This window comes from Aptenodytes patagonicus, chromosome 6 (assembly GCF_965638725.1).
Source record: "Aptenodytes patagonicus chromosome 6, bAptPat1.pri.cur, whole genome shotgun sequence".
In the NCBI taxonomy this organism is placed as follows: Eukaryota; Metazoa; Chordata; class Aves; order Sphenisciformes; family Spheniscidae; genus Aptenodytes; species Aptenodytes patagonicus.
Window position 1 is genome coordinate 76084173 of NC_134954.1, and position 105136 is coordinate 76189308.

The 105136-nt window shown below is 43.4% G+C and overlaps 1 protein-coding gene across 4 annotated transcripts; it reads right to left on the minus strand.

Annotated features, from left to right (window-relative positions):
- Nucleotides 1-28668: 28668 nt before the first annotated feature.
- On the minus strand, nucleotides 28669-98438 carry ACVR1 (activin A receptor type 1). Of its 4 annotated transcripts, XM_076343240.1 has the most exons (11): nucleotides 98377-98438; nucleotides 92220-92339; nucleotides 64261-64334; nucleotides 54200-54466; nucleotides 53490-53707; nucleotides 46916-47015; nucleotides 44479-44625; nucleotides 41612-41887; nucleotides 37858-38055; nucleotides 31222-31352; nucleotides 28669-29707 (listed from the first exon to the last, which is right to left on the minus strand). In XM_076343240.1, exons 3-11 carry the CDS (start codon nucleotides 64325-64327, stop codon nucleotides 29573-29575), a joined length of 1539 nt encoding a protein of 512 aa, XP_076199355.1. In that variant the 5' UTR covers nucleotides 64328-64334; nucleotides 92220-92339; nucleotides 98377-98438; the 3' UTR covers nucleotides 28669-29572. The 4 variants fall into 4 exon arrangements, with proteins under 4 accessions (XP_076199355.1, XP_076199352.1, XP_076199356.1 ...); XM_076343237.1 differs by lacking the exon at nucleotides 92220-92339 and having other exon boundaries at nucleotides 98377-98435; XM_076343241.1 differs by lacking the exons at nucleotides 92220-92339; nucleotides 98377-98438 and adding an exon at nucleotides 92063-92192.
- Nucleotides 98439-105136: the final 6698 nt, after the last annotated feature.

Genomic DNA, 105136 nt, shown 5'->3' on the forward strand with positions numbered 1-105136 from the left:
GAAACCAGAGAAGTGGAATAAGGTGATGGTGAAGGAGTTAAAGGGAAAAGGATCAAAGAGGCAGGAGGAAAATGTGCTCCCAAAGTTTCAAAACAAGGCACTCTTTAATCCAGTAACGAACATGACTCTTTTATTTACTCAAGCACAACAACATTTCCCTTAAAAAGTTGCATTCTCTGGTTGAGAAATTAGGAGAAAGTGAACAACTGAAATATGCCATGGCCTCAGAAAGCTATGTGAGGCATCCAAACTTGGTTACCAATGGTTACAGTTCTCTGAGCATGTAATTCTCCGGCAGTCATTAACAAATCTGTTCTGAATCTCCGCAAAGCACTGCACACCCCCCCCAGAGGCTGCACTCCCATAAGGATCACGAGCACGTTGTCCTGCCATGACCAGCTGCACAGCCCAAGGCAGGGCCAGGGGCAGAGTAGGAGGGGACACGCCGTGGGTTCCCTTCAGTAGGGACAGCAGTTACAAAGACAGGTTGCACGACAGAGGTGTGCAGTCCCTCTTGTCTTCCAAAGAGAAGCATGGCACTTGGCAAGACCCAAGTGAACAACAGGTGAAACTAACAGCCAACCGAGGTGACTGGGAAGTTGATTCACAAATTGTCAGATACACAAGGAAAGCAACTTCGAGATATAGAGGCACAAGGAACAGGTATTCCCTGGTTTTAGTATTTTTAAGACGTAAGTAGTTCTCAAGGATTTTTTTTCTGCTGTTATTGCAATAGGAGTTGAGACTATATACCAATGTCTTGGATGAGACCCACTATGAATCGAGGACAGAATGACTTGCTCTTCAGAGCAGAAAATAACTGACATGACTTACATAAGAAGCAATGTTTTTTTCTTTTTAGTTTTCAATGCAAATATAAGAAAACAGGCAAACACACTGTGCAATTAACTTACGTAGCAGGAAGAACTGAACCAGCATCTGATTCACAATAAATCAACACAAAGATGCACAACAGAAGGTTTTTTTTTTTTTATACTTCTATCAGTTTTTCCTCGTGTCAGCTTCAAATACATGAATCACTAGATAACTAAGGAACAAGAACGATACTTTGTGTGAACAGATGGAAGAATGTGAGTTTAGACACCAGCTTAATGAAAGCAGCTAACAATTAAAACAAGTAGATAGACATAGTGCAACCTCAGAAGTTAAATGGAAAGAATTGAGCATATAACGGGCGTAAGCTGTCTGACAGTGTGGGACTAAAAGAACATACTAAAAACCATGGAAAAAAAAGCCCAGACTTGCTATCTCTTATGAACCACACAATGTTCTACATTTCAACACAGACTTTTTACTATACAGATTAACAAGGCATTAATCTCCCATTAAGTCATAATCCAGCTCTACCCACAATAGTTAGCAGTTTCTTCTTGTGACTACAGGGCAGTAGAGCATTTCAAAATTAAATTGGAAAGCAAATATCTAAGTGGCCTTACAGCAATTAATTGTCTTTAATCATGATGGGAAGGAAGGCTGAATATCCAGAATATTTCCATCCTTGATCTGTACAGTCATTCTGTATTGTGCGCTTCTAGATATACTTTTATTTTATTCCCAAATTAAGAGATCTGGGGCTCACATGAGCGTGGGCTCTCCACATTGCCTGGGCCCCCTCCCTCGGGCACAGACCCCACCGCGAGGACACAGCTGCCCTCCAGGCCACCTCCGCATGGGAGGAGGTGTTACAGCACCGCAGGACGCATACCTGGACCTGACCTACCAGCCGACCTGTCCGCCTCACTCTCGGGAGGGTGCCAGGTGGCGAAAGCTTCACTGTTGTAAAAAGGGGCTCAAAGGACACCCTAAAAACAACAGACTGGCTGTTTCCCATTGTCCAGTCCATTGCTCATGATGGAGCTAGAACAAAGACCGGATCAGGCACTGGTAAAGGTGCCGCAGGATCGGTGCGGGTCTGGCACAGCCCCTCGGCAGGCATTCTCTGACCGAGTCCACACGACCGCTGGTAACGGACCACGAGCAAAGAAACTTTGCTGCCACGAGGCAGAGCTGTTTCAGTCTTAACCAGAGGTCAACCCGTTTGTCTGGTAGCAGCTGAGATAAAAGGCAGGGGGAAACCATCGGCTTTCACAGTGAGAGGCTGTTATCCGCGGAGTCGCACAGAAATGTGTGTTGTGTGCTCTAGTGATCTGGAAAGGGCAATTGATAATAAAGCAGTAAAGTTTGCTGAGGACAGAAAAAGTAGAACTGACTTAAGAGCATTGCAACGGAATCTTGCCACGCTGAGGGATCAAAAGCCAGAGGAGAGTAAAATCATACAGGAGAAAAAACAACTTCAGCCGTGTATCTGCAGTAACCAGCCCAATGTTAGCTATCACCACTCGGAACAGAGATGGCTGTGCGTTTCTGGGGAGCTCTGGAGAACATCAGCTCAGCTCATGGAGGGCGGCACAATGAGGAGAAACCAGGAGGAGATCCAACACCCCATTCTGCCATTTGGGATTGGTTCCTGTCACCCGCTTCCAAAGAGCACAGGAGAAGCAGAAAGAGTTATAGGACAGATGGCAAGGGGGACTGGACATAGATTAAGAAACTGGGCTATTTCATGTCAAAGGCAATTTAGGGGAGATATGAAAGTTTTATAAAGAAATCATAGATCATATTGAGAAGACAAATGGGATCAGCTACTCACCACTTCCCATTAACTCAAAAGCTCTCGGGCAGCACAGACGTTATCGACAGCAAATTCACAATAAGCAAGAGGAAGCACTCCTCTTTCTCTTGCTGCCTTGCCACCTTCCCCAACAGCGTCAGGTGTCAATGTTGTTGCCACCACTTAGGATAAAGCATTAGTGTATTCAAAAAGTGGTTGAAAAAATCCACCTTTATGTACTAGAGATTTATAGAAACCACTATGCATAACGACACAAATACATCTTCTGACTGAGAGCCCTTAACCCACAAGCTGCCGAGAGCTGCTCAGAAAGGAGTTCAGAAAGCGCCTTCTGAACTCGCATCGTGTCCCACCCTCCTTCCTCGAGCATCTGCTGGAGGAGCAGCGGTGGTCGGAGCTGCCGAGACCACCCTCCTGCCTCCCGCACACAGCCATGAGCGCGGTCAAGCCAGGAGGGGAGAAGAATTAACTTGCAAATATCAACTGAAACTCTGCAAGTCTTTACACGCAGCAGGAAATACGTATTCCCTCCCAGAGCACTGCGCCCATTCGCGTGGGCAAAGAGGGATCTGTCTCCTACAGCCAGCCACATTCATGGAAGGGATAGCGTGTCGCTGTCTAATTTATTCTCTTGTAACACATTTCTTCAGAAGAGGAAACCAGAATCTTGAGCAGGTCTTAAAAATATTTGATTTTTGGACTACTATGAAAAACACGGAGAAGTTCCCTCTCTGGAAAAAAAATAGTAGGAGTAATAGTAGATTAAAAGCTCACTATATAGACACACTGCAAAAAGGACTGATACCAAACTAGGCAAAAACTAGAAAGCTGTAGAGAAGAGAGGAAAAGTAATTATTCCAGAACTGAAGAAAATGTCTTAGAACAAGAGACATTAAATAGTTCCAATGCTTTCATTTCTTAAAAATACATATGGGAAATGATTTTATGAACATGTACAAGAAGTATCTTAATTTTGGAGACAGGATACTGGGTACTCAAAATCCCTGTTCTAGAAAAGCTCAGCAACCGTAACAAGAAAACAGTAGACAAACTGACGTCAGGCATTTGAATTAATATTAACTGAGCAGGGAAAGGGTAACAAAACCCAGTGAAATTATTTTTGTTGGAATAAGCTGTCAAAGGACATTTGCTAATTTCTCATTAGCTTCAAATAGGCGAGGTATCCTTTGAAAAGTTATGCTTTATGAAAGGTAAGCTGTGTGGCAAAACACTATGCGTGCAAGGATTTTGTGAAATACAGCATATACATAAAGCTGAGGAAGAATCTGCCGGTCTCAGTCTATAAGGCACTGACGGAGGATCCAGCATAGGGATGAGGGTTCAAATTCCATGGAGAGGCAGTTGTGATAACACGGTGCTGACAGCATTTACTGACTCCAAGTCTGAAATGGCTTGCATAAAAAAGAATCCCTAGCATTGAAAGCTGAATATAGTCAATACCTGAAAACAGTTTGACAAGGTATTTTACATCCAGGATATCACACTGACTGTCTTTTCTATTGCCACACAGTTCCCCTCTAGTTAAACATAGCCTTTTTCACAAAAAGTAAGTACTACTGAAGAATAAAATTTGACTTTGAGGATGAAAATTTGAATGGTTTAGAATTACTGCATTAAGAAGAGCAAGTATTTCAAAACAACACTTGGCAACCAAAAATGTCCCTTTTTACTTAACTGTCACTGGTTTTGTCCCGTTGTATGTCAGACTGAAAACACGTACTGCTGGAGAAGTGAGGGGGACGCGAGTTCTGCAAACGCTGCTCTGGTTACCTAGAGTCAGCTTCCTGGTAAATGTGGAATCAAGAAAACATTGACTTTTTAATGTACTTCATTTATTTTTGCCACCACCAAACTTAAGATGAACCAAGAACAGAAAGATAAAATGCCAACTGCATACTGGCAGTTAGAGTAGGTGATCACTGTAGGTCCCTTCCAACTGAACTATTCTCTTCTGGAAAAGAAACTTAACTTGCAAAGACCATTTATTCTGGAAAAAAGCATTCCTGAGGCTACCCCAGCAGTGAAATATAGCTGCCTCCGAATGAAGGCTGGCACAGGCAGAAGCACAGCCAGGGTTACATCCATCGCTTCAGCACTAAGGCAATGGAAGAATTCTCGCATCTTGGGGGACACCGGGATTACAGCGTCACTGAAAGCGCTCAGGAGAGGACAGGACGTGTGCTAAAGCAACAAAACCTGCCAACCTCCATCAGAGCAACTTGCACATGCCCGGATTCATCTACACATGTCCAAAGTTGCTGGGGGGTGGGGGTATCCCCCGCTCAACAGGTATTCACAGCATCTAAATTTAGGCATCCAGCTTGGGCTTCAATTAGGGCTTTGTTCTCTGCATAATAGCTAGACACAATCCAGGATAATTCAGAGACTAACAGTACTTGAGGTAGACAGGAAATTGCATTTCTGAACTGGGATGGAGTTATTAGCTAAGTATCTCTTCCCTATCGTCTGCTCACTGCTCAACACTTTCATGTCACAGTTCCACTAATTACCAGGTTATCAGAACCTTCACAGCCAGGCAGAAGCTGAATTTCTAGCCTACAAAAATAAGTATGGAAAAAAGCCCTGAGCCTCTCCCTCCCAGCACCCGATAGGGAGAAAAATGTGGTAACATACTACAGCTCTGAGAGGCTTCAGCATGATGTCCGGGACCCCTTTTTCTAGGGATTTTTGCTGAAAGCTCAGATATCTCAATCCTGTAACCCAGAACTCAAGACAGACTTCAGCAGACGCTCAAACACAAATCTAGCTGAATCGACAGGCACATCCAATAGCTCACTCCCGTCCTGAGAGGGGGACGGCTGCGCTGCATCACAGCGTGCATGGAGGACAACTGTACCGCGCTCATTACAGCAGTGCTCTTCAAAAGTGACAAAATATCCTGGCCAGATTAAAGCCCAGAATAATAATTTGCAAGTAACTGGTAAGGATCTAGAGCCTACTCCAAAAAAGCAGAATTAAATTATACCCACTCACCCCACATATAGTCTTTTACCTGTGCGAATTATTGGCAGACACCCTGGTAGCTCACAGAGTCAGGCCATTAAGTGCTTATAGCTCTCATCCACATTGCTTCATTAAAGCGTTTTTATTATTAAAGCATTTTACTAAAAGCTAGGAAAACAGAGCTTCAGTGACCCACAGAAATGAGAAGATAGCATCATACTGATAATTTGTAACATAGCAGTGAATTAAATTGTTTAGTGAAGTACAACTGCTTTGCTATGGCGGTACTTCTTTCCAAGGACATACTATTTTTGGTGCTTGACAACACGTAGGCTTTTCAGTATTACCAGTTAATAAGGACTAAGCAAACCAAATTATTAACCTGGAACAAAGATGTGTTTTGCAGAATGCAGCTCTCTGGACCTGTCAGCGACACACACTTACATGGATGTGCAGTGGCTGGTTCACAGCTTTGTGTGCAGGCAAGAGCCACCACCATGCACCTTATGTACCTCAGACTTTTATTCGACGTTTACACTCTACAGGAAACACTGGAATAAACGGAGTGTGCTAAAAATTCAGACTTAAGATTCACAGGGCATTTTCAGCAACTGTTTATAACTCAATACAAGGATATTTTACAGTATGGAAGACAAGACAACAAAGTTGTTTGAATACAGTACTACTCATGTAGCAAGAGTCCAACTTTATGCTATTTTCACGCATTTATCCTTATGTAGCAGTTTTCAATAGCAATCTATTTTGCTTCTCATTTTGAAACACTAAGTTTATATTATACCTGGCTGTAAGCAGTAGTTGCTTGTGCATGTGCTCTCCACTCTGCTTTCAGCTACACAGACTAATGGCACTCCCACAGTTATGGTAAAGAACCATTTCACACCTACCTGGTTTACTGTACATACGGGCATCTTTGCCACGCATCAGGGACAGCTTATGGTTTTTGTGGCTTGCCTTTGGGAGGATTAAAATGCATTTAAGTGGGAAACAAACTCTCACAAACTTAAGAGAGCCTTTAGACAAATTCTAAGAAATACAAAACAAGACAATTCAGTGCTGAGCACTATGAGAGGCCCACGTGCCACCACCATGTATAGTAACACGTTCCCTTACTGCAATCCACACCCTCAACTCCTGTTTATTTAGAAACCCTACAGCACATTGAGTACTCCCTATTTTCCCCAAAATAATGCTGTGAAGAGTATAGAAGAGTATGCAAAGCATTTGATACAACAAGATGGAGGCGATGTAGAACAAAGGTGGTAGGAGCCTGGGGTGGAAGCAATTTTGAGAAGCCCACACGAGGTAAGCAGATAGGAAGCAGTAGGACCGTTCACCACGTCAGCAGCAAAATACTCTTCCTCTTAATCCTATAAATATTCCTGAATACTGGGGCACAATGGAAGTTCCTCATGAGACCTCCGTTACCCAGCACAGCATCTTCAAACTTGCATGAGAGAGAATAGGGGGGGAAAAGTTACCAGAGCATGCTTAGTCGCGTACCTTGATCAGACAGGTTTGCGGTGGAGCATGAGCAGATGTAGAGTTGATCAAGCAGATGCACAGCTAAACACTTGACACTAAACAGCAACCGCTGCGCAAGACCTGAAGACCCTTTCTAGGTATGTGTAACTCCCCTTGGTGCCCCCTCTAAAGAGCTGTAAGGGTGAAGAGGATGCCTGCCTATCCTGGACCATACGCACACATACCATACCTGATCCAGACTCTGAAAAGATAGCTAACAGGGTAAGAAAAACAGAGGACAATACTATTGCAACTTAAGAGAACAAAGCAATGCAAGACTGTTTTCTATAAATGATAATCAAAGCCAATGAGATTTGTTAGCGTATTGGTCTCCAGAGGGAAGTGGCAATGGCCACAGCATTAGTGATGCTTCAATTCAATTCAAGCATACCAGGAAAAAACAAGAGTAGCACAGGGTTGCCTATTTCTGTGGTTCACTTCCAAACTTAAATAATAAAAAACTAGACAAACAAAGAGAAGAGCTCGGATAGATCAGGTTTTACACCCCTTGAAGGTAACAAAGATTTACTAGATGAATAATGCTATACAGAACTATTTCAAACATCAACAGCTGAGTTCTGTTACTCCTCATTTCCCAAAAGAAGGGATTATACGAGCACTTCGATGTGGGAGTGGGCACAGTCCTTCCTTTCAGCTTGGGGCTGTGACCACCTCTCTCTGCAAGAGTGTAATGAGCATCACACCAAGAAACTCCCGTGGTGAAAACATTGAGAAAAAAGTAAATTGGAGTAAACCTAATAGAAAAATTTTAAAATGTTCTACTCTACACTGCCTTACCTTACCTTAAAGACAACTGCTGGTTTACAGAGCATTATCTGAGAGCAGAGGCTTAGTTTTTAAAGGAAACGTCAAGGAGAATGAATGTTTCATACCACCTGCTGTGTAAGAGAAGAACCTGTATCAGAAGAACCTAGACACCGTGTGTTTGGCAACCCTGCCCAAAGCCCTCCCGCAGGTTGTGAACTTTGCCCCATTCGCAGTGTGATGGGACGGGATGGGGCGCGCTGCCCGGGGTGGCCCAGCATGACTCCCAGCACAGGCACAGGGGTCTCATGCAACGACAAACAGCGCTCTGTCTGAAAAGCTGCCTCTGAGCACCAAGGAAACGCCGAGCAGAGCTTAGGGTAAACGCTAGAACACCCTTGGGGCGCGATCTGCCAGATACCACTTCTTAAAGCCCAATGGATCAAGAACTTCTGAGAGCGTGGTACCCAAACGGCGTGGGCTGGAACCAGCTTCGGGCTGGTTACTCCCCGTAAATCCCAGCGAACCTATTTCCCGTGTATACACGTTGATCATAATTAAATGCATTAAGCTCCTTAACGTCCCGAGAAACCACGCTGACCCCCCCGCCGGGCGGGGACACAGCTGCCGGGCGCACGGCGGGGCAGGGGGTCCCGGGGCGCGGGGGGGTCCCGGTGCTCGGCGCGGCGGGCGAGGCGCCCGCGCCCCCGCCCCGCGGCGATCGCGCATCCCGGATGCCGCCGGCGGCACGCAGGGCGCTCCCGGTGCCGGCTCTCCGCCGCCAGCCCTACCTGCGCACAGCGAGACAGCGGCGCCCAGCAGCGGCAGGGCCACCCGCAGCGCGGAGCTGGGCGCCCGCCACATGGCCGCGCACCGGCGGCGGGGCCGGGGACGGATCCTGCTGCTGCCGGGCGCCGGCCCCGCCGGGTCCCCGCCGCCGCGCTCCCCCGCCGCCGCCGGCAGCTGCCCGCGCCGCGCCGCCGCCGGCAGCTATAGCGGTGCGGGGAGGGGCCCCGCCCGGCTCCGCCCGCCCGCCCTCACCTTCCCCGCCCGGGCAGGGCCCGCGGGGCTGCGCTGCCGGCGGCCCGGGGCGGGGGACGGCGCCGGGGCCGCCCCGCCCGGGAGCCCCCAGCGCCCCGGCCCGCGGCTCCTGCGCGGCCCCTCCGCCCCTGCCCTCCTCCCCTCCCCACCCGCCCGGGGGCTGCCGACCAAGGCTCTGCCTGCCCCCGGGGTGCGGGGGGGAGGGGGGGGCGCACCTCAGCCCAGGGTGCGGAGGGAGGGGCGGGTGGTTTTGACCCGGCGGCGGGGGGAGGAAGGGCAGCGCCGGGTTTTGCCCTCCCGAGTACTCAGGGAGGGGTGAGAGGGCGGTGAAGGGCACCCGGGAGCCCCGCGCACCGCTCCAGAGCTGTCGGCCTCGGCCCCGCGCACCGCCGAGGACTTCGCCGCCTTCCACCCGCTTCTGCCGGCGGGGCCCGGCTCCCGGAGCCGGGCTCGAGCAACGACGGCGTCAGCGAACGCAGGTGAAATTGGGGCGGTTCAGAGCTAGACACCATCTCGTAGCTCAGCTTACAAGGCTTCAGGGTTCACCATTACATCCTTCTGGCAGTTTTAACTGCAGATATACGTAAAACTCGCCCAAAATACGATTTATCCTCCTCAGTTTGGTCCCCCCCCCTAAATACCTATTAGTGGTTTTTGGCATCTTTCCCTGGGTTGCTCCATGAGGCTATGCCAAATTTTCCACATACAGCAAAATTCTGAACTGTTTCCAGTGTTTCTTCAGTATCTTGTTATGATCTATTCCATACCAAGACCCTCAAAAACCCCACCGTCTCCTTACAGCCTGGATAGTACAAGCATTCCAAAAGCTCTCTTACACACTACAAACCACCATGACTTTTTTAAAGCCATCATGCCACTATAACCCAGAAGCCTCAGTAGTACTTACAGCTATCATCATAAAAATCAACTAAATTTGAGTCAAGATATAATCAAGTCTATTCCAAAAGTGTTAGAGGAGCAGACTATGTAGTCTAAATTGGCTTTAGGAAGGTGTTGCACATGCTCCATTTCTCTGTATTTGTTTTAAAGTAAAAATACTAGCAAGAGCCCCATTTCCCACACATTGTTAGATGCATCTCTAGATTTTTATTACTGCCACGTAATACTTTACTATTATTATGACATCTCTATTAAGCCTTTTAGACTTCCCTAGATAGTAATTTCCTAGCAGTAATTTCCAGTTTTTTGAATACTGAAGTTAGTGACGTTTGTCAAATCAGCCTTTTGCAGCTTACCTTGTTCTAGCTGGTATTTCCAAATGAGCTGGCAGAGGTTCCATAATTGTATTAAAATGCCTGGGGGAAAAAAAAAATACCATCACTGTCTGTTGATTTTATTCATGTAATTTTCCTTAAGTATTTATTCAGGGTTACAACACTGGCCACATTCACAAGGTCTTTACTAGCTCCTAATCCCAGATGTTTCTTCACTGTAGGATCACAGCTGAGCCTCCCCTCTGACTCGCTCCCTAGGCTGCTTCCACATACCATTTGAGCTAGTGTTGTTCCGAATGCCTTTTCTGAGGCAATTATAGTTAAGGAGTTTCAGCAAGGTCCTGGGATTTGGGAATTCAATGCATTCCAATGCTTTGCTGCTAACATTAGAAAATTAATTTAGGACTTGGTTCAATTAAGAGTCTGATGCTGTGGAATGGAGACCCAAATAACCTGAATGAAAGCTTGCCGACAGTAAATGCTAAGTGCATGGATGTGCTGATGCTCCCGCTCCATCCCTCTGAGCTTAGGCACCACAGTGAGGCATTCCTGCTGACTGGGGATCCAGAGCCTTGGATCCTCCTTCAGAACCTGCTTTTGAAAAATTAAGCAGATCTAACTAAATTCTTTTAAAATATCCCAGAGGAGGAGTGCTCAGCTGTGTAGAAATAAAATCAGTGATGGGAGCCGCCACCCGGGAAGTGAGAAAGCTGGGCTTGATTCCCTCTGCAACTGAAAATGCTATTCCAGCTCCCAGGGCAGAGCCCAGGCCAGCTGACCACTGGTGCGGCTGAGGGCTCGCTGCACTCCCGTATGAAAGGTGCGTGCAAGGGAGGTGCCTTCCAGGGAGTAAGAAAGGAAGAGAACAACACAACACAGATGCAGTAAAAGGAGTACGACTGCCTGCCGTACCGGCGACATGTGCACTCAGACACAGACCAAAGGGAAGTTACCTGGGGTACAGGGACAAAAGCCCCAGCATCCCCTTGCCCCCCCAGGCTTCAGAGACTTGTGGTCTTCTCTTCCCTTTCTCTCCTCTGAGAGCACCATTCTTTGCTCAGTGTGCTGACCCAAAGGACAAGGGCTGCCAGCTTAAAAAGGTCCAACTCACAATCCAGTAAACCAAATTCAGCATGTTTTTTGTTTGTTTCAGTGTTGTGGGTTTGTTCCATGAATTTTATTATGTGTTTATCTGAACTAATGTGCTCAAATTAACATTACTTGATCTGTGTTTCTGCATTACTCTTTCACAAGCAAAAATCATTTGACTAAATGCTTTTAAGAAAGAAAGTTAATTAACCTATACCAAGATACAAATACAGCCAAGATGAAATCCAAGTAGTCTAGGATTAAGTAGCCATTAAATAAGACAAAAAAAGCTGCTTTTCTATACTTTTTTTTTTAATTGTCACCCAAATATGTCCAGGGAAGGTATTCAGGACTTCCATGTCATCCCATCATCAGTTAAATGCAATGGGAATCACAATACCTTATTACAATTAAGTCCAACATGTTGACTATTTCATAGCAAACACTATAGGTGTATGTAATAACATACTGAAATATAACACAGCAGCATATTGTATACCTTACTGCTTTATAAATAATGGAGAGTGATTAGAAAATACATGCCAAGATCTAATAAAAAAAAATGCAAGTTTGGGTGTCAAAGCAATAAAATAAGAGGAAAAATTGGCAAGTCCTTCCCTTCTGAAAGCACAGAGTTGGTAACTGCTCTCTGACTACAGCTTGCCACATAACCTGTTAAGCCATATATTACTTTCACGTAGATCCTAGCTTACTTGTGGGAATGCCATGAGAGAATGTCAAAGTCCTCACCAACATCTAGCTACTGCTCATCTTTCTGACAAAATTAGATAAACATAACACCGTTCTTGGCAAATCCATGTTTTCTTTCTTTCCTTTTGAAGACTTACAAATAATTTACTCTATTTGCTCAGTGCTACTAGAATCATAGAATCGTTTAGGTTGGAAAAGACCTTTAAGATCATCGAGTCCAACCGTTAACCCAGCACTGCCAAGTCCACCACTAAACCATGTCCCTAAGCACCACATCTACACGTCTTTTCAATACCTCCAGGGATGGTGACTCAACTGCTTCCCTGGGCAGCCTCTTCCAATGCTTCACAACCCTTTCGGTGAAGAAATTTTTCCTCACATCCAATCTAAACCTCCCCTGGCACAACTTGAGGCCATTTCTTCTCATCCTATCGCTTGTTACTTGGGAGAAGAGACTGACCCCCACCTCGCTACAACCTCCTTTCAGGTAGTTGTAGAGAGCGATGAGGTCTCCCCTCAGCCTCCTCTTCTCCAGGTTAAACAACCCCAGTTCCCTCAGCCGCTCCTCAGAAGACTTGTTCTCCAGACCCCTCACCAGCCTCGTTGCCCTTCTCTGGACACACTCCAGCACCTCAATGTCCTTCTTGTAGTGAGGGGCCCAAAACTGAACACACTATTCGAGGTGCGGCCTCACCAGGGCCGAGTACAGGGGCACGATCACTTCCCTACTCCTGCTGGCCACACTATTTCTGATACAGGCCAGGATGCCATTGGCCTTCTTGGCCACCTGGGCACACTGCTGGCTCATGTTCAGCTGGCTGTCAACCAACACCCCCAGGTCCTTTTCCGACAGGCAGCTTTCCAGCCGCTCTTCCCCAAGCCTATAGCGCTGCATGGGGTTGTTGTGGCCGAAGTGCAGGACCCGGCACTTGGCCTTGTTGAATCTCATCCAGTTGGCCTGGGCCCATCGATCCAGCCTGTCCAGGTCCCTCTGCAGAGCCTTCCTACCCTCGAGCAGATCAACACTCCCGCCCAACTTGGTGTCGTCTGCAAACTTACTGAGGGTGCACTCGATCCCCTCGTCCAGATCATCGATACAGATATTAAACAGAACTGGCCCCAAAACTGAGCCCTGGGGAACACCACTTGTGACCAGCCGCCAACTGGATTTAACTCCATTCACCACCACCCTTTGGGTCCGGCCACCTGGCCAGTTTTTTTTACCCAGCAAAGAGTACGCCCAGCCAAGCCATCAGCAGCCAGTTTCTTCAGGAGAATGCTGTGGGAAATGGTGTCAAAGGCTTTACTAAAGTCCAGATAAACAACATCCACGGCCTTTCCCTCATCCACTAGGTGGGTCACCTTGTCATAGAAGGAGATCAGGTTGGTCAAGCAGGACCTGCCTCTCATGAACCCGTGCTGGCTGGGCCTGATCACTTGGTTGTCTTGTACGTGCCAAGTGATGGCACTCAAGATGATCTGCTCAAGTGTAGAAAGTGTAAATATATCTCATTCAGACTCATCTCTGGTTCATAGCATGTAATTATTACTTCTGCTTTTTTGTTTGAAGGAAGACATAGAATTATGAATTATGTAATTAAAGTAGTTAAGGTTATTCTTCAGTTTAAAAAAAAAAAATCTATAGAACACATTTGCTCACATTTTACGGAAGTAATGAAGAAAACAGTATAACCTGTGCTTATCAAGAACAAGAATCAAAGTTCATAGAAAGAAGTTTGCAGCACACATACTTGCAAAAAATAGTTCTTAATAAAATGTCCATTCTGTTTTTAAATAAACATTTCTGATTAAAAAAATGGTTAGCTATTTATTTTAATAGCATCCCCAAATGTACTTTTTATCTCACTACATAAAAGGGAAAGGCTTTTGTTCTAAAATTTTCCATTTTCATTACAAGTGTTAAAAGGGTCCAGCAGGAAGAATGTTCCACACTTTCTCCTTTCCAGTATAATAATGGAGCAGAGCCTAGTGATTTACTGTATATCCTTTCTCTATATGTATCCTTCCTCTATATCTCATAGCCTTTGGAGAACCTATTGTGTAAACTTACTTTCAAGCAGGCGATAGAGCCAAACTCATCTCTTCCCCAATGATGAGAACATTACAGTTGGTACCTGAATGCTGGAGAGGACTGATAAAATCTATAAAAACATATAGACTCAGCGTGACCAGGTGTAATGGTGACAATAATTTCAGCAACATATTTCAGTGTGACCCCGATACTGCTGGTGTACAAGTTCACTCTGTTTGGAAACCTGTCCGATCGCCCCCTGACGTTCTTGCGTACAGTGAGTGGTTTTATCAGACTTTCTATTCTGGAGCAGCATAGCTCAGTTCATCCACGTGCTGGATGCCCTGGAAGTAGGCGGCACCACCTGCACCCTTTATACAATTCCCAGAAACAACGTTAGAGTAGGTGACAGAACCGCATCAGCGCTAAAAGCCAAAGTCTCAACCAGAGACAGAGGAACAGAGAGAGCAAACGGGCTTTGTCGGTGCAGGTGTGGGTAAGTCAGGAGGTCCTCGACACTGCTGGCTCCAGCTGGAATGGATTTGTTAAGCAACACTGGTGCACAAAGCCTAAGGACCACCTAGATTTGCCCGGGGAAGAGCTGCGGCTCTGCCAGCTGGGGGTGTCCTGTGACCCGCAGCCAGCAGGACCCTGTGCCTCCTGCATCCCCCAGATCTCCCTCAGGGACAGGGACTTGCCAGCAGCCCCCGCTGGCTCCTACAGCCTTTCCTGGCACGGCTAAAACACGTGTACTTGTTCTTTCCCATCCTAGGAGCATGGCCCTGGAAGGGAGAAAGGGAACACTAATTATCAGCTCCTAATTACTACTACCCTCTTCTTTTGTTTCTGTCCCATTGTTAACAGTCTGGGTTGCTCACTTTGATAATTTCTCTGAAGCACAGCACACAATGAAAGAGCCATGCTCCATGTTCTCATCAGCAATGTCAAAATCAGACGCCATTTGTCCTAATTAGTTTGTCCTTAGTGTACCACGGTTTTTATTAAGTAAAATTTGTAAATGTTAGTGGTTTTTAGTTTGATTTTCAGAAAGGCAAAGTGCCTGACCTTGCATTGAAGTCAATGGGAGCTCAGGTTATAAATAACTAAAACCACTTGTCTTGTATGTACCATCTACAACAAATTACATGGATTTGTATTGGGCATACTTCTGTCAGAGATTTGGTATTGTTAAGCCTCGCACTTCCATCACACAAATATAGAGCACCTACTAAATCATCTGAATAGGACAATGCAGAACCATAGTTTCCATTTAAAAGTTCATGAAGATGTCAGTCTAATTTTCTGTTCCTACCCCCCCTTCCCCATTATAACAGTTTTTTAGCTGCATCTACGTTATTCTTTGAATGATACGGATAGTGAGGGTTTTTTCAAGCATTATTTTGTTCTACATCCTGGCTTTTAGGTTGGGATTTTTTTAGTATCTCCTTTCCCTCTCACATCCACTATCATAATTGCATTTTTTTTCTTGAGAATCCAGAATATATAAACATTGAAATGATGAAAGTCTCCCACAATGTCTGCCATTTTAATTATGTATTGTAGCAAACTTAATCCCTTCCTTCCTATTCCTCCCTTCTCCACCATCGCTAATAACATATGTGCATGAGTTTATCTTTACTTGTTGATACCAAGAGGCATCTTGTAGTTAAACAGATCCAGTCCAAGAAATGCTACCTACAATTAATGTTATTAGATAGAAAAGTCTAATCAAATCTACTCCTTCCAAAAAATGAGGGATGCTCTAGAATACATTTTCAAGCAGAGGTATATATAATGAGCACCCTAGAAACTCTCAGAAAATAATTTTTTTTTTAATATATATATTATTATAAGTTATTTGCAACCAGGCAGTGTTTTTGGTTGTGGCACTCTTAGTCACAGAGATAAGGGTATGAAGTGGCTTATTACCACAGAGTTTTGGTATGTTATTCAGCTGCCAAGTTCTACATGACTTCTCCTTTATAAATCTGATGGCGACCTCTATTAATAACTTTATTTCTTGTTTGGATCAAATCTAACCAAAAACGTCAGGCTGAGATGATGCACATCAATGAAACAGTATGGTTGCATAGTTTATTACTGATGAGGAACTACATGACTAACTCAAAATCACACTATTATAAACCCAAGAAGTCAGTTTAAAAGCCAGAACCTTCATTCTCATAGAGTACCTTGTTCATGTGTGGAAGAAGGATTTCTCAGGTTTGCTCAGGGATTTGGGGGCACAGGCTGGTGTGAGCGATGCTCTATCTTTGTCTAGTGCCAGTTTTTAAATCCAGTCCACTTTTATCCTTGTTTGCAATATTCCCTTTGTATCTAGCCTGCAGGGAATCTCTAAATGTGTACCCTCGTACTCTTGCCGTACAGAGACAGTAGCCTACATGGAGATCACATGGGATTGTTTGCACCCAGCAGAGGAAATCACACTAGTTCGTGGTTTGTCGTCACAGGAGCAGTAGCTGCTGCTGCAATGAGACAACTAAAGGGCAGCAGAGCTGAAGGAAAAACTGTAAATGCATGCAAGTACAGTTGTTCTGACTTCGGAAACCTTATCCCTAACCAGGATAATCCTATCCTCCCAGTTATTTCATGGAAGAGTGAACACAGGACACAATTCTTGAGCAGCACAAGCTTGCCCAAAATTGAAGAAGGTGAATTGAACCCTTACCGCCTCCAAGCTTCCCATTTTCTATGACAGTTCTCATCTCAACTTTTTTTTCCTTTCCCCCAGCAATCTCCTATCCCCAGTTCAATGTAACATTTTTAGGGTGAGGAGATTCACAGAAAATTCTCTCTCACCTGAACATACTCCATTTCAGAACATTTTTTTCTTCACGTCTTGACAAGACCTGGATGGGCAGATTTGCATCAGGAGCAGCAGACACAAGTGGACGATAACTAAAACTGAAATAATTTTGAAAAGGAAGTGCTTGCATAAGAAATCCTACTTACAGGAAAATTGGAACCTTTTGGCCTGCAAAGAATATTTTTTTAAAAAAGCAAACACATGAATAGCCCAGACACGCCCTACCAACGCAGCTCAAAGGACAGAAATGCATCCCACAATGCCATCCGTTACGTGCTGCTCTGCAGCAGGTTCTGTGGAAGAGCGTGGGGGGTGTAACTGTTTGAGGAGAAGCCCCTTCCCTGGCCCCCTCCTCTGCCCCTCACCCCCAGCAGTATTTCTCCTTGCTCAGAACCTGCTGAATGTTAAGTGAGCACAGTATTTTGTTTCCAAGTGCCTCAGAGCTCAGAGAGCTCACGTAGTTGGGGTTATTGCTAACTACAATCAAGGATGCAAAAAGTTTAAAATTTTGCCAAGGAAAACTGTTCACTAGAAATTATATTTCCTCTTCTATCACAATACCAACTTTGTTCCAAGGTAACATCTATAACATCAGTGCTGTGGAACCCTGCACAAGAGGCGGTAAGTTACCTTTAATACACTGCTGACAGAAATCACATGAAAAAACTTATTAAAACATTACATAGTTGTTTTTTGTTTGGGTTTTTTTTGGCAAACCAACCAGTCTTTTTTTGGTTGAAGTTATGATAGATGACTGATGATGCATTAAGGCAAGAAAGTTTCAGTGAAATATATATACTTAAAATCTTGTTCCACTAAAGCGGAATTGAAGAGAATTTATCCATCTGAATGTTGCATCCACCAGTTTGAACAAGTAGGAACATATGTTGCATCTATCCAAACCCCACCAAAAGATTACATTACATTATACATGCTATTTTACACAATTTAGATACATATATAGTTTGAAAACTCTTGGTTTATTCATACCATGAATATTGGGAGTGAAGAAGTGTCATGACAAAATTGACACACTTGTTAATTAGTCCAGCCCATCCTAAGGGATTTCAAACCATCCAGTGAACAGTGACCACCACATTGTCAAAGGATGGATGCATCCAGTCAATGTTTAGCAGAGATGGCTTCATTTTAGAAGAGATTTGCTGAGCTCAGGAAAAGATGCCTGACATCCAATAACTGGAAAATAACTGGTACTTTTGGCCCAAAATATCTTGTCTGGGACAGGACGCCTAATCCTCTGGCAGATACGACATCGAGGAGAACAGAGGGGTGGGAAAGTCCTCTCTAAAGCTGGTGACAGGCACGAGCCTGCCCCGCTATTCTGGACAGCATTTGTTCTATGGTTTTGAACAAATGTTCAAACACCAACTAATTACCAGTTTGGAGACACAAGCCCTATGTATAAATATATGACTCAGTGTCTCCTCATCGTTCGGGATTACATATGGGATTTCAGTTCTTGAAAGCTCTACAAAATCCTAGTAGGGTAATGGACTGATAAACTGAATAATTCAAATGATTGAAGACTTGTTTATGAAAAGCAATGATGTAGAAACTTGCATGCCAAAGCTGGAGGAGTTTATTTGGGACCTCAATACACATCTATTATAAAACAGAAATTTTAAGGCTTGTTGACACAAATCAATCCATATCACTTAGAATATGGATATTGGCAGTATATTTAATTATCTGACAAGTTTTTCTGTTCCCCCTCCCCTCATTTATATTTGTATTTATGAAAGAACAGTAGTATGTCAGAATACTAATCATATTGCTCTATCATACCTATCAGGTCAAATGCTTTATCCAGCTTTTTCATATGTCACATGGCAATGCTGTCAATCTTATCTACTTTAAACAAGGCCCCATTTGCATGATTTAATATTGATAATACTGTGTGTCTTCAAAACACACTTGAGACCTTTTGTTTCCACCTAGGCCATTAAAAACTAATTGTCTGGGCACTTCATATGCTATTATATTTTGTATTATACGACACTACCTTCAATAGGTTTCATGTAAATAAATGTCATTATGACTAAAACTATTATTGATACAGAATTACAAGCTGCTTACATTTTAAAATTGTTGTGAAACTGAGTTTAAAACCAAAAAACCCACCCCAAACCACAGAACCCATTCGTTCTCTGTCTCTGTTTGGCTCTAGCCCTCAACCTCAGCCACTGTTTAGGAAGTGCCTAAGGTCACTACAATACGCAATGAAGCCCATTGCTAAAGCAACAACACATATGCTTAAATGCCTTTTCACAAAGCTCATGCTCTGAACATTGGCCTTTTTTTGTTTTTCAAAGATTACCAACGTTGCTTAACTCTACAGCCATGAATTTGGTGAACTGTTTGAGATGCAATAAGAGTAGAAAATACAATAACCTGAATTTAAATTGAACTGCTGTAATTTAAAAGCAGAATTCTCTATGTTTCTGTTTATTAATACAGAATAAGAATGAAAAGCAGCAAGTGCCCTCCCTCCTCCTGCCGCCTCCCAACGTCACCGGTCAGGGTTCGCTAGTGCAGGTGCTAGAAGCAGCTCCTGCTGAAAACATCTGAACTGAGGCAGAAGCCTGTATTAATGGGCCACAGGTTGAAACTGCCCAGCACTTCAGGAACCACTAAAAAAGCACACTAAGGGCAAAGAGGGGAGGAGAGCCAGTTACTCACATCTTACTGTGTCTCTAGAGCATTCAGTGATTTGCAGGTTTGGGTCCCCAGATCACCGATCTTTCACGCTTTGCCTCTAATCTTTCATCAGGCCTTTGACACACCAAATGCCAGTGAAAAACAAAAGAGCAACAAAACAAGGGAATGGGGAAAAAACCCACCACACTTTGAGGCTATTGTGAGGCAAACGTGCTCCCAAGTTAGATGTTTGCATGGCATGGTTCATAGTAGGACAGAAATAGCGTATCCTGGGGATTTAAGAGTCTTTGGAAATGGGTAACACCATAAAAACGTTTGCCAACTGGAAGTACTTCTAGGGTTGGCTAGAAAACAAGAATTTTGTTTTGTAATTTGTTTTGCTCCACATCAGGACAAAACTAACCTATTGAAACTTTGTGCAAGCAAAACAAAATGAAGTACGTAGACATCCCAGAATGGCCAGCAGGTCAGTAGTTACCACTTACCTTGGTCCTCTACGTCCCAGTTCAGTGTCCTAACTATGGAGCTGTCTTGCAGTCTGTCTGTCTCCCATTCTGTTCATCCAGAAACACTATGAAACCTTCCAAAAATTGCCATCAGAATGATACATTTCTGCAAAAACATTATATTGTTGACCATGGCAATTAGAAAAAGAGTCAAAAAACTCCCAAACTGTTCCAAGAACCATTTTACAATTCTTTAGTCACCCCCCCCCCCCCCCCCGCCAAATGCTTCTTTCTACAGCTCTGAAATCTATTAAATAGTAGCCCATAAATCTATTGAAAAGTTCATATTAATCTGAGTGGGTGCCTTTTTGATGAGGAAGGTAATAATGGAACTTCTCAGAACATTTTAGCATCATTCAGACATAAGAAGTGTCCAAAGAGTGAGCATTAGTGTAATTAAAAAGCTAATTCTCTAATGGGACTGCCCCTCCGCTCCTTACCTCTGTTCTCGGGATGACTGGCAGTGTCCTCTCTTGCCATCCCAGTGCTGACGGTGCCACCTTCTCCTCACCCGTTCTTGCTTTCCTCCTCCTCGCAATGCTGCCAGTGCCAAGACAGCAGTCGCTGCAGGGCAGACAGTGGCAGAGCCCGAGCAGGACGAAGCTGCTGACTCAGGTGCTTGGTCCTGGCTCCTCTTTGTTGCCTTCTGCAGCGTTAAGTGTGAAGCATAAACTAAGCCCAGGCCAGCTTCTTTGCTTGTGCTCTGCTTCGTCCCTGACCTAATGCAGTAAGGACTTGACCTTCCGTCCATTAATCACCAGTGAAAAGCACAAGCAGAGAGACAGCTGCTCAGAAGAGGACAGTTACTAGAGATGTTCCTGAAATGGTGTCCTCACCCGTCATTTCTATACTGGTGTGGACAAGAACGCACCGTTTTGGTCTTCCCATCCCTTTGTAACAATAACCCTGGGCTTTGGATCAGGCCCATCAGGGCTTATTCATTGTATTTCCTATGGGGAGTTCCTGGTGGCCCATTTCGGAACTATCTCCTGGGGGAGCGAGATGAGAAGAGATTGGCCAGGAACAGCAAAAGGAAAACTGAACCATCCGCTCCCAACTGCTGAAAAAGGCCAAAGGAACAAAGGGTAGGAGGTAAAGGAAAGGGCCAGTGCCCTTTCCCTAAAAGCTTCCATTGTAATTTGAGATCCTTATAAAACAGAGCAGAAGACACTAAGAATATTTTTCAGGCAATTTTTTAAAAAGGTGCTTGCAGAGAAAACACAATTTAAGATTATCTCATTTCAGTGAGCAATTAGAAACAGTAAAATACCCTTTTTTCTTTTTACTGTTATCAATGTTCTTTCTGCTAATGAAGGTGGGTAGTTATGTATTTTAAATTCACACAGAATCTCATTACAAGAGATTTGACATAGTAAATTTGTCACAGTTTTCAGCTTATTTTCAATGTAAGTTGAAATACAATCATTTGAACTCTAGCCACGGTATCGATCGATTTCTATACAGTTTAGGCATGACATTGTCTAAAGCATATGTTCAGTGCTTGAACTCCTGTCAGAGAACACTATTGCTTGTGTTCCATGTTTCTTAAACAGCTCAAGTGTATGACAAATATTAAGCTATTTTTAACTCCATGCATTAAAGATTGCAAGATCCACATACAGTAAATAATCAAACAAGGATAAATGGGTAGACAAAAGGCATTATTTTTCCCTCCTTATTTTGCAACTTCTTTGTACACTGAATTATGGTAAGCTTTTCTGTGCTAGCAGTTCTGCTATTCTTACAAACTGCCTTTTAGACCTTTCAATTTCCTCCTTTTTAGCACTTATGTTAAAGATATGTTCTCTTTATTGGAGGTAGACAATGTAATCTGATAGCTATTTTTTGCAAATTTTTAGAATAGAATTCCTGACTAGCATTCAACAGTTCACTATCCCCTCACCACCTTTGGTAGGTATCATATTTTAAGGCTCCAGGTTTTCCAGGAGAACGTTCCAAGAATGAAGAGAGATCTATGCCGTGAATCTGAAATATTTATATTTGGCGGTTTTTTGGGTGGTGAAAAATGGAGAAGACTGCTGCAGAGACCTACGGGGGAAGAGATGGGTGTGATACAAAGTCCTTAAGTCTAGTTAGCAACAGCCATTGAGCTTCAGTCAAGTGTGTCATGATCTTTTAAGATCAAAAGAACAAGTTGACTGGAGGTTTTAATGTCTTCTGACAAAAATGTCCCTGGCCCAGTTAAGTCTGATTTCCTTCTGGCACAGCTCTCCACAGCTGGCGCACAGCTTTTCTCTGAGCCTGAAAGGAAAAAGAGCAATTCACAGAGATGAGAGGAAGGTGGGCATGGCCAGAGGCGCTGCCCTTGAGAAGAAGTTGTCCCTCCACAAGGACAACTCCCAGGACAAGTGAGGGAGGAACAGACACAGAGAGGGAGTTTGGGAACGAGGAGATGGAAACAGTGGCAGATGGGGCTCCAGCACACCCACGGCCAGCCCAGAGGAGGGATGGACTGGGCCAGGAAGGGGCTGCAGAGGAGAGCGGGACAGGACAGACACTTGCGCAGCTCTGTGAAGACCGCGGGGTGCCCACCCCAGCAGTTAATCCACAGAAGTGTCACAGCCCTCGGCTGCCACACGTGTGTCCCAGTGAAACCGCTGGAGCGGGCACACTTCAGCAATGGCACTTCCAGCAGCAGCGAAGCGTCCCGGTGCCCACCTCATAGACCAGCCCCATGCCCTACGGCCTCTCCAGGGCCCAGCAGGAGCTCAGTGCTCCAGGACATCATCCCAGCTTACTTCAATAAGTAGCGCAACACCTGGCAAGACCACACAGGCTGGCCGCTGTGGGTATGAACAAGCAGAGGGCTCAGCAAGACTTTCCAGTGCTGCAGAGACACCCATATAATCATTTCCATCAAGAAAACCCATGTGACTTTCACCCCATTTCCAACAATGGCAATGAAGCCTGGGGTTGTGTACACAAACACCTGGACCAAAGGCACACTGGCACACCAAGCCCGACCAGCAGCACAGCCATCAGAGGTCCCACACCCTGGTGAGTTGTCACAGCACATTTAAAAGCTTTTGCTGGAGATAAGCAATTAGAAAAACATGGAAACCAGGTAAAATCCTCCAGTAACTCCCAGGGTTAAATCTTGATTTTTCACTTCTAGACTGACAAGAGATGAAAATTGCAGCCTTACTCCCCTAAGGCACTCCGATATCTTTATGGTTGCTTCTTTTCACTGATTTAAAGTGCAGCATTAACTTAGGAACTGACCTGACAGCAGTACAGTACTGTAACCAGCGCACTCTTTGCCTCTTCCTCTCTTTCCTAAGGTACTGCCTCACCACAGTTAATCAGGTCAGAGTGTGCTGGCTCCTTCTATATGCTGTGAAAGCCACCAAAAAAAAAAAAAAAAAGCTTTCCAAGATGCCTAAAGGAAGAAGAAAAATACAGGTGTTGAAGCTGAACACAGCATCAGCTTTTCATTTTTTGAAAGGAACAGATTTTAGCATAGTAACAAACACATGGAGTTGCTAAAACTGACGCTAGTATCTGAATGTTGTTGATTTTAGGAGTTCAGAGCTTCTGTGACAGTGAAACCCTCAGTCATTGCACTGGAAAAGGTGGTCAGCGTTTTGGTGGGGACTGCAGTTGGAAAGACAAATTAGTAATTATTGATGTTAGGTAATTTTCAAAATCCACCTCACATCATCTGTGAATCAGCTGCTTCATCACTCATGCAGTTCACAAAGATGAAAAACCCCAGTACAAAACCCTCAGCAGTACAAAACCCTCAGCACGCTTTGAAGCACATGCTGAAGCCCCACCAACAGGCGACTGCCTGGCAGAGGGGAGGACAGAGCCACTCCTTCCGTCAGCGGCTGCTGCAGGATCTTTCCCCGCTCTCCGTCCGGGGGCACCGCTCATCCCGCACCGAGCACTCAGCTGCATCCCCTCCAGCAGAGCAGCAGCCTCCATCTGCCTCCCCATCTGGTGTAACCCTGCCTTGCGCCAGGGCAGGGGGAAAGCACAGCCTGTGGGGGCTGCACAGCACTGTCCACCAGTCATGGATATAAAGTAGGAATGTTTTGGTCAAGAACAAGCAAAGATATTTATTAGATCTGTAAGTATAAAGAGTCCTGAGCAGCTACACCAGACTGGAGGACAGGACGTGTACACCAGCTCTCGTGCTGCTCTGCCAGGGCTACACCCCCAGCTTTAGACACGTTGCTGGGACAAATTCCACTACACACAGAGCAACACATGGCAACGACTGTGGTGGAAAGAGGGACACCTTTTTTTTTTTAATATAAAAAAACCCAACCAAACAAAAAACAACAAACCACCAAACACTAAGTCTCTCAAGTCTGACACCCGGCAGGCACTTTGGTGTATTGTGTTACAGGCCACCATCCCCAAGAGGATCATATTGCTGGACCTCTAAGCAGTCTGGCTGGTAGAGAACAGGTTGACCCAGCAAGCACGTGTCCCAGACCCCTTGGAGGATCCTTTTGCAGACCTCACATGGCTCTCCACCATGCAGGATCTGGACGTAGTGAAACGAGTCCATAACCAGTGAGAAACTGCACTTTCCACAGAAACAGTCCCAGCTTCTCCTCCCTGAGCACCAGAGGTCCCTCTTGCAGCCTCTTTTCCACCGTAACAGGCTGAGACTGACATAAACCATGTACAGCTGCACTTCGCTTTTCCTGGCATGCTTTGGCTTGTGTCTTGGCACAATTTCTTGGTTCAGGCACTAGACATGTGGTGGGTTTTTTTCCTTCCAACTGGGGATAAAGCAAATGTGCTATTCCCAGGTGAGAGCATCTGTCACAGTACATCATTAACTCTACATCTGATAAAATGCTTACTTTTCCCACACAAATCTTAGCTTTAAAATATAAAAATGTATTCTGTGTTTGAAAAAGATTTAACTTCTCTCTGTATAAATGGAACAGCATCTGTAATGTCTTTGTTTCCCTTCTCCGATGCCAACCACTATGCCAAGGCTGTTCTTTTTGCACAGCAGACATTTCGCCCTGCAGGGAAGACAATTCCTCCTTGTCCCTATCAAAATAGTTTAATCCAGGTAAATAAAAAAATTCCTGAAGGCTAGATATGGACTTTTCATGGAAAATTCCAGCACAGAAGGCCCGCAAGGAAAGTTACAGACAAGTGGGAGGAAGCCTTCAGTAACTTCACTACAGCAACACTAACGTGAATCGCTGGCCACAGGCTGCTTTAGGCAGCTGTCCCCAGGACACCTGTCAAAGTGCAACATATTCCTAACCAATAATAAAAAAAAACCTTCTGCATAGGAAAAAAGACAAAGCCAAACAAAAAGCAACAACCTCCCCCCCCCCCCCAAATCTAAAGTACCTCTGTTTTTTGCCTAGCCTTCCTCCTATAACTGGCAGGTGGTCATACCTATCAACAGCGTAGCTGAATCAGTGCTACTCATACACTGATGCATCTTTTTTTTTTTTTTTTTACATGCAGGGCCTCCTCTTACTAGGGCTCTGATATATGGCCAGGCACTGATCGAATGACAACACCCCAGATCCATATTGGCTGAGCACAGTGCAAATCCGCCAGACACATGAATAATTCAACTTCAACTATGGAACTGCTTGTGCCATCTCCATAGTAATAAATGCAGCGACGCCCTTAATGCGGGCAGATTATATATAAGCATTCCAAATCTCTTTAGAAGATTAGATTTTATGGGGGTACTAGAGGAACACTGATTAATAAACATGCTAGAAAAATAGCGTAGGAGGCAGGGGTGTTATCTTCACATACATCACTTGGAAACTCCCCCACGCTGCCCAAGCCTGGACACCTTGAGGGGAAAAGCAGCAACAAATTTTCTTCTATGACTGTCCAGACACTTGAAAATGAGGTTAAATAACAGACCACAGATAATCCTTCACTGGCTATCACTGAGTTTTTCCTTCTCTGCTCCCAGGTGCACCACCATCTAGTTCCCAAGAGGACTGTTCAGAACACTGCTATTTCTCTATTTTTTGAAAGCACGGACCCTGGCTATCCTCAGTAGCAACTATATACATTAGAAAAGCACAGTGACGAATGACTTATCCCTAAACCAAGGGATAAGAAATTGCTAAGAAATTACTTCTTACAATTATTTTCCACTCAATTTTCTTGATTCAAGTTTGCCAAATAGTCACCTAATTAAAAAAAAAAAAAATAGTTAACATTTCAAATAGTTCAGTCAAAGCCTGGATCAAAAATACTTCATTAGCAGGGCATGAATGTGAATTTTGTTTAAAATAATCCCTGGATGTTTTGATAGGCAAAAGGAAGCTACTAGCAGCAGCACCAATTAAAATGACCTCGCCTAGCAAATTGATGAGTGCCTAGGAGTCCTAGCATTGGACAGACTTTTCTACCCTGCCAGTAGCTTGCTTGGATAATCTTCTTTACCTAACACAGGATAAACAGGATATTACTGGGGTGTTTTTATGGTTTGTGTTTTTATCCTTTAGTTGGTTATCCCTGCTTTATAGACAGGGAGAGCCAAGACTCCAGTTTTAATTAATGCTAAAGCTCCTCAGTCAAGTCTGTATCCAAACTCGGAAGAGGCCAGTGGTTCCCAGAGCCCAGCCCTGGAAGAACCCCCTACAGAGAAGAGGGAGAACCGCGCGCTTCCTTGCTGCAGGTCCCACATCCTGCGGGATCCCAACTAGTCCTAGCACAGCTAACAGACCGATACCCAATGCTGCAGGTAGAAAATTCCGATCTTCAGAGACAGCACAGTAAACCGCTAGAGTTTACGGAGCTGTTACCAATCTGGAGTCATGTTGTTCTACGTACACAGTACTTTTCAGAAGATGCTACAGCACAAAGAAGAGATGGATCAAGTATTCAACATGACCATCTTCCCTAATATCTAGTAAGATGCTGTGACTCAATATGTTAGTGTTTGAGAAGGGCACCACAAATTCAGCCTACATGGCCAGAACTGTTATTAATCATCAGCATGACAGATTGTCTCTCTCTTCCAACACGTGTACTGGAAAATGCTGGAGACGTGAAAACTCAAAGTAAAAAACCTAACCAGCCACTTTAAACTCTCATTGCACACTGAACTTTCACCTCTAGCTCTGTCCCTGTCCATCTGTTGAGCTACCTCCCCTCTCGCTCTCCACTGTCCAGACATCCCCAGCTGTCCTCATCTCTGAGCACTGCAGCAGCCTGGGACCTCCGCAAGCAGGTTGCCTCACTTCCCATTTGTTTTAAATACTGATGCCTATTCCATCATCAGTGTACGTGTCTGTGTGCACCAGGCACCTAGAACTAAAGAACTTCAGGCAATACTCTATATCAGAAAATTATTGCTAACACAGCTACTCATTTTGCATTCGTATAGCATCTTCAGTCCAACAGAGTGATTCACTCGAGTCATTGCTGAAATACTGTCGCTCCTGGGCTGCAGTTATTTAACAGTTAGCCCAGCATGCATCACATACACAAGCCAGTTTAAAGCAAACTGGAATGCATTCAGGCAACTGAGCATTTGACTTCCTATTAAAAGCTAACAATAAAAACTAATCAGATCCCGCTTTTCCCATGTTTTCTGCAGCGCTGGATCTGCTCAGATTCTCATCAAGTATAACTAAGAGACGTAGCAACTGGTACCAATTCAGTCTGCTCTGCAGAGCTATTGTACCATGCAGTCTCTTAGCCCCATGCAGTACCCACCCTGCTAACTTGGCTGTTATTTCTACACTAGAAATGTAGAAGAAGAAAGGCACGCCACTTGGCCAGAGTAGGACAAGGAAGACTGGGGCTGAGAAGGAAAAGTTACAGAGAAACAGGAGAGCAGAATCTGGCAGACTTAAAGCACAGAAGGGAATCTCAGAGAAATTTTTTAACCTGGAGAGGAAACATGTCCAAATGGCTAATTACTATCCAGGTCCTTAGATTACCTGGAGGATTTCAGGCCCATGAATAAAGGAGTTCTTTTCCAAGGATGAAAGGGCACTGTCACTTCCTAGTTACTCTTCCACTTGGTGTAACAAACGAGAGTATCAAGAGGTACAGGCAGAGAAAAAAAGTTCTCTGGGTATAAAGCTGAATTCTTCCCCATAAGGCTAGGGGATAACATACCTCCTTCTGCAAGACATGCTCTAGGAGGTTTGCATGGACATGGCTGATGTCACATCCAAAGAGAGTACACCAGTTCCCTGCTGTACTATTTTGGGATCCAGTTCAGTACAGGAAAAACACACCCAAACAAACAACTGTTAACAGCCTCAGTACCTTGGTGTTCCACCACGTATTGACCTGGACCAGCTCTGTTCACCTGCGAGCATATGACTGGAGATACACACTGCTGCATTAGTATACCTTTGTTACTAATAGGCAGTAAGAGAACTAAAACACTCTTTTGTTTGACTTGAAAACATTCTATTTAATTTATACAAATAACTACTAAATAGAAAAAGTATATTAAAACAAAATAGTTATTTTTCTGGCAGAGTTTAAATGCGTATTATATAGCTTAGAAGAAATAAAATGCATTTTCCCCACAGCATTCATGACCTAAAATTCTAGTTAATTCCTCCATTGCTCTCCTTTTCTAGATCAGTAAGATACTAGACACAATGTTATGTGGGTAATGGCTATATATATGTTCCGTATTTGAACTGAAAATATGTTACAGACCACACACCTACAAATGTGAAGCACTTAAAATGTGACTATCGAGTTGTAATATGATAATACAGAAAACAATTTATGTTTCAGGTTATATTGTGCTACAAAAACATCTGTGTAAGAAATCATGAAAGAGGCCACATAAAAATAAGCTTTAACTTTATGCACTTATTTTACAGTTTAAAAAACTGGCAAGTGCACTAGTAATAAATAATTTGCAAGTTTTGTATAAACGAGAAATTCCTAATGTTCAGCATTATTGTAAACATCAGTACACATGTAAAATGCAGCTAAAATCTGACAGTTACAATTTCAGTTTACCAAATTCATTTCCTATTATTCAGGCATAGATCAATGTAGTATACAGCCAATCATATTTTTGGCAAGTCATGTCGTTAAAATTAACAGTGACAGTGCAAGTAAGGAATGCAAAGAATTCCTAGTGCAATAAAGAAGAGAAGCACAGGCAATATTGCTGATTAAAATTTACCACTTCCACGTGTTCACCCTGGGAGTGATTAGGAGAATTAAAAAAAAAAAAAAAAAAAAGAAAAAAGCTGTTCAAAGCCATTATTTAATGCCCTGATCTTGTCTTAGGATTTCTCTGTCTTCCTTCAGGCCACTACCTTTGCAACAGTACATCCAGCATGAGTCCTTATAGCTTGACCATTTGTGAAATGCCCATTGTAGTCACTGAGCAAAGTCCATATGGTTCCGATGTCTCCCAAACAGATGGCTTAGTAAGAACTTCTGCCTCTATAAGTAGCCACATGGGGACCAATCGTATAAACTGTCTGGCCAGACTAATTCTGAACCAGACAAACGCCTTCCTGTCAGGAGAGCACCGCAAGAAGGTCAACAGTCAGCTTTCAGTTTGTCTAAGGAATTATCAATTTTGGTCAAAGTCTTTTTGATTCGCAGGGCTGTTAGTCTTGCTGATGGATTTTGATACCAGCATTCTTTCATCAACTTGGCAAGAGATGTTAATGTCTGGGAAAGAATAAAAAACAAAACACACATGTAAGCACACAAATCACAGGCCAAGAAAACACTAGATTGGGTTAAGCGCTAATACAATATGGTTTTATTGCCTTATTAATACTCAATTTTCAGAATCTACAGAGTTTACTGCTAACTATCAAATATACAGATTTCACGTGTTGGAAAAAAAACCACCAAGTTTGATAAATTGGTTAAACCAAGAGAATAACTAGACAATGGGCTGACTGGAGTGACAAGCTAGTGTAATTTTAAACAATGGAGTTTTGGTTTTTTCCTAATTAAGAAAACACTCTACAGAATCTCTTTTCAAGGAAACTGACTCCTGCAAGATCAATGAAGGAAGCCAGAGAAGGTACAGATTTTCTGCCTGTGATTTCATCACATCCAGTGCAGCTTTAAATGGCTGGGATTCGCAGCTGGCTGGGGCAGCAGGACAGGTCATGGCTCTACAATCAAAAGCTTATAGATGGGACCTCTCGTCCTTGCTGGCCCCAGCCAGCCGTACAGATTCAAACTGACCTCCACAGCTTCAGTAATAAGGAAAAAAACAGCTGGTCAACCTGGAGAGTGCAGGCTGATTCTGATGAAGAAAAATAAACTTCAGCACTAGCCTTTCAAAAAAAACAGTCCCTTATCCTGTAGGCAGGAGAGAGACCAAAATTCTGTTCTAAATCTGCATACTTATAAGCCACAGAAAGGCCTACACAGGCTACCTTGCCCTTAAAGAAATTTCCCCTTGGAGGGAGAATAACAACACAGGAAAAGCAGCTTTAAAATAGTTATTGTTAAATCATGCTACTAAGGGCATGAGAAGGGCAACGAGGCTGGTGAGGGGTCTGGAGAACAAGTCTGATGAGGAGCGGCTGAGGGAACTGGGGTTGTTTAGCCTGGAGAAAAGGAGGCTGAGGGGAGACCTCATCGCTCTCTACAACTCCCTGAAAGGAGGTTGTAGCGAGGTGGGGGTCGGTCTCTTCTCCCAAGTAACTAGCGATAGGACAAGAGGAAACGGCCTCAAGTTGTGCCAGGGGAGGTTTAGATTGGATGTGAGGAAAAATTTCTGTACTGAAAGAGTGTTTAAACATTGGAAGAGGCTGCCCAGGGAAGTGGTTGAGTCCCTGTCCCTGGAGGTATTTAAAAGACGAGTAGATGAGGCACTTAGGGACATGGTTTAGTGGGTGGTGGTGTTGGGTCGACGGTTGGACTCGATGATCTTAGAGGTCTTTTCTAACCTCAATGATTCTATGATTCTATGATTCTAAAAGGCTAATCTGTGAATAGCTCAGACTTAACAGTCATAAGTTTGCTCATTGCGTTTTTTCCTGCTCCAAGATAAAGGTCCACACTAGCATGCTTCTGAAATCTGTACAGGTAATGCTCCTGAGAAGTAGCATTGAGATCATTTCAATTTCAAGTGAGAACTGAAAATAGCTTTCATGACTATATCAAAAGAAGAAAGGTCAGCTCATATCTTCTGCAAACCACCCACAGGCACACCCACTTACAGGGTCTGAGAACCATCTGTTGGGAATGTTCGGCCTTTGCTGATCTACACAGACCACTTTTCTCATGTCTTCAAAACTGGGATCGTTTGGAACCAAGTCATAAAATGGTGGTTTATAGTCTTCCACAATACCTAGTGAGACACAAAAAGAGAGGCATTATTTAATGACTGTGTCAGTGAAACAGGATTTCTGCACAGAAGGAGAGAACAGATGACCTAGCTGTCTAAGCAGCACAAAATCTTTTAAAAGTTAACACCACAGTGTCAAGCAGCCATTAAACAACAGAATAGCACTTATATCATAGGAACAGCTTTTTCTACCCAAAATGTTAATTAATTGGCTCATATTACAATTCCACAAAGTAAGAACTATGTCCATTTTGCAGATGCTTGAGCTGAAATGGCGAGAAATAAATTCACTTGCCAAAAGGACGTCTTTTATAATGCACGGAGGTTTACTGACTACCACGGAACCGGGATTTCTGCTAGCAAATGTAAAAAATGTAAGGTCTGCATTGTGGTTTTTAATAGGCTTACCACACACTTTGCACGGTTTTATGATTCCTGAAAGAGTCCAATAAGCATGCCAGCATCTACAGACCCTCGTGCTGGTCCTTCAAATAATTTTATTTCTTGTTATTAAAACAGTAAAATACGTAGGGTAATTGGCACCACATGCCACCACAAAGCCAAATACCTGAGAGCCTGTGGCACCCAGTGTCTGAATGCATCTTCTAGGATTCTGCATTGAAAAATGAGTTTATGTATGTGCTCTCACAACTTGTCACCCAGCTTACACAAAACTGGCAGGCTAAAAAGCCTTTTGCCTACTCTCTAAGGCATGCATGCAGCACTGCTGTTTCATCAGTGGATTAAGCTCACAAATGATCTATAGGGAGCTCAACTTTCTTCGGACGCCAATTTAAAAACTGGTGTTCAAAGACAGGCATTTGGGTCAGCAGCTTGGAAAAACACCAAGCGAATGAGGCCCCTCTCTGTACAGTAGAAACATGGGCAGAACAATCTTAAAACTGCTTTTTAGCAGACTGGCAGCTGTGCCACAGTCAGACGTACATGAAATCCAGGAGAATTTCTGTTGCTTTGGATATACTGAAGTTGAAAAGAGGTTCTCAAACTTTGCTACAGTGGTTGGGATTTAGTTTTCTTGTTCTATTGGAGATGAAGATTAAAATCCCATAGATCCTCTGTTAAAAAAAAAAAAAACAAACTATAAATCCCTATCTGTGATGACTAGTCAAAAAGGGAAATGGTCTTCAGGAAATTACAGCTCCCTTAGAAAACACTCGTACAGTTCAAAGACCTAGCTACCCAAGCGTGTTACCATAATAAAGTAACTAGCAGACTACAGGGTTTGCCCTATAGTATTCTGACATAGGTGCAGAAGGACAGACTATATTACATGCTGTGTAAAGAAGCATCACCTACCCTCCTCCTTCAAGCAATTCATAATTGCATATACCAAGTATCACCTACAGGGCCGAACTCTTGTTTTTACACTCCTCCTGCTTCCTCCCAGAACACAGAATAAAGTTTATTGTGAGAACTCAAGAATACAAAAAACCTCTTGTGTATCCACATTGTCTATACTTCCATTTCAGATAAAGTAGTGGCTTTATACGAGTCAAATGCAGAACGTCAGAGCTACATCATATAGATCTGAAAATGTTTCCAGGGTCACTAGGATATTACAGATGAACTTTATCACTAAAAGAGAGAGTCTGGCTCTAATTTACTATTTTCATGTGGTCCTTCCAAAGTATAGGGTCTATAGCTGGCTATTTCAGATAAGACATAGTAATAAATATGAAATGAAGCGGGTCTAGCCTTTACTCCAATAAAGTGATTCTAGAGTACTCTGATCTACCACAGCCAAACATCACAGATCCCATGGGACCACTGCCGGCTCCGCAGCAGCCCATCAGTGGTGCCAGCAGCCACTGCAACCTCTAGCCCACACTGCTCTGCTCGCAAAGCGGTCACTGAACTGTGACACACTTCCCTCGCCCACTGTCCCGGGAAAGCGAGCCAGCCGCTCACTACGAGGGAGACCCGAGAGTCGTTCAGCACTACCTATAGCTTGCCGCTTTCTGAACAGTTTTAGGATGACTTCTGTAATTTACAATATATCGTATTTTTTTTTCCCCCTAGGGTTGCTGGCTTTTTGCTACTCAAATCAACTAGAACACACACAAAGTAGCATTTTCTTCACCTTTATTCCTCGTTACTTTAACATCAACTTGTCCTATGCATGCACGAATCTAACTGTTGGAGCAAAGCAAAATCTACACAAACACCTAAGCAACAGACACAGCCTTGCAGAGATAATGATCACACACCAGGGGTGGCTTTGAGCAGTAACCATCTTTCAGCTTCTGGTGTTACTATTAAAATTGAACAAGATCACAACACTGGGAACGACAGTGAAGATTCACAAGGAACAGAACTGTAAGTGCCAGGTACCGGGTAAGGAAAGATGCAAGGCACTGTACACTAGGAAGGGAGCACATTCAAAAGCAGTGAACAACCACTCTACAAGGAACAAGCACTGGTCTATTTAAAGAGAGTAAAATACTGATTTGGGGGCTTAAATCACATTTTTCAAGTACGAAAGAAATGCTGAGTGGCTCCTGCTACAGCACAAAGACAATACACAAGTACTCTTGGTTGTGGCGAAGGAGTTTCCTACATTTTCCTCCTTATACTAAGCCACAAGAGAAAAGTACTGAGAATTACTGTGGCACCTCAAGGACCATTAGATAAGTTAAAAAAAAAAAGTTTAAAAAAATTAAAAGTGTAAAAATAAACATTAAAAAATTTTAAAATAAAATTAAAAAAAAAAAAATCAGACTTATTAGTCAGATTACAACAACTTCAGAGTCTCCACAAACTGAAGTACTAAACCAGGCTGACTCACTGGAATAGACTCTGCATTTCCACCCAGTAAATGAGAGATGACAAGTGTCCATCAGCATGGGACAGCAGCAAAAATTTCTAGCACACCTAACTGACACAAGTGCCTCTAGCCCACCTAAGATACACCATCACCCAGTTCACGTAAGCATGCTACCTTGACCTCAGCATGCTCACTCCCAGTACCAGAGTCTTACTACAAACCAAACAGGGTTATCTCAGTGACCACCTGATGAAGTAATGATTTCCACACAGCTGAACACTTGGATTTGAGAGAAAACGTTTACTCCATTTCAAACAAGTGCAAGGAAATGTAGTTACTTACGGCAACAGCCAGAAATACTGAGCAACTGGAAATAAGTACTGTGGAATTAGCATCACCATCATCTTAAACCTAAGACTTCATTGACATGACCAATGTCATGACGTACCTGTATTACTGTGAAAAGTGCTTCCACAGTGGCACTGAGCTCAGCCTGAATTAAATTACTGAAGCATTTACCTATCGTCTTTGGTAGGTCTGTAGTCCATGCTGAGTTTCATACCATCCTGGTGAAGCTGCCAGCACAATCTAAGCTCACTAGTTTCAAAGTAGCTCAGCTAAGTTGTCTGTGAACTGCAGTTACTGCAGCAATACGTATGTATCAAAACTTCAGCATGGGAATATTTAAATAATAGGTACCATTTTGTGGAATTTTCATTGCAAGAGGTAACTAGGTAAGACTGTGTGTATTTTTATATGTATTATGTACAGTATACACACACATAAGTAAAAACATATATTCATATACAAGGAGAACAAGACATCTAATATTCCACAAAGGATTACCAGCCTCCAGAACAGCACTGTGGCAGGACAGATTCCAGATGAACTACTCAAAATTCAAGACTGGCAATAAAAACAAACTTATCAAAAGCTTACACGTGAAGTTTTGTCATCACATAGGCCAACTGCTATGTTCGAACAGACAATACTCTACGCGGTGCCTACATGTAAGCACACACCCCTGTAAGTACTGCTGGTCCCGCCACCCACAGCTACTAGCACGGTCCCTCCACAGGCAGCACGGAGGAAGACCGACTGCCTCCTCTCATGCGCTGGCTTCCCTGCCCATCACAGTGAGCATCACCTATTGCACAGTGAATTAATCAACCCCTGCCCAGCAAGCCCATCATATTATGGCAACTGGTAAACTCCAGTGCTCACAGATTGCTGAGACAGACAAAGTGCATAATATAAAACTGCACTGAAAACAATAAAGTTACAGCTTAAATTCTCAAGACGCTCACACTGACGTGAACTGCAACCCAGAGGTCTCCAAATATTGGGAAATGCAATGAGCAAGTCTTCATAACTGCCTACGACATACATTTGCCAATAAACAGTATATCATAAGAAAAAATAACACCATGCATTCACAAGACCTTCTCCTTTCTCTGATTAACCACATACACCTTCACCTGAGATCATCATTACACTTTGTGATTCAGCTGACATATGTTCTTTTATCAGAACAATACCTATTCCTTTTGCTGCATATGTCTTCAAGTAACTCCTCTGACAGTGAAGGGAGAAGGAAGGCAAGGTCATGAGCTCAGCTCTGGCCACCTCACAGAAAGCCTGTGGAAGTTCCCTTCTGCTCCTGCAGTCAGTCCTGTGACTGCCACTGGCTTCCAGCAAGACAGGAGCTGCTCACTATGGACCCTGCAAGTTAAATTGCACCAACATAGCTGTCCACCCGCACAGATTACCCTGCTCTCTTGATCACAGAGAAATGACCATTTTGGTTCTCTTCAGAGCTATCAAAGCAAGCTCTCAGGCTTACAAGGAGACTTAAATTAGCCATCTGAGCCTACCTGATGCATTTTGCTACCTCCAGGTCAGCTTTCTTTAAGCACCCTGTAAGTATCATAGAGAAGGCGAGGGGCTTTGGACAGTGCTCCAGGCCCCAGGGAATCTCACAGCAAGCTTGGAAGGTCTGCAAATCTTCTCCAAAGTGCCACCTTCCAGCAGCCTTCTCAAAACAAGCCTCACCACAGTGTTTCTGGAGATAACTAGCTGCCTGTGGCTGCTGTGCTGGGAGTTACCTGAACAAGGGAGCAATACCTTTTTTTTTTTCTTACAGTTAAATTATTTTGGCCACCAACAGATAACAGATGAAGTAAAAGGTTCATATTTAGAAGAAGTCCTGTACTTTAATAGAATAACAATATTTGTTTGCTTCTAGAGCTGCTGCACGTTCGCCTGTCCTCTCTCCCACTCCCTGTAATCCAGTGTAACACCATTTGGACCAGATTTCCACTGGGGTCAGGGAACGGAGGGGACATAATGCATGAGAAACAATATGAGGCAAGTACATTAACTTCCACTAGAATTTGAGCCAGGCTTTGTTACTCTGTACTACCTACCACAAGCCTTCACTGTCATACCTTATTACAGCCTACCTCTGTCCACTCACTGCTCCTCTCTCCACAAAACCACTCGTACTCCCTCCTTTGGCCTTCAACAGCTGCTTTTTGAGAACATCTCTAAAACTATCTTAATCCTTTCCTCCAAAGTCTTCCTTCAAACTCTGACTTGCAATAGTTCCCACAAAAAATAACCAAAAAAAAAAACCCCCCAAAAAACCCCAAGCTCTCAATTCTTCAGTTTGAGCCACTCTGACTACTGCCTATCGTTCTGACCATCTCTCCTTCCAACAAGTTCATACTTGGATCCTAAGCTGGCAGGCACCCTGGCTGGCACCAGCCCTTCCTGCCCTGTGGGGTTCCAGCCTACCATCAAGGCTCAGAGGTACTGCAGCAAACAAACGACTAGTCGTCTTTTCCTGAAGAAGATAAACCCGTTGTCTGATGTCAGTTACAGAATCCCAGATTCGGATTTGGTGGGAATAGATCGGACAGACACAGAGCAAATAAATACATATGATGATTCAGAATTTCCTCAGATTTAAAACATGTCGCTGTTAACAATCCATCACTGCCAGTATCTGCAGACATGCCCGAAGGACATCTTCTGCGTTCACCTGTCAGCTTGGGTCCACAGAGCACAACTTGAGGTCCAGAGGTCAGAGAGGACTTCTGAATTGACAAGCACAAGAAATCACACCAACAGATACCCAGCTTAAAGATTCTTAAATTCAGACTCCCATGCCAAGGAAACATGAAGCAACACTGTGCACTACAAAACACGATTACAGTGGCACCTTTCCCAAGCAGAACTGTACTTTGACCAAGTCCTGCTTTGTGAGTGCATTTAACTTGGTAAAGCAAAAGCATCCCTGAATTCTGATCACTTCTTCACTTCCTACATATTTTCCTTCTGTTCCTTAGGTTTTGTCACAAGAAGCAGCCACCTAGAAGTATTCACTATGGATTAATGACACATGGAAAAAGTTTAGAGACTTTATGATCTAAAATTTTAACTCAACTGACTATTTGGTATTAATTATTTCTCATCACAATTTAGGATGAAGCAGGGGACCCTCTTTCTTCTCTACCTTAACAGAAATGACAACAATACTCAGCCATTGTACCCAACATACCAACAACTTCAACACAGGCAGCAAAGTGTCAGGAATCAAAATACTTTGGAGGTCCAGTATTTTACTGTGCATCCTATGCATTTTGGTGGCAGATGCTTTGCTGTGAATTACCATTTGCTTAATCCCTTCTAAAAACAAGTAAAGGAGTCCCAAATACTTACCGTTGCTAACCATGCGTCTAGCTACTTCCCAAAGGACCAGCCCAAAAGCCCAGATATCGACCCTTTTATAAGAGTCAAAGCAGTCTGCCTGTATAGTTTCATCCAAGACTTCTGGAGCCATGTAGCGTTTGGTACCCACACGGGGATTGTTCCCCACATCCAACTGATTCGTGCTTTGGGAGTGCATTACTGCAAGGCCTGAAGGACAGAAAGAAAAAAAACACTGTTAAGCCCCCTTTAAAACTATAGCAGCATACGTTTAAAATTACATGTGAGCAGTGACACCCATCAGACAGTTTCTTAAAAAGAAGGAGCTAAGAGCCCAGCTGTCCAAAGACCAACTGGGTCAGCTCCAAACCAGCTATCAAAAACAGCCACTGTGTCCGTAGACTTAGACCAATTATCTCCTCAGGGATTACCATTAAGCATGTTATTGCAGTGTTGCAAAATGCTGTCATTCAGTGTTTTGCAGCCACTGGATGTCACCAGCGCTCTAGGCACGTATACACAGAAGGCCAAGCATCTGTTACTTAGAAGAAAACAATTTTACACAGCATTCAAATTTATTTATAGAACTTTTGGGTAGGTGGATATATCCAAACTGTGGGGAAGAGAGAAGAAAAACACTGCATGATGGATACACACAAGTTAAAAAATAAAGCTGGAAAATAAAAAACACCATATTTGCAGTAGCTTGAAAAATAAACATCCTCAAGCTGATCTAAAATGAGTCAGTCAAAACCACTCTACCTGGTTTCTACTAATTACTAAACATTTAAGCAAAGAACATTATGTGAGGGACTAAATTACTGTAAATTTGGAAACACACAGAGTACTCATTTTGCCATGGTAAACAGAGAGCACTGCAAATTGAACAGCAACAGGTGCATGACATAACTAAGCAATAGAAAAGACCACACAAACTCTCCCTAATTTCCTCAACAACTCTTGTAAGAATAACATATACTATTTACATTTAACATGAGTTTACTTTAGATGAAACTTAAAAAGCTCAGTCCCACAAAAAATTAACCTATCACCAGATCATTAATTTTTTTTTTTCCTTTCCAAAAAACAGCCTGTACTTCACCATAACAAAAATTTGGAAAACACTTTCCTACAGTTTAAATGCACTTCAAGTAATTTCCCGCTGCTAAGACAATGCTTATGGCACCTCTAGAAAGATACCATCTACTAACCCCATGACAGCTGAGAAGATAATCTGGAAAGCCTGCTCTCCAGATAAAAATATTTTTTGTCATATATACATATATATACATATATACACACACAGAGGACATATTTACACACACACTTACATATTTATGTATTCATTTATATTTATATTAATTTATATTATACAGTATGTATGGATTATAATATTTTAAAAAAACTTGCACACTGGAAACAAAGGTTAGAAAACAAATTTCCTGGCAAACTCTGAAGCTGTCAAGACTTTGGAGAACACTTTGATAGAAATCGTAATACTCCATCCAAATTGGGCAAAACAGATTCAATAGATTAACAGGTCAAAGGTTTAAGACTGAGGGATGCAAGTCAGCATCCCGCACACTACAAACTAAGAACATGTTGCAATAAGGTCAGGGGACAACAATGTTGTAATCAGGTTCTCATCATGGTAGCATCTGTGCTGTTTATGAGTTAGGAAGCAGATACTGCACTGCTTCAGTTTCTTTTCACCTCAGGAGATCTCAGTGCACACTAACTTAAGGGCGCGTAAGTGCTTGTCGGAGAAGCTCTTACTGTAAGACACTAATTCTTAAAAAAAAAAAAGCTTGACAGGAATACAAATTGATGAAACACAATGGTTTTCTAGACACCAACAAATCCTCTTTAGTATACTGGAGTATCTGCCAGAAACAAAAATTGACCAAATAAGTTTTGTTAGCATTCTTTGCACCTTCCTTACAAATACTAGTGTTTGTTTCAAATGGACATTCGCTACTCTATATGGACGGGCAAGGGGAAGGAGAGAGTAAGAGGAGGGTTGGGCTTTTTCTTCTTTTTGTATAAGCATTATCCTGCTGTTTATAAAGTTGCTCAACTGAGACCTATTACCATGCACGTGAATTGCTTTAGAAGGGCAGAACTTTTCCACAGTGCTGACACACTGAAGCGAGATCGACATCCATCCTTGGACTTTATCACACAGTTTCTGCTTAGCTAGAACATATTTGAAACAGCCAGTTTTGTAACTGCAACTCTGGATACTTGGGTTGCTGTTTGAGATACTAGTTTGCAGCATGCTTGCTGAAGGACAAGCAGCCAATTCACAAAGCTTTTGCACTTGTGCCAGCCAAAAGGACTAGCACTGAATGGCAAACACTAAGCTACACTGCAGTTCAGGCGTGCAGCACCCAGGCTGCTGGCAAAACATACAAGATACGCATCAAAGGCATTTTATTCCTTTTTGTTTTTAGAGCTGACACCTATTCTTAATGGGTACATTGCAAGTCCAGAACCTGGTGTAACCGACAGAACCCAAGTCCAGCTTAGCTCTGGGCAGCTGTAGTGAATCTTTCCATCTGCTCATACTTACCAGCCTCTAAGTGCCATTTTTCTTGTATGGTGCATGTGTTGAAACAGAGGAGGAGACCAGAGGAGGAAAAAAAAGACAAAGCTATACAGAATAAAAGGGCATGAATATATAGCAGAAGCAACAAACTCTTTGGTAACTCTCTTTTACAGATAAGAAACAAACAAAGAGCACGTCAGATATATGCCTGAAGATTTCACGTTTAAAAAACCAGCTATTTTACCACCATAAAAACTAACTGGGAAATGTTCATTGCTGTACTCTCTCAGAAAATCTCTCAAATATCTGAAGCCTCTAGCTAAACAGTGTAGTAGATTTTACTTTATTAGTGTGATGTTAATCAATGCCAGTATGTGCTGCCCCCTTCTCAGTGTGAACTACAAATTTATTTAAAAGCCGATCTCTGAAGTTTTGTATTTTCAACTTACTGCTCCATTTTTTACTTACTATTCCCTCTGCAAATTTAGATAGGCCCAGGTGTGTGGCTTTCATGTTTTCCCTGTGTGTATCTCATGTCCCTCAGGCAAAAGTGATAGGAACTATGCAGTGGGATTACTATTGAAAAAAATCCCATCTACCAATACACTTTTTGCCTAGCCAATGACTCCCCAATACTATTGTTCTACCACTATTTTCTCCCTTGTCTTCAGAGAAAAGAAAAAAAAAATATTGTCAGACGTACCCCCAAGGTGTGAACAAGCCATACTGCTGCAACTGTTTCTCAGCACCCTACCAGCTTAAAGTCTAAAACCACCTGGTCACGGAGAACCCAATTTTGGGCTCACTGAATTAGTTGGCAAAAGACTCAAGCTGGATGGACCTACGGAGCTTGGGACAGTGAGCACATAGTACTTAGACTGTAAGTGGAAGGACATTTATTAGTTCAGAAATGAGCTGAAGCCTAATAACTGCTGCCTTCTGGGATCCATGAATGGAATTTAACAACGAAAACCCAAGAGAAAGTCTAAAATGTTAGATCTGCTCCTGAACTCAGAGGCTGCACTGGGCCGCCTCAGCAGCAGAGTGGCATTTTTAAGTTGTAAGTGCCATCTAGTGGCTGCTGTAAACCTTCAGGGTAATATCAGATCATGGTAAGGTTATTTTAAGGTTACTTTAAGACTTTTACAGTTGCAGTTATCCAGTATATTTTATTTCTGCAGGAATGCACTGAGTATATTAGCATCAAAATGAACTCACCTAAATCCGCTATGCAGCACTGTCCATTTTTCTTAACGAGGATATTTTTGCTCTTCAAGTCCCGATGAGAAATGGCAGGCTTCCCCTGGGTTCCAAATATCTCTATGTGCAAATGTGCAAGACCACTAGCTATAGACAGTACTATGCGTAGGCAGCTGACAGTGTCCAAGGTAGTGAGCTGTAGATAGTCATACAGAGACCCCATTTCATGGTAGTGGGTAATTAACCACAACTGGGTACTAGAGTTTCTGGAAGTCATATCAGATGCAATAAAACCTAGAAAGAGAGGAAGAAAAAAGGAGAAACAACAAAATAAAATGACAGAGCTCCTTCAAGACTCCCCCAAGAAAAGAATCAATACTACTAGGCCCCTCTTACAATTTAAAACTCTGTTTAATTAAAACTTTTCCACTATTGTACTGCACTGAAAACAGACCGCAGATATTACCATGATGAAAAAAGAGCTGACATATTCTGGAACTTTAACTCAAGTCTGTTCACAAGAATGTATTTATGTATTTTGTCAGTCACACCAAAACACAACCACTTATTAGGACCACATACTTAAAAAAAATTAGTGGGGGGTTTTTTTCGGGGGTGGGGTGGGGTGGGGTGGGGGGTGTCCCTTCTTTTTCAAGGACTTAGTGGTGAGGAATTTTCCAGTTAAACAAAAAGACCACCAGGTTGTAGCACATCTGCTGCTGTCCGCTCAACAGGATTACACTGGAGAGAAGCAATACCTCAAATAGGCAAGTCATAAGTAATCATTTCCATTTTTAAGGACAACAAGCAGGCAGCGCAGGCTGCTGAGAAAACAGTTAAACATGTTTCACATACGTATCACATCCCGACAAACAGACACAGTATGTTGTGCCAGCTTCACATTTACATCCAAGGTAAGTCTATTTGGAGCACTTCAACAATCAGCCTTGACATGTGAAAAGCTTGCTGTCCCCTTCTGAAACGTCACACCCTTCTGACCAAATATAGACTGAAAAAAGCACACCTCACCACAGCAACAACTTGCTCTCCAATGATCTCCGATTGCTTAAAAGGCTGCAGACGGATTGCTGCAGCCTGGTAATTTATCAGAGCTATAGGACTGCTCTGAACTGCTATAGGCTCCAAATGCCTGATCTCCTTAACTGTACACCAGCTCACAACAGAGCCACGGGATATAAAAAGTGGCAGATGGCTAAGGAGAGTGTGGCAGCACCAGAAGATTGGCATACCAGAAAACAAAGCATAGTAATTCTTCTACTTTAAATGCTAGACAGTTCAACTGGTGTGCAACTTACTTCCATGGTGAAGTAAGGCAGAGCACCTTTATGCATCATAGCTGTATTTCACAATGATTTTCCACAAAGGAACAGAGAAAAATTTCTCTTCGAAATTCATGAACCTCAAGAATGGCTTTCAAAAATGTGGTGTCTTAAAACTGAACCCAAAATTCAGGAGTAGCTCCCTTCCTGTTACCTCTGAATTTATTGTGTATCAGCACACTGTTGACCTCAACAGCTTTAGCTGGGAAGCAACAGAAGTTTTATTCCTAAGTTAGAGGAACAAATCATGTTTATTAGAAGCCCACATATGACATTTGTCAGAAAGAACACCCACTACTTTCTCTCCTGGAGTCAGATTTCTGCACAATGTGACACTTTTGTAATCTGTGATATTGTTTAATATTGCATCTAAAAAAAAATTCTATAAAATAGCCAACAAATTTGACAGTTATCAAGAAAGACTAAACACAGACAGAGGAACATGGGAAATGTGTAATGTAATTTCAGCCAAGTTACTTGCTCTCTCGGGAAGGAAAGTTCGATAATTCACATTTCAGGAGGCCCCCAAATTCTTTTTGTAGTAACAAACAAACTGCTTCAGGAAACATTAGACAAACGTCAAGCAGGGTGAGCTATAGCAAGGAATATTCTCTGACAGGAAACAAGAATAAGGAGCCCAAGTAAAACTAATTGAAGACAGACAGATTGTGGGTGATGTAATGTCAGCACACAGAAAACATGCTGCTGCTTTTATTTATAAAGGTGGCACACCAGTGAAGGAAGGTCATGTCTGTTAGGAATCAAAAGGACTGCTTAAACTTCAGCCATGGCTCACAACACAAAAAAGCCATTTTCTAAGCTCTCAGAACTGAGCACACAAGGTACAAGGGATGCAGAAGATTCAAAATCATTGTACTTTCATATTTACAGGGAAATGAGACACATCATAAAGGGGCAACTGTAGTTGAAGTTTAAACACCAAAGGAGCTTAGTTTGACCCTAAGCAGAATAGTTAGACAGAAGAAAATAATAGATTCATACTGCAGTTTATTCAGGCACAAGGAAAAGTATTCAAATATTTAAATCTCATTATAAACTCCTCCCCACTTTTTTTCCCTTTATTTCTCCCAGATAAACTGAAGTTATAAAAAAAACCTAGATCCACTAGAACTTCTTCACCTAACACATTGCACAATACTCTTTTGCCATTTGGCTGCCCTGCAACATGAGCTGCAAGGCTGAATTCTTAGCATGCGGGTCTGTGGCACCTCCATTCTTCCCTACACACTGTGCTGCCAACAATTGATTAATCTGCTTGACTGTTTCTTGCTAGAATATTTCTGCAGGAGGACAATGATTCATGGTTGCTACAACACTTTCTCCAGTTGAGACTCAGACTTCAGCACCCTCCTGCAAGTCTCCCCCTTAAAACTTCCCTTCAACTATTTATCACAAACACAAGAGCCTAATCTCAGTGATTGCAAGATACCCAGCAAATCTGCAGTGCTTTGCAAGTGAACTGATCAGTTAACTCACCTTTACGCCAGCTACACTAGGAAACATGAACATGGTTGTTCTACTTACCTAAAATATTTTCATGCCGCAGCAATACAGTGTTGTACAATTCAGTTTCCCTGAACCAGGATTTTTCATCCCTAGAAGAGAAGATCTTCACAGCAACATTTTCTCCTTGCCACTGACCCCTCCAAACTTCTCCATAACGGCCCTTTCCTGGTGGGGGAAAACACACAGTAAAAGTTGTTAACTAACAATCTTCACAGGGCAGAAGGACAGGATTAGCTAATAGGATGGAAACTCAACAGTTATGGCCCAAATATCACACTGATGTAGTCTGATCACACCTGCATACACTTTTTACCACTTTTACAGTCACGCTGTGCTCCACTGTCCCTTAATTTTTCCTGTTTGTTTCAACTGCAATCTCTGAGAGTATGGATCTCTCCTCCTTGCATTTTGGTACAGTATACAGAGTGCTTGTACTGGGCAGGTGTAATTATTCAACTACCAGCAATGAAAGCACTTTTGCAGCTTAAGCAACTCGGGCAACATACTACAAGGTCAGTGTACACAATACAAATAAATCTATGAATTCTGAAGTTAGGAGGACAGGAAGGATATATAATGCTGGGGATGCAGCCCTTATAGTTCTATCACATCATCAACCCTTGCAAAAACAATCAGCACAGCCAGACACACAAAATGCAGAATGACAATTTAAAAAAACAAACAAGCAAACAAAAAAACACCAAAAAAACCCCCCACACAAAAAACCCACCCACAAACAAAAAAGAATAAAGAAAAACCCACAAAAAACCCAAAACCCAAACCATGCACCCCTGTCCTGTGGAACACTGCATACCACGCTTTTCATCTAAATAGCTTAGAAGAATGTATGAAATTATCAAGTGCCCAACAGCAAAGCAACATTCTGGACAAGGCACACTGGAAAGGTTCTGATCATTGCCCTTTTCACTGCGGCCTGAATACGACAGCCTCAGGCTTCGTGCAATGAATTGTGCTAGATTTGACAACTATAAATACCCAAATTCCGCCCTTCATTGCTCTGCCGTACAGTGTTCTTTAGAGGCACATATGAATCAGCAGCAGGTATAACCAAATGAAGAGAGATACCCAACACTGATGCCTCAATGCTGTCACCCAGAAGAGACTTCCTCCACAAGCACTTTCATCTGGTTCTGCTACACAGGCTAAAACACATGGTCTCTGGAAATAGTGCCAGCCTGAGTTAGCTTGGGAGCAGGCATAATTCCAGAGACACACTTACACGTATATACACGCACAAAAAGATATGTCTATATTGCAGGCAAAATCATCATGCATATCATATTCTATAGTTTCTGATGAATAGAAATTGCAGAGCATCAGAGGATGTACACTTGGATTTAATGCAAGTGTGAACATTTGTGCCTACTCAATACATACTATAAGCCAGAAGCAAAGAAACACTAGTAAAATGTAGGCCCAGTCCCTATAGATTCGTCTGTTTTAGTCTGGGGCTTGATTTAACACCCTGATGAGTTAAAACTTCATTACTTACAGAAAGGTGTTAACCCGTTCTGAGTTCAAATCACTGAAGCAGCAGCATAAAACATATTTAAAACAGTCTTTTTTTTCCTCTAAGAAAATCAATCATTATCATGCCTTCCTCACCTCTTTAATGCCAGTATGGCATCTTAGCTCAATGCCTCTGCCTCAGGATAACTTTGACCTAAATGCTTCCTAAAATTACTAAATTAAAATTTAACACTATTCAATTAATAATATATATATATGCTGAAGAAAAATTTAATGGATCCTTAAAATTAACACTAAAGTCCTGAAAAAAAGACTAAAGACCTAGAAGAGTTTTAGGGAAGAATTACTAGAGAGATTCTCTCTTTTACGGGCAAAAGAACAGCAAGAGTATATCATTGACTGCACAGTCCCAAAGCAGCAGTGCAGAGCAAGTAAGCTACAAACCATTCGTGTTACCATTCTAATGGCACAGAATCACACTTTTTTTTTTTAAATGCCACTTTAGCCACTTTGCTTGATGCTTCAACTCCAGATCTCAAATCCAGATGATCCTTTTCTAATTCTAAAGCTTTCTAATTGAACACCGTTTAATGAACAAATTTTGTTTCACAGTTTGACAGTTTCAAACATCAAATTGAGCTTGCTTTTCTAAAAACATAGTTTATTTCGCTTACAAAGTACAAACTAGGCTTGTTTGGGTATTTTCTAACCACCTTACTTAAGCTTACATTTTTTTAATCATAAAGTACAGATAATATTTGCCCCCCTCTTCTGCATAGATCTGAAAGGAATTTTTTCACTTCACTTTCCAAAACTAAATATGTTCTGTAAGCTGAAGCCTGAAAAGTTTCATATATTATATAAGCAACTGAGGAAAAACAGATAATTAGGATGGGAGATAAAGCTTTCTCTCTGCATTTGTTACCAAGACTTGGCACTATATGTGAACAAGATTTATACTAACCTACACACTCTACAAGTGTGATCTGGCGAGCCACCGTTCTTTGCACCAAGAAAGGAAGTCCAGAACCACTTCCAGATGTGCAGGAATGATCCAATAAATCCTGTTCAAAAGGAAAAGCAGAAGTTTATAACCTATGAGAAACTACATTTTTCTCCCCCATTTAAATACACAACGGTACACCACTTCACAAGGTAGGTTAAGTCAAAGCTCATTGGTATCTCAATGGCTCAGTGACGCCATTTGATCAAGACATACTGTTGCCATCACCGTACAGATGGACAGAGAATGCTCTTTGCAAGATTTACCACTTCAAAGAACATCCCACACATACAAGAGACTGGTAAGGGAGCCATAACTTACATGCAATCACTTTCTGTTGGAAGTTTTACACACAACAAACAGCAAATAAATCAAGCATTGTTTCATTCTCAGATTTCTTATTCTGTCTCCATCTTTTATTTGGCATTTAAATATTTGTTTAATAAATAAATCATTTTGTTTAATACGTGACAATAAATTTACTGCTTGTGAACCTGGAAGCTCACTCATAGCTGACGAGCTATCCGCTGTAATGAAATTCCACCCTTTTTCAGCACTTTGTTGTTCTCTTACTTAGCTTATGCTCTCTCAATTCTGTATCTGTCACCTATTCCAAAAAGGTTAATATCAACTTTTTTCCCCAAAAAATTTTCTATGTCTTGCAATAATTTGAGCCACCTCAATAAGAAGTAAACTTACTTTCTCTGATTTCTCCTATACCCAAGGCCTTCATCCCTATATAGTTAGCAAAAAGAAAAATAGCATTTACTTTTGAACGGTCACAGAGCCTTTTCCCACTCTTCCAGTTACCTGTGGTTTCTTCCTAGTAAAGATGACTAGAAGGGCACAGCAACACAAATGTGTTTTCACTAACTAGAGCTAAGGTCATGTCCCAGCCCCACCAATCTGTGGTATCAGATACGCTCAAAATCTATTTTACAATTCCCTAATGCATGTTTATTCATAGAAAGAGACATTCAGAACCTTGAACTTTTTTTTATTAATATAAACAGACTCTAGAAACAGCCACAGCTGACAGTTTCTAATTGAAATGCTAAGACAGATAAAGCCAACACATTCCTGTGATACAACTTGCTTTTCAACACCTTTTTAATCAGCGGCCTGCACACAATTCGTGCTCAGCTGACCATTTTGTCTAAAGTAATATGGGGAGGGGAGTCAGTTTTGCTGAAAAAAACCTACAGACAGGTGTCTTTTGGGTCCATGTGAGCTGAGTGGAGAGGCTGCAAGCCCACACCTCACGGCACAGGGCTCACTGCCAGGGATGCCTCAGAGGCACCCGGACTGGAGAGGCACCCGCCCGTGGGTACAAGCCAGCTGCTGACACCGCTGCCCACCAGCACAAGCACCTGCCCCGCCAGCCACCACACAGCCTGACGGCACGGCCGCCTAGGACACCCATGCCGTCCTGCACCAGCGAGTTGTGCCGTCTGCAGCCGTAGCAGTGTGATCTGTCAGTAAGGGAAAAGCATCACTGGCTTGTCAAATATTTTCCTCCAACTTTTAATCACACATTTAAGGCCACTGACTTCACCGGGGCTGGAGCCTTGCTTCGCTGCTCCGCCCTCCCGCCAAGCCCCCCCTGCGAAGCATGCTCCAGCAAGAGGAGCAGGCGAGCACCCCAAAACCGAACCCTTCTGGGAAAGGCTGAACCAGCAGGTGGGTTTGCACAGCAGCCCAGGCCCCCCCATTGCCTGTGCACCATCCTCCCCACTTTTGAGTCTGAGCATGAATTTATGAAACTCTGTGCCCCTGCAAAGCAAGGCTTCAGCTGTAACAGAGCAGGAGGAAGGCTGCTGCAGCAATCTTCACTGCTTTGCTCCTGTGTGCCCCACTCTACTTTTGACACAGTGGGATCCACTAGCAAACTGCTGATTAACGACACCCAGTGCTATTTGGGATGTCCCAGTCTCTCTCACTGACCTGCAGACAACATTCCAGAGAAGAACAGGTATCCAATATGTCCTGTACCACACCTGTCAGACTCACACAGATGCCCTAAAAACCACACAGCACCTTAATGTCACCAGACACCTCTGTTTTAGCAATCAAATCCCAAAAATAAGTGCTAAAAATTAATTTAGTGACAGTGAAGAGAAACCAAATCATGCAATACTTTGCTGTTATGCAGGTAATCTGCCAGATCAAGATTTGTAGATACATCCTCTGCAGTATGGCAACAACTGCTAGCTGCAGAAGCCCGTTACCTTTGGCAGGAAAGAGAAGGGAAGAGATCCATGCTTTGGTTAGGGTTTATTTCACATACATTACACAGAAAAGTGAGATAGTTTGGGATTAACAGTTCTCCAGTACAGGCTCTTTGCTCATCCCTCACTCTGCCCCCCATCCAGTTTCCTGCCCTTTTCCTCCATTACATTTTCATCTCCTCTCTCCATCTTAGTCCCAACCTTCCTTCCCTTTCTCCTTTGCCATACACACCTTGCCCATTTCCCACCCCAGCTCCCATTTCTGCCCTTGCTGTCATTACTCCCTTGGCCCCGTACGGTCAGTGACCACCTCCCCCACCGCTGCCCGCTCCCAAGAGGCGTGAGTGCTGCACATCCTCCTCTTCTCCACCTCGGCCCTATGGCCAGAAACACTGCAAAGATGCCTTGGCTCAGGGAAGAAACGTGCTCTGTCTCCATGTGGAGCACCATACAGCGTCCACAGGGCAACAGACTCACATGTCTATGAATAGATCTTTTAAACCATAAGCTTTTGAGGTGGCTCAAAAGAGAGAGCCCCAAGAAGAATGGCCACAAGCGTGTCTGGCACCACAGGGATTTCTCTGATAAATGTCAAGTCCCTGCCCCAAATTAGAACTTCTTTAAAAGACAACACCCAAATAATTTATTGCAAGTCTCCCTCCCTAAAGTGGCTGAACCACACCAGATGAACAGTCCCTCAAAAAAAAAAAAAAGTCATCATTCTGTGGTAGATAAGTCATGGGAAGTTTTGGCCCAAACTATTCAAGTTTGGTACAGTTACTTATAACTGAAAACACTTTAAAATAAACAAGGTGATAGGAGTATTACCTGTATCACCTACACTAGATACGTCATTGATACTCCAGAAAATTTTCCATAACAAGTCTTTCTTAAAAGTTTTTATCAGTTTCTGGTATTTTTAGTGCATGTAAACCAGACTTTAACTGTAAGCTTATAAAAAAACGAGTGAGATTCTAATTGAATGTTAAAATCCTATGAGCCTTTTAAAATGCTAATACCCAGCTACTTTTATGGCTAGGACTTCCGTACTAGTTCAAAGCATTAACAACTGTATTACTGGACTTTTTTTTTTCTTTACAAAGGAAAGTAGGATAAAAAAAAGCATAAGCATAATCAACTTTCTAATATTTCCAAACTGTACTACTGGGCTTTAACCAGATCCGATGAAATTTCATTTCTCCTAACAATTTTTTTAATGAGTGCTCAAGAAAAAAATAATCTAAGAATGACAGGAGACTGCTATTTTGCTTTTTAATACAAACTGAGAGCTCATTTTCCTTCCTGCTTGTATCAGAGGCAAAAAAAACCCCAAACTTATCTGCAGCGACTGTAAAAACAAGATTTGAAGAGGCTGCAGCTCTTTCCATTCCCCATTAGGAAGCTTAGGGCTTTAAGCATTTGCTACACTACAAAGACACTAAATGTAAGCTAACGTATAACAAAACCAGCAATTTAAAACACACAATGGAGAAGAAAAATCTGGAATTTAAAAAAGACTTAGTGTTTAGATGAACATTTAGAAACAAGGAACTATCACTTTTTTATTTTACATTACCAACACTCAAGAGGCACACCAGAGGCACTGCAATCATAAAGCTAAGAGGGTCTGACAGCTGAAAACAGAACAGCTCCATTAGACCAAGCCTTTACAGTTAGCAACTTCTCCAATTTCTTATAAAAAGAATTTTGATTTCTTCTTCTCAGGCTTCATCACCGTTTCCAAGTAACATTAAATGACTTGAAGTGCAAAAGGCTTGCAAATGGCATGGAAATGGTCTTGCACTGATAAAAGATAAGAGCTGGCAAAAGCTGGAAGTCAGTGCTTAAAGACAGATAACCAGTTGCACACATGCCTAGTTCATGGTGAACATATCAAGACTGACTGTTTTAAAACAGTAACACAGAATCAAGCCTCATGGGCTAATTAAAGAGAGCCAAAGGCATTAAAAAAAATTACCAAGTATAGTTTATATAGGGCCAAGCTGAAGCAAAATAGCAGGGCAGTAGTAGGAAGCTGCTGCGGTTTGCACCACACTTGATCCTGCAGTTACATGAAGTGCCTGGACATTTCAAGCTCTAAGAAGGAGGCAATTTCCATTGCTCCATCTTACCAAGGAATCTATCATTTAAAAGCCAAACCTCTGTTATTGGAGTGGCCACCCTAAAGTCCCTCTAGATTGGTACCTTGTCTCTGACCGTACCCAAAAGCAATGCCCTTAATTAGGGTATTACAAGTGGAGTGAATTGGGGTAGTAGACATATAGGAGTATTAGACATGGAAGTACATAGGGAGCATTGCGGTATTAGAATATTGAGATACTAGAAGTGGAGTGAATTAGAAGCAAATATGGGAATACTTTAACATACATGATACTTTCTTCTAATGCTCTCCCAGCCTCCAAGCACATTCAGCTCAAGGACTTCCTTAACTGGATTTTTTTTTTTTTTTAAAATGTGCTTAACACCATACAGTCTTTTATTCCTGTTGCTCTTTGAATGTATACAAACCTGTAGCATCTAGAAAAATCGTCGGGCAAGGAGTTCCACTGATTCAATTACCACTGTGTTAAGAACCACCTTTGTTATTTTCAAACTTGCTCTTATTTGCTAATTTTGATGCCTCCTCCTGTTATTGTACTGCAGAAGGCAAACAACTGATTTCTATCCATCCTCTCCTTACTCCTTGTCATGTTGTGTCTCCATCATACCCCCCAGCCCCCTAAGAGAACCAGGCTCTTCTTCCTGGCTGAAGCACTGGTTTACTTACTGATTCCCCACATAGGCTGTTTCAAAAATGCCTATTGGGGCATCCAGATGACCAGGAGTCCGATTACTCAGTTTTAACCTATTCTTCCTCAAAGAAGAATCTTCCCTGCTCCAATGGTATCTCTTATTGGCCATCTCAAGCCCTGAAAGCTTACTTGTCACATCATACTGTCTTGTGAATGAAAGGGTTTTCCACGTAACTCTTCCAGCACTTATTCACAGCAGTATTTTATAGAAACACCTCTGCCTCAAAATAAAGAGATGCAAGAAATAGTTTCCAGCTCTTCAAAACAGTTCTATTTTTTGAGCAGTCCCACGGATCTTTCTTTTAATAAATTCCCATAGCTGGGCCTGCAAAGCGGTTGTCAACTTTCAGTGAGGAGGTGCAACCATTTTCTGGGGTATTTTTTTTGGACATAGTCAAAACTGCTTCCCTAGTTGGTGGTAACCAACATTTTCTAAGGAAGATATTGAAGGTTATTCCTCACTTAAAGAAATACGCATTTCAGTTTCTCTGTCGTACAGAGAGAAACACAGTCTGAAACACAGAAAGAAAATACCCGGTCAATGTATTTAGTAGCATATTATTAAAAATATTTGTGTTTTGGACCATTTTTCTTTAGCCACTTTTCAACCCAGCAGTGAAAGCATATTATGGCGGCAAAGCACCAAAATGGAAAATGTTTTCCAACCTCTTAATGTTGAAGAGATTTTATCTTAGAAATGCAAGGAGGAGAAAACTTTTCCTCTTTGCATTGGTTTCAGAAACAAACACTCAAGCTGCCTCTGAAGCCCTACTTGCTCAGTTTCGATAAAGCATGGGAAAGATGCTGGGAACACTTTTTTTTCTGGCCTCAAGTGAAATGGTAAGATACATTAAGTCTTTAAAAAGGAAACACTTCCCCATGTCATTTTATTTTCCAGAGACTGCATGAACAAGAACGTATTTTAAAAACTGAATTTTGAGTAAGCAGTTCTCATTTCTTAAAATTCCTACTGCTCTTCTGTCAACAAAATTTCACTAATTTCCTAGCCGTCCAAGAGCCCTTCTACTAAGATCATGGGAGTCAGGTTTGAAGTTTTTGAAAGTTACAAATATCTGTATTTTCTTCTCCCCCTAGCATCACATCTTCTCAAACTTTTCAGGCTGTCTTTCATATATCAAAGATGCAGTACTTTTTTTACACCTTTCATATCACTTCAGGCTACCCAACAATCAGGCATACTCTGTTTTGCTCTTTAGACATTGCCTCTAGGAACATGAACAGTTTGACTACAGTTTATAGCCATTCTCCAGGTCAAAGGAGCTATACTTGCAAAAGCCATCTTTTGGTTAAATTTCATTTAAACTACTGCTTTGCAAGCGTAGGAATGTCACCACAGAAGTCCTGATGCTAAGTGGCATCCCCTGGCAGCAAAAGGTCCTGTTATTGATGTGGCCATGTCTGGAGGGTACGAGAGGGGAGTTTGGAAGTGAAGAAAGCTCACACATATTTTCACCATGCACACAGGTTACTTACTGCCAACGTGCTGTCTCCAACATTTGATGCAATGAGTCCCTCAATTGTACCATATTCTGCATCTCTAGAATTGAGCCTCTCCATATGGTTTTTCTGTATTCTCCGGATGATCAGCACAGCTACTGCAGAAAAAACTATCAACACTATCACAGGAGCCAGTATAACAATGATTAGTGTTTCCATGCTGTAACCTGCAGCTTCTCCTTGAAAGGTTTGCCCTTGGAAAGGAGAGGGGAGGAAAAAAAACAAAGAAAAAAATAAATTTGCAAATTCCCAGAGAAAGTCTTTAAAACCAGTAGCACTGACACCAACATTTAACTTGGTAGCCACCTAGTCCCAGAGAGGCCGTGACACAGCCAGAGCTATGGGTATGCACTTACACAAAGGATGCTACCACAGCAACTCCCTGCAGAGCTGTCAGAACAAGTCCCACCTGTGCCTGTGCAATTCACTCACAGGCAGTAACTCAATCCTGACCCTGACTGCGCGCTTTAACCCGTCATTCATCCAGCAATACAGATCATTCAACCTGTGGACATCAGATGTGTGCCAGTGGGCCCTAGGGTGGGGAACAAAATAGAAAGGGCTTTACTGTGTTGATTAAGCCCTTACTTTCGCTAGCACTGAAACCATCTCACCCCCATCACATCAAATGAAAGCCAAACCTTTTTTCTTTCTTAAAATTCACTGTTTATTAATTAACCTCTCACCTTTAGAAGAAGGCAACTGTGCAGTGATATTCATGTTGCACAGGTGTCCTTGGCAGCACTCAACAGCTTGGTCAGGAGACGGAGGTGTTTTGCAGGTCATTTTCCCTTGTTCGTAGACTTGGAAGCAGCCTTTCTGGTAAACCTTAGCACCATCATTAATGCTCAGGGAAGCAAAACATTGCTGGCCTTGGCAACGATCTCCATTCCCACAGGACATGCCTTCACACACACATTCGTATTGGACTGTATTTGGCTTCAGTTCATCATCTGTAAAAGGGGAGAGTTGAGGAAAAAACACCATTGTATTCTTAATAGCTTCAGTAATATAGAGATAACGAAATCATTAGACAATAAAACCTTCTGTTTAAGGGAAGAAATATTACTTGCAGCTAGTGCTGAAGAACCAGCAAGTAGGAGCTAATGATACTAATTTAGCCGTTTCAGCAAGACAAAGATATGAGCTTGCATCATCAAATACCACTCATATCTGCCCACTCCAAGTACTCAAATTTTGAGAATTCAGTGACATTTTACGTCACCTCTTGCGCACACACACTACTGCAGCTATACAACATGGGAGGATCATCTACACAGGGACACTCAGCAGAGGGAAAAAAACCTAACAAACAGTGTAAATTTAAAACAGATTTGCTAAAACACATTATATTTCTATATGGAAATATTCTCAAGCATTCCAGAAATGACTAACTAAATCAAATTAAGGCCATTTAAATTTGCAGCGGAAACAGCTACATAGGATTTAGTGGGTTTAACTAGCTTGCTTGAAAAGTAAATCTGGACCAACTTTCCCAGAAAGACAAGCCTTTGAGGAGTACCTTGCAAGTCTGAGTAACCACGGAGATAAAAAATAAAGTGAGAAGCAGCACACACTGTCAGCAGGTACAACACCTCCCTTCCAACTCCAGATGCTTCAGCTAAGTAAATGGAAGAACTTTTAAGAGAACGTATAGAGTAGGAAACTAAACTTCTAAGTTCCTCAGCAAAGTGTCCAGAGATCACTAGCTAGGAAAAACCCACTCTTTCTGCACAGAACCGCACACACTGCCACTTTCAGGAATATCACATGCCTTTAAACACACAGCACTGGGCCACTCCAGTCTCTGCAGGAGAGGACACCACTCTCAACTAGCTGCTGGAGAACACTGGACGCTCTTCAGTTTCCTGGAAAATAGAGGTGCCCATGGTGGTAAACAGCCATGTGCACTCACAGATGGCTGAGAAAAGAGGCACAACTGTGAAGGACAGAACAAGTCACTTATCTGTTACACACATCCCGTGCGTACACATACACACGTTTATGGCAACTTAACTCATATTTATGTTCTCTCTTTCAGTACTAACACACAAGAAAAATTTGCAGCCACAAATACAGTGGATGCTTCTAAAATAGCAGCTGAGCATACCACATGTTGGACTTTTTCAAGCCTACCATGAGAGTCTGCCCACTGGGAATATAACACAGTTTGTTTTCCGCTTTGGTTTCCTCCCCTCTTCCCACAATGAAGAAATACACAAATACAATTTTCCATTTTTGAACCACTAACAAAAACTAATTAGGGAAAGAATCCTGAAATCAGACAGTGCCTGTCACATTGATTTCAAGTACTGGTATACACAATTCCGGTCATACACATACCAAGTAATAACTTTGCTAATTTTGTGGGAATTAAAAAAGAAAAAAAAAGAAAAAAATTATGCCAAACATTCCTATAATCAAAGTTCTGTTCCTTCTCCTCCCACAACAGCAGCAGTAAAACACAACTGGTATTGTAACACACAAGACCTTAATCTTGGTTTGTCTGGCTGGAACTGCCAAAGGCATTCAAAGCCAGAGATCTAAAATGGGCTTCCTCCCAAGGCATGGTCACAACCTGCCTAAAAGATCTGTACCTTTGGTAAGAACAGCCTTCCCCACAGAGCCCTTTAGGACCAAGGACTTTACCCACTCTTTGCTGGGTAAAAAACTGGCCGGGCCCAAAGAGTGGTGGTGAATGGAGTTAAATCCAGTTGGCGGCTGGTCACGAGCGGTGTTCCCCAGGGCTCAGTTTTGGGGCTGGTCTTGTTCAATGTCTTTATCAGTGATCTGGACGAGGGAATCGAGTACACCCTCAGTAAGTTTGCAGACGACACCAAGTTGGGCGGGAGTGTTGATCTGCTCGAGGGTAGGAAGGCTCTGCAGAGGGACCTTGACAGGCTGGATCGATGGGCCGAGGCCAACTGGATGAGATTCAACAAGGCCAAGTGCCGGGTCCTGCACTTCCACCACAACAACCCCATGCAACGCTACAGGCTTGGGGAAGAGTGGCTGGAAAGCTGCCTGTCGGAAAAGGACCTGGGGGTTCTGGTTGACAGCCGGCTGACCATGAGCCGGCAGTGTGCCCAGGCAGCCAAGAAGGCCAATGGCATCCTGGCCTGTATCAGAAATAGTGTGGCCAGCAGGAGTAGGGAAGTGATCGTGCCCCTGTACTCGGCCCTGGTGAGGCCGCACCTCGAATACTGTGTTCAGTTTTGGGCCCCTCACTACAAGAAGGACATCGAGGTGCTGGAGCGTGTCCAGAGAAGGGCAACGAGGCTGGTGAGGGGTCTGGAGAACAAGTCTTCTGAGGAGCGGCTGAGGGAACTGGGGTTGTTTAGCCTGGAGAAAAGGAGGCTGAGGGGAGACCTCATCGCTCTCTACAGCCACCTGAAAGGAGGTTGTAGCGAGGTGGGTGTCGGTCTCTTCTCCCAAGTAACTAGCGATAGGACGAGAGGAAATGGCCTCAAGTTGTGCCAGGGGAGGTTTAGATTGGATATAAGGAAAAATTTCTTCACCAAAAGGGTTGTCAAGCATTGGAAGAGGCTGCCCAGGGAAGCGGTTGCGTCCCCATCCCTGGAGGTATTGAAAAGACGTGTAGATGTGGTGCTTAGGGACATGATTTAGTGGTGGACTTGGCAGCGTTAGGTTTACGGTTGGACTCGATGATCTGGGAGGTCTTTTCCAACCTAAACGATTCTCTGATTTCAGTACCTCCCAGCGAGCGAGACATTTCTGTTGTCATTGACAAACACTGGCCTGTGAAGACAGAGCTGAAGCGGTTTGCAGGCTGCAGTAACAGCCATTTCAGCTACTAAGTAACAGCAGAAATAGCTGCTACACAGAGTAGGACAACTAACCTACCACCTGAGAGCCATACCAAGTCCACAAGGAAAATTCATCTGGCTTGTAGCCTGATCCAGCCTAATGCTTCCCTCTTCTCTTGAGCCAAGGACCCTTCAAAACTGAGCAAACCTCACACAAGCCAGAGGAGAGGTTCTGGCAGAAAACCACCTTCCCTCATGTGCCACCTCTTGGAGGAGCTCTGCAATCCCAAAATGGGCCAGGAAGCAACTGCGCAGCCACAGGGCAATTTATCAGCCCATGCAGAGCAAACCTGATATCCCTTACAAGCAATGAACTAAGGCATTGCAACTCCAAACATGCTACCTGTCTTTTGAAAAGATTGCTCTAGTCTGAAGGCAGGGCGAGCGATCTAACACGACACACAGGTTGTGGATCCATTTAACAGAGCATGAAGACAGAGTAACACTGACTATATGCATGTGAACTGCTGCAGATTCTGATGTGTCCATGGACCACTACAGACCAATTATCGGCTGTAAAAATGAAACATTTCTGGTGAAGAGCTCCTGGGTTGGAAACAGTGACACTCTCCTTCATGACTGTTACTATTCCTTATGCCCAAACTGCTCCTTTCTTTACTTAGTTGGTTTTCCAACTCCATGGCGTATTACCATGCACCAGCCAGCCCTTCCCTCATTAATGCTCCTGCAGTGCCACACTCACTTAAAAAATAGGTTGAGCTTTACCCAAACAGGAAGGCTTATTCAGGCTGCAGAACCAGCCAAAGCACTGACCATGTCCTCCCATTCCTGCCTCTGCAGGCCACCAGCTAAGACAGAGCTGCAGGTCAGAAGCCTGAGATCAGACAGACGGGCTGATGCTTCAGTGAACACGTACAAGCTAACCACTGTACTATACCCACAAAGCACTCTCCTCATGCACAAAGCCAGCTATGAAGGGCTGGATATCCTAGCCATATTTCCCAAAGTGAAACCAGCTGCACTTGCAAAGCAGAGTTTTGTTGGCATACAGTGAATCCACAGCAGAGACAGAGCTGGACTGGGTGATACTTCTCCATAGCTCTCACGAGCATAGCTGTGCGAGCAAGTCTGCAGAGCAGATGTGACCAGCAAATGCTACAGGCCAGTTGCAATCAAGAGGTTATGGCTGAAGCAGATCAACTCCCCCAAACACACACGCTCAGAGGTAAGTATCTACTCAACAATAGCTCCAGGCATGGAAGGCTGTCAGGCCAACTACTTATGTAGCAGTCAGGCAACACGTGCAGGCAAGAAGCCAAGCTTAAAAATACTTCCATTACCTAAACACATTCACTGCATATATTTTTGTTTCGTAATACAGAGACTCATTGCTGCACTTCTGGCCCATATATATATTTTGCACACACACACACAAAAATCTGACTTGCCACACAAAGATACAGAGATTTGCATTAACTTCTCATTAACTAGTTTATTAGTTCATTATTATGAAAGTGTTAAAATTGAAGCTCCTTTATTTTGTTTGCTTATTCATTTTGTGAAAGTCAACAATTAAAAGTGCTGACTAATTATCTAGGTATTTCAACAGAACAAGAACGAAGACACTCCACATTTTAATCAGTAAACTGGAAGGTGCAGCATTTAACCCTCTTGGTGACTGCACAGGACACGTTATGCTGCGTGCAGTGCTCATGTGCAGGCACACAGCCTCAGCCGTCCCAACCTGAATCCATAGGACACCAAACCATAAGACTCAGAACACTGGTTAACGATGGAAATGTACAGATGCAAGGAAACAAAGACAAGTCATTTACTTCTATGTGAAGTTTGTTTCACACAACCTGTTACCAATCTAGACAGTTTTATTTCATATTTTATATCCAATTCCTGGACTGTAAACATTGTTAACTGTTTGGGAAAATACCAAACTTCTCTCCAAGGAGAAATACACTACATATGTTTCTGGTAACACACCTTAATTTTGAGGTGATCTCTTCACATTTAGAAGAGTGATTCATTTTCCATCGAAACAGCTAGTACAATAGGCACTTGGCCACTTTTTCTTATTGGCACTAGAGCAACACAGTTGCTTTGACTTGAAAAAATGCTTACGTTAACTATGTGACATGGTCAGCAAATATTGAACTGAAATAATTTTTAAAAGCATAACAAAGTAAAAACATATATATACACACACACCATAAGAGTCTCAATTTTCTTTCTAAAGACACAGACTCTAATTATATTACATGTACCTTTTAAAGAAGGGCTTTAACAATATCAAATAATTTCCTTCCAGTGAGGCACGACCACTGCATATCATCCCTTTCAAAATTTCACCTTGCAGATAAAAACTAGGACATCTTATTACACAGATGTAATATATATTTAGCACATGCATGCGAGCGAGTGTTCAGAGGGATAATCTACGTGACACAAGACCTCTTAATATGTGGCTGGAAAAAAAAGCCAGGTGGCCAAGGATGGACAGAGGTAAACAAGCCTTAAACAAACTAGTCCTTCGCTCACCAAGACATGACTTCACATCAGCCTAAGTTTAAGAGGCACAATTCCGTCTAATTGATTCTTCTTTACCGAAGAGTGAGGCAAAGCAAAAAGGAGTGACATCTTCAGTCACAAGCGAGAGGGCAGAGAAGATCCGTCCGGTAGCTCTCCTCCAGCTCAGCCCACAGCTGTGCAGCAGGAAGGCACTGTGCCTCCGTGGCCACATACTGAACATGCACAGACACTGCAGTCATCGGCTAGCCTCAGGCACGCGCGGCCGATCCCAGCCCTGAGCCACCGGGCTCCGGCTTTCCAACCCGAGACCACTCGGAGCCGTACTATGGTTGTTATCCCTTTTGTAGGCTTGCTGCTTGGCTTTGAGCAGGAGCACCTGCTAAGCAGGATCACTCTTTTCAAGTGGAAAACCCTGAAATCAAACCAGAAAGGTTACAAATCACAGGTGAAGCTTATTTCAGAGTTCTTGGAAGCTACAGAGTTGCTGAAATCTCTTGTAGGACGAAAGGGACTTCACGCTCGAAGGCCAAAACATTTAAAAGCAGCAATGTTCTTTTTAAATGACTAGGACTGGGGGAAGAGGTGGGATCTGCTAGGGCTTCACATCATAATGAATTGAAGATGAAGGAAAGCAGACTTGGAAAAATTAAAATCTCTTTAGAGTCCATTTAATTGTACATTAGACAGCTCTTTTTTGGTGCTTAGTTTCCCTTTATAATTCTTAGCCATTTCAGGGAAACAAAAAATAATAAGCTTGCAGAGATGACTACTCCATTCAGAGTTTTCTCTTTCTCAATGCATACAGTAACAAGCATTATACAACAGCCATAATAATAATCACAGAATCATTTAGACTGGAAAAGACCCTTAAGATCATCGAGTCCAACCGTAAACCTAACACTGCCAAGTCCACCACTAAACCATGTCCCTAAGCGCCTCATCTACATGTCTTTTAAATACCTCCACAGATGGTGACTCCACCACTTCCCTGGGCAGCCTAATTTATTTTATATAGGATTTATTAATTTAACAAAATCCTTTGAATTTTCCAGCACTAAGAAACAGCTGTTTAGTCTTATTATTGTTCTCCATATTACGAAAAACCCTAAAACAGAAAAAGCACAGGCGCTACAGACAGTGACAGTCAGTCGGAGAGCTCCAAGGCCGGGCAGAGGTGCGCGGCTCCACAGAAGGGCAGCCTCCCCAAAAGCCCAGCTGCTGGAGAGGGGGTTAGGCTGTTCCCAGAGCCAGCTTCCAGCAGGCCAGACAGTAGTTTCTGGAGTTTCAGTAGCTCCCAAATGCTTCCTGGCCATGGTGTGACACAAGACCCTTTCCAGCCTGCCCGGCTCTCACAGCCAGGAGAGGGACTGCGTTTGGCAGGGAAGCTGCAGCAGCCAGAGCAGTCAGAACACGGCCCAGATGCCTTCCCCCAGCCATTAGAGAGGGCAGAAGCATCGGCAGCATTTCATGCACCATGCTCCTAACATTGCCATCGGGAGCAGAAAACGGTATTTGTGCACGGTCGCTAGGAAGTGAGAAACCTCACGCTCTCAAGCATAGGCATGACATTATTTCGTCAGCGTTTAGCTTCTTGGGAAATGAAGAAAAGCCCCTTTCCCCACTTTACAGGGCTAATAAAGAAGTAACACAGAAGTAAGTGCTGTAATAAACCTTTAGAATAAAAGGATTTTCTGGACACTCAAGTAGGGAAGAGACGTGTTTCTGCACTTAGAATTCTACCCAGTGATTTTCTGGGTTGGGTTGTGGAGTTGCTTTTTTTTTTTTTTTTTAAATCATGTTTAATCTCATCTTCTGAAGCCTAATAGCAATGCAGAAATAGTCAGTCTACCCCAAATGCTACCCAAAGATATGCCCAGACATTTTTCACTCATCAAAAATGCAAAAACCCCAAACTTAGCCCAAATCCCAGTGAAAGGAAGTGGCTTGATCTGTGATAAAACACACGGGGAAAAAAATCAGAAGGCTTCACACTTTTTTTTTTTGTTATTTTGTGCAAAGGGAAGACAAAATAACTGTTCTCCCCCAGAACATCAACTTTTTACAAAATTCAGAAAAAGCATATGGGAATGTTAGCAGGCAGCAGAGGATCAACTTCCATTCCCTCAAAGGATCTCTAAAGGTGCACTCCCCCTTGAAAAACATTCCAAACACAAGTCTGCGCTTCTGGTCTTACCACCTTAGCCCTAGCATAGGCTGCTGGCTCATAAGCACCGAGCGGCACTTAGATGCTCAAGGAACAAAGCGGTGAGTTCTCCCATTGCTACCATGTGTCTGGTTGGTGAAGCAGCCAAAACCTAGATGAAGAGATGTAAATGAAAGTTTGCTGAGGGGTCCACTAGGTATTTCTGCCTCCCCAAACACCCCTCTACAACCAGCTTGGAAGTAGGAAACTATTTCCAAAGGAAAAAGAACAGCATTACTACTAGCAAACATGAAAAGAGGGAAGAGCAGTATTATTTAAGTGCATTAGACAAGAAGTTGAAAACAGACAAAGAAAATATGAGGGGAGGAGAAGGGAAGGAATAAAGCAAGAAAAGCAAAGCAAGATTATCATGTTTCTTCTACAAAGTCTTTCACAGGAGCTCTATCACCGTGGGAGAGAAATGCAGCCCCAAACACAGAGTTCTTTAGAAAGCATTATTGGACAAGCTCTCTCTCGGCACGGCAGCTCCACATCATGAACAGGAAACTCTGTTCTTCGTAGATGTCCCGTTGGCACAGGCAGATGGACAGCAAGAACACAACATCTGCACATCTCTGCTCACATGCTCCTGCCCCCACACAAACTCTGTCCAAAGCGCGTTCCAGCAGCACATCTGGCCCAGCTCTGCCTTTGCTCCCAGATGAGGCGTGATCCTGTACCTCCAGTCTTAGTATTACAGACAGCCAGGGAAAGAAAGAAAATGTCTTGGCATGGATTTAGTAACTCTTCTCCTCCTGATCACTTATTGGCATCTTTTCAATAAAAAGATACCATTCTAAGCCCTAGCACCTACTTTCCTTTTTTAAGTGGAGTCAGGTCAAATAACTAAGATTTGAACACATGTAGGGTAGCTTTGGAAGGGTAGGGTGGGTTGATAATACTGCTCTATAGGTTGCACTGTGCAGGTAGTGCAAGTGTCTGATTCCACACATTGTACAAGAGAAATTAACCAGAAGCTCCATGTGTTTCCATGTGTTTCTCTTCCCCATCTACTGCTCTTCATGTTAAGGATGTGAAAGGCAGGTGGTTGAACTTTAAGATTTTTAATATAAGCAGCTTTGAAAGCTGCTTATCAAATGTTTTTTCAGATAGCTGCACTTCAAGAGTGATAAGAAGGTACAGTGTGATAACTGCTACCAAACCTTATTTCAAGATAATACTGTATCAATAACATTAGCGGTTTAATGTATTTCCACTAACATTTGTCCAGCATTCCTCCCTTTTTAAATTTTGTCTCAATTTCCTATTCATAGACATGACTAAAGTCAACCACTAGACCTCTGTGCGTTTTTAATCTTCACCTTCCACCATCCATGCTAACATTCCATTTAATGTACTCTCCCTTTTATTATTTGCATTAACATTTGAAAATAAATGCATTTTAGCAGAGTATTTCAGAAAGAGATTTCACAAGGTAAACACAAAAGAACATAGATATGCCGTAACAAACACTAGATACACCTCTCGAGTCACTTAAAATTTAAAACTGAGCAAACCAAGTTACTCACAGAAAACCTTTATTCAACATTTTTAAAAGGCTGTTTGCAAGTAGCAAGTATGCATCTTTCAGGTCGTCTCCCAAAACATCCAGAAGACCTTCAAATGAACCATTCCTGCCTCTCCACGGCAGTGGAAACACCCTTCTCCGATTTTGCTGAGGCAAGTCTTAAATGTACTGCATGTCATAAAACCTTTATGTGCACACAACTGCCATAGACGATTTATGAAAAAGTCACTTTCCATATTCAAAGACCTTAGTGGAACAATCATTGAAAAGTTATCTAACACCACACTAAATACTCCAAAGAGCTTTCCCAGAGAAAAAACTTCACTTCTAAGAATGCAAACAACAACTGCACCTCAGCCCATGGGCTAGAGAGGCCTACTTGTTACATAGCTCAATAACTTGCCATTCAAACAAGGTTTCCCATTTCCCTCCCCAGGCCCTGACAAGACCTATGCCAATCGCACCTGCTGTACATTTTATACATAAATGGCAACGAACATCCTTTGAAGCAACTTGAAATGGAAAAGCAAACATCTCATTCCTGAGAGGAATTTGCCCATGCCGTCAGCTCGTGAAGCGAGCAGGGTGCCGTGGAGCAGTGCCAGGCGGCTCCAACAGCTGAGCCGGCGCTCGAACCCGGCTCCTCCAGCAGCAGACAGCTACTGCACCACCACGCACGTCACTCACCTTGCCAACTCAGGGAGGGAAGCGCCATCATGATCAGCACAGGAAGAATCATAACTCCATCTACCATTGTAGAGCTGCAGAAAGAGAAGAGACATGGGAGCTGTGTACACTTTCACTGTTGTCTTAAAATGTAACCACCCCAAAATCACTGCTTAGCAATGTCTTTCATCAATTCCTTATACAAAACGCAGAACAACCAAGGTTGATTGGTGTCCTTTTTACTGTCTTGTTTCCTAAGTCATTTCCTTCATTTATAAAATTCATAATTTACTGCAATTTCTTAAATCTAATTTTTTTTTTTTTGAGTCACAGAAACATCACATGCAACTACAGTGCATATTTAGAAGCATGCTAGTAGGAAAACATGAACCCTTTCAGTACCAAGCAGGCATGTAAAATAGAATATATGCTCTTTCAACCAGGTATTAAAAAGTTAAATTATTGTGAACTGAAAAGAAGGCCCACAAACTGTGTATTATTTGGGCTTTGAGGGGAAACAGACAAGACCTCAGCCAGAAAACTCTGAATAACTTTCTTTAACCAGCAGAAACCATTGCTAGGTGGCAAGAAAAAGAGCAAGATATATTTAAGGGAGACACCACTCTCAGAAGAGTAATTTCCCAGTTCAAGCTGCTTTTCCAAGGGTTTTCCTTTCAATGGCCCAGCTTCATTTCACCTGTGTGAAAACTCAGGCTGTTTCCAGCATATCAGTAGAGGCACATGCTCCCTCTATAACAGTAAATGAAGGAGTGAATTCTCTTGTGTATTTCAAATCTTTTCCAGGATATTTGGTCTTTACAAGAAAATAAAGCTCCAATTTTTACTATGAAATAAAGATTATTTAACAGGCTTCTGAAAGGAACTTTTCTGCAGTTTCTTAAACTATGCATTTAAGTGATCACTATTACGAAGGGATAGAGATTAACTACAATCAATCTTCAATGGGATTTAACCCAACAAGCAGGCCTAGATGACTCGGAAGGGCTCATCTGTCCTATGCTACTTGGTTCCTACAGAGACTCTCTGGCCTCATCACATGCCATAAAATTTCAGTCAAAAGCAGAGGCAAGTAGTACGTGCAAAACAAGTTATTCTCCTTGACCAAGGCACTGATTCACTACCATTCTTCTTACGTGTAAGTATTTGTCTTCATTTTTCAACTCTAGTGAAGCAGATGAAACTTGAAAATAAGTTTGATATTGCCATTTTTCTTTGAGATATCTTCTGTTGCTGCCTTTTCAAATCATTAACAGGCTGCTTAAGTGCTTGGTCACGAAAGCCAAGCCATTTACTTCTGTATTTATTTCCTGACATGGATTTGTTTTGCAGAGTATGAGAAACATTTCAGTAATTGCTTCATCATCAGTTAAGATGATTAAATATGTCTGAACCCAAGTATTCAAAGTTTTTGTCCTTACAGAAAGGATCAGGCAATGCTCACCACTTAACCTCTAGGAGTGAAACACTCACTTTCAAACATCAGTTCACCAAGTAACTTTACCTTCCTCGTTCCTGATACACGTCAATGCATTCTTAATACATGCCAATATTTAACCTTCAACAATTATGCTAGAAACACTATGAAATAAAGTCATACGCAGCATGATCATTAAGCAATCCAATATAGGAAGTTTAAAGCAGAAGAAAGCTATCCCAGGGAACGATCAGTTGCTCAATGCTCTGGATCAGCTCAAAGGGGTCCATCACTCCAAAGGGGGGGCAGCTGCAGGACACGAGAGCAATACTGTCCTCAGCCACCACGCACACTTCCTTTGGCTGAACAGCTTACACCAGCGTTTTCCTCAGCATTACACCTGGATAACTCTCTGCAAGTCCAGACAAAGGTGGCTCATGAGACATGCCCTCTTTCTTTCAACACACCAATGGTTCAAAGAGCAGAGGCAGAAAACTTATTTTAATGATGCCGGCCCGCAGCCGCAGTGGAGCTGGGTGAGCCAGCTGCCCTGGAGGCTGCTGGGCAGAGGGGAGTGCTCAGGGTGAGCCCAACAGGGATGGGCAGCCGATCCACCCAGAGAGCCCCTCAGACAGCGGGGACGCTGACCACAAGGAAAAAGGGCTTTACAAGAGACAAAAATGAATTTGACAACATAGAGTGGGTTAAGACATTAAACAGTAGCATGCTGCCAACATGCAGAGCGGTTGCCAGATTTTCTACAGATCTGTAATTCACGGTTGCATCCTCCATGCCCAATTAAAAAAGTGACAATGGTTGTTTTCTGCTGGCGGGGAGCCATCACACCGGCTCAGATGCTGCAGGTCGGCTCAGAGACCCACACACGCTGCAGCCTCCCCTCAGCTGGGCTCCCTCCCTCCTCCCAGCCATCCACCGCCTGCAAGTCCCCCCTCCCTTGGCTGTCAAACCTGGCTGAAGCAGAGAGAGCAGGAGAGGAACCTGCAGTGAGTTCAGTTCAGTTCTGCCAGGAAAGGAGGCTGAACACAAGAAACGTGAGCTGGCTAGAGAGAAGGAATTTTAGATACAGTAAGCAGACCACAGTATGGAAACCAGGAAAACTCTGGAAGTTGCATGTGCCTATTTGTTTTCTTTTCAAACAGTTTATTTCAATTCCCTAAAAAAAAAAAACCCTATATATATACACGCACACACAAGTCCCTGCCCTGTATTTCTCAGAGGAAGGAAATCCAAGACTGCACCCCCCCCCCCCGAAGAGGCAAACAACCTCCCATGGGAGCTGGCCCACGGTGACTACTTCCCATCTCAAGAAGGGGAGTTGTAACATGTTCAGGGTGCTAAAATCAGCTCCCCATCCTCTGATTCCACATGCCCCCACAACCCCAGCCTATGTCTGCACTTCAGGACAAAGCCAGCACGGGTTGAGACAGACAGCAATTCATCAACAAGTATGAGGATTTTTACTAGTCCTCACCATAGGGATGAAATAAGGAGAAAAGCCACAAAACCACAATAACAGTCATTCTCAATCCCTCATCCAAAACACTGTTCAAGGTTCCCCTTCAACACAGCCCAAGGATGACTTCATTGAGTAATGCACCCGAAATTACACCAAATTTTTGTTAAATGCATTTAATTGCCTAACACAAAAAAGGCTGGCATCCTTCCCCTGCGTCACAGCTGCAGGAGAGGTGGGCACACCGAAGTGAAGCCACCTGCGGTGACTCAGCAAGCGAGCGCCAGCAGGGACAGGCAGGAGCTGGGTCAGAGACTGCTCCAGCCCAGATCCTGGTCCCGCAGACCAGAAACAGCTTGCCCAGTGCCTATAGAAAGGCCTGCTGAGTGACCTGCATTCAGCCCTGCATTGGCAAGCAACTATATGTGCAAGCCTCTTTGGTAGGGTTACATTTATGAATAGACTTTTCCTATTATAAATGCAAAAAACAAAATCAGACTATTAACAGACTTTATGAATTTCACAGCATGCATGGTCCTCTCAAAGAAAAAAGCCAAATACTAAGAATTTAAACCCTGCTTCTATGAAACTTTGTTCCTGTAGACACTCATTTTCCCAAAAGCCTCAAAGAATATTTTGTCTGCTTTCGCTGAGGAGTGCTGTGCATACTTACAACAGCCTATAAAAAACCCCCACTCTTCATGTACTTATCGCCAGTTAAAATCCTGTGCCATGTATGTGCAGACTCGGTACAGCTCTTAGGCTTTTGGCAAGCTGCCTGCACAGTACAGCCCAGTTACACCACCTCAACTGGGCCTGCTGGGGTTCAGAGACCAGAGGAGGGAAGGAGTTGGGAGGGAGACTCTGACCTTTGCAAAACACCGATTTTCCTTCAAAAATTATTTGAGAGCAAGTGCATCCACCCTAAAAATTAAAAAAATGCCAAATAAAACTCTTCACTATATTAAAACCATGTCAAGTCCTTAATCCCTGCTCTAAGACAAGAGAACATTTCAGGTGGGATCAGGCGAGGTCTGCTCTCAGCCCACGCCGCTACCCAGCACCAGCCGACAGACACACTGTTTATACAGCTGAAATCCTGCCAGAGCCTCGGAAGAGGTGTCACGATTCCTTGCTGGCTGCCATTTTGCTCAGGGTATGCTGTATCTGCCACGCACCTGTTAAATCAGCAGTTAAAAATAAGCCTGGAGAGCACACCGCTTGCAAGGCAGCTGTGGGATGCGGGGCTGGGAAGCCTCTCTCCAGGGGTCCCACCAGGCACTGGCACTGCTCAGAGCCACCATAGGTGCTGGGGCAGGGACGGAGCCCCGGTGTCCTGCGGCTCTGAAATGGTGCTCTGGTTTTTACAGTCATCCACGTTCCCACAGTACCCTTTTAAGTGAAGGCACAAAAACCACATGCAATACTGCAGCCAGGCTTTTGCTCTGTTTGACTTTCAGGTTATCCCAGTTGCAAACTGCAGACACAGCAGGGGATGAGTTTAAAAGTCCTGTTTGCATTGCTTAAAAAAATAACTTTTTTTTTTTTAAAGCAATTAATACACATACATAAGAACCAAATTCTGGTTCTAGTGACACCAGCAAGCATGTCTCTTCCACTTACTACTTGTTTAGAGAGAAAGAAAATATAAGTTTTAATGTAAAGAACAAAACATTCTCTAATAAAACTCCATAGCAAGTTGCTATGGATCTAGAGATCCATAAGATATCCAGTTACTATCTCATGTTTGTATTCACAAGAACTTTTTCCAAAGCGGAGGATTGGGATTTAATCCAGATAAAGAAAGAGCAATGAGAAAGCAACCAGCAAATAACACACAAAATTTGTTTTCCTTTCTAGACACATCAATCTTTATTATTATTTAACTGCAACTGTTCAACGTGTCCTATAGGAGAACTATTACAGCTGCAGTAGCCACTAGAGGGCATTCAAAACACGAGCACCTGGGATTTAAGCACTCCATGCCATACTTCATACACACCGGTGTTGGATGCTCTATGGCAGAGCTGGAGACAGGTTACAGTGTCTGTGAATTTCATCCATGTACAGTGAAAAGAAGATCATTTGGTTTTAACTTTTTCCTACAAAGGCATATAATTAGAAAACCTGAATCTTGCTATAGGTCACGATGGAAAAGTCTCTTTTAAAGTAGCAGCTAACAGATTTCCAAACAAATCTGTTGTGAAGTGCAGACGACGAAGAGAACCTAGCTCCAGAGCAGGCCAGTATCTACTCTGAAATCAGCTTTGGATTCCAAAGAAGGAATAAATTAAACTGTTTTCAGAAGCCTAAATGAACAATAATAAGCATAGCATATGGCAGATATAATACTTGGTTAGGATACCCAACTTAACATACAGATGCACAACTAATTGTTTTAGATAAAAGAATTGATAGAATCCTTACGGTTTGTATTCATAAAGTCCCAACACTTTAAAGAATCTATCCTGAAAACCCCAGTACCTTTTCCGCTTTCACAGCAAACATAAATTGCTTTCTCTTTTCTTCCTAAGAAAACTATTTGTCTCCTGCCAAATCATTCCTTTATGGCCTGACAGCAGCATGGGGGTGAGGGAGACCTCGGATCCATAGCTGGGACTGTCAAGATCGCTGCTGCAACAAGCCACAGGGGAGAGAAGAACTGGGAGTTAAGACAACATGAAACACCACACTGACACCAGCACAGGCTGTTGGGAAACAGCGTTTAATCTCTGATGCCACCACCCTGATACAGAGCAAAGACCACACCAGACAAAAGAGTAAGTCCAATTAGTGAAGAAATTTAAGATTACATTTCATCTCAATATGACACAGACATGGGAACACGAACCATTAGGGGAGTTCAGACTTTTCTGATGAGATCAGAAGCACCCACACTATCACTGACAGTCCTGGTGGCAACCCGCCAAGAGCCCAAGGGCTGTACATATTTTGCATGTACCTCACCAGATTTGTATCAAAAGAAAACATCCATAACACTGGATTGTAATTCTACCATCCACAATAGCCACATAGAAGCTAAATTCATCAACAGCTGTGTCTTTAGAAGGAAAGATGTGCATTTAAAAGCAATAATTCACAGCTTTTTTTTTTTTAATTGAAACACACACAAACTAACTAACAACCTCAGAACAGCACACACAAAGGCATTCCTAATGTCAGAGAACAGCAACCTTGGGTGTTCCTTTCTTAAAGTCTAAACTTTGTTGCCAGAATTCAGCAAGATGGAAGCCAGCCACAAACTCCATTTGGCATCCACCTGGAAGTGCACAAGACACACATCAATACACTTCAGCTCAAGAAAATCTGCAAAAGATTGCCACCTTGAAAGGCTGAGTGTCTTGGATTCAAATGACCACAAAACCAGAGAGAGTGAAGTGTGCAAGATACTGGTTCTCTTATACTCCTCATATACAAAGCAAAATCACGACACTGCTGAATAAGAATAAAAACCACCAGGAGGAAAACAACCTATACAATGTAAAATGTCATGAAAGTTACTCCTTATGAGGTTAATAGCTCTGAATATGCTCATGAATAGCCGTTCCCTAGGTTCTTAAAAGAAAAGGAAGAGGTAACAAAGCACGAGCGTCACTTATAGAAATAAAATCCTGTTCGATCTCCCTCCTGGCATATGCAAGTAAGAATCCATTTATTGCCTATGCTGTCACCCAAAGGCTCCAGCTGACACACCAACTGCAGAAATGGCATAGCATGGGACAACAAATAATTAACATTCACAATGTCAGGGTGAGGGGACAGACACAGGATGACACGGAGGGACAATGCAACCACTTATCCAAGAGAGAAAATAATCTTACCTAGGCAAAGTAGTGAACCAGAAGCAGCACCAGCCCCTTCCTGAGCAGGATGGGGAAGGCACGAATCACACACATACAGCCTTTCCTTTAATGGAGGGGAAGGCAGGGCTCTCTTGTGCCCAGAACAGGGGTAATCCCCTGAGAATAAGCAGAGCAGCTGAAGGCCCAGGATGCACAAGGGGCACAGAAGAGACCAAAAATAATGCTAGCTTCCCCATGCAGGTCAGCTGGTGAGCAGGTGGACTCACGACCTTGTATGTAGGCAGCAGAACTTCCCTGTGTGGTTGAAGGAGACAGAAGACAGAAGTGGCTTGTCATTAGAAAGCCCAAGTATAAAAGTTCAGGTAGTGTGTAGGTATTGCATCAATACGGATGTCTTAGGCAACCCAATGGTGGATGGTTTACTCAAATGATGAAGTAAGCACAGACATTTTTAAATTGATCTGAAAACCCCAATACATATTGCAACTTCCTGGTGCCTTTGAAGCCACATGCGCTTCTTTCCATATCATTTACTGCCTTGCAGGGTAAATAAATTCACGAGGAGGCAGCTATCAAGGATTAACATTGCACCGTGGAACAGCTTTCCTCTGCAGAGCCTGAACACAGCAACATCCCTTAAACACACTCATTCACTAAGTTACTGCGTATGGTTCACTGATCATGTCATCGCTGTGAGCATCTTGAAAGTGAGGTATGCAATTCCACATCTGCAAAGAACCAACTACATATGATTTCGTTTGTATGGGCAAATTAACAGATGTGAATTTACAAGCAGTTTCATGAGACAGTCAAGTGAACAGTCAAAGCATGCAGTAGCTTCATCTTACAACCTGTGTGCCTGAGGCATCAAGTAGGTATCAGTTCAAGACACTGTTAGATATACGTGAATTATTGTGGCTTCTCACATATAAACAAAGATGTTATTTTATACTACATACATTTTACTGCTACACAGGTATTATTACATGGCACACAGATAGTTCCTACCAGAGAGGAACGCTGCATTCTGTAATTGCCATGAAAAAGGCTCCATTGCATAGCTGCAAAGTTTCTTGGACATTTCCCCTATTAGAAACAATTCAGAGTTGTAGACAACCTTGGGTACCACTCACTTTGCTAAGGCTATTCCAAGTGCCCAAAGTGGAGACAATTTCCATTAACAGCTGGCGACTTAATTTGTGCTGAGGCCTTGGGCATAAGAGGCAAGCAAAATACCCTGTCATACACAGTACTTTTTCCCCTAGAATTGTTCTCTCTCAGAAGCCAGTATCTGCTGTCAGATCTCAGCACAGAACTTCCAGTGAAGATATAAACTCCCTCTAATCTAAACAGAAAACCTGGATTTATCCACCAGCTGTGAATAAGTCCCAAACACAAATATTTTCAACTAACAAATTATCAGAAATTGCCTGTAAAAGCTGTTTCTGCATTCTTTAGGAAAAATAAAATAACCACACAAACCCAAAACGCACACAGTAACAGCTACTTACTTTTAACTTACTCAAAGTCTACCTCTTTGAGACTTGGCCTGCTTTCATCCAGCTAGCAATACTTTATTTATTAAAGATCTTATCTGTGCAGTATGTGATGAAGGAGTTCAGGGAGGAACACACTTTCACAGCTTGCAGGCGTTCCAAAATTGCCTATCAAACACTGCTTATATCACATCCTGGGCACGTCTGTCTTGACAGGTGATGAAAACAAGAAGTATGGGCAGAAACACTGAGCTTAATTCATATCTGCACAGAAAGGGCATATAGTCTGACACAGGATCAGAGTCAAGTTTTATTAGGGTATGGTTTCACAACCAGTTTGGACCAATCTAGACACAGCAGTGCCAAAACTGGCTGTCCAACCGTGTCCTCAGCTAACTGCCATCACTCTAAGCAGGCTCTCACTCCTCCTCTTGGCTGCAGTGATTGCAAGGCCATGGGGTAAGCTGGACCAGGCCACTGATCAGACCACACACTGTTTAGTCTTCACTGTGACTAAACATGCGAGGCTCAGCTGAGCAGTGCAATGTTGCCAGTGCTAGCACAGGAGAGGTGGTGGGAACACACAAAAAACCCCAAACAAAACAAAAAAAAACAACAAAAAAACCCACCACCTTCAGTCCCTACAAAAGAATTAGCAAGACAGCAGGGTCTTAACACTCACTCCCCCTAGCTCTCCAAATAAAATATACTTTTTAAAGCAAAATCCTAACAATCTGCCAAGTAAAAAAATATTTTCATCAGAACATTTCTCTAGGTTTTTTTTTTGTTTTAGTCTAAAACAAAGCTCCCATTTTTATTACGCACTTTCACTTTCCTTGTGTCAAGCAATTGCCAGCTCCCCCTCCTGCTACAGGCTTGGTTCAGCAAAGAGCCCTCCTGGCAGGCTAGCCCTTGCCATTTCGTGAGACCACTTAAGAGAAACTGTGGCATGTCCCCAGATAATATTATAATAACCTAAACACGCCAATCAGCCTCAGGAAAGTTTCAGAAGGTGGCCTGCAAGACAGGATGACAGAAGATCTCTCTGCACTGCAATTCTACCAGATGGTCAATCACAGTACATCATCACATTGGACTGAAACCAGGTATCAAAACCACTGCACCTATGTCAAGCCCTACAGAAGTCCAAGGTTGTGTCACTGTTTGTGTACACTGCTGAGATACCGAATATCCCCACATGGTCCTGTCCTACAGTTTGTTTTAACTCTTCCAGAGAACTGCATTATAATCTTAACAAAAAAACTGAGATGGTTGAAGTTACGGTCTAAATGAGATCAATGACTATTAATTTAAGATCAGGATTTTTGAATACTTTTTATTAACTATTTAAATATTACATATATTGTGTGTTAAGTTTCTCACAGAACACTTCTGCCAACACAAAACAAACATTTCTAACAAATCGTTAGCTTCAGTCTCACCAATGAAAGTCCTAATTTTTCCTCAAAAAAGTTCAATTTTTTTTTCTGGTTTTCACCTCTTTTTTTCTTTACACAAATTTTGAATACTCATTTCTTCACCTTGGGTTGTTTTTGTGTGTTGTGGGTTTTTTTTTTCTTTTAGTAGAAAAGCCAAGGTCTGATTATATTATGTGAGCAGCATTCAAAGACCATCTCTCACTCTGGCAAGCCCTGCTGAAACATAAAAGTGTAGTCTAGTTCCTACAAATGTATTAATTAAGCAGTGTCTCACTACAGTCTAGTTCTGTGTTTTCACATACACAGGGACCTTAAGAGGCGCAAATGCTTTTTATTTTCAGCCTCTGATGTTATCAGGCCAGATCATTCAGAGCCAAACTCAGTAACCGAATTGAAGGAGCTGCTGGAAGCTCCCTTACTGCCGCAGGACTCTCCGGGTGACCCCTTATCTGCATCGGTATTTCACCACCAGTGAGGACCCTCATTTGCACATCAATAATCCCAGCGGGATTTTGTCTGCCTAGGTAAATCTGAACCTCTACAATTATTTTCACAGGGTTGTTACCACAAGAATACTCTATTTACATCCCCTAGCCCAAGCAGCCTAACCAGAATGCAGCTTGTGGTATTTTGATAAAAATTAGCTAAAAAAAATATTTTTTTAATCCATTTCATTGCATTGGCAGAATAATATAACTGCAGCATGACACAGCAAACACAGCCGTTCATTAAAATAAAGCCACCAAACCTATACAGACAAGCAGGACAGGAGAGCGAGATGTGCAGAGGAACAACACGCCGCAGCTGCCAGGCCGAAGAGCTGCTGTGGCATGGGGCTGCCGGCACTGCAGGAGCAGCCCCACCATGCGTGACCACCGCTCGATGGCGAGGGGCAGAGAGGAGAGCTGGGACACTGGGAGAGCCGGCCTTTACACCTCCGGCTCATTGCTCACGGATTACACCGGGATTAGAACAGCATTCTTCAGGAGTGATGGGTTGCTACAAAGTAGGAAAGGTTAAGGGACACGAAAAAGTCAGCTATTCATTTTGCACACCACTTAAAGCTTAACTGCTCCCAAACGTCAGCGATCCAAAGGAAGCCAAATACAAATTAACAAAATCTTTTTAGAACAAATCAGACTGAGAACAGAAGTTCCTAACACTCCACAGGCACGTGTTGCTGAACAGCTATTCATCTCATCAGATTCTTTCATTAACTATTACTTTGGAGTCCAAAAAGCTGAATGCAATTAGCAATCCAGAAAAGAAGGAAACACCCTGCTGCACAGGAAAGTAAAATTCTTCAGAGATTATATTACACCACCACAAAATTTTAACAATATTGTTCTACAATTTGGTCTTGCCTGTTTGGACAGGCCAGAGCCGTATCATTCTGTTCTTAAATATAAAGTACAGAAAAAAACAAGTTATATTACAGGCATGGTGGTCTACAACCTTTCTTCTTCTGCTGAGATTATGCAAATTGGACACTACCGCACAGAGGCATACAGAACCCCATTAAATCTAGAAACGTAACATCGGAAGGTCAGTCATCACTACGATGAACGTAACTCAAAGCTGAGTTTAAGGAGCTAGTAAGATATAGAACAGTTGGGGCTTTTCTCCATCCTAGAACTCTCCAATGATATTTCTGTCCCTTCCATGTCAGCAACATTAACCTCCAACTTACTTGTGCTGCTGTTCACACCACAGCTTTACCCTCTGTTCTCACCCTCCACCATGATCCCTTTCCCCTTGCTCTGCTCCAACTCCCTCAGTGCATCCTGCAAGCTGTCCCCCTTTCTCACCTGAGGCTTTATAAGTCTCCGCAACCTCCACCACAGGTCTCTGTTCTGCTCATGTCTTACCTGTGGCAGCCTCACCTGCCAACACTAATCCAGCTAACATTCAAACCTGTATACTAAAACACTTGAGATCTTTCTTTCCAAATTACTCTGTCCTGACATTCCTTAGTTGCTGTTTTAGCTGTGTCCATCTTGACCTCACAGGTAAACATCTGTGTCCCTCCTGACAATGGAATTACCCTTTCATAGTCACAACCGACGTTCATCATTGCCATACTACGCAACCCTCAATCTAATAATCGGGCATCTTGTCACCTCTCCCAATATCAAATTTACTCCAAATATATACAATTCTGACACTTCTTTCCAGAGCTGTTATAAGTGGCCCCTTTCCACCTATTTAGCTATAAGCTTTCAAATTCACGCATCTCACATGGCCTTGCCAAACCTGGCTGTACTTGTGTATCTTCAGAAAGCTGTTCCATGTATTTACTCAGACTTTTGTTTTAATTGCTGCTACAGATGCCAAAACCAATCAATCAAATTACTATTTAACAGCTAAATTACCATAGCTGACCTCGCACATACTCCTAGCTGCAAACATGAAGTAAAGTGCAAGCTAAAATTCTCTTTACAGACAAGTCTACCTTTGGATCTCTGAATGAAGGACCACCTAAGAGCAACTCATCTATGATCACGTAGAAACAAAGCCATACTCTCTTGATTAAAGTGAGCTTATGACATACATCCACTGGCGATTTCCAAGGTTCAACATCTCCACAGAGCAGATCCAGTCATGATTGTTAATATAACAGACTGAAGACAACAAGTTAAAAGATAACCTTCACCAACTGCTTTTCAAAAAGGAAGCATCCAAATATGCTTTGGGTCAAGAGCCCTCCTCACTAATGGGAAGTGATGGAGTAAGAGACTGTTCTGAATAGGATACAAGAAAAGACACCACTTGTTCATACAGAGTAGGTGACCACACCACTTTTTTTTCTCTCAATGTCAGGAAGTATTTGGCATAAAGCCATTTTCCTCTGAGATGAGAATGCACAAGTTAAAGGAGCGAACATACTTCCCACAAAACACCTTTTATGGAAACTGTTCCTACAAAAGGGGCACAGAGCATTGTCAAAGGCACAAGGAACTAAATTTTGGATGCCCTGGATAGTTATTGTCATCAACCTGTCAGCACAGATGATAATACTGATGAAGAGGTCCAACAGCGAGTATGAAAAGGTTTCCATATCCTTATTGCTGCTCAGTGGAAATGGAAAGCCAGATTGGTCAGCAAGGCCAGATCTACCTCCACAGGAATCTGTTGAGTTTTCACCTACCTCCTGGCCACAAGATAGACTCTTCTGAGTTTTATGCTGCAAAACTTTCCACTCAAAGAAAAACAGCAACAAAAAACAACCTCAGGTTCTCACCAGTGTGGATCTAATTCTGAGTGCTCTGAAGTTCACAGGAACATGGTTGCAGAGATAAAGCAGTAGCTGCTGTGTCTGCCTATGAGCATTCAATTAGGCCAGGAATCATCTTAGCTTCAGCTGGACTAGACGCTAAGGAAACCACAATAAAATGGACGGAGGCATCCAAAATTATTCTCAGAAAATAGGCCAGACTGGGCATGAAAACATCTGGGCTTGGCTTGAATCATGAACCACATGAGCAAGACACCCCACTGCTGCCTCCAGGCAGCCGAGTGAAAGAATGCAGAGCAGTACAAAGGTAGGCAGTAGGAGTCTCCTACACCCAGATTTTCTTTCTGTATCTTCCTCCAGCAAACGTATGCAATGGCCCATTTATTCTGAAGCTTTTCCTACAGCCCAGTCCTGTAGGATTTCTAAGGATGGTGTTTCTGGGGCATCAGGCAATGCTTACACAACCACGGCTGGTCAGCCAGCTGGCTCCAGGCACATTGTCCCATCTCTGTGGCAAAAACAAGGCAAAAAGGGTTAAGTCATTACAATCCTAGCCCGTGTTAACATGCACGTCCAACTGGCTAAGACTGTACATGCTCCGAGTGTCTCTTACTCTGTTACACCAACACACACCAGTTCCCTCCCACCCACCCAAAACAAAGCCAAACCCTTGTTTCAATAAATTACACAAATTGTGACATGGACAAGTTTATCCCAAATCCAAGCAGCAAACAGACAAGATTTCAGCTACCAGAAGAGCTGTAACAGCTTGGCTCCTCTGTAACTTAGATGAGTCAGTGTCAGCACTATTAACTTTTAGCTTTATAGTATTAAACAAGGCAAGTGAATTGAGCATTCTTACAAGAACTGGTCAAAAAACCCCGAAGGACAACTACGCCATACTGGAAGGGACGGGCGATGGGAGCAGCAGGCCACTGACCAGAAACTGCTATTTCCTAGTCTCAACAATGGAAAAAGAAAAAACCAAAAAGATTAAGGAGGAAATAAGCAGAACTGCAGCAATCATTTAAAAATAAACTGCTCACACATTTTAGAAATAAGCATGACAGGAGGAACAGCTCAGGAAGAGACACGGGACACAGCATATTGATATATTTAATGTAATATAACATGGAAAATGGATAGGCTATTCTACATATACCTATAGACTAGTACAGGAAATTGCATTCCTGGCCACTATATATACTCCTAACAAGCATTTCAACAGTTTTACTTAAGAGTGGATTTAGCCTGGTCCCTTTACTGGGAGTTGCCACTACCACATGTGGCTCAAAGTTGTCCAGAAGAGGCTGAGACCTTTATGCCCATGTTTCATGATGGAGAACATTTGGTGCACACCAGAAACAGAGCTTGCAGCTTAGTTTCCTCCAGAAGGAACCCAGCACATGCATGCCCAAACCGCTCTGCAACTCACAATAAATGGAGCTCATCAGGGGGATGAGCTTCAAAAACCACACTGGTGCTCCAAGACAAAACTCTGATGTAGTTAAGAGCCATAAAACCATCTGACCCTAAAAGCACATTTTACTGACATCCCTTCACCCCAGCTTTGCACCCCCACCTAACATCCACAGTCAGCTACTGAAGGTAAGCAAGCAGGACTCTAAGATGCGTGTCAGGAGCAAGAAGAAAGAGGCCAAGAATTAACTTCTAACTGAAAAAAGGGGGAAAGGGGGATTTGCACACTCAAACAAAACCCCACTACTATCCAAGTAAGTTAATGTTTAGTTTTACTTTAATACTTCTCAGCCTCTGCAGCTGTCTCCTCTTGCAGTTGGCACTGATCATTGCCAATCTGGGACTTATTTCCAGTGAAGACGGCATTGTTTTATTGGCTACTTAGGCAGCGCATGCACCATTAATGGAGGTTTTATCTCTCCATTTTCCTGTCAGTACAGAACCAGCCAGTCTGACTCTGTTAACATTAAGAATGCTTATTTTTCCCCTATTCACTATCTCCAAGCCAAAACAACATCTGGAACTTCAGCTTGCCATACAAAGAAGAGAGAGAGATTAAAACTGGAAAGAGCTACAGATCAGTTTCCAGAGCTTTATACATTTCTGCTTTTATCCAAATTTCCCACATGCACCTTCCAAAACAGCTCTACTGGGAGAAAAAACAAGTCCCTCATACAGACTTCCCAAACACAATGTAAAGCTCTTTCCACTTCAAAATAACCTCAAAAAGGATTATCAGAAAAATAACAGGAACAAAACTGATATGAAAGTTTAGAGTAAGAATTTACCATAGCTCTTTAAACAAAAGAAAGGTGACATACCAGTGACCTAGAAAAGGAAATTAAACAAAGAAATATTACTGGTGTGTGTTACTTGATAAAGTAATGGAAAAAAACCTGGCGCCATTTCAGCATACATAAATGTCCCACTTTAACAGACAGCTGTCTCCAGTGTCATTTAAGTATGCTTTTTGCTTAGATCATGTTCAATGAATCATGAAAATCAATACAGAGAAAAAACATAAAACCACGCTGTAGACATGCACAGAAATCAAGCGTGTACCAACTAGCACCAGCCTTTTCTGGAGAAAGACATGCCAAATAAACACACACTAGTTTTTCCAACAACATTTATTTAACTCTTAGTAGTTAATTAACAGAAGTCATGACTACTGGTTATTTTCTAACCAGCTATCACACTGAAGAGAATTACGAACTTAAGGCTTACCACCAAAGAAATACTCTCCCACTTGTTTGCCTGCCTTCTCCTCGCAACAGACGGCACACCTAAACTTGACGAAGACCTGGCTTTTAGCCCAACACACAGCTCCCCACCACGGGCACGCATTCAGCATAACTGGGCGCTCCGGGAAAGCGGAGCCAGGCAATAGTGGCAGATATGTTTTCCACCCGCTGCTCACTGGCAGCACCCACCACCCGAGCCCAGGGCTCCTGGAGTGCAGTGCTGCCTGCCACTGCGGACCAGCTGCGAAACCCATCCTCCATCCTTGCAGCAGTGGGTGCGTTGAGCCAGTGCTGCCTCGCATCCCTCTCCACAGTGCCAGCTGTTTCCGACAGCCACGCTGCTGCGTGCTAAGCAATGAATGCTGTCAGAGAAGGAATTTTCATTTCTGTAACGCACAGCCCCCCCCAGACAAATTATACAGTTTATAGTCCTGGGCCGCAGGAAGCTTCCTTGCTGCTGAAGTGCTGCCAAATGCAGTATTTTTTTTTTTTTTTCAGCTGACAATCACATAAAATGAATTTGAATGACCAAAGCAGAATAAAGTGTATGTTTTCAGGAACAAACAAAACATATGTCACAGGTTTCTACATCTAGCAGCAGAGTTTTAACATAACAGAGTGGAAACCAATTAAAATAGTTCCTGTTGAACAGAATCCATTGTGTTGCAAGTGGAAGGACAGAGTGCCAACCACTACATTGTACAACCGTTTTAACAAAGTCTCATAGCAATGACGATCAGCTTCAAATAGACATCTCATGCCAACTTCAGCCAACTTCGGGGAAGCAACAACAGCATACGCTCAAATGGTAATTTGCTACTGAATACAAACAAAAAAAACCTCTACGCAACACTTCAGAAATTACTACCGTTTTAGCAGATTTTTGCTTTATACCCAGCTGTTGCCTATTCCCAAGGCATCTACTAACTTCTTAGCTATTTCCTTTTTTTAAAAGAAGGATTAACTAAAAGCAATAGTACTCAGAAGCACTGACGTCGCAATAGCTTCCCCGCACACCCAACTCTGCTAACAGCAGGACTGTGCCATCACCCAATGCCCCCTGCCACTGCAGGTCTCCAATCCACATTGCAAGCAGCCTGGCACTCCAAATAAAGCTAAGCACCGGCGAACAAGCAGATTAGATAAACATAGAAATTACTAAAACATCTCCAAAACTCCCAGAATTGACTGAATAATATGAACTTACTGCACAATTTGAGCTAGTAAAAATAAAAGTCATCCCTACCGATTTGTGCAACAGTCATTTGCCTTTTGTTTGTGTAACATTCACTGTGGACATGGATAAGACCGCACTCGTTTGTACTAGAGCTTTGGGCTTGAACTGTCTTACTGTTGTCTGAGGGAAGGGACTTCACTCTTGTCCTGCTCGCAATTTTCAGAAAAGATCATCTAATATTCCTCATGGATTCCCAGAACAAAGATAATCAAGACCGGGGCTAGCAGACTTTGAAACTAACAAACCAGTGAACCACTACTGCATGAAGTTGTTTGTTGGTCAGGTTTGTTTTTCATGAAAAGCCATTTATACAATCAAACAAAATCTTCTCTCTGCCTAGAATTTTCCTGAATTAAAGGAGCAATGTGGCATTTTCTTAATACCTAGTTCATGACAATGCATTAAACTGAAATTTAGCTATCTACGAAAGTTACATGGCATAAATCATTTAATTAAGAAAAGCACTTTGATTTCTCCTCTTTTTCTGTTCCCTTACGAACACCATGATCATTTTCACTCACTCCAAGTCCTTCAAAGTGATCATTTTCACTTCATTTTCTGGAACCTCCCCTATCCTTCACCTTCCCATCTGCCTTCTAGTCCATGCAGTCTCCTTTTGGCCACCTTCTCTTCCAGCTATCTTCCGCACTAGAACTTCACATATACTACACAGCAGATAATTTTCAAACATTGTCACTTTGCTTACAAAAGGATTAGACTGAACTTCGGCTAATGTCAAAGAAGTTAAGGGAGGCAATAATGAACAGTGCCCGAAATATTTCCTCCTTCAGCTGTGTAGCTGACAGGAACATGGAGCCTGGGGTCGATCTCACTCAGCAGCAGAAGGCTAAGAAGAGAGAGGTGACTGACTGCCTCTTCCACCCTCACACTTTTTTTTTTTTTTTAAAGTAGCTGTGCTGGTTTTGGCTGGGATAGAGTTAATTTTCTTCAGCTAGTATAGGGCTACGTTTTGGATTTGTGTTGAAAACAGTGTTGATAACTGAATGCAGTGCATGATCTCAAACTACTTTTTTCTAGCTGGGATCAACAACTTTTTTGTTCCCTTTTTTCCTATCAGGTTCTGAAGGGTGCAGCCAGGGTGCCCGTCAGCTGTGATCTTCAGCAATGACACTAAATGTTCAACAACACAGCATCTGGGTTTTGGTGAAGACAAGTGTTGCTGGACACACGTTAACACCGATCCACAGACATAAAAACACTGCTGCAAGAAACATAACTACTAACAACAGATCTTTAAATAACAGCCCTTGCAAGAGATTACTTCTTACCTGCAGCTGTTTAGAGGGCCATGTATTTCTGGACCTGCAACTGTACATAACCTTCCAGTTCTCCTCAAGCAGCGATTAAACTATACATCTCACTGCTGCACTCATCAGTTTGTTTTCTTTCTTTAAAATCCTGGGACTGTTATACCTCTGTACGACCAGAGATAGACAATCTCATATTAGCACCACATGCAAGCCAGAGAGCATAAGGCAGTTCTCTACAAACTGCTGGCAACATAAATTCTGAGCAAAGGCTCTGCTCGGTGGTCTGTTATTTGACCATATCAACACAGCCTTAGCTCACCTGTCACCAGCTGGGGAGGAAAGGGTAAGAGATGTTTGAACAGCTCTGTCATTGCCTGTGCAAAAGCCTGCACTGCCATCACACCATGACACAGGCACCAGCAGCAACGCACCAGCAGCAATGCCAGCTCAGTGCAGGCAGACTGAGCCATGGTATGAAGTCCAAAAAACACTGAGGCTCCCACAAGCAGGACTGCAAAGAAATCAAACAGCTTCAAAATAATTTTGTGGTAAACTTCCTAGGGGCAGAGTTGCCAAACTAGCAATTCTGGGGAGGGCTGTACGAGCTAGGGATCTTTGCAGGTCTGCACTACTCCCCAGGAGAAAACAATCCCTGGCCACCTGAAAATCCAGCCAGTCTGCACAAACTGCTTCAGGCAAGTAACACTGCACAGAATTATTTTAGCACTATATAGACTATTTCCATCCTTCCCAGACTGCTCCAGTTCTCTGCACAACAGCTCTAGGGGCTGTGTTATGCCACAATGGCGTTAGAGAAATTTTCTTATAGAAAGGTAAAGGTTTCTTTGGACCTTCCACACTGCTTTAAGACTTCACTCCATCTTCATCCCCTTCTTCCTGTCTCCTCCCTCAAATTCAAAATCTTATTCTTAGAAATGCATAAAATGACAGTGACTTTATTTCAAAGCACTTCATATCCCCAACACTTCTCAGCTCACCTTGGATAAATCCACAGAATAAATATCCAACACCCCTGAATACAGCCACACTCCCCCTTTTGCTATAGCCACTTCACTTGAACAGGGAATTCTGTACTCGGGATGGATGCACAGGATGGAAGTTTCTTTGGACTACTACCAGGAAAAAAATAGCTAGAGAAATGCAAAATAAACCCTGCTGAGTAATTGTGTGAGAATAATGATTCAAAGAAAAGCTAAGCAAAATTCAAGGTTAAAAAAAAAACAAACCCACACCATGTAGAATTTTACTTGGTTTTCTGAGATTTTCTAAACAGCATTTTACATTTTCACAGGTAGAATATTCATTTCAGGTTTTGGTACGTATTTAAATATTTCCAGGTTGATCAAGGTGATTTAAATTACCAAGTTCAGTCACAACTTAACCAATTTTACATCTGATTTTGCACTTATTTTTTGTTGTTTTCTAAAGAAAGGTTAATTATAGTCTTAACAATATGTTCATTTGTTTTGGACAAACTAAATACGGACTTTAAAGATTGTTTCCCAGGGAAAAAGGCAGTCTTGTTAAGAATAACAGGGGATGGAAGGGAAGAAGATGACTTTTGACTGTTATTGAGAGCATGCTGTGCTGACTTCCAGTAATGGGGAGGGACAGCCCCCAAAGTTACTGCTGCAAATCTTTGCTTACCCCAACCAAGAATTAGGCAAAAGAGATGCAAAAAGTGCGTGGAGTAATAGCGAGCAAGAGAGAAACAGAGCAAGCATGCTGTGAGGGAAGCATACAGCACGGGAAGGATGGGGACACAAACAGCAGTTCACATGGAAGGGCAGCATAAGTCACAGCTGTTTAGGAAGGTCTGTTTTACAGCGCATTGGGCATATTTCATTAACCAAGCCTTAACCAAAGCAGCTCTATGCCTCTACTTCAATATCCAGGAACCCAGGTTCCTAGTTTTTATAGTTCACGTTTTACTGTAATAGAAAGCAATACATCTATTTGTAAGAGAGTGAATAATCAAAATAAAATATTTCAAAAGTTTACTTTTAATTGGAAAACAGGCTTACAACAGCTTGACTGTGCTAATTATGCAAGAAAAATTGTCAAAACATTTTGCTATTAAAGCCCGTTTATTAGACAAAAGACACCATACCTGCAGTTACTGAACTAAATTAACCAAAACCAGCCAGTTGATCTTGTCTGGGTGATCTGGGGGTGTGTGGGGAGGATAATATCCCCCTGTTTCTCAGTTCACAGATAGATGGAAACATGCTTTTCTGCTTTCGGAAGTCACAGCTGACTTCCCAGCTCTGAATCCACCCGACCAGCAGAGCGCAGGCAGAGGTGCCACCTGCCCAGCCAGGCAGCAGGACCAGCACCAGCGCAGTCGGCCTGCTGCTGTACCTGCCCGCTGCGATCCCTTTCGGCAGCAAGGGCCCATCAGCCTGCGTACCATCTTGAAGTGAAAGATTTAAAGAACTTTTTAGGAATGTCTGAAATGTCTAAGATTGGGAGGGAGTGTTTAATCACCTTTAAATCATCTTCATTATGCAGCTGGGGCGAGCATTTAATAAGCTTTATTTACCATTTGCTGTGTTCTTTTATGAAAAACAACAAGCAAACAAAAATACAAATTAAATTAAACCCAAAACAGTTCAACAATTTAGGTTAATTTTAACTTTTATACTTTAAAATGCACAACAGCAAAGGTGAAGTCTATTTCTTCAGGACCTCAGCCTCAGTATCACTTCAGGGGCAGGTCAGCTCAGGGATTAAAATCTCATTATTTCCTCAAATTCTTCCACAGAGGTCTAAGTTTTAGCTTTCTAGTTTTTAAACTCAATTCAGAGTAAAATCAAATGCTAATTTTTTTTTTGCATGTTTTACATGGAAAAATCTTTACTATGTTAATTTATTTTATTTAAGCATTTTAAATTACTTGCAACAGAGAAGACATGTTTTTGCAGGTTTGTTTGTTTGTTTTGTAAGGAAAGTAGTTTTTCAAGATCAGAGAATCAACAGAATCTCCTTTTAACATTTAGATACTTAAGTCTTTCCTTTGTGTCTCAAGAAACTGATCAAATACTATGTCAGAAAACCCACTGTACTTTTTTCTTATTACGTGAGAAAACCAACTTTAATACTAAGCTTAACTCATGGTTAGCCACACAAGCCTAATTTCTTTCCTTTGGTGTTCGTTTGCTTCTTGACACAGTAGCTACTGCAGCCTTCTTGACCAATAATTATTACCCAAAAAGAAGATAACATGTTAAGCATACTTTTTTTTTCCCCAGTTGTTAGAACCAAGATGATTGCGTATTGGCTATAATCCTAAGAACATGGCCTCAAGTTGCACCAGGGGAGGTTTAGATTGGACATGAGGAAAAATTTCTTTACTGAAAGAGTGGTTAAACATTGGAAGAGGCTGCCCAGGGAAGTGGTGGAGTCCCCATCCCTGGAGGTATTTAAAAGACGTGTAGATGAGGCGCTTAGGGACATGGTTTAGTGGGCATGGGGGTGTTGGGTCGACGGTTGGACTCAACGATCTCAGAGGTCTTTTCCAACCTTAATGATTCTATGAACAATCTGGGTAAAAACTATAAGCTGCATCAAGTTGTCAACTAACACATTTAACAGACATCTTTTTCATACAATTGTGATATGTAAATTGAGAGTGTTAAATCAAACATTTTTGGCTTGTCCAACATTCCTTTTTTAATTAATATGCCATTACGAACTGAACCTGGGACATTCTTCATCCTCCTGGGATGTTTAGCAGTGCCAGCAGAGCGCACACAAGCAACCCTAAGGCACTTCCACATCTCTGTGCAGAGCCACCTGGAGCACAACACAAAGGACAAGCCAACCATCAATATAAAGCTAAGACAAACATTAAACTAAAAAATGAACTGTTATTTATGTACTTGTTACAGGAAAGCTGTAACTCCAAAAGATGAGCTACAGAGAAACTGCAAGAACTGTACTCAAAGCGCCTTCAAGAGCTAAGGATAAGCAGGCACATTTTCAGTACATGTTTATGCACCAACTTTTACAACTGCAACATGTTCATTTTCAGAAGAATCCCTCACTTCACATACAACCAAACACACCTGTGGGACTGAAACAAGATCGATCATGTCAAAAAAGCCTTAACATTTTTGGAAGAATATTTCAGAACTTTGAGGGAAAGAAAAATACATTTCATATTCTTTCACACTATTGGCACACAAAACCCTCAGAGATTTCATTTTACACCTAATCGTTCACTTCTGTTTGCGGGTTTGTTTTTTTTCTTCATATTCACATTGGTCAGCATTTTAGAAAGAAACCTTTCCTATGCACCCTTAACTGCCATGCAAGAATTTAGCAGATGCTCACCAAGCCCTAGTCCTTTGAGGGGCCTTGAAGTTCAACCTGCAGAGGGTCATTGCCAGTGCAATCCACACAAGGGAGACTGCAAGGCCTCCAGCCTTCACACGGTAAGGAGCAGTTCCCTCGCACCTCCCACTGACAAAAAGCTGTTAAAAACCACAGTCCTCACCCTGTGCTACTACGAACTGTTCAGGTAAGACAATCCCAAGTCAAACACGCAATTCGATGCCATCACATTTCTTCTGACTTGCCAGCAAGAACCTTATCATGGTGCCATGGTACTACAGCGTACCAGTTAGTGCATCAACTAGGACACAGAAACTGCAGGATAAACACCAAGACACACCACCTGAAATGTCGATGAAATGTTTTCAGCAACTCTTTTACCCATATTCACAAAACACTAAGTGTACGCACAGAGCTGAACAGCACCAATTAACAACTGATAAGCAATAACTTATTTTGTTATGGATACTCAGCTACATGCCTGGCCTTTTGCCATTAACCCTTCTCACAGAGACACATAAGAGTCCCATGAAGCCTGCCTGAGTGCTCCTCTTTCACCTCTACCCCCACAAGTTACCTGTATCTGTAAAGAGAGCCAAACTCCATCTTGTTTCTCCAGAACTCTCCTTTAAGTGGCCTGACAGAAGAGGAGACCTTCACTCCCAGCACATGGGTTCTTCACCCTGTAAGCCTTGTGACCCCAGTGTCAGGGCCACTTCCAGTTCACAGGCATTGGAATTCCAAGCTGAAGACCCTACACAAAGCAGGTCGCATTGGTTCTCCAAGTTCCAGGCTGGTTCCAGTCTCACTTCTACAGACAGTTACCTACACCCAAATTCTGTGGTCTTCTTCGGCTAATATTCCGTCAGATCTCCTCCAAAGCTTGTTGAAGGAGGCTCCTTTGCTCTCCCAGATTCTCCACAAAGTCCTCCAATTTCCCCAACTGCTGTGAAGTCCCACAATCACATAATCCTACAAAGAAGTCCATCCAGAGAATACTCCTTAGGGAAAGGACCATGTGGTACTCTCAACTAGGCAGCATCAAGAAAAAAAAAAGAGCCTTCTCCACTCACCCTGAACTATCGAACCCCAGCATTCCTATCAGAAGGCAGTCGAAAGCTATGAGTTAGGCTCCTTCCCTCCCCAGAAAAAGGGGGGTTTGCCAATTTGTTTTGCTTTCTGTCATCTTGTGGCACACACATGCCTGAAGAAGCGCACTTGCTTCTCTTTCCAGGTTTTCCATCACAGCCAGAAAAAACTGTAAATCTCCCTCTTCAAAGAGGGAACCTGTTGATTTCTTCAACCAGGTCTCAAAAGAACCATCAAGTACCACGAGACAAACTTCGCAGTCTTTCAAAAGCTGCAAGTTAAAGGCTTCCCTACATCAGAAAACAGCAACAAATGTTTCTCACTACTCCTTGCGGGAATAGCGTGGGCACTCGCAGGAAACTTGCTTAGGCCATACAAGGACTGATGCTGCAGGGTAGGAACGACGACAAGAGGACTCTGTGCAGAGGAACAGTAGCCTCTGAATTGCATCTACTTCACTTCTGAATAGCCTCAAAATATAAACAAGCTCTCAAAATCATTTTCTTTTGTCTTCATCTGCCACTGTGTTGATGTGCTGTGGCTCTATTAACCCAGCCTTGCAGAACAACTTCAAGTTAATTCACCTTTTCCATTTGCTTTAGTCTACTCTCCAGAGCTCTATATGCAGTAGATATTTATTTTAAAGCTAAGCCAAAACCATTCAAATGCTAACAATACTCTTGTTTGCATGCAGTAGGGCCTCTTTTAGAATAAAGAGCATCCACTTCGGGAACTAAACCAACATAATTATAATTGGTCTACACGTCAAAGTTTTACAAATCCCCAGACTGGGAATAAAGCAAGTTTTACTCCTAGCAGACCCTTTGTTAAAGAAGGCATAAAACTGCATTGCAGACTCAGAAACACCAATTTCTCACCAGAGACTCCAGTAACTGCATAAGAAAACCAACAGCTTCTAAAAGAGAGTTTGGTCTTCTGGCTCATAACTGCATGTCATTTTGGCCTTCCTAATGGAGAAACAAGATAAAGTTCCCACAAAATCCTGTACATTAGAGTCCAATAAATGTCTTATTTGAATGTCTAACCAACATCCAGGATCAAATCCCAACTAAAAAGATGAAGTCAAAGACTTTTCCACTCATTAAAAAAATGCCACTCTTGCATAAGCCATGGAAATACCATATTTCTTTCAAACAATATTTTATGGTGCTTAGGTTTTTATTTCCATAATTTAGGAACAGTCATATTGATGCACTCATTCTTCAAAACATTATTTGTGTCGTAAAGAACATGTATGGAGGGAAGGGTCTAAACAGCTTCGGATTTTAGAACACGTTTTGCAGAACAATTATGCACAAGTTTGCTTCAGAGATATGGACGTGAGTCTTACAAATGTGTAAAATGCCTACACAAAGACAGAAAAAAACCCTATTGTTTAGGCAAGTTGGAACATGTTACTCATTTAGATTATTCTCTACTGAAGGCTGATGCAAACATGCCGGGTCCACAAACACACACAAAAGTGTCTACGTGGCATTTCTGGCACATTTGTAAAGGCCTAATTGACAATCAACTAATGTGATGTTAAGAGAGATAGCAAAAGCAAAGCCAAGGAGTTGTTCAAGAATTTTTAAGAAGTGCACAGTCCCGACAACAAAAACCAAGGGGCAGGATGCATGAGAACAGACATGGAGGAAAGACCAAGTTATGACACATTTGAAAAATAGGAAGCCACCAGCCATACTGCAAGCTGCGCCTTTACTGGTGCTGCACGTGCATGATGCGGGAATTTGCAGGTAGGGGCAACATATCCCAGGCTTCTTCGCAATCTTTTAGGTGGAGCTTTTTCTTCTATCCCAGTGACTTGAAATAACTTGCATGTTTCTTTCTGGACAGAGAAGGGTTCAAATTATGCAAAGATGTTGGAGGATAGCCAATACTCAAATGATTTAACCTTCATCATAACCACAAAGTAAAGACATACCTCTGCTCTTAGACTTGTGTTTGGTTAGCTAGTCTGGATGGAAAGGGCTTCTCAACTGCAGCAAAAGGATTCTGCCTGAGAGAGAGGAAGAACTACACCAAAGTAAGACCCTATGCTACCTCTTCAGTGAAGACAACTCCTGAATCAAGATAAGCAGAGATGGTTCCACACCACATTTACACCTAGCTACCCTTGAGATGAAAAGCGGGCAGAGTGAAAATTGCCATACAAGCATCTTTTTATCATTATCATATCATCATAGACTCAGGATGCACACAGGTTTTACAATTCAGTCCAAAATACAGGTCAAGTGGAGTAAAAATTACTTAGATCAACGCCCAGCAAGTAAGAATGAATGTCCAGAAAAGAATTCCAGCCTAAGTTTTCCAAATATTTATTTTATTTTTCTACTGTAATCATAATCACCAAAAGCACACACCCCCGGTTTTGGGTTTTTTTTTTTAATTCACAAGCATCAGCACTTTTTTCATGAGCTAAGAGCACATCTAAAATACTTTTTATTATCATTTAACTTGAGCCAGTATTTAAAAGTCAAATTGAAAATAGCTTTTTTTAAAATGCACAACTTATTTTAATTCCACTCCTAAGTAGACATGAATTAGCTAATTTAATACTCAGACTAGTGCACTACAAGTCGTATATCTTTTCATTCTGACAATAGAAAATCAGGAGTCGCACACATAATACTACAAGATTGACTGCCACATAAAATCCATTGCCAAATCATCCTACAGCCTGGGATTTGTCCAGCCCATGCAATCAAAATCAATGTTTTAGCAGGCTGCTACACAGAACTGCAGCTTCAACAGGCAGTTACACTCGAGCATCAGTAAAGAGTGTAAATTAACGGACAAAAAAAAAACCACCACAAAAGTATTACTCCTTATGAAGTCAAGAGTTTCAACTTGTAACATGGACATGATTTTTACCAATAATAAACAACCTGCAAGGTACTATCTACCTTTCCTCTAACGTAACACGATACAATTAATTTATTCTCTTAAACCAAACCATTATCTTTTCATTTCATTTTCTCTTTTAAGATTCAGCCTTAAAATGACTTAATTGTTGCAGTCCACCCACACAAACACAAGAGACAACTTTATTGCACTGGAGAGCCCTAAATAGCACAGTCTGTTTTAGGCTGACTAATACAAACACGCATTTTGTTTAATTTTACATTTGTTCCTAGGGAGATTTAGATCTCTTCTCTTCTACCTCCAATTCAATACTAACCAACATTGTAGGAAATTATCCACCCCTACAGGGATGAGCAACACTGGCAGATCTGCCATCATGCGCAGCGTCTCACAGAGGACAGGCTGGCCGCCACACTAGTCACAATCCTTACAAGAAGGCAGTACAAGCAGGTGTTAGAGCCGTGGCACAAAAGCTGTGGCATGCAGACTTCCAAAAATGTGTGTTCGAGCACGCCCCAGTATAACTGGGGCCAAGAGCAAGCAGGCAGCAAAGAAACCTGCAGGAACTCTTCCAGGGGAGTGGACCGCACCACATGTACTCTGGCACCAGCAAACTGGGCCAAGGCACTCTGCGAACAGCCTTGGTCACAGCCAGCAAACTTAACACACCCATGACGCACTCAAGGCAATGGTTTTCAAACACGCTGAGGTAGCACACGCAGTCCTCTGCATCTGCCCAGCCACTCATACCCTCAGAGACCCCTCCTTAGCACCAGCATGAAAAAACAAACCAGGAATTAATCCAGGTTAGAACTAATCTGGCAAAGACAGACTAAGTTTTAACCAAATTAATGCCTTATCCAGTTCACCACGTGGCCACAGAGATGCCAGAACAGGAGAAAGAACAGCACATGGAGAGGGACAAGCATAACTACTTACTTCCCTGGCATTAGTAGCCAGCGAAAAGGCTTGCGCAACCACAGCACCAACTGCCTAAAACTGCTCAGCCAGGAACCCCAGGCCATTCAGAGAGGAAGGTTGGAGGGGCCTGCTGAGGCACACCGACTCATGAAAGCAGAGATCAGCAGCTTGTAGGACTTCAAAAGGAAGCCACTTCTAGCCTCCAAGCTATCCGCCCAGCCAAAGGCGGCTGTCGAAAAGCTGCCAACCTGCTCCTACTGTTACAGGATACTTGCCAGACAAACAGCAGACCTGCAATTAGAAGAGGTGTTTGTTGGCCTCTCTTCGGCAGCTTATTAGCAGAGAGGTAAGGTCTGTAGTCAGAACAAGAAATGCCTGACCTCCAGTGAGCACAACTAGTTACAACTAATCTGTAAGACAAGGAGAGGTCCTCCTACCAGTTTTCATTCAACTGAGGATGATCTGTGGCTTCAGCATGCTGAGAAGGAATGTTCCAGGTACTTAGGACAGAAGGTTAAGAGTTGCAGCATCATCTCCTCTTCTGTAAAAAGGCCTAGATAATAGCCATTGGTGTTGCCCTCCACCATCTCCTACCTCCATCTTTGTTCATTTCAGACAAGGTAAATGAAGAGTCCAAAGTCTGCCTTGGATAATCACCAAACTGGAGGTCTTCTGTATTAAGCTTTTCCTAATCAAGCCGTAGTCTTCCTTTTCCTAAAACAGACTTGAGTTAATTTACAACAAGCTATAGACACTTCCATATGCATATTTTCAGAAGCACTACAGTAACATGGTTTGACACTGCCAGGAGTGTTTCAAAATGGGGAGATGCACTGACAAAAATGACTTCTGGGGATGAGCAACTATTTAGCTGCCTTTTCAGGTCAACAGGAGAAACAGAAGAACAACAAAATGTACACTTAACGATAATCTGCTGCCTCCAGAAGAGGCTAGTAGCAGATGCTTAGGAAGAAGCATAAGGGCATAGCATACAAAGGTCATTCTTTCACCCTCCTCTGCCCCCCGACCCCATGCTTCCTAGTCAGAGGTAAATTCCCAAGCCCAAAACTCCATCTGGACCACTGCATTTAATGGTCCACCCACAGACCTACAAACATATCCAATTCTTTTCTTAAAAAAAAAAAAACAAAAAACACCAAACAACTCTTGACTGTCCCACTGCAATCATTCTATAACTTAAACAGACACCAGCAAAAACTACATTTTTTTTTTATTTTAAAACTGCTGACTATTGACTACACATGGTATTCCCTATTTCTTGCATCATAAGAAATAATGTAAAATCATCACTTCTCATTTACTCGCATTTCAATTGTGACTTTAAGACCTCTATAATATTTCCTTTCAAACACTTCTCTCCTCACCAAAAGAGTCAGTTTATTTAGACACGCTGCATCTACACCATCTCACAAAGCTTTGTAGAACAAGACTGAGCCAACCCCATGTAAAACTAAAAGGACAGATCCTGAGCATAAGGAAACTGCTGATCTGAAGGACAATGAGTTATCCTAATTGCTTAGAGACTTATGCTGCCTTTGTACTTAAACAGAACAGAGCACAATCACTTGAGATGAGGGACGTTGATCTTGGGGGCTTTAGAGGTGTTTAAGAGCTGGTGGCACACTAATTTGCAGGCACAAAGAATGCAAAACCAGAACCAGGCAAAATCCTCCGTCCAGCAGGCCCTGGGATCCAACACACTGCCTGGCCTGCCAGGCATAGCCACCATGCCACAGAGCAATATTCACGGCCAGTACTGGTTCAGCAAACAAGGTAGAGCACCGACAGCCAGGATGAATTCAGCATGAAATGAAAGAGCAGATCAAAAGAACCCTGTTTAAAGATGGGATCGTATAATAACTGGCAAAGACCATGATGCAGCACCTGATGTTGACTATTCACCAGCAGATGAATCATAAGGTCAGTTCTGGCCTTCCAGGGGAAAGTCAGCGTCTGAACTGCTAGCAAAGAACACCATCGCATTTCTAAAATACATTACTACTTTCTTTCACATAAAGAAGTACTAATGTACTTATTTCACTAGGAATATTGGCACACTCTTGATGTTCCTTCTAGAAAACGGTTAGCATCCCACGGAATTAACATCAAAGGCTAGATTCAGTGCTACTTTATAATCATAGTTAGTTCACTGTAGATCTTGTTATGAGAGTAAAATTTTTGAGAGCATGTACTGAGTACCAGTGAGACTTACAAATGCAAATCACTTTGAAATAAGAACCTGTGAACACTAAGCTGTATACACGTATTTGCAAAAGACCACGTGTTAAGGAAGGGATTACCCATGAGCTGAAACTGGATCACGTGCATACTCACGGTCCAATATAACAAATTGTGTATTTCATTACAACTACTTATTGCTCTTTGACTACACTTTTATGCTTTCGAAAGCATTAGTCTAAAACTGTGTTTTGGCTGCAAACATACTGAAGAAAAAAGGAATTTCTTGAAAGCATTTCCATAGAATTCCATACATTTCATAGTCAATAGCATTTTCTAAATTTGTGATCCCAAAACACTTTGTAAACTTACATGAAGTCAGCTTTCCAACACTGCTAAGAAATACTATCATTCCTTATTTTACAGATATGTAAAAGATGTCAATGACTTATGTCTTCAACGTGTAGTTGCTGAACTTGTCTACAGCAGGATTTAAAAGGTGCATTTTTAGACAGTATTGGACTTTTGTTCCTTTGTAACTAACATGCTCTTAAACGGCCTTGACTACCCTCAGGTCTCAAAGCAAATAAACTATCCCCTAATACAAGTGCATACCTTCAATCAAGGCCAACCTGCCATTCATCCCAATGGATCTCCATGAATTCTCATACACAGAGAGGCTGGAAGAGACAATTATCACTCGGAAATCTACTGCATTCAACACCACCACTGTAATCTTCTGTAGCTCTATATAGCTGCACAGGTGAGTGGGCTAAGTTTTTAACCTGTTTACACACAGTAGAAGAGATAAAAGATACAAGAGCAGATATTGAGATGCCCATTTGAGAGTTCAAATATGTATGAATGCAAGTGAATTCAAGCAGCTTTTTTTTTTTTTGGCAGGGACGAGGGGGCTAAAAGGGTGCCTAATTATTTTACAACGGCTGTCCCTAGATCCTATTTTAGCATCAGGCTTTCATTAAATTTAAACATGACTTCAGAGTACCAGCTGGCCAAAAAAAAAAAAAAAAAGAAAAAAAACCAAAAACCACAAACACAACCCACCCACAACACCCCACTGGTGTTCTTTCCTCCGCCTATGTTCTCTTCCTACCCCAAGAGCTTCTTCACCGCTAAAGAGCCCACTGCTTTCTCCCTTCCCAAGAAGCATGCAGCTTGTGAAACAGCAATGCAAGGACAGAGCGGGGGGGGGGGGGGGGAGGAGGGGGGAGAGAGAGAGAGAGAGTTTCTCTAAACGATTTTTATCCCTCTCCCAGACTCATTTGCATCCCTCCCAAATAAGCTATTTGATGCCTCTGCTGTTGCTGTGTCTGGCAGTTTTGGCAAGATGATGCAAGTCTCCATTCCTTCCCTGCTGGACACAGACTGAAGACAGGCAAATGATAGCATGGCAGGTTACACTGCCACATGCCTTCTTGTGTCCCCAGGCCCTGGCCACCAATCCCTTTGTTTTCCCTGACACCTGCACTGGGACTTACTGACCACAGTCAGGCTGCAGACAACTACAACATTATCTGTGAAGAGTAAAACAGGAAAAGAAACCCCCTCTGAAGGCTTGGGAAGGCATAAATTTCATTTGGAGAGCTAGCCTCAAAAACAGGTAAGTTTTGCAGGAAATGGCTATATTTAGCCCTCCCCTTTCACCTCTGCTCCTCAACACATTCACATTCTCCTGCAGAAGAATCTTTCTAAATGGTGGTAGAAGTGAGTTTTAGGACGTCACCTCAGCAGAAAAAATGCAACCAACTTAATATATGTTAATATAGAAGAGTGTAAACAATCATCAGAATATCAAATATCCAGCTACTAAGGCATAAAAAAAAAAATTCTCATGTCTCAAAATGTGTTAAATTGCAAGCTCCAAGAACATAATACGGCCAAAGTTACTTTATGAGTTAAGTCCATGGAGGGTGAGGCGGAACTTCTGCATGCACCATTCAAGTCTTCACAAATACTTTTGTTAAGTAACTAATGCAGCCATAGTATTCTCTACAGAGAGCATAAACATTAAGTAACAACCTCAACAGCTACGCAACCAAAATATTTCCAGTTTCCAAATGTACATATAAAAATAAGTCATGAGAAAACAAGTTAGCAACAGTTACTCTGCAGTGGAACTAATGCAGAGACTGTCGACGACGTCTCTGGCAACATCATCAGTACCAGGCCAGTAGGATTTGCCTTTCTCAGCTTGCAACTTTGAAACGTGTTATAAGACTTAAAACTGAAAATATATAACACAGTTTTCTTCCCTCAGGCTGTTTCATTTAAATAACTGCCTCACCTTCTATAGTTTTGACCTAACTACGATTTAGGCCTGTAAAAGCTGATTATTTATAAACTGAAATGGTTGAGGGGTGATCTAAGTCACAGCGACAGACCTTAAAGTTTGTCCTGAAATGGAGACAGAAGCAGACAAAATGAAACACACCTGTCATTACAGCATGAGAAGACAAATAAGCAGAGATTTACAATCAGTAACTACTCTCAAGTCCTGTGCTATTGGGCAAGGAGCAGCACCCCCACCCCCCGAAACGAAGCAGAGGAATGCAGGTCTTATCCCAGCAAACAAAATACTGAGATGGAAGGCAAACCTCTCAAAACATTGCACACACTTAACACCTCCAAGGGAGAGCACAGTGCATACAAGAACTTTTTGTTCCCCTAAAATAGATCTCAAAAAAAAGTTACAGTCATCAAAGGAACCAGAGATGCACTTGAGAGCTTTCCACATCCAGGATTTCAGCTTTCGCCAATTTCAATTTCAAGGCAACCCAGTACTCTTCAAACAGTACTAGACCTTCAAGGACAGAACTTGAAGAGTATTTACAAAGTGTGTGCTGCATTCCAGGTCACCACCGTTTCTCTGAAGATGAAGTATAAGGATCTTAGTAAAGATCCTATTACAGGAAACAAAAGAAAACTGAATATTTAAAAATAGACCTGTCATTGCCCACAGCAAACTGCTACAACCATAGGAGTTTTCTTAAATGAAAGGCTGAGATCCATGACAGATGAGCTTCAACGCATACCATAAAAACACGTGAGGTTTGGGAAAAGAATCTGTTATCTTCCAAAAGCTCAATGCATCATTTCTAAAAAGCGTTTTTATACAAAAGTGCCAGTTCTGCAGCTCAGTCCAGGATCTGAACATCTCCACCTCATGATGCCACCAGTAACACCACTGTTTTGATTAATTAGTCCCTCCAGCACACCTACATAAACCCCTACTCTTTCAAAACCTGCTGAAGATTAGTTTCTCTCTCAATTTTGGGAAAATAAAGTGGTTTAGTCTCAGTTTACTGTAAAAGTACTGCTGGAAACAAGTTATTTTAACACATTTTTATAGACTAACAGAGTTGGAAAGACTGCCCAGGCAGCTTCCCATACTATATTCATGCCCCAGATTTCACAGACCAGCATGTGGTTTTAAAAGCCTCAAGGTTAACATGCAGATCTGAGCAGGCTGAAGTGACTGCATGCTTCTACCGACCCATCCTCCATCACCAGCAAAAGTCTTGACAGGAGTTCAGCCCTGCCATCCCCTTTGTCTCCTCCCGAAATTCAAAGCTGCATGACCGTAAATAAGCCAACCGATTTAGACCCCTGCTGGCTCCCTGTGCAAAACACCATCATGTTTGGCAGTGGAAGAAGTGCCTTTAACAGATTAATATGCACAAGGGACTTTGGCCTGTAACTTTCTTTTTCCTATCAAACCATGGACTTCAGCATATTGACATCAGTAATGCCAGCACAGTCACACTGAAAGAGCTCGTTCTGATGTAGCACAGCTCTGCACCTCCAATTTGGGTAAGTTCATGTAGTTTTGGGGAAAAAAAAAAAAAAAAAGAGAGAGAGACCCAAATCACTGCCCCTCTCTGCAGGCACGGCAGCCTTGTTTACCGGAGAACACAGCAATGTACTTAACCACTGTGCGCGTATTTTGCGACAGTCACAGGGAACTGAAATCCTTTGTGTCTCTTCCTGCAGCTAAGATACAACTCCGTGTGCGCGATGAAGTGAAAGCCCGGGTGCTGAGGAATGCGGCACCTCCAGCTTTTCTTTTCGCGAGAAAAGTCGCTTATTAGTTAAATCTTTCCGGTGTCGGGGGCCGAATCCGTCCACTAGCCTACAGGAATTTTCCCTCCTGCATTTTACGACGCTCCCCCCTCCGCGCCCCCCCCCCCCCCCGGGCAGGGACCGCGGCGGAGGCAGCCGCTGGGCCGGCGGAGCACGGGCAGGGCCTGCCGCGGGAGGGGCGGCGGGCAGAGCCCCTCACGCCCGCCCGGAGCGCCCGTCCCGGCTGGCGGCGCCCCCCGGCCGCGGCGCGGGGACCCGGCTCCGCCGGCCGGGCCCCAGTCCCGCTCCCGCGCCCCCGCCACGGCTCCTCTCGGCCGGTCACCGGCGCCGCCGGCGGGCCGCGGCCCAAGGCGGCTCCTCCCGCAGCCCCGCGCCACCCGGCCCGGGTCGACTCGACTCGGCTCGGCTCGGCCCGCCGCGGCCACCGCCCCGGCCGGGCGGCTGCGCTCACCTCCTCATCGCGGCGGCGGTCGCGCTAGGGCCGCGGCGGGCTGGCCATGGGCGGCGGGGGCGGCGCGGCCGCCGCGCTCTAGGCCCGGCGCTCGCCCTGCCCGCGGCCCGCCCGCATGCCCGCGGCAGCGCCGAGCGGCGGCGGAGCGCTGACAAAGGGGACGGCGCGGCGGGCGGGGCGGCGGGAGCGGCGGCGGCAGCGCCCCGCCCCGTCAATGGCCGCCGGCAGCCGTCACTCCCGGCCCGCCCCGTCGCTTCCGCCCGCCGCGCCGCGCCGCGCCGCGCCGCGCCCCCTGGCGGCGTCCCGCGGGGTCCGTCCGGCCCCGGCATGAGCGTGTGTGGGCGGGCGGGTGTCGGGGCCGGGGCCAGCGCGGCCGGGCCGTGCTCCGAGGGCCGCTTAGCTATTTCCGTTCAATGATGGTATGAGTAATTCACTGGCCACAGACGAACCTCAACAAACAACACCGCAGATACCGGTCCTGCGGAGCAACGTGGCCCGCACTGGCGATAAGCGGCGGAAACGCCGTTGTCCTTGCCAAAGGCGGGGCGGTCTCCACGCTGTGACCCCTGGAACAGGGCCTAGCACCCCACTGTGTTCACCTGGAGCAACGATCCGGTGGCTTCCTCCTTAAGTAACAGGATCACTCCAAGCCGGCCTGAGAGACTGGACTTCCACACCTTGTACCAGGCCTTAGAGAAGGACGTCGCCGTCTGTCTGAGGTCCGGGAGGCCCTTGCTGTCAGGCGGAACATGGAGTACACGCTGACAGGCAAACAAAGGCCACAGGGCGCAGGGCAGCCAGCTTCCCTGGCACTGGGGCGGCAGACGCGCCTGCGTCCGGGTAGGGAGAAGCACACCTGCACCATGAAGCAGCACAGCCTGGGACGGGCGGCGCGGGAGAAGCACAGCAGATGAAATCGCCAGACATGCACTTACGCACCGTCCTCGGAGATCTCTAAACAACATGAAACCTGAAGGAAGAGAAAAGCACACAACAAGAATTGGACTATGGGCAACTTTTGCACCACTTTAGGGTACGTTAAGGCTACCATGATATAAACAACCTTATTTTGATTGTTTTGGGTTGAACTGCGGTCACGGTGCCAGTTGCACTAAGTAAACGTCACTGGAAGTTCCTGAAAAGGCACAGGTTTCTTTCTAGGGGGGATAATGAAGCAGATTTCCAGAATAGTTGCATCTAATTACTATCAACAGAGCACTTAAATTATCACATGATGAATTAAGGACATGAAAACCTACATTTTAAACAAGCCTGAACAATTCTGAGCAGACTGACTACATCAGAAATTCCCAAATAATATTGACCTTCTGATGCTCCGCATACCTTCCTGACTTCAGTCCTGTGATACAGGGCTTCCCTGTGATGCTCCGTGTTTCCTCAAGACAGTGATATGATGGCAGAGCGCTCAGTAGGCAGTGAGGAAGGCAAGTCCCACAACACCAGCAGCTCAGAGAGCTGACAGGCAAACAAGGGCCACAGGGCACAGGGCAGCCAGCTTCCCTGGCACTGGGAATGTGTGAGACCATTCTGTCAGGCCTCGTTTGCCAAACCCTGTCTGAAACATTAACTTTGTTCCCAAAGATTTCGGACTTTATCAGCTATTACATGTCCCTCTGCAATCAACATGGGGCTGCCATCATCACTCCATGGTACACTCTCACCCGCCCAGGAGCGTCATTCTGCTCTTATGGCTGAGCTAGACTGTGTTTTCCCAGGCAACAGCGCCGTGCACAGCTCTGCTGCTGATGGACGTGGAGCCCAGCGGGCTTTAACAACCCACAGCACATACCAGCGGGCAAACCACAGAGGTTTCCTTCCTGATCCAGGGGAGGCAGACACCAAAGGTCTGCGCAAGGACAACGGCAAACCATGTTCTTGTGACGGTAACAAGACCCCAAGGCTGGCTGAACTTCCACCTGCAGCTGTGGCGGCAGCAGGGAAAGATTTCAGGCCAGAGGAGAGGCATGCTGCACCCGGTGTCATTTCTCCTGTACGACAGAGGACGTATTTTGTTCTTTTTCTCAACACATATGGCACTCTCCAAACAGTGACATGAGCATCTGTGAGACAGGAGGTGAGGGGCTAAGATGAGTGAAAACAGAAGACATGGAGACATAGCATGTGTCAGGCTGGGATAATATGGGTAGTAATCACAGCGGTGATGTCGGGGTGGGAAGCGAATGCTGGTTCCCTTGGGAAAAGGCAGGTGCACAGAGGGTTTGGGAAGTGCTCCCTCAGAAGCTTCTTTGTGCGTACAGCCCATTTATGCACCACTCTCCGAATGGGGCCAGGATTTGACTCATGAGTAATAGGAATGTTTTAAACAGAGAAAAGAATACTAATTCCCGTAAAAATACAGATAGGTCTACATTTGGCTCAACAGTACAAGGCCAGTAATTTTCCACAGTGTACTGCCAAATAACTGAATGTGACATTCAAGTAGCTCATGTGTAGGTGTTCGTCAGGAGAAAATACAGCTCCAACAAGGACCATTTTCTAAAAGGGAAGACTAAAGGTTGGGTATCTAAATATGACTTTACCAAGCTTCCCTTGAGGCTCCACAGGTGGTGCTGACAGCCAACACTTCTGAAAATCTAGCTGCTTATTTGCAGCCTAAAGCACTTTTGAAAATAGTAGCCCACGTGGTTAATAGAGCTCATAACAAAGGGTGACATTGTTGGATTAAAAGCCATCTCTAACTAATGACAGTTTGCAGTATTTCCAGGTGACACGAGAAACTGCATGGATTAGAAACACTTTGCATGAAAAAGTTTCTACTTTACTTTTGGTAGAACAACGTGAGTTTTGGAAACCATCATTCTCTAAGTAACCCACACATCACTTGCTAAGGGACAGCGGTTGCTAAGTGCTTGTTCAAAGCCACAGAAGGAACCAGTGCTAGAAACTCGAATTAGGACTCAGCAGCTCCTGCCCACGGCCTCACGTAACTGGATCACGTACAGTTTACATGCAGCTGATTTTTAATTAATAGTGAAGATGAGAGAAGAATTAGGTTAATGAAGTAATCTCAGCATAATCTGTAAACATGACTATTTTTCTGTCCTTTTGAATACCACTTCTTATTCATCATCATAAGCATCCTTACAAATAAATTTGCTTTCCAAAAGGTGCAGGTTTTTTTCATAGAATCATAGAATCATTAAGGTTGGAAGAGACCTCTAAGATCATCGAGTCCAACCGTCGACCCAACACCACCATGCCCACTAAACCATGTCCCTAAGCGCCTCATCTACACGTCTTTTAAATACTTCCAGGGATGGTGATTCAACCACTTCCCTGGGCAGCCTCTTCCAATGTTTAACCACTCTTTCAGTAAAGAAATTTTTCCTTATATCCAATCTAAACCTCCCCTGGCACAACTTGAGGCCATTTCCTCTTGTCCTATCGCTGGTTACTTGGGAGAAGAGACCGACACCCACCTCGCTACAACCTCCTTTCAGGTAGTTGTAGAGAGTGATGAGGTCTCCCCTCAGCCTCCTCTTTTCCAGGCTAAACAACCCCAGTTCCCTCAGCCGCTCCTCAGAAGACTTGTTCTCCAGACCCCTCACCAGCCTCGTTGCCCTTCTCTGGACACGCTCCAGCACCTCGATGTCCTTCTTGTAGTGAGGGGCCCAAAACTGAACACAGTATTCGAGGTGCGGCCTCACCAGGGCCGAGTACAGGGGCACGATCACTTCCCTACTCCTGCTGGCCACACTATTTCTGATACAGGCCAGGATGCCATTGGCCTTCTTGGCCGCCTGGGCACACTGCCGGCTCATGTTCAGCCGGCTGTCGACCAACACCCCCAGGTCCTTTTCCGACAGGCAGCTTTCCAGCCACTCTTCCCCAAGCCTGTAGCGCTGCTTGGGGTTGTTGTGGCCGAAGTGCAGGACCCGGCACTTGGCCTTGTTGAACCTCATCCAGTTGGCCTCGGCCCATCGATCCAGCCTGTCCAGGTCCCTCTGCAGAGCCGTCCTACCCTCGAGCAGATCAACACTCCCGCCCAACTTGGTGTCATCTGCAAACTTATTGAGAGTGCACCCGATCCCCTCGTCCAGATCATTGATAAAGATATTGAACAAGACCGGCCCCAAAACTGAGCCCTGGGGAACACCGCTCGTGACCGGCCGCCAACTGGATTTAACTCCATTCACCACAACTCTCTGGGCCCGGCCGCCCAGCCAGTTTTTGACCCAGCGCAGAGTACACCTGGCTAAGCCGTGAGCCGCCAGCTTCTCTAGGAGAATGCTGTGGGAGACGGTGTCAAAGGCCTTGCTGAAGTCCAGGTAGACCAAATCCACAGCCTTTCCCTCATCCACTAGGCGGCTCACCTGGTCATAGAAGGAGATCAGGTTGGTCAAGCAGGACCTGCCTCTCATGAGCTGGCTGGGCCTGATCCCCTGGTTGTCCCACTCATGCCTTGTGAGCGCCCTCAAGATGAACCGCTCCATAATCTTCCCCGGCACCGAGGTCAGGCTGACAGGCCTTGTAGTTCCCCGGATCCTCCTTCCCGCCCTTCTTGTAGATGGGCATCACATTGGCAAGCCTCCAGTCATCCGGGACCTCCCCCGTTAACCAGGACTGCTGATAAATGATGGAGAGCGGCTTGGCGAGCTCCTCCGCCAGCTCCCTCAGCACTCTCGGGTGGATCCCATCCGGCCCCATAGACTTGTGAGCGTCCAGGTGGTGTAGCAGGTCATTGACTGCTTCCTCTTGGATTATGGGGGGTTCATCCTGCTCGCCGTCCCTGTCTTCCAGCTCAGGGGGCTGAGTACCCTGAGGATAACTGGTCTGCCTGTTAAAGACTGAGGCAAAGGTGGCATTGAGTACCTCAGCCTTTTCCTCATCCTCGGTGACAATGTTCCCCCCACATCCAATAAGGGATGGAGATTCTCCTTGGCTCTCTTCTTGTCATTAATATATTTGTAAAAACTTTTTTTGTTGTCTTTAACGACAGCGGCCAGATTGCATTCTAGCTGGGCTTTTGCCTTTCTCATTTCTTCTCTGCACGACCTAACGAGATCCCTGTACTCTTCTTGAGTCGCCTGCCCCTTCTTCCACAAGCGGTAAACTCTCCTTTTTTTTTTCCTGAGTCCCAGCAAGAGCTCCCCGTTCAGCCAGGCCGGTCGTCTTCCCCCCCCGTTCTTCTTACGGCGTACAGGGACAGCCTGCTCCTGCGCCTTTCAGACTTCCTTCTTGAAGATCGTCCAGCCTTCCTGGACCCCTTTGCCCTTCAGGACTGTCTCCCAAGGGACTCTCTCAACCAGCATCCTGAACAGGCCAAAGTCCACCCTCCGGAAGTCCATGGTTCAATTATCTTTTCTACCAGTATCATAAGTGTTGATAGGAAATTCCAGCTGTAAGTTGAATTTTATCTGCAATAATGTTATTTGGGGAGAAAAACAGTCTAAGATGAATATCGTGACAAGGTGTTTCGTTTAATGGCTGGCAGTGGTGTCTCAGAATCAGGACCACTGGTTCTGCTGCTGACCGGTGATTTGGGGAGGATTACAGGGCTGTCTCTCTGTGCCTCAGTTGCCGTGATGGCACAGTGAGGGCAGTAAAACACCTAGCTTTTCAAGCATTTTACAGTCCCCCAAGGAAAGGTGTTATGGATTTAATGAGCGTATTCATACAGAGCTGACTTTGCACAGCTGTACAAGGAGCAGAGCGTGATTGAACTTGGGGTCTTCCAGTTCACGGCAGAGTACCTCCTGTAGCTACTCCTTCCATGCCAGTGTACAGTTTGTAACTTTTTCCCAGATAATGTTTGTATTTATCGAGATGCAATAATGGCATGTCCATGTGAAAGGAGTACTATGCACATAAATTGCCATGCACAGACATTAGAATAAACCCATTAATGTTAACACAAATATCACGATCTTTAGAAGTATGTGGGCCCCAGAAAACAATTGTAAGCAGAGCACACCTTTTGCTGTAGAGCAGGTTCACCCTGTCATCCTTCCATGTGGAAAACTCTCCCAACAAGACAGCAAGTATAGCAAAATCAGGCTTCCCTGTTTTGAAATTATTACCATGGTAACCTGAAACCCCTTTGTACTTCATAAATTCTGCCTCTCTCTGGAGCAGCTGAAATTTCAAGTAAGACCACTTCGCAATGCTTTGTGAGTGTAGAAACGGCTCACACTGAACTGAAGACATAGAGCAAATTTTTGGAAGACTAAGGAGTTGTTGGACCCCAGACCAGTCACCTCATTTAGTAAAATGATCTCCCTTTAGACTCCTATGTCTTTTCAATTAAATGGGAGATTTGCCATTCTCACGAGCGCAGCCCCGACTTGGCACATGCAGCAATTAGCCAGATTAGTCGGCACTCTCGAAGCGTATCTACTTCAAGAAAGTTTGTGGGAATTTTCCTGTGCCAATGCAGCTCCACGCAACCCCACAGGCGAGGCACGGGAGGCTTCGTCGCACAGCAGGCAGCAAGGCAGCGATGCTGTGGAGCGGTGAGCACTGTTCCCCTCCTGCCGCAGGAGAGGAGCAGGCAGGGCTGGAGGGACCTGCCCAGGTCTGGGCTGCAGCAGAAGCACAGTGGGATGGCTCAGGGTCAGTACGGAGCCAAACAATGAGGCCTGTTCAGCAAAAAAAACCACAAACCAACACTATTATTCCTTCTAAAATACACAGTAAATGACATTTTTGTTAAAGTACATGAAATGAGGCCGTACATGAAAAAGCCTACCTAATAATTACTTGGGAGTATTGCTAAGGT

Coding starts and splice junctions, on each gene's coding strand:
- ACVR1 (XM_076343237.1), bottom strand. Junction 53,708..54,199: donor ACAGTTGCCTTCTTCTAAAG/GTGAGAGGTTAA, acceptor CTCCTTTCCAAG/GGCAAACCTTTCAAGGAGAA. Junction 29,708..31,221: donor ACAGATGGTTCTCAGACCCT/GTAAGTGGGTGT, acceptor ATTCTTTCCCAG/ACATTAACATCTCTTGCCAA.